Below are 120,019 nucleotides of genomic sequence, written 5' to 3' on the forward strand. Positions count from 1 at the left end.
TCTCTTTCTTTCTCTTTTTATTTCTCTCTCTCTCTCTCTCTCTCTCTCTCTCTTCTCTCAGGATGTGCTCTGCTGTTGCTGCCACTGCTGCTTTTGCTGGGTGCATCTTTGCAGTAGAACTCCTTGACGCGGCGCAGTTCCGTCATCTCTGCTGCCACTGCTGGCCAGCTTGTGAAGGCAGGCAAGCGGAAGGCCGCCTGGCAGGCAGGCAAGCATGTCGGGGCTGGTCGGCCGCAGGGAAGCAGCTAGCAGCCTACTCCCTTCCACACAGCCCTGTCATGCTTGCCTGCCTTCCACACTACTTTCCTGGCAGTCCCACATGGCCACTTGCCTTCCAAAGTTGGCGTCCATCATGGCCCGGCCAGTGGGTGGGCAGGCAGGCCCTTGGTGGAGACACAGCCGCTACTCTGGGGCTGAGAGAGGCAGCAGTGGTGGTGGTTTGGGGGAGAGCCGCCAGGCGGATGTCCTGGGGCTGCTGCACATATGCACTGCCTTCCCTCCCGGAGCACCACTGTCCCTCTCAGCCCCAGAGCAGTGACTGCATCTCCGTCAAGGGCTGCCTATCCACCCACTGGCCAGGCTGGATAGACGTCAACCTTGGAAAGCAAGCGGGCATGGGGGACCACTGGGAAGGCTGCGTGGAAGGCAGGCAAGCATGGCAGGGCTGCGGGGAAGGGAGTAGGCTGCTAGCTCCCTTCCCCATGGCCGGCCAGCCCTGACATGCTTGCCTGCCTTCACAAGCTGGCCATGGGGACACCAGGAAGGCCACATGGAAGGCAGGCAAGCATAGCAGAGCTGTGGGCCACAGAGAAGGGAGTAGGGGAGGCAGGCTGAGACAGTGGAAAGCAGAGACTGGATGGGGCAAGCGAGTGGCCACCAGGGGACCAGTTTATGGGCGTGGCCAGTCAGCAGTCCCTGCTGGTTCAGCAACCTAGGCCTAATGTCCACTAGCAGTTCTCTCGAACCAGTCTGAACTGGTAGGATTTCACCCCTGGTCTGAGCTCTGCGGGCACTTCTTTTGACCTCATGGTTTTTGCTCTGCTACTGTATGCATTGTCAGCTATGAGGCCTTCTATAGAGAGGTATGTGTCTTTCCAAATCCTGTCCAACCATTTTAATTAACCACAGATGGACTCCAATCAAGACATAGAAACATGTCAGCAACTATCAAGAGAAATGGGAGGCACCTGAGCTAAATTTCACATGTTGCAAATGGTCTAAATACATATGCTAAAGTGATATTTCAGTTTTTTCTTTTTAATAAATTTTACACATTTCTAAAAATCAGTTTTCAGTTTCTTGTTATGGGCACTGAGAGTAGATGAGAAAAGAAACTGTGGAATCAGGCTGCAACATAACAAAATGGACAAAAGTGAGCGGGATCTCTAATACTTTCTGAATGCACTGTATATGCCTATCTTGAAAAGATTTGTGAAAAATAAACTTACCGGTAATGAGATTTTTTCTTTGGATTGTAGAAAACTAATTTCAACAAACGCAACAAAGCTCAATAATTAAAGATTCAAAAGATCAGGTTTAGAGTGTTTGAAGATCCTGAACACCATTAAAGCAGAACTGACTCAATTAGATGCAAGATTGGAGGACTGAAACCTTCTCTTTAGCAGTTTTTTTTTTTGCTCTACATACTAGTTTACAACCCTTTTATCCCATATATTAGCTCCTATTGTGCCACTTTTGAACATGAGTTCAATAGTCTTCTATAAGAGCACTACATCACTCCTCTTCAAACAGTCCTGCTAACAGGTCAGTGTGTTAGAGAAGGCATTGGATAAAGTTAGAGGGAGCCCCCACCCTCCACCCACCCTGCAATGCATCAATGAGCCCACAGTTTATTTTAATATTTTATGAAGAGCAACATCTGCCAGTCTCATTACTTACTGTAGGTTTGTTGGTTTGTTTGTTTATGACTAGCCATATTATGTAGCACAACTCTAAGCAGCTCATTACAATAGTAAAAACCAAAACTAAGCAAAATCAAAACATGGCAATCAGGCCATCACATATCATGCCAACACATTGATTCTAAGAGAGAAAGAATGCAATTGTGATAATTTTGCTGCTGAATCTGGAGGTTTTAATTATTACCACAGCAATTCAATTATTATAGCTTATGTTTCTACAAGAAATAGATTAAAGATACCGATACCATTCTCAATAAAAACAAGAAAAAAATTAATAACAAGTTTCTCTTAAACAAGCAGATTAAAAAACTTACATGGAATAAGTGAATAAATTCTCATTAACAAGGAAAATATAAGTTCAAAATATCATAAGTAAAGTATTTCACTTCATTAAATCAAAGGAAGTAAAATATTTTACTTCTGATATTTGTTTATATTAAAATGTCTCCATAATAAAAAACTTAAGGAAATAATATGAACAATATAGAAATCAAATAGCAAAGAATAAACTGATGATTTACCATAGGTCCTTTAAATTATGCCCTGAGTGTTTTAGTTCTTCACAGAGTAGCTTTGTCTCATAGTCACTAATGCAGTCACCATGCAATAAAATTCTTGTAGGTTCTGGTTATATTGACAATTGTCGCAATCTGTGTCCCAAAGGAGAGAGAGTGCCCACAGAATACTTTTAAGTACTCTCCATTAATGCTACAAAGAAAGGTTAGAATTAGTACAAATAGATCTTTAAAATCAACTAGGAACAGATGTCTTGAAGAACCTGGAGGGAATTTCATTATTTGTAGTCTCCTGGATATGTTTACAAGAGATCAATTAGCAAGAGAATTGTACTCTTCTAACTGAAAATTCTGTTCACCTACATAAATCGCTCTCCATGTTTGACCCTTCACACAGTGCTTATTAACATTTTCAAATTTAATAGCTGGAAAAATAGGGGTTGTACCATGAGTCAGAACAGTTGTAGTTGATTGGTGGAAGACTGTTGGCTCCTGCATGAGGCAATCTAAATTGTAATTGGTTGCTGTGGGTATAAAGGAGGAGCTTCCCTGTTTTCCCACCTGAGAGCATGTGATTTACCTCATGGTGCTCCTATTTGCCTGACTATTTGTTTGCTGGAAAAGTAGAGGTAAATATATTTATTATATAAATAAATAAATAGATATATATTTATATAAAACCACAAGTTTGTGACAGCATCACTGACTTTATCTAGACACCTGCTGCACAATTCCCTGACAGATTATTGGCTCAGAAGTGCCCTGAAGCACCAATAGTACGTTTCTCTGAGGTAACAGTTTTTTCATGAACCTGAGGAAGGTTGAGGACAATTGGTCTATAAAGACAGCACAATGCTATCTGTTATAAATAGCTTGTCTTAATGAGACAAATTATCTCTCATGGAAATTAAATCTGGATTCCAGGGTTCCAAATCACTCCTATCAGTAATGACATTCTATTTTCTTCACTACTAGTTCGGTAGCGGGAGCGCGCGCACATGCCTTCTATGCATGCGCAGACGTGCCTTGATGATGTCCGAGTGGGTGGGCGGAGTAGACTGACTCCTATCCAGGTGCAGGCTGAATGTCCTTGACTCTCAGAGAAAAGAATGTTGTTATGGCTATATATCTTCACTTACTCCATGCAAATCCCCCCTGCCATTTCCCCAGGCACTAAATTAGGCAGCCCTGAAGTTCCATAGAAAAAGATGACTTCCACCGCTGATATTAGAGGTGTTTTTGCAGAGATAGATTTGTGGCCAAGTGGTTAGCAATCTTTTAGCAAATCTTAGTGAGGAGGGGAAAGGCAAAATGAAAAAGCACTAGCTAACATAATTTTGTGCTTGTCAGAAAGGCAGCACATATGAATGGACTATCATCTGCTAGAGAATGCTAGCTTAGCTTACACAGAATTTATATAAGAGAGACTGAAAGCAGCAAAGTAACACTCACAAGATCACTTTATAGAACAAGGCTAAAGTATGGAGAAAGTTTGTTAGATCGCCTCTAGTTTATGAGGAAACCTTCCTTGAATTAGAAGAGCGAGGAATGATGTTTTCAGAAGCACACAAAGTATATGTTGTGCTGAGTTCCCTTGATAATACTTAGGATTTAGGATATTTAGTCATGGACCCTTGGCCACGCCTCCTTCACCTCCAGCCACCCGCCTCAGACCATTTACAGTCAGCTTTCTTCCTCCATTGGCTCTCCCCACCCATGGCCTGTGGACCATTGGCCCTCAGCCCCTGGCCCTTTGTCCCTGCCCATTCGCCCAGACACCATTTGACCCGGGCCTTTGGCTGTCTGAGATAAATAGCCCCCAGACAACTGGGTGACAGGCAGAAGCAATGTTGCTGCAGGGCCAGCATGTGATTGGTGATGGGTGATCACAGAGGCTGTCTGTGGGAGGGCAGTGTACAATGCAAGATTTTTTTAAAAAGTACTGTGACTGCTATCCACGTTTTGGGGCCTTGCAGACTGGAGGGAGGGGAAGTGGTGGCAGGGGCCACTGGGGGGAGAGACGGGTGAGAGTGTGTTGGGGTGAGCATGAAGGAAAGGAGGAGTATTTCAAGGGGACTTAGCAAAGAGAGCTTGGCTCGCAAGGCCGGCATGGTTTGAGGTATTGCGGGGGTGTTTGAGAGGAAATGCAGGCAAACAGCAAGGCTGGTGTGGCTTCTGCGATTGCAGGGGGCTTGGGGAGGCACAGACATATGGAGGTGGCACGCGGCTTGGGAATCCGCACCCTTGCCACTGCAGCCTGACACCTAACAGGCAGATTGGCTGCCCGCAAGCTGTGCACCATGTCTGTTTGCCTGCTGTGCCCCCGCCCCCAGACCCCTGCAATGTCAGGAGCTACGTCGGCCTTGCTGTTTGACTGTGCCCCTCCCCATATCCCCTGCAATTGCAGAAGCGATGCCGGCCTTGCCATTTGCCTGCATCCCCCCACTGCAGTCCCCACCCTGCAATGCCATTAGTGAGGCAAGTAAGCATATTGTAAATAACCCAAACTTTTTTCCAGTGTGGGATCAGCTGTCCAGCAATATGTAAGTCTGGTAAATGGTAATCATTCTATCATACAGGGGCAAGGAACAATATATGTACCATGTACTGGTAAATTGGTTTTACAGTATGTGTACCAGGTTTTCAATTCAACTTAAACCATCAATTAAGAAAAACAAATAACGTATATCTCACATTTTCTCCACATATAAAATTCTAGATATAATTAATATAGTTACTACTTTATATATGTGTTCCCTTCTTCCTCTCTCCTATCAAATTTTCATTCTTTCCCTATCCTTTCCATTCTTTCTAGTGAGCCTTTTATCCCTATCTCCTATGCATCCTTCCTTCTAAGTCTTTTTTACCATCCTCGGCTGTGCCATTCAGTATGCCCTCCTCAGAGTTATTTTTGTCTCTTTGCCTTATTTCCCTTTTTCTTTTATTATTGTGCTGTTTCCTGTGTGTCTGTCCCTCCTTCTTCCTTCTCTATGTCTGTCTGATCATATCCTTTCCTTTCTTCTTTAATCCACGTTCCTTTCTTTGTTGGGACACACTCTCTCTTTTCGGCTTTTCCTGCACCACTCTCGAACCCAGTGAAATCATTTGTCTGTTTTTATTTTCCTTTCCTAATATTACTTTTTCTGTAATTCCACTTTCCTTTTCTTCTTCTTCCTTGTTTATTTCTTGTTACTCCTTAATATCTAACTTAACATCTCTGTTTAACTTTAGTGGCTCATGTATATCTTTTATAATCTCACATATTTCTTTGAATTCCCAACTCTCCATAGTTCCCGGTTAACAATTTGCATTTTTTTCTCTTTTAAAATGTATCTAAATTCATTATGGTTACAATTTATTCCACAATTTCTTCTTATTTTCCAATTTTAGTTCAATTCAGATATTCCAGTTCAGCACACACAAATGTTCTCCCTTTCTTCCACAACTGCAGAGCGACAAAACCAAACAGCCTGTATAAAAACAAAGCCTCCCTAAAAGTTCTCACCGTTCCATTCCATATCAAGGTCTAATGTTTAAATTTCGCTTTCTTAGTTTCCACTAAGTAGCCCTTCCTTCCTTCTGATTAAATGGCTCAGCTCCTCAGTTCTTTTAATCCAATATTTTTCAAAAGTACGGTTTTTAAGTTTTAAATCCAGAATAAAAATAATAACAGGAGAAAGAAAGCTTCTTCTTAATTCTTCCTTTTGTTGTTTTCCACCTCCAATGAATTAGACTGAACACATTAAAACAAAGCAAATCCCCTTGATCTTGGTATATTAGCCACCGTTTTTCCCATTCTTTCCGTGAAGTTTCCAACTGCCAATTAATCTCTATTAAAAATGCAATCTTTCCAGGTCCAAATTCAAAGGTTTTTTATTCCGGTGGGCTAGTCGTTTCTCATTTTTGCCTCCAAATTATTGAAGCTGACAGTACTCTTGGGCTTTGATATTTAAACTACCATTTTTTTTCTCTTCCTTTCTGTGAAGTTCCCAATTTATCTGTTAATGCTGTTTCCAAATCACAGAATTCTCTCCCAATTCCCAATTCAAAATTTTATATTAGTAGGTTATTAAATCTTCTCACCCGATCTCCATACTTTGTCCAAACACCGCTCCTTACTTAGTCCGGATGCCCTAGCTTCATAGTGGACATTTTGCAATGTCCGCCACCCCGCTGCCGGATCGTAGAGCTTGCCTCTGACCTGCAAGGAACCAGTTTCGCTCCTCTTGGTCGCTCGAGACACAGTTCCTTCTTTGTCATCCCTTCGGGATGGTAGAAGACACCCCCCCCCCAACAATGACTTGTCAGCCAGGATGTTCCCGGCGCTCATCAGACACAGTAGGTTTGAATTTAAAATATTGTGGCAACTATTTGGATTGTACTATTTGCAAAGAGGGAAATCAGAGGTACTGTATATCAGGGGTGAAATGCTACTGATTTGGGCCAGTTCGCCTGAACCAGTAGTAAAAAATGCTACCGTTCGCCTGAACAGCTAGTAAAAAATGCTTAACAAAATTTTAAAAAGTTCTGATGATCAGCTGTGCTGTGCGATGGTAGGATTTTTTTTGTTTTAGCATTTGGGTCAGTTTTTGTTCCCAGGAGGATTCCCTGAGGCCTGCTAGGCCAAAAATGGGGGGATTGGGGGGTTAAGCCTGCTAGGTCAAAAACAGAGAGAAAGGGGGGGTACTGTCAAGCCTCCAACTAAAGGGTGTTAATTGGAGGCTTGACAGTATGTGCCAATACTGAAATTTTAATGCCTGTTAGTCAGAGATCTCCAATAGATGAGAATTGACACAGGAATGTTGAACAAAAATCTGGAAGAGTCTCAGGATCTGAAGGTAGCTCAGAGCAATGCTTGGAGACTCAGATTACAGTGAAACATGGTCAATTTATTTCAAGGAAGTCTGAAAGATCAAACAAAGGTGTTTCTTCAGAAAGATTCACAATTGATTAAGTGAAGGTATGTGGCATTTTTTGTGAGCATCAAAATTATTGGGAAATGTTGAATTTGCCTATGGCAGAACAAAAGAAATGTAAAGATAAATAAAGAACTATTTAGGAGTAGAAATAAAGAAACTACAAGAAGGATGGTATGTCCTAAGTCAAAAGAAGAAAATATATAATTGTTGAAGGATTTGGATATTGAAGTGAAAAGAGCTATACCAGTGTTTGAACACAGCATGACATGTATACAGAAGACAAAAGATGAGAGTAAAAACCAGAAACAAACATGTTGACAAAATCTTGTAAAGTCAGAGATGGAGTGAAAAAAATGTAATACACCTAATTTATTGTCCACCCGAAGATAATTCGGCTGATCTCATAAAGCAATTAGGTACACAGAAACACAAGGACCTTATGAAACAACTTTGTTTAAATACTGTAAAGTTATAAATTAGAGGGGTGTTATTTAAATTTAGTAGCTGGATAAGTGGCAGTTGTATAATGAGTCAAAACACACAGTTATAGCTGATTGGTGGAAGAGAGCTGGATCCTGTGTGAAGCAATCTAAGCTGTGATTGGTTGTTATGGGTGTTAAGTTTTCCTGTTTTTTCTGACAGTGCTTCTATTTTTTCTCATCCTTAACATGGACAAACAACTCTAACTTTCTCGGTTACTGTTTTTCCCAAGTACTTCAGCAAGATCCTAATGTGGCTCTTTGACAGACACTTAACAAAGCCTGAATTAGAATAACATCTTTGAAAAGAAAGATGAATTCTAGTCTTGAAACGCCGATAGAAAATATGATTATAGTGTATTAAAATTGCTTCCCTGTGGCTATATTTCCAGAATAGAATCATTTAAGAGAAGTGACATAAATCAAATTAAAAAACACTGCTTACTCACCGTAGCACATCTAATTTACAGTCTGAATGTCGAGACCGTTACGAAGCACTTCCACTACACCATCAATATTGTTGATGGGAAACAACTCTAACGCTTTTAATGTCTGATGTTTCCGAATACATCTGAAAGATGACTGCTGAAAATTCAGTCAGAAACTTCCACCAAGTCTGCAAGGAAAAGTGCAAATACTGCAATTATTTCTTGAAAGCAAGCATGGATTGTGTTTTGTAGAAATTGAAGAGAATGTGGTTATATATGGCAATGTCTTCACACCCTGGTTATATTTCTGGAAGACAAACACAACAAGAGAAAGTAACATATATAAAACTGAAAAAGAACCACTGATCACTCCACCCTAGTTTTATTACATTACAGTCTGCATGGTTTGAGTCCCTCACATAACATTTCCACTGCTATGTTATTTGTGTTATTGGTTAATAAATCCAACTCTCTCAATCTCGTTTTTTTTCTCAGTATTTCTGCAAAAGACCTACAGAAGGATTCTGTCAGGAACTCTCCCTCAAGCCTGTAGAAAAAAGTACAAAATATTACGATTATTCCTTCAAAAACAGGCATGGACTGTATTCTTCTTTGAATTGCAGAGTATGGGCACATATGGCAATGATGCCTCTCCCTGAATATATTTCAGAGGACAAACAGTCAAGAGAAAGTACATCAAATTAACAAAAAAACAGTGATCACTCACCTTAGTTTTTTATTTGGCACGCTGAATGTTGGAGCCCCTCACACAGCATTTTCTCTACTTTTTCATCTAGACGGCAGAGAAATAACTGCAACTCTTTTAATCTCTTAAGTACTTCTAAAAAATCACTGCTGGATGTGTTGGACAGAAATCCTCCATGAATACTGCAGAAAAGAGTGCACATACAAACACACACACAGAGACACAAATAAATATTTAATTTACACAATTACAAAGTAACAGTGTTGGAAGGACACCTGGAAGTCTTCGACTCCTCTCAGCAGAAGCCTATGCCAGTGATGGCGAACCTTTTTGGCTCGCATGCCAAAAGGGGAGAGCACAGGTGGGTTGCACGCGGGCATGTCCACCCATTATGCAATGCGCAACCGCCAGCACATATGCGCACATGACCAGCCTCCCCCCCCCCATTTTTTGCACGCTTTTTTGCCTTCCCCAGGCTCCAGAGGCTTTATAAGAGCATGGGCAGGGCGAAAACAGCCCCCCCCCTCCCGAATGCCTCCAGAGGCTTCAGGAGCACAAAAAAATCAGCCCTATGGGCAAACCAGAAATTCAGGAACAGACTTACAGTTTTTAGTCCTCCGGAGCCTTCAGGGAGGCCTCCTGAAGGTCCCTGAAGGCTCTGGAGGACTAAAATGGACTACGGACAAACTGGAAGTGACTTCTGGTTTGCTCATAGGGTTGTTTTTTTGCCCTCCAGAGCCTTCAGGGAAGCCTCCGGAAAGGCCCCTGTAGGCTCTGGATGGCTAAAACCAGCCCTACGAACAAACTGGAAGTCCATTCCTGAACTTCCGGTTTGTCCATAGAGCTGGATGCTTCAGGGAAGCTTGCACTCTGGAGGCTTCAGGGAAGCTCCTGAATTCTCCGAAGGGCCTCCAAGGGCGAGGGAGGCTGTTTCCGCCCTCCCCAGGCTCCTATAAGCCTCGGAGCTGGGCCAAGCTGACAGGGCAATGCCTCATGTGCCCGTGACAAATGGCTCTGCGTGCCACTGTGGCATGCATGCCATAAGTTCGCCATCCATATGGCCATTATGTACAAATGGTTCTTTAAAAACCTCCATTGATGGAGCACCCACAATTCTTGGAGGCAAAACATTTTACTTATAATAGTTCTCACTGTCAGGAAATTTCTCTTAGTTCTAGGTTGGATTGCTCTTTAATATCCTCTACCTGTCATTTCTTGTCCTTCCTTGAAGTGTTTTGGAGAATAGGTTGATTGCCCTCTTCTCTATGACTGCCTCTCAAATATTGGAAGATTACTTTTATGCCACCCCAGTCCTCTTTATTAGACAAGTCATGGGTTTCATCTCATATTGTGGACATGTGCACATGTTCTTCCAAGGGGAGGGTATGGAATTGTTTGGTTCCAGTGAGGCTGGACTAGACTGGACTAGGTTTGATTTGTTTCCTTTGTTGAGTGTCAGTTACCATTGGTCTATCTTTAAGGTTCATTATTGTGTTAGTTAATTGTTCTTATGTGTTCAATTTGGGTTGCAATCTTTCCTTTAATTGGAATTCCTTATTTTGTTGTTTAATTTCAGTGGCTAGACTTTGTCTCTAGTCCTTTTGCTTTTTCCTCCATGGTTTGTTCCTTGCTGTGTTTAGTATTATAGGAACTGAAGAGACTATGGTTATATAGGGCAACTGAACTGCCTGTCCCTAGATATATTTTCAAAAGAGAAACAGTCAAGAGAAAGTAACACACATCAATTAAAAAGAAACAATGATCACTTACCATAGTTTTTTCTAATTTACATTTGGGTATTGAAGCCCCTTACACAGAATGTTCACCATTCTGGCATTTGAATCCTCGACCCACAACCATAATTTTTTTCAATATCGGGCTGTTCATGAGTACTCTTGCAAGATGCCAGCTGCAAGATCAGTCAACCATTTTCCAAAAAGCCTGCAGGTATGAATCCCTCCAAATTATTATTATTTCTTGGAAAATAAACATAAACCTATAGTCTTGAAGGAGCTGAAGAGAAGATGGAGAATATAGTTACGTATTTGCTGATAGCAATAGCAGTGGACTTATATACCGCTTCATAGGGCTTTCAGCCCTCTCTAAGCGGTTTACAGAGAGTCAGCATATTGCCCCCAACAATCTGGGTCCTCATTTTACCCACCTCGGAAGGATTGAAGGCTGAGTCACCCTGAGCCGGTGAGATTTGAACCGCTGAACTGCTGATCTAGCAGTAGCCTGCAGTGCTGCATTTAACCACTGCGCCACCTTGGCTCTGATAACAGAACTGCCTCTCCCATCTATAATTAATTTCATTTTTTAATTTCAGATCCATCTGGACCTTTACTCTGTATATAACTTTCCAAAGTCAACATTCTCATTACCTTTTGTGGTTATTCCAAAATAAGAAATAAGATTTTTTATTTCTTACATTTACATAAACCCTATTTTGCTTAGGATTGAAAAACAATCAGTATAAAGAAACATACTATTCTGAAGGTTTCTAATACAAGCAGATAACAAGCAATTTCCAGAAGTGATTAAGTTGTGAACCTTGTGTCCTTGGGACAAAGGTAGCAATTGCTTAGCAGCCAGATCTTGAAGCTCGCCAGAGACCTTTATCTTATGGTCTCCTCATGGGGAGACTAGAGTGCTTGGGAGCAATCTTAAGCCCTCTTCTTGTCCAGAGAGGAATGCTGATTTTGCCACTGCTTCCCTGGAAGTCTGGTAAGTCCAATTATTCAGTGCCAACAATAATCAAAGTAATATACAGTACAAAGTTCTTGAAAGTAAGATGGAAATTAAATTTTTCAATGTAGATTAGCAACTATTTCACAAGCCAATATTATATTAAAGCAGATCCCCAAATTTGTAAGTATAAGAAAGTTTTGAAGATAGTAATAGCAATAGCACTTAGACTTATATACCGCTTCACAGTGCTTTACAGCTCTCTCTAAGCAGTTTACAGAGTCAGTATATTGCCCCTCAATAATCTGTACCCTCATTTTACCAACCTTGGAAGGATGGAAGGCTGAATCAACCTTGAGATTGGTGAGATTCAAACTGCCAAATTGCAGACAACCAGCAGTCAACAGGAGTAGCCTGCACTATTGCATTCTAACCACTACACCATTATAGCTCTTCTACAGATCATTACTGTATTAAAGGAAGCTAGTAAACAAATGTTTACAGTGTAAGCAAAGCTGGAACTGACTTTTTCTGCATAAATCCTGATTTTTACTTTTCTCCCAGACCCTCCCCCTTGACTATTCATAAATCTTCCTACTATTCAAATTGTGTTTGTGTAAATCTTATGGTTTGGTGATTCTTTGGTAGACTTCTGCATTCCATATTCACATTTGGATCTTGCCCAGTCTGTTCCACCAGTTTGTTTCAGAATGGCACCTCTGGTTCCTGTCATCCTGTCAATCCCCTTCCCTGAATTCCCATTTCTCCCTCCTCTCTGCATACAGTGTAGTAGGCTGAAGTGATTATGATGGCAAAACTGGCAGAATATTATTAAATTACTGAGTTTATTCTCCAGGAATAGATCTCAGAAAAAAAAGTAATCCTTCAAAACAGATTCTCAGCACTTAACAGCTAAGAAGGTATCTTTGCAGTCAGAAGAAACACAGCTCTTAATCTCCTAGTAAATCTTGGAGGTCATCTTAATGCCTTTTTGACTATTTTTAGATAGAATTCTATCTAAAAAACACAAGTAAGTGAAGATAATGTGGTTATACATCAAACTTTAATTCCTTTTCCTTAATACTTTTCCAGAATTCAAGAGAAATGCACATCAGACTTAAAAAGAAACATGATTGCTCACCAGAGCTCTTCTACTTTACAGTGTCGATCTTGAAGCGCCTCACATATCATTTTGAATCGTTGCTCATTTGAATAACTTAGCACCAACCATACCTGTTTTATTGTCTGGCTTTTTCTAAATAGTTCTGCAACACGCCAGCTGCAGGATTCAGTCAACTCGGTACTAAGCCTATAAAAAAAAGATTCAAAACAATTAAAATTATTTCTTAAGAAAAGACAGTTAGCTTACCTGACTGGTCGTTCTATGTGCACCACCGGAGAATCTAAGCATGGGTTTTAACTTTGTCCATTTGCCTTGAGATAGAGTTTTAAAAAAGGCCTGGCCATGCCCTCTGGGCGGTCTAGTTCAGTTTTTCACAAAGGCGCAGCTGATCTGAGAGATGGAAATAAGGTTAAGTTCTGAAAAACACACTAGAAGGTAAGGCCTCCCCAGAGACCCTGGACCAAACTGCCCAAGGATGGAGTTGGATTCTCCCGCGGCGCACATAGAACAACCATTCAGGTAAGTCAATGGTCTTTCTCCTATGCACCGCTTGGTGAATCCAAGCATGGGATATGCCAAAGCATATGGATCCTAAGGGCGGGTACTGGATTGGTCCAGGGTCTCAGGAACCTCAATGACCCTCTGTAATACATGTCGCTGAACCGATGCCTTAGTGGAGGCAAACACGTCCAGTTTATAATGTTTGATGATGGAGATGACCAAGTCGCCACCCTGCATATCTCCTCCACGGAAGCTTGTGTTGCCCAGGCAGCAATGGTAGCCGCACTCTGAGTGGAGTGGGCTGTAATATGCCTGGATACCGGCCTGGCATGGATCTCATGTGCTTTAACCAATGCCCCACTATGTTAGAGGTTAGCTTCTGACTCATAGTCACTGATTGAAAGGTGATGAATAACGATTCCGTCTTCCTGAAGGCCGTGTTCTCTTGACATACCGGCATAGAGCCCTGATTACATCAATGTGGTGCCATCTTCTCTCGCACGGATGTGTCAGTCGCGGACAGAAGTTTACAACTCTGTCAGTATGAAAAATGCAGAGATCTGGGCAAACCAAGAGGGCTGCCAGTTCTGATACCCTCCTGGCCGAGGTGATGGCCATGAGGAAAACAGTCATAAACTGATGGTGCGAAGCAGCTCGAATGGCTCGGATGTGAGGGCCTGTAATATGATAGGCAACTCCCAGTTGGGAAAGCGATGAACTGCTGGAGGTCTGATGTTCACCACCCCTTTTAGGAAGGTTCACACCTGAGGATGATGAGCAAGAGTCTGGCCCTTGCCGACTTAGAGTACTGTAGATAAGTCAATTGACGATGAAGAGTGTTAGGAGTCAGAACCCTATCCAGTCCGTCTTAAAAGAAATCCAATATTTGTGGTACAGAAGCTGATCTGGAAACTATGTGACGAGATCTGCACCATCTGCAGAATGCAGCCCAGATGCCATTATAAATCCGCGTGGTGGAAGGACACCTCGCCGCCTGAATCATGTAGATGACCATCACCTTGGTGCAGGAATGGAAAGCAGGCCCATTCCTGAAAGGCCGGATGGGGAAGCAGGCCCCAATCCAACTTCTTCAGCTAATAACCCCTGCGGAATGGCCACATCAGGAGAACACTCCTGATTAGCCTGCAGATTGGGGAGATGAGCAGGCTGTGAGTGGGAGAATAGAGTGTCCAATGCCAAGGCTGGAGGGCAGTTGCTATTGTGTATCCTTCTGGAGGACTTGGAAGGCTGTTTCCCCAAGGCTTTCTGCCTTTTCCTTGCCTTCCTATCAGCTGTAGCGGAAGTGGCCCAAGCCACTGACCTGCTTCCCCGGGATCTGGAAGAAGTGCCCTTGGGGTAGGCCTGGCCTCCCTAGCACTAAAAGTCCCCGACGTGGGCTGCGATTCTGGGGAAACCTCTGCCCCAGTGCTGCTCTCTGATATAGTGGTCAGCCATCTTAGGGGTAGCCCACCACAGAATGTGGCTCTTATTGTATGAAGAGTGGAATTAGCAAAAAGGCCCTGTGGAATAGGGAGGCCAAAACTCTGCAAAACTGCACCCAATTAAATATGTTGGTGGAGCAAATAACTGCTGTCTGCCAACTCCAAACCTCTAATTAGGCTCTAGCCAGTCTGAATAGTGCGAGTGGACAGGAACAATGAGAACACTTTCCCTGAGGAAGCTCTGAGAACCGTGCTGCACCAAGCAGAGACAAACTGTGCAAAGGCATGGACCCAACATTCAACTTCCTGGTGCCAAAAGAACCAGTCGCCTCAGTAAGCAGAAGGCTTCAAAATGGCAGCCTATCAATCAAAATGGTGGCCATCACTAAAATAAAATGGCGCAAAATACAAAAAGCGGACAGAGAGCAGAGTGCGAATGGCGTACTGGCTCCCAAAATTCTGATAGGAAAACTCGCTGCAGCCCCTGCAAGCCCAGACACAATAAGGTGGCCAGGACTTGCGCAACAAAAGGAGGCTAGTCGAGTGATCGGACAACACTCCAGCTGCTAAGGAAGCTCGCCATACAGGAACCGCAATTCCATTCACACGCCAAAGAAAACAACAACAACCATTGATCACCCTACTGCCGGTTAATCATCTCAGGGTAGTGGCAGTTCTAGCCGGCGGAGTGGGGAAACCAGCACACTCACCTCCAATCAATCCACATTCAAGTAAGCCTAAAAATATTTAGCTACAGATTCTAGTAAAAAAAAACAACTAATCACTTAAATAATTTTTGCCTAGAGAAAAATTATTTGTGACTCTCTAAGGCTGGACTGAGTTAAAAAACTGAACTAGACCGGCCAGAGGGGTGTGGCCAAGCAGTGCACAGGAGAACAAGCATGGGCTACATTGTTGTAGGAACTGAAGAGAATATGGTTATGTTTAGCAACTGAACTGCCTCTCCCTGGATCACTTACCATAGTTTTTCTACTTTACAGTTTCTGTGTAGAAGCCCCCAAAACATCATATGTGCTGTTTTGTCATCTATATTGTAGAGATACAACTTTAACTCTTTTAATTTCTGGTTTCTCCAAAATATATCTGCAAGATCCATGCTGCATTTTTGGGTCATGCCCTTTACATTCAGCCTGCAGGTATAAATCCCAAAAGTTATAATTATTTATGGGAAAAGAAAGATAGATATAAACATTCAGTTCTTGGGGAAACTGAAGAGAATATGGATGTTTGTGATAATACAACTGCCTCTCCGAGAATACATTTCCAAAACATAAGCAGGTACTTTTGCTTTTGGAACAATGACAAACATTGATGAGATCAATATCAGTACTAATATTTTGAGTTTTATAATGAATTTTCTTAGAAATATAAATCTAACTGTATACATTTAATGAAGAAATGAATGGAAGAACTCTTTTTAAATATTATTATTACTGTAAATCCTTTATTTACTGATATTATATTTTTTATCCTCTGTGTATTTTCCTACCTTCTATTTATTCTGGTTTTGGCTTTGATGTTTCAAATAGAAAAATTATTGATTTTCACAGGTTTTATGCTGCCTGGCTCCTCCCCCCCCCCCAAATACATCAAGAGGTTATAGGTGTTTATTCAACACCCCCCCCCCCAAAAAAAAAAAATAGATCCTCATTTCACAGATTCAGATTTGGAGCTCAGCACAGCAAAAATCATTGGGTAACTAAGTCCAGTGGGCACACATGAAGTCCAGGAAAACAGTTCACAAGTCCAATGAGTCAGGATATATGGCACAAGCACACAAGGCACAGCACTGGGTAGGTTGCTCTAGCACTGCTCAGATCAGGATTAAAAGGCAATACTGGTACAGTCCTTCATAAGAGGTGACTTTGCCTTCTTGTGAGTAGTCTAGCTCACTGGCATTGTGCCTGTCTCCACTCTGCTCTACTTGTCCTTGGATTGGGAGGAGGTGTGGACTCCAACTCCTCTTCATTGCTAACTGGTGGTAGTTGCTCCCAGTCCTCATTTGAAGACTCGCCAGGAGACTCACCTGGCTAACTTGCTGCAGCTATGCCTTGAATCACTTGGCTTCAACCTATTGCTCGCCCAATTGAGGCTGCTCCACCAAAATAGCACTTTCTGAGCCCCAATCCCCAAACACTCAGTTCCGTGCTTTCCTCTGCCAACTCAAACTCACTCTCCTCCTCCAAACTCATGCCAGCAGGGCATTTGAAGGCAGATCCATGACAAGTTTGAAACTACTAAATAACAGCTATGCTTGGCCTCCATTAAATCCAGGGAGAAGAGTCCAGCCAGCATTCAAACGTGACATCAGTTCTAGAGCTCCTAATCATAACAAATAACTCTCTGTAAAATGGGGAACTCCGTCAATATCAAGGATAAACATAAAAGGAGAAATACATTAGAATCATTTAAACAAACACACAGCCTTTATAGAATCATAAGGCTGGAAGGGATTTTCAGGGTCTTCTAGTTCAACCCCTGCTCAAAGCAAGAGACATTATTGCATCCTGGAAATAGCTGCCCATTCTGTTCTTGAAGACCTCCAGGGATGAAGTACAACAACTCAAGGAGGCAAGCTGTTTCATTGATTAATTTTTTTTCCTGCCAGGAAATTTATCTTTAGTTCCAGATTGATCTCTCTTTAATGAGCTTCCAACCACTGCTTCCTGTCCTGCCGTCAGATGATTTGGACACACTCTTTTCTTTGATAGCCTCTCAAGAAGACAGCTATCACATCACCCCTCATTTATTTCCTCAATAGGCTACAGACACTTAGTTCTGTTAACTGTTAATTTAGGGGTAGAAGTAGGAGTAGGAACCTTCTTTAATGGCCAAGTGTAATTAGACATACAAGGAATTTGTTTCCAGTATTTAAGCTCTCCGTGTACATACCTGTAAGTTGCAGATCATAAATCATAATATACAATCTTTATATACATAAGATACAAACAAATAATAAAACATAAGATACTAGTAGGATAAGAAAGTAGGAAAGTTGAGAAAGATGAGAAGGCTGAAAAACATGAGAAGGGTGAGAAGATGAGAAGGATAATAGCAATACAGCCCTACTACAAAATATATTTAGAACTAAGAGAGTGCTGAAGGAATTAGGCATTTAGCAGAGTGATGGCATTTTAGCAAAAGCTCTCCTATTCTACCACTTCTTACAATATTAGACGACACAGTATCAACAGTAGAGACCTTCGGGTTTCAGGGTTCTTTAATCTCCCAGGACTTGAAATGGACACCTAATATCAGAACCATCATTAAAAAGACACAATAAAAATGCTCTTCCACCATCAATTCAGAAAGCTCAGATTGCCCAAGGAGCTACTGATACAGTTCTATAGAGGATTATTATCTATCATATAATCATATAAATTAGTCCATATAGGTGTGCAGGCCCAGCGTCTTATCATGTGAGCCACCATCCCACTCATAATCACTACTGTTGAGCCAAATACAGTCTATTCTATACAAGTGTGTTTGGTTTCCCTGCCTAAGTGTACGACCTAAGTTTTATCACCACTGAACTGCATCTCGTTCAATAGGGCCCAAAGCTCAACTCTTTCAAGATCTTTCTGAATCTTGAATCTGTTTTCCAATTCCCCCCAGCTTTGTGTCAAACTGAAAAAAAAATACTGATCACTCACTCCAGTGTTTCTATTTCACATGGACGTTGGAGCGCCGAACACAACAATTCCACTGCACTGTGATTTGTATCTTCAAAGATAAAATTTAATTCCTTCAACTTCTGGTTTTTCCTAAAGACTTCAACAAGTTGCAATCTGCAGGATACTGTAACATGCAAGTTTTCCAACCTGAAAGTGCAGTAAATATTCAGAAGAATTAGAATAATACTTTCTGCTTCGGTTTACATTTATTTTTATGATGTATTTATTATAATTTTCAAAGAAGAATGGAAAGAAAAAGAGTACAATTACAAAATTAGATATATGAAAATTGATGAATAGATAATAATTGCACTCAATAAAAATTATAGATATGGGAATCAACAAATCTAAAATATTTTATGTCTAGGATAATAAATAAAATATTAAATATTAAAATATTAAAATATTCCCTTTTTCTTTTTTTCTTTTCTTATAGTAAATACCCTGTATATAAGTGATTGCAAATGGAATGTGAAAAATGAATAAAATATATTTAAAAAAAAAAAACAAATCTAAAATATTTTATGTCTAGGATAATAAATAAAATATTAAAAATATCCTATAAATAGTGTGTAGATTATACATCAAAGTAAAAAATGAACTATGAAACACTAATGTTGGATTTGGCACAATTTCATGTATGTAGTTGTCATCTTATCTGTATTCCAAACAGAATAGATTTCTAAATCCAATATCCTTTTAAAATATGAAGTGAACTTAGATAATGAACTACACTCCCACAATTTAGTTAGTCATGGGTCAACAGATGGGATCACCATCTTTTTCAAAAAAGAATATATAAAATTCTTTGTCCTCGGCCTTTGGCAACCAACAAGACAGCAAGCGGGATGCCTTCCACAATCCCGTGACATGCAAGTTCAGACAGAATTTTGAAAAAATGTTTTGTCCAATATGATACAAAGGCAATAATCAAGATAGCTACAAGCTTGGCACAAGTCGAGATGGGGAATTGAATCACAAGTAAGAGATGCAAGGAGAAAAGATAAGAGACCTGGTGATGGGAAGCTTGAGTCACCTGAGGCTTAAAATATTTTTCTCAGAATTTAGTCTCAGGGAGTGAGGCCAATAAGTCAACCATACTGATATTCCACCCAATATGCAACTGTGGCAGTTTTCTTCTTAGTATTGGGTTTTCTGCAGGTTGCCTTTGTCCCTGCCAAATTTCTCAGATCTACCAGGTTCTGCTCTATTTGAGGCTGTCACTGGAGAAGTGAAGGCATCCTAGGGGCTTACTGGAACTGACTCAACCAGGGTGTACTCATTGACTCTGTGACTAAAATGATCAAGGCCAAGACTATAGTCTCTAGAGCCTTTAAATGTAATTCTTCCCCATCATCCTCATCAGATAACATGATGAGCAGATCTATAGCAACTTTGAAGTCAAGCATGGTAGCTTAAACAGTCAGATGCCATGGCCACAAGCCAGTTTAGACCATCCAGTCCATTAGTTACCCACAGAATTGTCAAAGGACCAATGGGGGAGGAGAGTTAACCAATAATGGCCAGGTAAAGTGGAAAGTGGAAGGAGGGAATGACAGCTTGATGAAGAAAGGTGGAGCTCTTGAGTGTTTGTGCCAGCACTCAAGGTCATACAGCCTGAGAAAGATTTTGGTTTAACCCAAATATTTCAGCATTCTGTGAACAGCTAGGTGAATCTTAATTGACTGGTGACAGACTGATCATGGGGGGAGGCTCGGATGAGGGCAATCTTTTTGCATGGGAACCTTAGTTCTATCCTGAACCTACTACAGCCAACATCTTTTAGTAAAAGAACCTATCACTTCACCTAAATGGAGTTGAGGATCTTTCTTTCCTAAGGAAACAAATTGGGGCACTTCTGACAATATGTCTCTGGCATGCAGCAGTGGGTTCCAGATCCCATTCCAACTGGTACGGTTGGAACGGACCCAGCATCATCCACATGGACACATGCAGTCTTACTGTCCAGTGATGACTCTATGAGCCTCCGTGACACTTCAGCTGCTCAGTGGAGCGTTGCGTAGGTGCTGCACATAGCGTGTGCGGAAGCGCCGAAGACTTTAAAGGCAGGTAAGGAGTGCAGGCGGGCAGGTGGGCCCTCCGGAGCACCATACTGGAACAGTACCCAGTGCTCCAGGGAGGCTCCAGTATGCCCGTACCAGGGCGTACCACCTGCAACCCACCATTGCTGGCATGTAACCAAATCATTCTGAACTCATAGAGTAGACACAGTGCTGAATTCAGATGCCTACAATAGTGAAAACTAATGATAGTTACTTGGAACCCTGGCAGAGGGTGGATTTGAAAACTGTTGCCTCTAATCAACACCAAAAGGCATTACCATATTTTTCGGAGTATAAGACGCACCAAGGTTTTGAAGAGGCAATTTTTTTAAAAAAGTAGGTAGGTAGATAAAGGGGGAGGAAAGAAATAGTGATAGAGAAATACAGTAGGTAGGTAGGGGGAGAGAGGGGGTAGGTAGGTAGGTAGGTAGGTAGGTAGGTAGAGGGATAGAGAGAGAAATAGAAAGGGAGAGAGAAATACAGTAGATAGATAGGGAGAGAGAGAGGTAGGTAGGTAGGCAGGTAGGTAGGTAGGTAGAGGGATAGAGAGGGGGGGAAATACAGTAGGTAGGTAGGGAGAGAGGGGGGTAGGTAGGGAGAGAGAGAGATAGGTAGGTAGGTAGGTAGGTAGAGGGATAGAGAGAGAGAGAGAGGGAGAAATACAGTCGTTAGGTAGGTAGGTAGAGGGAGAGAGAGAGAGATAGAGAAAGGGAGAAATACAGTAGGTAGGGAGAGAGAGAGTAGGTAGGTACAGTAGGTAGATAGGTAGATGTTTCCAGGTGTGCATATCCATGTGCTGGAGAAGAAAATCGCTGACAATCTACAGCACTTAACTTTGTTCCTGCTGGCACAGCATTTGATCCACGTTATTCGCATCAATCAGTTAAAAGAGCTTTCCAAAAGGAAAAAAAAGTTTTTGCACTTTGCAAACCTCCCCAAAACGGCCCATTTTTCATCAAAATGGGCCCGTTTTTTTTTCAAATAAAAGCCATGAAGAGCCTTGGGGTGGCTTGCAGAGTGCTCCTGGAGGACGGTCAAAAACGAGCAAAATAACTGGCCCGTTTTTCGCAAAAATGGGCCCATTTTTTGTAAAGAAAATTGCATGTCTAGCCTTATAGAGGCTTATAAGGAATATGCCCTCAAGTATATTTCTAGGACTTTTGGACTGGTTATCTTGGCTCCAACTGTTGCCAGTATTACCATCTTTCACGGCTTGTGGACTACCAGCATTGACAGCTTTATTACCTCCTACTGCGACCCCTGGACTACCAACGGGGAGAGTGCCTGTTTATTCCATCTAAGCCAGGTATTTGCGGTATTCCACCTTTAGTACCTATGTTAGCTGGCTCCCCCAGTTCATCTTTATGGACCTGGCCTGTTGGACTCCTAGTTTAATATTTTCGTTCCCGGACTATGACCATTATTACGACCATCACCGGTCATTACCATTAACATCTTAGGAACTTTATTTTAGCCACCTTGACTATTACCCCTCTTATATTAGATTACCAGAGAAAGAGGTTACTCTATCTCCCTTACACCTCGCCAGCTTTGACCGGCAGATTGTGCCTCGTTCCACGTACTTACGTTTCTACGTAAGGATCTACTCGCCTAGCTTTAACATCTTTTTAATATTTGCGCAATTTCTCTTGTATGTAGTGTGAATGTGTGTGATTGTGAGTGAATGATCCCACCTTTTTAACTTAATGTAATCCCTTTGTTTATATTATATTGTTGTAACTTTTTAAATTTCTTGTGGGGGTTTGAGTGAGTGAGCACTTGGGTGTGTATGTGAGGTTTGGGATTGGAACTGGGTTCCCCCACACTGAGTGCTCTGCAGAAGTGTTGGGGGGATCTGGGCCATTCCAAATCTCAGGATGATTGATTCGAAGGGCCTGCCAGGGAATGCGGGGGCTATGGGGGTGGGTGGAGGGACCACGGACACGGGAGTGGGCCGGAACATTACGGTCTTAATAGGGAGGGGCAGATATGGTGGGGACTTTAGGGCTAGCCATTACCGGGTAAGGAGGGTTCGCTACGTCACAGAGATCCCTCCTTCCGGCCCTACTAGTCCCACTCCAAGGCCAGATGGCGTGAGTAATCAGGACCCTGGTCTCAGGCTGCTGTCGCTAAATGCCAGGTCTGTAGTTCACAAGGCTCCCCTCGTCCGGGACCTAATTTTAGACGAGGGGGCAAACCTGGCATGTATTACTGAAACCTGGCTGGGCCCGGAGGGAGGAGTCCCTCTCACTGAGATGTGCCCACAGGGTTTTCAGGTGCTTCATCAACCGTGAGCCCAGAGAAGGGGTTGGGGTGTGGCTATTGTTATCCGAGAGTCTCTAGCTCCTCGTAGGATCCCTGCTCCGGAGCTTGTCGGGTGTGAGTCCTTGCTGGTGAATTTGGACCTCGAGGGTCAAGTGGGCTTGTTGTTAACGTACCTGCCTCCCAACAGCGTTGCAACATCCCTCCCCTCGCTCCTCGAGTCAGTAGCCGAGCTGGCAATTGAGTTCCCCAGGCTTATGGTCCTGGGGGACTTCAATTTGCCTTTGCTCGGTGAGCACTCTGAGGGAGCGCAGGAGTTCATGGCTTCCATGACAGCCATGGGCTTGGCCCAAGTAATCCGGGGCCCGACTCACTCGGTGGGTCACACGCTCGACCTCGTATTCCTTTCGGAGCAGTGGAGTTGTGATCTTGGTTTGAGGGGTAGGGAGACTTACCCCTGTCATGGTCGGACCACTACCTACTGAGGCTTGACTTTCGGAGGCCAAACCCCCACTGTAGGGAGGAGGAACCGATTAGGTGGTTCCACCCCAGGCACCTTATGCACCCTTTGGGCTTTCAGACGGCACTTGGTGTTGTTCCTGATACCCTCGCCCGCAGTCCGGCGGAGACCCTGGTTGCTGCTTGGAACTCAGCAGCGTCAGAGGCTCTCAACCGGATTGCGCTTTTACGGCCGATCCGAGGCAGTGGATCCAGGAGGGCTCCTTGGTTTACTGAGGAACTCCGGGAGATGAAGTGCCAAAAGAGACGCCTAGAGCACCGCTGGAGATCCAGTAAGTCCGAGTCAGTCCGGGCACTATTAAAATCCTGCATCAGAGTTTACCTTCGGGCAATTAGGACGTCAAATAGAACACATATTGCCACTCTGATAGCTTCTGCTGAGTCGCGCCCAGCCGCCTTGTTTAGGATAACCCGTTCCCTCCTGAATAGGAGGGATACGCATGATCCTTTGTGAGGTAGAGCTGAGGAATACGTCCAATTCCTCGCGGATAAAGTTGCTCGGCTTCGGGCGGACCTGGACTCCAATTGCGCAGAGCCAGCCGAGGCACCAGGGGAGAATCTGGAGCATCATCTCTGGATTGATTTTCAACTTGTTACCCCTGAGGAAGTGGACAAGGCCATGGGAGCTGTGAGTGCCTCCACATGTGTGCTGGACCCGTGCCTCTCCTGGCTGGTTGCTAACAGCAGGGAGGTGACACGGGGCTGGATCCAGGCGGTTGTTACCGCCTCCCTTCCGGAGGGGTTCTTTCCCCCCACTTTAAAGGTGGCGGTGGTGAGATCCCTCCTGAAGAAGCCATCTTTGGATCCAGCCGTTTTAAATAACTATCGTCCAGTCTCCAACCTTCCCTTCGTGGGGAAGGTTGTTGAGAAAGTGGTGGCCTCTCAGCTCCGGCGGTCCTTGGAGGAAACCGATTATCTAGATCCCTTTCAGTCAGGATTTAGGCCTGGCTACAGCACGGAAACCGCGTTGGTCGCACTGACCGATGATCTCTGGAGAGCCAGGGATGGGGGCCACGCCTCCATCCTAGTGCTCTTTGACCTCTCAGCAGCCTTTGATACCATCGACCATGGTATCCTTCTGCGACGACTGCGGGAGGTGGGGGTGGGAGGCACCATTCTACAGTGGTTCTCCTCTTACCTCTCGGACAGGTCGCAGTCGGTGTTGGTCGGAGGGCAGAGATCGACCCCTAGGCCCCTGAATTATGGGGTGCCGCAGGGTTCGGTCCTGTCCCCCCTCCTGTTTAATATCTACATGAAGCCGCTGGGTGAGATCATTCGACGGCACGGGATAAAATACCATCAGTATGCGGACGATACACAGCTGTATCTGTCCGCCCCGTGACAACTCAGTGAAGCGGTTGACGTGATGTGCCAGTGCCTCGAGGCTGTCAGGGTCTGGATGGGGGTTAACAAGCTCGCACTCAATCCGGATAAGACCGAGTGGCTGGTGTGTTTCCCTCCCACTAATTGGCCAAGTTTTCCATCTCTCAGGCTGGGGGGTCAAACAGTACGTCCCTCAGACAGGATTTGCAATTTGGGAGTCCTCCTGGACCCACAGCTGACTTTTGAACACCACTTGTCGGCTGTGACCAGGGGGACATTTGTCCAGGTTCGCCTGGTGCACCAGTTGCGTCCCTACCTGACCCGGGAGGCCCTCGCAACAGTCACTCATGCCCTTCTGACCTCAAGACTGGACTACTGCAATGTGCTCTACATGGGGCAGCCCTTGAAGAGCATTCGGAGACTTCAGCTTGTCCAGAATGCAGCCGTGCGAGCGATTGTGGGTGCACCTCGGTACACCCACGTTACACCTACCCTCCGCGAGCTGCACTGGCTGCCTATTGGTCTTCGGATACGCTTCAAGGCGCTAGTCGTCACTTATAAAGCCCTACATGGTATTGGACCTGGGTACTTGAGAGACCGCCTGCTGCCAATTACCTCCAATAGACCGATCAGATCCCACAGATTAGGCCTCCTTCGAATTCCATCCACTGGCCAATGCCGACTGGCGACCACCCGGAGGAGGGCCTTCTCTGTGGCTGCTCTGGCTCTCTGGAACGAGCTCCCCGTGGAGATTCGGACCCTTTCCACAAAGCCCTTAAAACCTGGTTGTTCCGACAGGCCTGGGGCTGATGAGTTCCTGTCCCCACTCGAATGGTATGCCTGTTGAGTTGTTTTAAATTGTGGTATTGTTTGTCCATGTCTTTTTTCCCTATTTGTATCCCCTATCCCCCCCCCCCCTGACTTGAGTTGTGAGCCGCCCTGAGTCCCTTTTTGGGAAAAGGGCAGCATAGAAATATAATAAATTCAATTCAATTCAATTCAATTATAGTGTGCTGCTGGGGGCTGGAGGGGGCAAAAAACGGCCCATTTTTTGCTCATCTCTGCCCTCCCTAGCCCCCAGGAGATCTCTGAAAGCCTCCATAAGATTATGCACCACCATTTTGGTGAAGGGGCGGGGCTTCAGGAAGGCAAAAAATGTTGCATTCGATGTATGACATACCCAGATTTTCAGCTTCTTTTTTGAGGAAAAAAGGTGCGTCTTATACTCTGAAAAATACGGTAATCCTATATTAGTCTGTCTGAAGGGATAAATGCATAAACCAAGTGCAAGCTAATATCCTGATTTCCATTCCTATTCCAGTAGCAAGGTGGGAACACTACTCTGGGGAGAAGACAAATGAAGTATGGTTGAAGTGAGGCCAGCTATAGCTCCAAATACACAATACTCTTTAGGCCATGTGTTACAATGTTTGAAAAATGAAGCTGTTCCATTTCAACAACTCCAACTCTCATGTTTCTTATAGAAGGACAATATCCTAATTCTATGGTGTGAAAAAAAAATGCCAACCTGAAAGATTCTGAAAAATATGCTAAAGAGGACAAAAGCATTCTTAAGTGAATCAGTCAAGGGGCAGTGGTGAAAACACGGGTCAATTTGAATGGGGTACAAGACAATTCTAGTCCTGATTACATCATATGGAGGCAACAATGCTGCATTCTTGGGGATCTCCATATGACCTAACCTATGTCTTGGATGGAACTGCCTTGGCTATTAATCATCTTGAATTATAAATCTGGGTGCTAAAGAATGTATTGGTTTCTTTATCAATAACATCTGTGGTGAAATACAAGCAGTTTCTTACCTCAAGACTCTTAGGTTTCTCAGCTTTGTCAGTGATTTAAAGAAATCTTCCATATATCCTTCATCCAATTTAAATGGCTTCCAGTCCCGGTGTGAATGTACTCTTGTTGCAGAATTGGAAAAATAGTAGTACAAAAAGACCATATTGTAAATGAAATGATTATGGAGCTCTATATGCAGGAATTAAGAAATTAAAACTAAGATGGCATCCAAGATACAAAAAAAATGAATAAAGTGAGAGAAATTTTAAGGAGTCCTAAGTAGCAGGATATAGATGTGAGAAGTAGTTTACACATGTTATATACCCATGCATGCAAGCATACCATGCATATTCCTCTTCATGCATATTCCACTTCATTCGCATCCCAATAATAATTACTGCCTATAATTATAAACAAGTGGGACTGTCTAGATTGCTGCCTGAGCTTCATTTAATTTTCGGAAAACATCTCTGCTGCAAATGGCTATTGGGAATTCTGACAAGAAAGCTTTTTCCCCTATGCAATAACTTTGGGCAGTGAAGTGTTATTGTACAAAATCACTGAAAGGACTTGACATTTATTTTAAAAACAGGTCATTAGTAGAACAGGTAAAGGGGGAACTGCCTTTTTTAAGGTGAAGTTGAGAAGAGTATTATCACATATCCATTTTTTCTATAGGAGGTGACAGGGAAAATAGAAAAAAAGGTATTTTCTTTTTCCTTTTATTAGTCTATCCTGTCAATTACAAAGGGTAATGAATGGATGAGGGCTAGTAGAAAAGTGTGTTGTCCATTCACGGGTAATCCATGCTTGTTTCCTTCACACTGTTATAATTTTATCAATCCTCCAAGTCCAGGTTAAAGGGATGAACAGATTATCAGCCAGAAAAGCAAGCAGGGAATCAGGCACTTGTGAGAGCTTCCAGATCAATCAGTCAGAGCAACTGAAGCCCAATACAGATAACAAGGGAACACATTTTGGTAGAGAGCATAATATGTTTTAAAGGATATATAATGATTTAGACATTCCTAATCTAACTGCTGAAAGTTATTACGCACATTCTAAAGAGGCATTTTTTAACCCATATTTATATTTTGGAGACTAGGTCTGAGAACAGCAGTGGGATTATTATAATCTGAATTAATTGCCCAAATATTATAAACTTTCAAAAATACTTACTTGTTTTTTGGAAGAAATAATCCATTATCTGCCTGATATATAGATGTAGGGCTTCGAACATAGAGATACTCCAAATTTTGACAGTGCTGTATACAATAGGTCAGGATCATCAATTCCATATATGAGTTGCACTGATAATTTATTTCAGTGATAGCACATAGCGCATCTCTTACAAAATTCTCATCTTGTGTCTCATATAAGTAACTAAGTATTTCTTTTTCCAAATACAAATGAATTTTTATATGAAAGGAATTGTATAAATACAGCATATGCTTATCTTGTGTGATCCAATTCAGGTCGATCGCGTTAATTTTGCTGTTAATGTTTTTTTTTACCCAGTTTAATAATAACTCTTTATTCTCGCAAGAAATTTCCCATCCAAATTCTTTTTTCAACTCTCTCATTCTATTTTCTTCATTTAGAAAACCAAAGAGGAAACGAAATTCTACTGCAAATTCAGACCTAAAATATTCACACTTTGTGCTGGGGTCCTCAAAAGTTTGTCTTTTTAAAAGTGCCCGCAAATTTGTATTCAGGTTTTCAGAATGGTGCTGCTCTCCTCCTTTCAGAACATAAAACAAAGAAGCAAAAAACTCCTGGAAGCTTAAGTGAATGAAACTGAAGTTTTTAATACAGTGAATATCTCGTTTGAAGTTGTTCTCATTCAGAAAGAGGGGGAAGAAGTCATCCTGAACCAAATTGTCCTTCATGACTTCTTCTTCTGTAAACAGTATTTGCTGCTTCCAGATGCCCTCTGCAGCCAAAGAGCAGACGTTTTTCAACTTTCTTTGGACATCCTGTTCGGATTCTTTGTGGTGATACTTTAACAAGCTGGAGAGATACAGCATATAGATTTCAGTGAGAGTGCATGGCATCTTCTGGAGATTTATACCTCCCTCCATCTCTTGTTTCAACACTGTGCAGATGATCCAGCTCACAAGGGGAATGACACACATGGTGAAAAGTGTATCATTTTGTTGCACAAATCTGAGAGCTTGAGTTGCTTGGTCTTTATCATCTCCAAAAAAATTCTGGAAATATTCTTCCATCTTCTCTCCAGAAAACCCCAATATCTGGAAAAAATGTGGATATTCTAAATATCGATTGAGTTTCTTCAAAGCAATAGGTCTTGTTGTGATTATAAGAAAGGATTCAGGAAGAAGCTTTTTTTGGAATAAACTTCTCAAAATAATTTTTATAGGTTCCTTCTTCCAGGGATCAGAGCAACAGGAATCTTCAGCCTCATCAAAAGAATACCTTAATTCATCAAACCCATCAATTATGAACAGAAGCTTCCTTTCATTCTTCAGTATGTTTTGAATGAAGTTTTCTACAGCATGACACCTGGGCCATTGTTTTGAAATTATCTCTGCAATGCTACTCTTTTCTGACTCTGCATGGCAATTAAACTCTCTACAAGAAATATAAAAAACACAATTAAATCGATCAGGGTAAAATTGTTGAGAAGCCCAATCCAACATGATTTTTTTGGCCATCATAGTTTTTCCAATTCCTGCAGCTCCTTGCAACACAACAGTTTTTGGATTTAGTCCATGTATAGGGTCAAATAATGTTTTAATTTTGGCTGAAGACTCAGGTCTCTTGCTGATTGCTTGAATTTCAGTATGTTTCCTTCCTATTGCTTGAATTCCATTTACCCTTTCCTGTTGAGACAGTTGACCACGTAGGATGGTTAGCGTTGAGTATCTCTTATCTAGGGACACACGTTCACCAGGATCAGAATTAGGATCTTCAATAGTTTCAAACTGTGTTTTAACATAGCTTCTGTAATCTAAAGCAAGAAAAAAAGTCAAATTAGAAGTTTTAAAAATAAGGCTTGCAAAACACACTGGTTTTTTTTGTTGCTGGATCTTCTCCTTGAAGCCACCTTCATCCTCCCCATTCTGGATTATGTTTACAGGATCAATTAATTAATCAAAAAAGGAATTGATTTCAAGAAGCAAATGTTTGTTATTAAATACATTAAATAATAATTATTTATTAAATATTAGCTTCTTTTTCCACAAAATATTTCTCAAATAATTGCACTCAACACTAACAGGTTATATAAAAATGTTTCTTTGGACTTTGATAGACAGAGGTTTTTAAACCTTATTCCCTTGGAATATGCTAAATACTCTTAGAATGAATTTAATACCAGCATAATATATATGTTCTTTCCTCACTACACATATAGCTAAACCCACCTATCCTCCATTAAACAGACGATGTGCATAGATCTGGATGCTTTATTGAAAGAACAGGATATGGTGGAACTGTGGAAAATAGGAATACATACAATGAGAACCAAATACAAGACAGGCAGTATTGATTTACTCCTGAACATAACAATTAATAAATACAAGTAATCTAAATCTCACCAGCGATGCTCTGTGTGTGGGATGCAATTTGTCCTTGGATGATGCAGATTAAGATGGATTCTTTTTTATGCTTCTGCTTCCACAAATTTACTAAAGGAAAATAGAATCTAGCTTCCTAATGTGCACTGGTGGCTCTCCAGCTTCAGCGTACCTTGGAGGAAGCTAACTATCTTGACCCCTTCCAGTCTGGCTTCAGACCCGGTTACAGCACAGAAACCGCTTTGGTCGCATTGACTGATGATCTCTGGAGAGCTAGGGATGGAGGCCATGCTTCCATCCTAGTTCTCCTGGACCTTTCAGCGGCTTTCGATACCATCGACCATGGTATCCTTCTGCGACGACTGCGGGAGATAGGGGTGGGCGGCACTGTCTTGCAGTGGTTCTCCTCCTATCTCTCGGACAGGTCGCAGTCGGTGTTGGTGGGGGGGCAGAGATCGTCCCTGAGGCCCCTAACTTATGGGGTGCCGCAGGGGTCGGTCTTATCCCCCTACTATTTAACATTTACATGAAACCGCTGGGCGAGATCATCCGAAGGCATGGGATAAAATACCACCAATATGCGGACGATACACAGTTGTATCTGTCCGCCCTGTGCCAACTCAATGAAGCGGTGGACGTGATGAACCGGGGTCTGGAAGCCGTTAAAGACTGGATGAGAGCAAACAAGCTGATACTCAACCCAGACAAGACCGAGTGGCTGTTGTGTTTCCCTCCCAAAAATTTGACCAACGTACCATCACTCAGGCTGGGGGGACAAAATTTACACCCCTCAGAAAGGGCCCGCAACTTGGGAGTCCTCCTGGATTCACAGCTAACTTTTGACCACCATCTCTCAGCTGTGACCAGGGGGGCATTTGCCCAGGTTCGCCTGGTGCGCCAGTTGCGGCCCTACCTGAATCGGGAGGCCCTCACAACAGTCACTCGAGCCCTTGTGATCTCTAGGCTGGAATACTGTAATGTGCTCTACATGGGGCTGCCCTTGAAGAGCATCCGAAGACTTCAGCTAGTCCAGAATGCGGCCGCGCGAGTGATCGTGGGCGCACCACGGTTCGCCCACATAACACCGATCCTCCGTGAGCTGCACTGGCTACCTGTTGATCTCCGGGTGCACTTCAAGGTTCTACTCACCACCTATAAAGCGCTCCATGGTAGTGGATCTGGCTATTTGAGAGACCGCCTTCTGCCAATCACCTCCCTGCGTCCCATCAGATCGCATAGAGTTGGCCTCCTCCGTATTCCATCCGCCAGTCAGTGCCGACTGGCGACTACTCGGAGGAGAGCCTTCTCTGTTGCGGCTCCGACACTATGGAACAATCTCCCCGTGGAGATTCGTACCCTCACCACCGTCCAGGCCTTCCACACAGCCCTCAAGAACTGGCTAGCCCGTCAGGTCTGGGGATAATCTTATTTTTGCCCCTCCCGAATGTTGAGTGAATGTTGAGTTTTACTGTCTAATTTACTTTGTGCACATTTCTTTTTGGTATTGTCCTACACCCCCCTTCCTTTTTTGATTGTAAGCCGCCCTGAGTCCCCTCAGGGAAAAGGGCGGCCTATAAATAAATAAATCTACAAATCTACAAATCTACACTTGTTTTGAGAGTGTGGGCTAAGGAGTAAAAAGGTTGGGTCAACTTCAAAACAATATAATTGGTATTTGTTCCTCCGGCCACTTGATGGGACTACAGAGCAGCAACAGTACATAAAGATTACATGTTGCAGCATGACCCTCCCTGCCTAGTATCAACTGATACCACTATTTGAGTTCTGAGATGGTAGCATTAAGTGAGCTGCCATTACTTTTTTGCTGATATGGCTGTCAGTAGAATGACATGACTGCAGTTTCCAATCAGGCTTCTGGGAGCTTGACAGTGATATATGTTTGGAATATAACATCCCATTGTTGGCTTCTCCCTTAAAATTGCTGAAGTGATCTGATGTATATCCAGCACCATTCTGTAGCAATGGGACCCGAGTCATGTCAGAATGTATCTGGACAATGACTTGGCTTTGAGGCTGACACATCACTGCTTCTGCTATTGTGAGGTTGCCGTCAGATTCTGTGTTGGATGAACAATCTCCATTCATTAAGGATCTGTGAGATGTTGAACATTTTTCCTTCAGAAAAAGTTCTTGCTTGCAAGCCACGTCCACTCGCAGATGCAGATTGCCCTTCTATGAAATGCTTTCTTTCTCTGCATTTGGTTTAGATGGTTGAAATTGAATCTTTGGCATATTTCGGGGGGGGGGGGCCTCTGAAATAAGGAAACCAGTTTGTTCTGAGGATGCAACAGTCTCTGATGTATTTGTCCCACACCTTGTGTCAGGATCTTCCTGTGACTGACTGAACGGAAGTTCCTTTTGAACAAATATAGAAGACACTGCAGAAGGATGATTCAGTTTCTTTTTGATCTTTGCTGATGTTTGTGGTGTGGCTGTAGGCTGCTGCATCACTAGAGCCATAGAATTCTCCACAGAGTCTGTGGTATGAATAGCACAGATAGATTCTGGAGGCTGTGGCATGGAGCATGCTATAGTTTGTTCTTTATTGTTAGCTAGGCATTGCCTCTGTGGTCTGAAGGGAAGAGGGGTGACCCAGTTGTCAGTATCTTCTTTGACTAACCCCTCCTTTATAATTTCTAAAGGGAGTTTGTCCTCAGTAGATGTTGCCACCTGGTTGTCATCTTCCATCCTTTGGAAGATTGTGCACCTTAAATGACCTTGGTCATTGTCACAGGCGAGGGTGTCACTAAAGGGGCCTATAAAGGGACATGGCAAATGGGTAATGTGTGGTGATTCTTTTAAGAGGAATTGGTTGTGGCTTGGCTGAAAAATAGAAGGATGTCCATTCTCTAATGTACTTATCAGCATGCCGCTAACAGGGGTTGGTTTGTGCATGCTTCCTAAACAGACATCACCTATAATGACCCTCCCTAGGTCTAATTTCTGAGCGTATGGAGCATTGATCTGAGCTCTTGCCTTGTGGACTGGGAAAATATCTCTCCCTAGTAGCAAAACTCCCTGAACCTGAGGATCAAGCTCTGGTATCAGATGTGCTATGTAATTCAAATGTGCGTGATGAATTGTTACATCTGGTATAGGGATTTCAGATCTATGGTAAGGGATCTGGTTGCATTTGATAAGAGTTGGTAAAGTCAGGCATGTTTTTGACTTGATAACCAGATGCTCTTCTCTCCACCGTCTCCATAATTCCTGCACAAGTTTTTAAGGAATATGAAGTACTGGGGCCTTTAATGCCAAAGATATCAAAGAAGGATTAGCTGGCTAAAGATCTATTACTTTTGGCACATATGATGGCATAAAGCTTAATGGCTTTGTCCCTTTAGCTTGCTGGGTAGACTCTGACTAGACAGATTTTGGAACAGGACTTGCCATCTGCAATCTCTTTGCAGACTTCTGTGCATTTTGCATGGATTTATGTTGTGGTTGTAGCAATGCGTTCTTCTTCCCTGCTGTCCTCACAGCCACTGTAAGTGTGTTGTAAAGTCCATGGTGCTGGCCCTTGATGTAAAGCTGTATTGTGGCCTATGGTGCCATGCATTCCATGCATTTTACGCTGACCTAACAGTCATTGGAAAAGTGGGGAACAGATGAGCAGCACTTGTAGCAAATGTTGTTTGCTTTCAGGAAAGCTTTGCAATCTTACATGGACTTACATTACCCCTGAAGGCTCTGCATTCTAGGAGAGGATGTGGCTTCTGATGTAGAGGACATTGCTTACCAGGATCTCTGATATCCGTTTCTATGTGAGGATTTGGCAGACCTGTGAAGGAATCTGGAGGAGTCACATTAGTTTTGTGGACTGCTACCGGAGAGTTGCAAGAATTGATCTGAGCAACACATGAGAATGTGAAGTCAAAGCTAGGATCATTTCCTGTTTTAGCTTGTTGGCACACAAAGTTCACAAAAACAGAGAAGGGGGAAATGGAACATTGTAGTCTCTTTTGTATTTGGAGCTATGTATGTGTGATCCACTGCTCTTGAAAGTTATAGGGTAACTTTCGTACAATGGGGTTGACATCTCTGGCTGTGTCAAGGAACGCAAGTTCCCTTCCGACTTAGCTACTTGAAGTTCCATCAGTAAGTCGATAAATTCCCTAAATTTCTGATAGGGTTAGGGTTTTCCATTTTCTACTGCTTCTGATGAGCCATAGCACTCATCAAATCGATCCCAGATCATTTTAAGGCCTGTTTCAGGGTAATTTATTTTTATTGTCCTGATTCATTTTGCATGCTTATCAGATTCAATTCTGAGGCTTTTAATTATATAATTATAATTTAATCTATTTCTTCACTATATGACAAATCTAGGCCTCTAATGGCATTTTGGAAAGAAGATTGCCAGGCTCTATAGCTTTCAGGAATATTATTAAACTTTTCAAGTCCTTGTGTGACTAGCTCAGGTCATGCAAGAAATTTGGCAAGATCTATGGTGGCTTGATTAGTCAACTGTGCATTGCTGTGGTGAAAAAGATGTTGTGTAGTCATACCTTTTAGGAGTCTCTGGTTTTAGCTGGTCCTTTCAATGCTGCTCTGGTGTGAAGGCTGATCCTGTGGGATAATTTGCAGACTCAAGTATCTTGGGTGTCTGTGTGTGTGGTGGTGGGGGGTCTGCTATCAGAAGTGCAGCTTGCTTGGAGCTTTCTTGTTTGTAGACTTGAGGCTTGTTGTTAGCCTGTAGTGGTGCCGAGTAGCATCTTTGACTTGCTTCCTGAAGGTTGCCTTTTCCATCGAGGTGAGCATTGCTGCTTGGCCTGGAGTGCTGATAGACATACTCTGAAGTGCGTAGGAGAGGATCTTGGGGCTCAACTCCTGGCCCAAGCATGTTGCTGCATTTACTGCAATCGTTGCAGGAATATACAGCTCTTTCTAGGGCTATGACTTTGGCTGTGGCAGCTGCTACTTCTTTCTCTATGGCAAGAGCCTCCAAGTCTGCTTCTAAAAGAACTTTCTGCATTTCTAATTGTGCTCTCTCCTTTTTCATTTCCATTTTTTGTTCAGCAAAGCCTGCTTGTGCTTTTGCTGCTTCAGCTTTTGCACTGGCATTAGTAACTTGCTGATGACTGTTTGTAAGAACTAGAAACTTGAGAGCTTGTCTTGTATGAAGGTACCAGGCTCTGTGATATGGTGTCTTCTGGAGCTGCTTGAGTGTCTAGAGCTGTGATGGCGAACTTATGGTACGCGTGCCACAGGTGGCACATGGAGCCCTATCTGTGAGCACGCAAGCTGTCGCCCAACCCAGCTCCACTGCACAGTATGCGCGCCTCCTGCCAGCCAGCTGATTTTTGAGTCTCTGCTGCGTATGCGGTAGACATGTGTGCATGCGGGGGGGGAGTGTGGGAGAGTGGTGCCCCCCGCACCCAATTTTTTGTTTTAGAAGGCTTCAAGGAGGCCTTCTAGGCCCAACACGGGGTGCAGGGGTGTGTGGCAACCCCCCCCCCCCCCCACGGCCTGATTTTGGCCCCAAGAAGCTTCAGGGAGGCCTGCTAGGCCCAAAACAGGGCATGGGGTGGTCCCACACATGCACAGGGGTATCGCACGCATGCACGGGAAGAGGAGAAGTGCAGGGGGAGTTCATGCGTGCATGCACAGGGGGTGGGATGCATTGTACTATGGGTGTGGGCCCACACACACACACTGTCACACACGCACACGTGATTTTGGCACATGAGGACAAAAAGGTTAGCCATCACTGGTCTAGGGACTGCTGCATGGCTGTATGCAGATAGCTGCATTGGCAGAGTAGCAGGTCTCTGTATAGTCATTATTCAGATCCCACTTGCTGGGTAACCACTGTTTCACTGTTCTGTCCTCACTACACATAGTCTGTGTGCAGCTTGACCTGCAGCTAAACCCACCTATCCTCCAATAAAACATACCATGTGCATAGATCTGGATGCTTTATTGAAAGAACAGGATATGGTGAAACTGGGGGAAATAGGAATAAATACAATGAGAACCAAATACAAGATAGGCAGTATTGAGTTCCTGCTGACCATAACAATTAATAAATACAAGTAATCTAAATCTCACCAGTGATGCTCTATGTGTGGGTTTGTCCTCAGATGACCATGTGTCATAGATTATGATGGATTCTTCTTCCTGCTTCTACTTCCTCCTCCAAATACTAAAGGAAAATGGAGTCTAGCTTCCTAGTGTGCACTTGGTTTGAGAGTGCAGGCTGATGGGTATATGGGTTGGGTCAGCTTCAAAACAATATAATGGGTGTTTGTCCCTCCGGCCACTAGATGGTGCTAGAGAGCAGCAACAGTATATAAAGATCATATGTTGGGGCATGACAATATATTTTGTGCAGACTGCTTGTTATTCATAGAGAAAAGTTTATAATACTTGATAGACATTCCAGAAAAGAAAAAGATTTTATTATAAGAAGATAAGCTGGAAGGAGCAACCTATATTTAATGAATTTGGCTGGAAGGAATAACTTAAATTTAATGAATTAATAGGAATTAGAGTGAATTTATATATTTAATTGAAAGAAAGTTTGAATGTAAACTGCATTTGAAAATGCATTTTTTGCTTTATATATAATGCTTAAGTTATTCCTAAAGTTTCTAAAATATTATTGAAAATGTATTTGAAAATATCTATGTTAAGATGAAGTTTTTTAAAAAATGTATTAGAACTTATTGAATTTACAAATATTCTTAAACAAAAATTTAGAGATTTAAAATGGATGTTAAAAGAGGTTTTTTTCCTCCTTTCAGGTTAAAGAATCTGAAAGACTATAATGAACATTGCTAATATACAGTAAATTATAACAGTCTGTAACAGGGGTCCTCAAACTTTTTAAACAGGGGGCCAATTCATGGTTCCTCAGACTATTGGGGGGGGTGGGGGGACTGGCTAAGTGGGTGTGGCTAGGTGGTCATGTGACTGGGTGAGTGGGAGTGGCCAATTTTGCAGTCCATTTTGCCTTTTTCCTTCCTAAGATGCACTTTCTTGAACTCAAGGCATCTATTTATTTAGATAAATTTATCTATTTATTTTTCCCCTCCAAGGGAAAAAAAGCACACACTTTCTTGCCACTTGCTTAATTTCAGTGCAACAGCAGCTTCAGGTTTCTTAAGCCATTAAAAAAAGAATAAAACAAACAGGACTTCCTTCAAAATAACTCCTGATTACATGTTTCAGAAGACCACACAATAAACCAGACTAAGAACTGCATCAATTAAAACTGCAACTAAAACTCCCAAGATTTGGGAAAGAGAATCACTCTAAAATCCATTAACATTGCATTTCTCTGAATGCACCATATATCTTTATCATATGTATTGTAAATTGATTTCTGATGCATTTAACTTATGGAATTATCTTTTGTTACTACTTCCAGCAATATTAATCTGTATTTCTTACTTTATGTAAAATGAACAGATTTCAAATTACCGTATTTTTGGAGTGTAAGATGCACCTTTTTCCCTCAAAAAAGAGGGTAAAAATTTGGGTTTGTCTTATACACTGAATACAGCATTTTTGGTATACCGAACCCCGCCCCCTTTGCAAAATGGGCATGCAGAGGATTTGGGAGGCTTGCAAAGTGCTCCTGAGGGCTGGGGAGGACCGTTTTTGCTCGTTTTTGCCCCCCAGCCCCAGGAGCACTCTGCAAGTCCCCCCTTTTTTGCAAAAAAATGAGGTATGCAGAGGGTTTGGGAGGCCTGCAGAATGCAAAAACTTTTTTTAATGTACCTTTTCAAAATCATGGTGCCTTATACTCCTGTGCATCATATAGTCCAAAAAATATGCTATATATACCCCATTGAGGATGTCTGTAGCCAAACACAACCCCCACAAATTTGCTCTCTCTCTCACACACACACAAACTGCTTTAAAAGGTAAATATTAAATATAAAGTAAATGTTACAGGCAATACCTTAATGCTGATTAAATCTAAAAGAGGCCAAATAAGGAGGACTGATCAGAAAGTGACTCACTGATAACTAAGGACAGATCCACCTCAAGTTTCATTTAGAATTGGAGGGGTGACAGAAAAAGAAAAGCTTTTAAATTAAACAGGCTTACTCTGGTAATTACACAGCTAATCAATTTAGGTTAAGAGCCGAGGTGGCACAGTGGTTAGAGTGCAGTACTGCAGGCCACTTGAGTTGACTGCTAACTGCAGTTCGGTGGTTCAACTCTCACCAGCTCAAAGGTTGACTCAGCCTTCCATCCTTCCGAGGTGGGTAAAATGAGGACCCAGACTGTGGAGGCAATATGCTGACTCTGTAAACCGCTTAGAGAGGGCTGAAAGCCCTATGAAGCTGTATATAAGTCGAACTGCTATTGCTATTGCTAGGTCCCGGAACGCAGGGAATGAAACAACAACAACAACAACAAAACCCTTCCCAACATTGCTGCTTCTGAACTAAAGCAATTGAGCAGGGAAGCCAGAATGTGAAAGATCCTTAGCAAAATGTTCATCTTAGCAACCATAGTAAGCACATGCAGAGGAGACAAATCCAGTCAGTGAAGGTGTAATGATGTGTGTGTTTTATGTTATATCTCAAGTTCAAGTGTTATGCCCAGTTCTTTATGCATGTTAGGAAACAGTTAACATTTCTAGTCATGTGATCTGGGGGCAGGAAGTTGTTGTAAGATGGCTGCTGCTGAGTAAAGACAAGCTTCTGGTTCAAGCTCCTTGCTGTCTGCCTTTATATTGCGTTAAATCATCACATGGTACCAGGAGTGGGGTGAGAAGAGTCATGGCAGCAAACAGCAACACAAAGAACATTCCTTCCCTGGATTTGGAGTCAGGGAGTGTTAGATCGGGTAAAGGAGGCACACTAGGCATCAAGTAACAACAGCTCTTTATTGCAAGTCAAGTAAACATCCGGAGTGAAAATGGTCTGGCAGCATCCCCTTTTAAAGGGATCTGTCAGACCTCTTGACCAATGGGATTCAACCTCTGTTCCCGCCGGAACAGAGGACCTTGGTGGAAACTTCTTTCAGTCTGTCAGCAGGGGGGAATATCTAACACCTCTTCCCTCTAGGATAGATGAACCCAGCTGGTGATGTAGTCACGAGGTGGGCTTTTGTGTAGTTCTGCCTGACCTGCGCAGTTCAGTTTCAGTGGTTTCTTCGGACAAGTCGGACGGACTTGTTTGCTCCATGGTTCTGCCTAATGGAAGCTCCTGGAACTTTCCATAGGCTGCGGCTGGATCTTCTGGAGTGGATTCACTCGGAGCTCGCTGTGGTTCTGCATCGAAGTCACATAAGTTTTCCGCTATTTCCGGGCTTGAGTTTGAAGTGACTGGGTTGTTGTTTTGATTGTTTATCACAGGAGTTACTTTTGGTTGCCTACGTTTGGAATTGAAAAGCCGGCTACGGAGTTGGTCAATGTGCCTTCTCCAATATCTACCGTCCTCGAGCTGTACGGTATATGATCGAGGACCTGTAATTCCGATCACCGTGGCAGGAATCCACAATGTCTCCCCTGTGTAGTTGTGTGCATATACCAAATCCCTTATGGAGAAGGATCGGACTTTGCTTGTGGAGTCGGGGGGTGATGTAGTAGAGTAAATTGGGTGTAGCTGGTCTAGATGAGACCTTAGGTGGCGGCCCATGAGAATCTCGGAGTGGCTTCTCCCAGTGGTAGCGCTGGGTATGATGTGTTGGCTCAATAGGTAGTGATCGATTCGTGTTTGCCAATCGCCGGGGCCCATCCTAGCGAGGGCCTCTTTTGCAGAGACCATTCTCTCTGCCTGGCCATTGGAGGCCGAATGGAATGACGCAACCAGGGCATGCCTGATCCCGAGGGATGCTAGGATGCTAGGAAAGTCTCAAATGGCATGGCTGTGAATTGTGGGCCATTGTCCGAGACCAAGATATCAGGGAACCTGTGTGTGGAGAAAAGTTTCCGTAGAACTTTAATAACTGCTTCTGCTGTAGTTGATGTCATTAGGGCTACCTCTAACCATTTTGAGTAAGCATCCAGCACTATAAGGAATGTTTGGCCATGTACTGGTCCTACAAAATCGATGTATACCCGGGACCACAATGCTTGTGGTCGCTCCTATTCTTTAGCGGGCGCTTCTGGGGGGCTGGTCTGGATTCCTGGCAGGGCGTGCATGTGGCTACCCATTCCTCAATTTCCCTGTCCATATTAGGCCACCATACGTAACTCCTTGCTAAGGATTTCATCCTGACTATTCCAGGATGCCCTACATGCAATGCTTCCAGTACTGTGATGCGCAATTTGTTGGGAATAGTTACTCAGTCCCCCCACAACAAACACCTGTTAATCACCGACAGTTCATCCCATTTGGTAAAATACATTTTGAAATCAGCCCCGACAGGTCCCTTTGGCCACCCCCTCCACACCCAGTTCAGAATTTGCTTTATTTGTGGGTCTTTTGCAGAGTAGCATGCAACATCACTAGAGGAGACGGGTCCATTTTCCAGGCAGTCAATGAGGAGGACCATTGTCTCAGGATGGGGTCTGTGAGGACTTCGGGCAGGGGGCAGTGGCTCAAGGCATCCGTGTGCCCTAAAGTGGAGCTGGGTCGGTGAATCAGGCAGTAGGAATATGCAGCCAGGAAAATAGTCCACCTGGTCATTCGGGGAGATAATGACACTGGGTGGGACGATTCCCAGCCAGTAACCCTAAGAAGGATTTATGATCTGTGATTAGTTCAAAATCTCGGCCGTAGAGGTACTTATGGAATCTTTTTACTCCAGCCACTGCAGCCAAAGCCTTGTGCTCCAACTGGCTGTAATTTCGCTCTGTGGTGGACAATGCTCTGGAATAAAATGCGATGGGGGCTTTGGTTCCGTTGGGCATGTGGTGGCTCAGGACAGCACCAACACCAAATGGAGATGTGTCGCATGTCAATACTAAAGGCAGGGTCTGGCTGTATTGTACAAGGAAGGAATCTGCTGACAGGAGCTTTACTGCGTTAAATACGGCAGTCTCGACTTTGCCCCAGGACCATTTCGTGTTCTTGGTTAGGAGGCGATGTAAAGGTTCAGCAATGGTGGCTTTCTGTTTGAGAAAGACGCTATAGAAATTAAGGAGCCCAAGGAATGCCTGCAGTTCGGTCTGATTGAGAGGTGTGGGGGCGTCGTTAATAGCTTAAATTTTTTGTGAGGTTGGGTTGATCCCAGACCCATCGATCAGGTACCCAAGGAACTCTACTTTTGGTACATTAATTTGACATTTTTCCTTTTGAGGCGGAGACCTTTGTCTCTAATTTTGGTCAAAACTGCTCGGACGCTTTTTAAAAGTTCTGCCTCATTTGCAGCCGATACCAAGATGTCGTCGAAATAGGGGACAACTCCTGGAATTCCCTGCAAAAGTCATTCCATGACACTTTGGAACAGTCCAGGGGCGATACTAACTCCAAATTGCAGGCGGTGGCATTTGAATGCACCCCTGTGCGTCACATGGGCCTCCACGGTAGCACCATCTGCTGGCAATTGTTGGTATGCCTGTGCCATGTCTAATTTTGCAAAGATTTTTCCTGGGCCGAACAAATGTAGGAGGTGCTGTACAATGGGTACAGAGTATGAGCTTTGTTGTAATGCTTTATTAATTGTACATTTATAGTCCGCGCAGATGCGGACAGACCCGTCAGGCTTGACAGGTGTCACAATTGGTGTTTCTCAGCGTGTGTGATCGACTTCTAAGATGCCCTGGTTCACAAGCTTGTCTATTTCTTTGTCTATTTTAGGGCAGAGAGCGAAAGGTACTCTCCTGGGTTTTAGCCTAATTGGGGCTATTGTGGGGTCTAAGTTAAAGGAAATAGGGGTTCCTTTGTACTTACCCAGACCAGTGCCAAAAACATCCTCGAACTCCTTAAATATGGGTTCAGCGCCGGTGCTGAAAATGTCCTCGAACTCTTTAAAGATGGCTTAAGTGCCTTCGTCCTTCACGGAGTTGATGCCGGTCACTTCCATTCCTAAAGCTTAGAACCAGTCCAGCCCCAGGAGGCTTTGGAGGTTTCCGCTGACCATTGTCACAGGAAGATTTCCACTGAATTGCTTGTAGTCCACCCGGAAGGTGCCCTGGCCGACAATGGGGACTTCGTTCCCCTGGTAGTCGTGCAGGCGGATGTTGGGGTGTCGGAGGTGATGCTTCTGTAGCTTTGGGATCGCTTGCTTGAGAACTGACCATGAGATTATGGTCAGTGATGACCCGGTGTCAATCTCCATTTTGCATGGAGAGCCCTCGATGACGACAGTGACTGTCAGCTTTTTGGAGCGCCTGGTATGGATTTGTCTAACTAGTTCAGTGACATTCAGCTTCCTTAGGCACCCTGAGTGGATTTGTGTGATAGACATTTGGTTGGCGACCCTGTCATCGCTTTCTGACTGCCGTGGGTACTTCTGCCAAGCCCCTGGTTTTGACAGCTGTTGGCGGCTTTTTGACCCTCTGGGCTGTCTGGTGGCAGTGGGGAATTCGCTGTGGCACATCTTGCCAATGTGCCCCTTCCGCTTGCATTGCTGGCAAGTTGCATCACGAAAACAGAAGGATGCTCGGGCATGGTCTCCTCTGCAGCTGGTGCAGGCCAGAGTTTGCAAATTGAATTTTTGCGCCTTCTTGGCATGGCTACTGCGCATGCGGCAGCTGTCGTCTTCCCCACTTTCGGAACTCTCGGGCTCGGTGGTCTCGGGATGTTCCTGGGTACCCTTCTGCATGTCTTGAGGTGTGCTCTGGCTCCGTAGGGTTTCCGTCGACTTGGCAGCTGATTCGGATGCCCTAGCCTTGTCAAGTGCGATCTGCAGAGAGAATTTAGACTTAGCAAGTAACCTCCTCTGCAGAGTGATGTCTTGCACACCGCAAATTATATGGTCCAAAATCAGCTCGTCCAGGTCTTGGAATTCACAGTAGGTTGCAGCTTTTTGGAGCGCTGGTACATACTTGTTGATGAATTCGCCCTCCTTTTGGTTCCTGATGTTGAATTCAGGCCGGCGAACATATTTAGATTTATTAGATTTTATTAGATTTTATTAAGAATTTATATGCCGCCCTTTTCCCTGGAGGGACTCAGGGCGGCTTACAATAATGAGGGGAAGGGGGTGCAAGACAAGACTTAAAGGAAAAAAAAAATCGTGAATAAAAGAAAATTATCCATAAAAACACAACATTCATTCAACATTCGGGCGGGGTGAGAGTAATCCTATCCCCAGGCCTGACGGGATAGCCAGGTCTTCAGGGCTGTGCGGAAGGCCTGGACTGTGGTGAGGGTACGGATCTCCACGGGGAGGGTGTTCCATAATGTCGGAGCTGCAACTGAGAAGGCTCTCCTCCGCGTAGTCGCCAGTCGGCACTGACTGGCGGATGGAATTCGGAGGAGGCCTACTCTGTGCGATCTGATGGGACGCAGGGAGCTAATTGGCAGGAGGCGGTCTCTCAAATAGTCAGATCCACTACCATGGAGCGCTTTATAGGTGGTAAGTAGGACCTTGAAGTGCACCCGACGATCAACAGGTAGCCAGCGCAGCTCACGGAGGATTGGTGTTATATGGGCGAACCGTGGTGCGCCCATAATCACTCGCGCGGCCGCGTTCTGAACTAGCTGAAGTCGTCGGATGCTCTTCAAGGGCAGCCCCATGTAGAGCACATTGCAGTATTCCAGCCTAGAGATCACAAGGGCTCGAGTGACTGTTGTGAGAGCCTCCCGGTTCAGGTAGGGCCGCAACTGGCGTACCAGGCGAACCTGGGCAAATGCCCCCCTGGTCACAGCCGACAAGTGATGCTCAAAACTCAGCTGTGAATCCAGGAGGACTCCCAAGTTGCGGACCCTGTCTGAGGGGTGTAAATTTTGCCCCCCCAGCCTGATTGTTGGAACATTAGCCAAATTTTTGGGAGGAAAACACAACAGCCACTCGGTCTTTTCCGGGTTGAGTACCAGTTTGTTAGCTCTCATCCAGTCTTTAACAGCCTCAAGGCCCCGGTTCATCACGTCCACCGCTTCATTGAGTTGGCACGGGGCGGACAGATACAACTGCGTATCGTCCGCATATTGATGGTACTTAATCCCGTGCCTCCGAATAATCTCGCCCAGCGGTTTCATGTATATGTTAAATAGTAGGGGGGACAGAACCGAGCCCTGCGGCACCCCATAGGTTAGGGGCCTCGGGGACGATCTCTCCCTCCCCACCAACACCGACTGCGACCTGTCCGAGAGGTAGGAGGAGAACCACTGTAGAACAGTGCCGCCCACCCCCACCTCCCGCAGTCGTCGCAGAAGGATACCATGGTCGATGGTATCGAAAGCCGCTGAGAGGTCGAGGAGAACCAGGATGGACGCGTGGCCTCCATCTCTGGCTCTCCAGAGATCATCGGTCAATGCGACCAAAGCGGTTTCAGTGCTGTAACCGGGCCTGAAGCCAGACTGGAAGGGGTCAAGATAGTTAGCTTCCTCCAAGGTACGCTGAAGCTGTAAGGCCACCACCTTCTCAACAACCTTCCCCAGAAAGGGGAGGTTGGAGACTGGACGATAGTTGTTAAGAACTGCTGGATCCAAAGACGGTTTCTTCAGGAGGGGCCTCACCACCGCCGCCTTAAGCGCGGTGGGGAGGTGTCCCTCCCGAAGAGAGGTGGTAACAACCGCCTGGATCCAGCCTCGTGTCACCTCTCTGCTGTTGGTAGTCAGCCAAGAGGGACACGGGTCCAGTATGCAGGTGGAGGAACTCACAGCTCGCATAGCCTTGTCCACATCCCCAGAGGCAACATCCTGAAACTCAACCCAGAGATGGTCTACCAAGTTATTCCCCTGTGTCCCGGCTGGATCTGCGGGGGTGGAGTCCAGTTCCGATCGAAACCGAGCAACTTTGTCCGCCAAGAACTGACTATATTCCTCAGCCTTACCCTGCAGGGGGTTCCCCGTCTCCCTCCTATTTAGGAGGGAGCGGGTTATCCTAAACAGGGCGGCTGGGCGAGACTCGGCGGACGCTACCAAGGAGGCAATGTGTGATCTTTTGGCGGTTCTCAATGCCCAAATATACTCCTTGGTGCAAGCTGTCAACAGTGCTCGGTTCGATACGGACCTGTCGGACCTCCACTGGTGCTCTAGGCGTCTCCTCCGGCGCTTTATCTCGCGGAGCTCCTCGGTGAACCAAGGGGGTCTCCGCGAGCCGCTGACCCGGAGGGGCCGTAGTGGCGCAATTCGGTCCAGAGACTCCGATGCCGCCGAGTGCCAGGCCGCAGCAATAGTCTCCGCCGAACTGTGGGCGAGAGCGTCTGGAATGACCCCAAGCTCCGTCTGGAACCTAACAGGGTCCATCAGTCGCCTGGGGCGGAACCACCTTATTTAGATGGCTTAGATGGCATATTTAGATGGCATATTTAGATGGCTTAGGTGTGTAGTGAGTCTTCAGTGTTTGTTGCAGTGCAGACCAGGACACTGCTTGGAATGGAGTTGGTTCTGAGAGTTTTTCCGCCGTTTCGAACACTTCCTGGCCGCAGTAACCCAGGAACATGTTCTTTTTATGGGCTTCTGGAACGCCCATGAGATCGTTTGCTTCCAGGAAACACTCAAATCGTAGCATGTATGATTCCCATTGTTCGGTGGCTGGATCATATGGAGTTGGTGGGCATGCATAGCAATTCTGATTCTATCTGGTTGTTCCGCGATGGCTTGCTCGATGCCGCACAGGATGCTCCAGCTGGATGTACTTGCAAGGCTTCGTTTGCTCTTTGCTCTCTTTGTTTGTCTAGTTGCCTTCCAATCCCACCTTTGTCACCAGTGTTAGATTGGGTAAAGGAGGCATACGAGGCATCAAGTAACAACAGCTCTTTATTGCAAGTAAACATCCGGAGTGAGAATGGTCTGGCAGCATCCCCTTTTAAAGGGATCTGTCAGACCTCTTGACCAATGGGATTCAACCTCTGTTCCTGCCGGAACAGAGGATGTTAGTGGAAACCTCTTTCAGTCTGTCAGGGGGGGGGGGGATATCTAAGAGGGAACATATCTGAAAACTGGTCAAAGTGGAGGGAGCTGATAGAGCTTGTGTTTGCAGGATCTGATGCAGACAAATGGACTGATCAGCAGAAAGCAGCACATTTTCTGATATGTGTCGGACAGAAAGGATGTGATGTGTGCAGAGCCTGGCAAGCAAGTGGGGAGATCACTGCAGAGGACAAAAAGAAAACAGAGGTACTGTTTGCAAAGTTTGAAGCATACTGCACCCAAGGAAAAATTCCACAGTGCAGAGAAAACTGTTTTATGAGAGAAACCAGTGTGGAGGTGAATCTGTGGATGAATGGGTAACACAGCTGAGCTTGCTTGCCAAAGCTTGCGAGGAGGCAGACATGCAATAAATGCAAGAAAAGAGGACACTTTGCCAGAGTGTGTAAACTATCTTCACAAACTGGAAGGTCACAAACACGGACTGTATACACTATAGAGGACAATGATGACAATGCAGGATCAGACTCTGACTGCTCTCTGATATATCTTGCAGCGGTACAGAAAGCACATCAGTCTGCAGATGAAGCAAATGTAACATTACAGATAGGGGCTAACAAAACTCCAGTCACATTCAAAATAGGTACTGGAGCACAAGTAAATTGTGAGGCCCAGCCACGTATACTTGGAACACCTCAGGAATAAATCCCCTTTAGAGACTCTGGGCCTACCGAAACTAATGGGATATGGTGGAGAAAGCTGAAAGTAATGGGTCACTGTTATGCAAAATGCTCTTACAAGGGATCTGAACAAGTTTTACAATTGTTTGTGGTATAAACGCAAGCCCCAGCTGTAGTAGGTCTCAAAACAAGTAAAGAGATTGGACTTGTGAAAATAATAATGACTGTGGATGGTGGGCATAGAGGTCTGATGGAGGCTGACATTAAACGTGAGTACTGTGGTCTATTCAAGGGCCTGAGGTGCCTTCCAGTTATAAGCCACATACGTATAAAAGAGGGTTCACAGCCTGTCATCCATGCCCCAAGGAAAATACCTCTAACTCTTGTGGATAAAGTTAGACAGGAACTCACTAGGATGGAGAAGTTGGGAGTAGTAAAGAAGGTCACTGAACTATCGGAATGGGTCAGTTCTATGGTTGTGGAGAAGAACACAGGTGCAATTCGCATATGCATTGACCCACGGGATTTGAATGAAGTAATCATGAGAGAACACTACAAACTCCCCACCATAGAGAACATAGCACACAAGCTAGTAGGAGCGACAGTGTTCAGTGTATTAGATACCCAGTCTGGTTACTGACAATTGCGTCTTGATGAAGCCAGCAGTTACCTCACTACTTTAACTCCCCTGCGGGTCGATGGCACTTCACAAGGGTACCTTTCAGCATAGAGTCTGCACAGGAAATATTTCAAAAGAAATCACACGAACTGATTGCTGGTCTACATGGTGTTGAAGTAATAGTTTATGATTTGTTGGTCTATGGAAAGGATCGAATAGAGCATGACAGAAATCTTACTGCTTTGCTCAATCGATGTCATGAGAAAAATCTTAAACTCAATCCAAACAAAATGCAAATTGGGGTAGAAGAAGTGACATATTTTGGACACCAACTAACCAAGAGGGCTTGAAGCCTGATCCAAAGAAGATTACAGCACTTCTCGACATGAAGGCCCCAACCTCCAGAAAGGAGCTGGAGACATCACTGGGCATTTTCAACTATCTATCGAAATTCTCTCAGGGCTTCGCTCAACAGACAGCACCGCTACGTGCATTGCTTCAGAAGGATGCTATTTGGTGTTGGGATGCAAACATGGAAAAGACTTTTGACAAAGTGAAGAAGCTGGTTACTAAACATCCAGGGCCAATACTGAAATATTTTGATGTAAATGCTGACACTGTGCTTCAAGTGGATGCATCCCAGTTTGGGTTAGTGCTGTGCTGACTCAACAAGGACATCCTGTGGCATATGTTTCATGTGCACTGACCATGACACAAACCAATTATGCTCAAATTGAGAAAGAGGTGCTGGCCATTGTGAATGGATGTGAGAAATTTCACCAGTACATATATGCTCACCCAGTAGTTGTGGAAACCAACCACAAACCGTTGGAGTACATACTACGAAAACCACTAGCTTCTCATGTTTGCAGCGAATGATTATGAAATTACAGCAGTATGATCTCACAGTGAAGTATAAGCCTGGAAAGGAAATCCCAATGGCTGATAGCCTGTCAAGGGTGTTTCCAGAAGGACATGAAGCCAGGGATGAACCTGAGTTGGAAGAGCAGGTACATACAGTACTAGTGAACATGCCAATATCAGATGTACAGCTGGAGAAGATAAGACAAGACACCAAATAGGATAAAGTACTAGTGAAACTAACTCATGTCATGTGCAATGGCTGGCCAGAAAAACGCAAAAAGCTGTGTCCTGAGCTGCAGGAATTCTGGCCTGTGAAAGATGAACTATCCATTCATTAGGATATCATATTAATGGGTGACAGTATCCTTATTCCTAAGTCACAGCAGGCAGAAGTAATGGAACAAATTCACCAAGGACATTTGGGCATTACTCTGTGTAAGCGCAGAGCACGGGAGTTGGTTTATTGGCCTAATTTGGACTCTGATATTGAGACACTTGTGAAGAAGTGTGATACCTGCCAGACATTTCAAAAAAACAATATGAAAGAACACCTTACGCTGTAGAATGTTCCTTCACGGGCGTGGCAGAGACTGGCTACAGATATTTTTCATTTTGAAGACATCTACTACCTGATGGTAGTAGACTACTACAGCAAATATTTTGAACTAGTGCAGCTGGGAAGTCTAAAAGCATCAACAGTAATATGGACTTTTAAGACAATACTTTCAAGACATGGAGTGTGTGAAGAACTTGTGTCTGACAATAGGCCACAATTCTTAATATATATATTTTATTATGTTTTCATTCTATACAATCACATATTCACTGTGCTTAATCAGGGCATATAACATTGAGTAATAAACACGGCCCTCACTTATATAGAAAATGCCCTCTACAATACAAACCCAATATACCACCTTGGCCCACCATACACCCTCTTTCAACCCCCTCCAACTTTCATTCTTCCTTCTCACACACCCCTCTACGCCTACTTCCCCTCCCCCTCTATCTAACCCTAACCCTATCACTCCCTCTAATCCATTCCCTCCCTCCCTTCTCCTCCTCCTCTCTCTCACCCTCTCCACCCTCCTTCTTCTTTCACTCGACTCTTTCCTTCAGTATATTTCTATTACCTTCCAGTATATTCGGTTTGTTCTATTTTCGCACTAACATTGAAAAGCCACAGTATACAAATACAATCATGGAATTTAACACATATTGTATTTCCCCCCTCCCCCCTCCCCCTAAATCCCCACCTCCCTTCCCTCCCCCCGACTTCCCAAAGACCATACGTGGTATAACTTTTGGACAATCACAGTCTAAAATATCTCTACATTGAACTCAGCTTCTTACTGTTACCCAAATTTTAAACAATTTAAATTGTTACTGATACTAAGCATAAGCTATCTGGAGTTTCTTAGTCCCATATTTACTTTTTATGTAATCAATCCATTTTTTCCAGTCTCGTTTATATCTCTCGTTTGAATGTTCTTTGAGATATGCTGAAATTTTGGCCATTTCGGCTAAGTTCATAACTTTCAAAGTCCATTCTTGAATTGTAGGTAAATCTTTCTTCTTCCAATACTGCGCCACCAAGAGTCTTGCTGCCGTTATTAAATACAGAACCAAATTAGTCTCTGCTGCTGTAAAGTCAATACATATACCCAGTAAAAACAACTGGGGGGTGAATTTTATCCTTCTTTTGAAGATGTTTTGCAGGATCCACCATATTTTTATCCAAAATGCCTTGACATTATGACATGTCCACCATATATGAAAATATGTAGCATCACAAGAACCACATCTCCAACATTTAGGTTGAACATTTGGATACATAGAGGCAAGCTTTTTAGGATCTAGGTGCCATCTATAAAACATCTTATAAAAATTTTCTCTCAAGTTTTGTGCTTGTGTAAATTTCACATTTCTTACCCAGATTCTTTCCCATGTTTCAAGCATTATTGGTCCCTCGATATTCTGAGCCCATTTTATCATACAATCCTTAATCAGTTCCGTTTCAGAATCCATCTGTATTAATACATTATATATCCTCTTTATATGCATTGAGCTTTGATCTCTTATTTGTTTAAACAAATTATCCTCAACTTTTACAAAGCCAATTTTTTGATCTGTTTTCCACCTAGCCTGTAGTTGACCATACTGAAACCACGTTTGAACTACCTTCTCTTCTTTAAGTACCTCTAAAGATTTTAGTTGCATCACCCCTCTTTCTGAGATAAGAAGTTGTCTATAGGTGGTTCTATCGTGTTTTTGTTCTACATTCATATTTTCAATTGCATGTCTAGGAATTGCCCACATGGGCACTTTATCATTTAATTTATGTTGATATTTTTTCCAAACCCGCAATAAAGCATTTCTTAAGATATGATTTTTAAATTTCTTATCCATTTTTTTGTTAAATAACAGGTAAGCATGCCAACCATATAACAAGTCATATCCCTCGATATTCAAAATTCTGTCATTAGTTAGATGAATCCAGTCACTAATTGCAGATAATGCCACTGCGTCGTAGTATAATTTTAAGTTAGGTAATTTCAATCCTCCTCTTTCACGTGCATCTTGCATTATTTTCATCTTTACCCTCGGCTTCTTTCCTGCCCACACAAATTTGTTGATACCCTTCTGCCATTCTAAAAGATTCGCATCTCTTTTAAGTATTGGTAACATTTGAAAAAGAAATAAAAATTTTGGTAAAATGTTCATTTTTACTGCCGCTATTCTACCCAGCAAGGACAAATGCAGTTTTTCCCACCTTTTCAACTCCAACTGTATACTGTGCCAAAGTGGTTCATAATTATGCTTATATAATTTCCCATTTGAGATTAAAATATTAACTCCAAGATATTTAACTTTTTTAACTACCTCACATCTTAGCATCGCCCCCAGTTCTTCCTTCTGTTTGATAGTCATATTTATAGCTAATATTTTGGTTTTTCCTAGATTTATTTTAAATCCCGAGACTTGACCATATTGATTGATCGTGTTCAATAATACCCTACTAGATTCCTGCGGTTGTTCCAATATTATAACCAGATCATCCGCAAATGCACGGACTCTATATTCTTGCTGTCTAATTTTAATCCCTTTTAGACCGCCCAAGCCCCTTATCTTATTCAACAGTATTTCCAAAGTTATAATAAACAATAATGGGGACAGAGGACAGCCCTGTCTTGTACCTTTTTCAATTTGAAAGGAGTCTGTCAGACTTCCATTGACAATGATCTGGGCTGTTTGCTGCTGATATATTGCACCAATTGACCGTAAAAAGCCATCTCCTATCTGCATTTTTTGCAATGTCTTCAGCAGGAATTGCCAATTAACTCGATCAAAGGCTTTCTCCGCATCCAAAAATATGAATGCGGCCGGGATTTGATTGTTCTTTCCCAGGTATTCTAAAGCGTTAATAATTAATCTAACGTTGTTCTTCATCTGTCTGCCCTGTATAAAACCAGTTTGATCAGTATGTATCAATTGTTGAATTACCACCATTAGCCTATTTGCTAATATTTTAGTAAAAATTTTATAATCTACATTGAGTAATGAAATAGGTCTATAATTTTTTGGTTGGGTAAGGTCTTGGTCTTCTTTGGGTATCAACGATATGAACGCAGTCTTCCACGAAGGGGGCACTTTCCCTCCCGATTGAATTTTATTGAATAGTTCTCTGAGGGGTTCTACCATTTCTAACTGTAAATTTTTATAATAAACAGCTGTTAAACCATCTGTGCCTGGTGCTTTCCCTAACTTTAATTGTTTAATTGCCTGCAAAATTTCCCCAGAGGTTATAGGTTGATTCAGCTTATGCCTATGTTCTTCTCTAACTAGGGGGATTTTCTCTTTATCTAGGTATTTGTCTATATCTACGTCCTTAATTTTATCCCCTTTATACAACTCTGTAAAAAATTCCCGAAATACCTTTTGAATCTCTTCCTGTTGAAACACTTCCTTCCCTCTGTAACACAATTTGGATACATTTTGAGTTTTCCTTTTTTTTCTAATCTGATAAGCCAACCACCTACCGGGTTTATTTGCATTGCAGAAAGTATTATGTTTAGCATATAATAAACTGGTGGCTACCTGGTCAGAGATCAGCATATCAAACTGAGATTTTAATATAGCAATTGTTTCCCTAATCTTTGTATCTCCTGGATTCAATGTTAATTCTGACTCTTTCCCTTTAATTTCCTCTTCCAATTCTTTTCGTTTTTGCCCTTGTTTGTGTCTATGTATTTTGTTTATATTCATTAATACTCCTCTCATATACGCTTTGCTTGCATCCCATACATATTCCATAGATGTACCCTTATTCATATTGAGAACAAAATATTCCGATAGCAATTTTTTACAATCATTAACATACTTTTCATATCTAAATAAGTTTTCATTCAACCTCCAGGACCTTCTTGCCTGGGCTACCCTTCCCAATTCCATCCAGACTGGATTATGATCTGAAAGAACTCTCGCCATAATCTTTGTCTTCTTCACCCTGCAGAGTAAATCATTTGTAATTAGTATAAAATCAATCCTTGAAAGAGATTGATGTCTGTTGGAAAAAAAGGTAAAGTCATATTCTTCTGCATGCCTCTCGCGCCAAGCGTCTCGCAATTCAAAGTCGTCCAGCATGTCAAAAAAGGATTTGGGTAACTTAGCTCGGAATTTGGTGTTCGGGTGAGATGTCTTCTTATCTCTTTTGGTGTCGATCACGCCATTCCAGTCACCCAATAATATACAAGACTCAAAGTCCCACTGTACTAATTTAGCATGGAGATTTCTATAAAATCCATCTTGTTGTTGATTAGGAGCATAAATTCCCAAAAGTAACGTCTTTTTCCCTTCTAAGATTAAATCTAATGCAATATATCTTCCAAAGGGATCTGCTTCAATTAGCTCAGCTTTAATGTCTTTTCTTAAGTATACTACTATGCCGTTTTTCTTTTCCATGGCTGAGGTCGCAAAATGTTGGCCCAGTTTGGGGTTAAACAAATATTTTTGATCGGTTGATTTGATATGAGTTTCTTGCAAACAAATTATGTCATTCTTAAACTGTTTGAGATAATGAAATATTTTCTTTCTTTTCTGTGGAGAGTTCAGTCCGTTAACATTCCATGTCAAAATCTTAGTTGTCATTTTTGGTTGCCTGAAGCTTTTTTAGAGCCTCCCGCAAGGCCTGTCTCACCTTTGGTTTGGCTCCTCCCACAGCTTCTGAGCTTGTTGCAGTAGCTCCTTGATCAGTGGCCAACGATTGTTGAGATTGTTGCATAGTAGCTTGTTTATCCGTTTGTCTGGTGGTCATACGGTTGGATCTTTTTTCCTTGACTCCTTGCCCTTCCGGGAGAGGGAGATGATACATTTTATCTGATGGTTGTGTGGTTTGCTGTTTATCTTGTTCATCTCGTGGTTTTTCACCATATCCCGAAGATTCAGGGTATCCCATCTTCAGAATCTTATGATAGAAATCACGAGCTTTCCATACAGAACTGAGACGATATCTTTGTTTGTCCATTGTAACTATAATACCGAATGGGGCATCCCATCTGTACTGTATCTGACGCTTTCTGAGCTCTTCCACCAGAAAAACATAATCTCTTCTGGCTCTTAGCATCTGAGGTGGTATTTCTTTCAAAACAATCAGGTCCTGTCCACCAATTTGAAGCTTAGTATTATAAGACTCTTGTAATATCATATTTCTAGATTCTCTTGTAACAAAGTATATTACCACATCTCGGGGAAGTTGCCTTTGTTTTGCCGCCCACGAGTTAACACGAAAAGTCTTGTCAATCTGCCAATCAAAATTGGATCCCGGTTTTCCCACCAGACGGTCAAAAGCTTCAGAAAACATTTGCTTTAAGTTCTCCTGCTTTTCTTCACGCAGCCCCCTCACTCTTAATGCAAGCTCCATCTGCTTATACTGTATCATAATAATTTGTTTTTCAGCATTATCAATTTTTTGTTCCACCACTTCAGTTTTGGATATCAGGTTAGTTTTAGCTTCATTGAGAATTTCTAAATTATCTTCCATTCCAGAAATATATTCTGTTATCACATTTACAATTCCCATCATATTATCATTCATTTTAGTGACCCTAGTATCGAATTTGTCATATAGAACTTCCATCTCATTCCTTATTTCATCTTTGAACTCTCTAAGCATTTCTAGATTCTGTTCTCTGGATTCTCTAAACATTTCTAAGTTCTGTTCTCTGGATTCTTTGAACATTTCCAGGAAAAATTCTTTTGTTAGTACGTCTCCACTAGGGGGCATAGATGGTGAGGGCTGCAACTTTGTGCCAGGTATGGGAGACGTTTTCGGAGGTAATTTCACAGAGGTTGATTTGGATGCCATTATATTTTGGTTTTAATTATTTATTCTAAATTGCTAATCCACTGTGCTATTTGGAGAAAAAGAAATTCCTCCCCCCCCCTTTTTTTTTTTACAAAGGGTTTTACGGAGGGTTTCAAAAGAGAAAGTCCATTTGGAATGTTTGGAATGTCTCTGTATCAACAACAAAGAGTCTTTGAAGGCTTTAAGGGAGTAGGTCTAATTAGATTATAAGAGGTTATTCCTTTGATTCTGTACCAGGAAGCCGGAGATAACAAATGCAGAAGCTGTAAACGCCATTTTGAAGACAATTAAACAAAAGAGATTTTTATAACATTGAAGCTGGTATTTCAGATAGAGAAAAGTTTTAAAGTCCACAAGTTTGGTCTTTGCTCGTATTGATTTTTAATAGTCTGTTTTCTAAAGATTGTCCTAAGGGGGAGGGGTTCCTGTCTTGTGCTGTAAATAACAGCTGCGAAGTTCAGGTCGGAGTTGAATGACTCAGCTTTGGGTTGATCCTCCCCCTCCGTCCACAGCCCGAAAAGAAACAAACTGTGAACTTCAAAGAAGATTCTTACCAGCTGAGATTCCTCACTGCTTTTTTCTTGTCTGAAAAAAGAGTTATCTTCTTGATATTGAGTAGATAACGAACCAGAACTCTGGGGGCAGCTCTGTTAAGCTGCCGACGGCGACAGGCCCCTCCCCGGAAGTCAATAGGCCACAATTCTCATGTGCTGAATTCCAATGCTTCTTGCGTGAATGGGGAATCAGGCACAAACCCACAAGCCCTTATCACCCACAGGCCAATGGCCTAGCAGAGAAGTATGTTGGCATAGTCAGATCCATTATACAGAAAGCACATCATCAGGGCAGGATGTGTACTTAGGCCTATTAAACTATCATGCAACACCCATTGAGGGTTTATGCTCACCTGCACAGCTGCTAAGGGGGAGAACATTGAGGACCACTGAGGAAGATGTAATGATGTCTATGCTTTATTTTTTATCTCAAGTTCAATTGCTATGCCCAGTTCTTTATACATGTTAGGAAACAGTTAACATTTCTAGTCATGTGATCTGGGGGCAGGAAGTTGTTGTAAGATGGTTACTGCTGAGTAAAGACAAGCTTATGGTTCAAGCTCCTTGCTGTCTGCCTTTATATTGTGTTAAATCATCACAGAAGTGACCCTTGCAAGCCCCAGTCACTGTGTCCTTCACTCCCACCCTCTTTTCTCCCAAATCCACAGGAAAAAGCTCCTAGACCAGAAACAAGGTTCCCAGAGCTGGAGAACTGCATTTACTGTAGAATAAGAAGAAAAACCTCACAACTTTAAAAACTCAGGAAGAAACCCTCTCCTCCTCTTCCACGTGGCTGCTTCAGAACTAAAGAAGCCTAGTAATTGAGCAGGGAAGCTACTATGGGAGAGATCAAATGCCAACCAGTCCTGAAGATTTAAGCTGTGGGCTCCCCCTTTTCTTCCTTCCTTTCCAGTGAGCGGCAGTTTGCAGGGTCTGAAATTTACTTTCCTTTTCTGCCTTTGCCTGCTTCCCAGCCAAGGAATGCTGCTTCTTTTGCTGCCTCCCTACAAAAAGAACCTCTCTTTCTTTTTCTTTCTTTCCTTCTCATCTTCCTTCCTAACTTCCCTGCCTGCCTCCTTTTTTTTGGCAAAAGTTTTTTATTTTTTTAACATACATATAATATAATCCAAAGTATACCACTACATCTTAACAAACATTTTTTGAATATTCAATAATATATCAATTCCTCTTGCCATCAAGCCTCTTCAATTTTTATTTGCTCTTTTGCTTTCCATACATCATATTATAGTCTATTTCATCTTCAACTCCTCTCCTCTCCCTGTCTCCTCCCTACTTTCTTTCTTCCCTCTGCCATCTCTCTCTTCTCTACTTCCCCTTGCTCTCTCCCTCTCCTCTCCCCTCTTTCCACACCTTCCCTCACTCTCTCTTTCCCTCTTTTTATCTCCCTTCCATTCTCTATTTTACTTGGTATATTTCCACCTTTTGGCAAACCCCATTTAATATCAGTGGGGTTAATAATTATATTCCAAAAGAAAAAGGAAGAAAAAGAACTATTTTCCATATTACTAGTTTTTCTTTTAAAGGTATACCTTTATACAAATTCCATTTGGTCCCCCAACCCCCACCCCCTAAAAACCTCTTTTTGGGGTGAAGTGCAAGATGGATTCAAGTTTCCAGCTATCCTCATAATACTGTTATATATTTATACATCATTAAGCGTCCATATTTTAGTCTCATATTGTAACTTTAAATATATATTGTTAGGCATATTTCCAAGTTCTTCCTCCATTTTTTTTCTCTCCTCTGGTAACTTTCCCAACTAATATTTTTCTTATTTGTAACCCAGCATAATCATTTCACATTCCATTATTAATACATATCAACTGGCCTACTATCTTTATTCACTTTAATGAATCTATCTTTAATTCCTCTTTACTTGCAATCTTTCTATACTATACACACACATTACATTTCAGTGTTAGTTAATTAATGTTCAAATAGCATATGCTTTACACACGTTCACCTTTCCCCACTAATTATTATTATCTATGTGCGTATTTCCCTTCTTCCTTCCAAAAACTGGTAGATGATACCAATTTTTATTTTCCCTTCCATTTATTTTTAAAGAATCTTAAATCCCAATCTCTGAACTTCTCCTTACTCCCAATCTTTTTTGTGAGTTTTTGCTGTACCATTCGTCGTACCCTCTTCAGGATTTCCTTTGGTCTCCTCGGCCTATTTTCCCTTTTTCTTTTCTTATTATATTTTTCCCCTGTAATGAACTTTCTTTCATCTGCTCAATTCTTTCCTTTTCCTTTCTTTTTTTTTTTGGGGGGGGGGGAGGCGACACCCTTTTCTCTTTTCGTTATGCCACTATTAAATCCAATGAGATCCTTTATCTGCTTATTATTTCCTTCACTTTCTCTTGCTTTTTCTATATTTTGGCTTTCATTTCCACTTCTTTCCATAATATTCAGCCTATCGTCCTTTCTCAACCCAAATGATTCACACATATTTTTCAACATTTCACATATTTCTTTAAGATACCACCCCTCCATATTGCCCAATTTTTAATTTGCTATTTTCCTTCTTCAAATCGTATCCCAATTCTTTACACTTCAAAACTCCCACTTTTTTCTTATCCACCAACTCCAGTCCAGTTCAAATTTTCCCCTTCAAACAAAAAAGGGAAAAGATTTCATTGTAAAAGAATGTCGTCAAACAGCCTGTGCCTGATTCAAAGTTCCAAAGTCCTCACCATCAAAATCAGCTCTTTCATTTTTGTTGTTTCTGCCAGATAAGCGTTCTTTCTGGTAGAAATGTAAATGTAACCTTTAACTCCACAGAGACACAAAATGCAAATTGTAGCAAGGGAGCAGGGGAGGGTTTTTTTAAAATCGTATTGAAATCGTGTTGAAAGCAAGCTTCCTGGTCTTTGTTGTTATACTCTGGCTATAAGCTTTTTCAGCTCTTGATTTCGTTTCCTTTGTTTCTGCCTGATGAGGGTTCTTCTTCTGATAGGTGCCTCCACTTCTTAGTATTTTTCCCAGTCAGATATCTTAAATCTTAAATGCAGTCTTTAATCTTTAACTCCACAGGAGCAAAGAATACAAATTGTAGTAGAGAAGCGGGGGTGGATGGTGGGGTGGGTCAGTATTCTTCTTCAATTTTAAGTCATGGTCCGTCCCCCTTCAGCTCCTTCACAAGGTTTCCATGGAGTTTGGAGTTTATCAATTAACCACTATTAAAGCAAAGTCTTCCCATGTTTCAAATTCAACTAGAGAAAAGATCCCCCCCCCCCCTATATTACAGAAATATCCAGTCCTTTTTAAAATTCCACCTCCTAAGCTAGATAAACAGTCTGTTCTCTTTGGGCTTTAATGTTTTTAAACCACCATCTTTTTTCCTTTTCTCTTTATTTTACCATGCTGTTCCCAATTTCTCCATTTATGCTATTTTACGTTTGACTTCTCTACCAATAACAACTCCACTCTTATTCTATCAGTAGGTTTTAAATCTTCTCACCCAGTCTTGTCACTTTGTCCAGCCATCGCTCCTGCACTCATGCTTAGCCCAGTTGCCTCCAACTTTGTCGCAGACACTTTACAATGCCTGCCCCCCCCCCCCCCCCCCGGTCAGAAAGCTAGTCTCTGGCTTTTGAGGAACCAGTTTCTTCCCTCTTGGCTCTTCGAGACGCAGCTCTTTTTTCAACTTTTGTTCAAGAAGGCTCTGGTCTAAAAGAACGCCCCCCCCCCCCGGCAATGGTTTGTCAGCCCTGGATTTCACAGGAGCCCTTGGGAGCCCCTCTTCCAGTCTGTCTCATTGCGGCGCTAAGTGGAAATCCCCTGCCTGCCTCCTTCTCATTCCCATCTCATTCCAGAGTTTGGCAATGCTGCCAGCTATGGCTTTCCCATGTGGGGCGGGGTAGGGGCAGTCCCAGTGAAAGGGATGCCACACAGGCTGCAATGCTGGGACTTTTTGGCCTTCCTGGCCTCCAGAAGCCTTCTGCCAGCACAAAATAGTCTTGTTTTTGGCCTTCCCCTCCCCCAACCTCCAGTAGCTCTTCACCTTACCTTCTAATTCCTGCTCACAAAGGTCAGTCCTGAACATGGCCGAATGGTGGGGGCCAGTGGGTGGGTTGAGTGATGTGGACGGGGCAGCCTCGTGGTCCTGCATGGGCTGGATTAATGGCTTCAGTGGGTCATAGCTGGCCCGTGGACTGTAATTTGAGGACCCATGGTCTATAAAGATGAATGTGCAAATAGAAATATGTATTATTATTCACAGCAAAAAAGGTAAAGATGATTAAATTAATTGCTTTATTCAAAGAAATTAATATATCTAATTTTGTTTTTATTTGGAAACTGCTTCTGGATTTTGTGCTTATGATAAAAAAAGGAAACTGATTTTGGTTTTGCCGAATAGATAGGTTTGTTCTTATAGAAATAGCTAGTCTATGTTTTATTCAGAGGTGGTATTCAGCAGTTTCTGACCAGTTCTGGAGAACCAGTAGCAGAAATTTTGAGTAGTTTGGAGAACCGGTAAACACCACCTATGACTGGCCCCACCCCCATCTTCTCTGTCTCCCGAGTCCCAGCTGATCGGGAGGAAATGGGGATTTTGCAGTAACCTTTTCCTGGAGTGGGGTGGGAATGGAGATTTTACAGTATCCTTCCCCTGCCATGCTCATTAAGCCACGCCCACCAAGACACAAACACAGAACCGGTAGTACACATTTTGAATCCCACACTGATTTTATTGTATAAAACTATAAAGTTGAGGATGTAATATTATTATCTTCTATACTGCTCAAGAGAATTGGAAGTCAATGCCTTTTTTCTTTTTCCCTTTCTACTGCACACGCCTGCTGCCAATTACCTCCCAAAGACCCGTCAGATCACACAGGGTCGGCCTCCTCCGGGTTCCGTCCACCAGCCAATGCCATCTGGCTACTACCCGGGGGAGGGCCTTCTCTGTAGCAGCTCCGGCCCTTTGGAATGAACTCCCCGCGGAGATCCGGACCCTCACCTCTCTCCAGGCCTTCCGGAAAGCCGTCAAAACCTGGCTGTGCTGGTAGGCATGGGGTTGATGAGTTCCCCTCCCCTCTCGACTGGTATGGCTGTGTGATTTTTGTGTATTTTAATTATGTGTATTGTTGTTTATGTTCCCTTTCCCCTTTGAGTTGTTCGCCGCCCTGAGTCCCTCCTGGAGAAGGGCGGCATACAAATAAACCAAAACTGAAACTGAAACTGAAACTTTTCTCTCCCTTTTCCATTCCTCCAGTTACCGTTATTTTCTTTTTCTCTTGTATGTTATATTCTGACAAGCTAATACAAATTGAATATGGGAGGCGGAGCTGATGTTACAACAATACGACGTGCGATCTTGGAGCTCCAGGATGGCCGTCGATATATCTGCTGCTGGACAGTCCTTTTGGACCTAAACCATCCCGTAGAGACGGTGATAGAGAAGGGCACATCCTGCTAATCCTGGGGACATTGCAAAGTCCTTGGTAGATCCAGGAGAAGCCCTTTCTTCTGGCGACAAAAAAGGAGCCATTGAAGCTGCTAAAAGTTGGGACAGCTCCAGAAACAGAAGACTAGCAGGAGAGATAGTGTGCTGAATTGGTGAGCTATTTTTTTTTACTCTTAGATGAGAGAACACCCCAAAAATTTAAAGTAAAGTTAAAATTGTAGATAGAAGAGATCAAGTGGCGAGATTAAGCCTGAATCAAACTTAGTGTGTTATTTTTCTTTAATTCTTTTACTGCTGGAATTTCTACAAACATTTATTTTTTAAACTGGAGTGATTTTATTTTTCTCTTTTTTTAAGATTTTCATTCATTTTCTCTTTTCAACGCCCTATAATATTTTCTTGTTTAATTTTTTCTTTCTTTCCTGGAATATAAAATATATAAAAAGGGAAGTGAAATAGATGAAAAGAAATAACACTGCCGCTTAGAGACTTGGAAATATTGTTTTTCTTCTCTACATTTGAGCATTTGATAATCTTGTGCAAAGTAAGAGATGGTGTTACACTTCAAGGACTCTGATTTTGTTTATTGAAAATGATAGCAGGAAGAGCAGATGTTTATACAGGTGTTTCTCTGGGTACTATCAGAGTGAAAAGCTTGGAGTGGGGAAAAAAGATTGCACTGAACTGTGAAAGAGAACAGTTAACTTTGTTTGGAAAAGAGCCTTGGATTTTACAGTGGCAGTGTGCACTATTGGAAGGAAAAGATCAATACAGACAATGTTGCAACAGAGAAAAGAAAAGGAAGTGACATTGCAGATGATAATACAAGAAATTTAAAAAATACAAGTAACAACAGAGAGCATTGAAAAAAGATTGGAGATTATTGGACAAAGAACAGAAAAAATAGATGAAAAAAATTAGAATACTCACCAAACAATGATAAGGACAGATCTCAAAAAACTGAAGAAAGGGATGAACAAAGAGATAAGAAAATTGGAGATATTGACAGCAGAATGAGTGCTGTTGAAAAAGATAAGAATATTGGAATGGGTGATCGATAGACTAGAATTTTACCTCAGATTCCAGAAGATAGAAGAAGAAAAGGGAGAAAATTTGGCAGAAGTAATGATAGAAATTATTGCAGAAGCATTGGTGATAACTAAAGGGAAGATGATGGAAGGAACAGATGAGGAGTTTCGAGCCTTCGCAAGGTATGCAGTGAAATATAAGTTGCCAAGAGATGTCCATACAAGATTTACTAAAAAAGCAATTAGAATACAAATACCACAAATGGCAAGAAATAAAAGATTGCACTACTATTGGATGGATACAGGATGATGTAATTAAATGTTATAACAAAAATTAATTTGAATTTATTTAAAGTTAGAATATTTTGTATAAAAGGAAGTAATAATAGTTATAGTAAAACAAATGATTATTTATTTATTTATTTATTTATTTATTTATTTATTTATTTATTAGACACATTTATATGCTGCCCAAGCCTGAAGGACTCCGGGCGTCTTACAAAAATAAAGAGAAAAAACACATAACGAAACACATAACAAAAGAAACAGTTTAAAAACAACAACACCTCATACATTCATTCTAATTGGGGCTGGACCTCAACAGTGAGGTCAACAGCCAGGCCTGCCGGAACAGCCAAGTTTTTACAGCTTTCCTGGAGGCCATGAGAGTGGGTATGGTCTGGATCTCCGGGGTAGCTGATTCCAGAGAGTCGGAGCAGCCACAGAGAAGGCTCTCCTCCGAGGGCCCGCCAGCCGACACTGTCTGGCTGACAGCATCTGAAGGAGGCCCAATCTGTGGGATCTGGCCGCTGGGAGGTATGTGGCAGCAGGCGGTCTCAAAGGTATTCTGGCCCTAAATCATGTAGGGCTTTAAAGGTGATAACCAACACCTTGAATTGTGTCTGGAGACCAATTGGTAGCCAGTGCAGCTCGCGGAGGACAGGTTAATAATGATAATACTGTATACATATATATTAGATTGATAATATGAGATTTTATATAATTTGTAAGTGAGGACTATGGAGAAGATGCATAAAAGTTTGCTAACCAAAGATAATTTTTTTTATAAAACATGGGACTTATCTTATTAATGGTTAGACAAAGAATTTTATAAAGATGTATTAATACTGGATGGATTTAGGATGATGTAATGAAATGTTATAATATAAATTTACCTAAAAGTAGAATATCTCACATAAAATGAAATAATGACAATTATAGTCAAATAAATGTATAATAATTGTATACATATATATATCAGATTGATAATACAAGATTCTATATAAAGTGTAAGTGAAGACTATGGTGAGAATGTACAAAAAAGTTTTATAACCAATCTACACACTGTATGGAATTGGAAGATGTTTTTATGTTTTATGTTTGTCTGTACTTGTTTGTTTAAAAATAAAATTGCTTTTTTAAAAAAAACAAATTGAATATAAGAAAAAAAAAAGCACGTATGGGGACCTCCCTCCCTTCTTTTTTTATGACCAACACTGCAAGAACTACTCTGCAGCTTTCCCCATAAGGATTTTGGGTGGGATTAATATTCACAACAGCTTCTTACATAATGGGGAGGGAGAGGGAAGGATCTGATCATGCTGAATTAGCTTTAAACATGAACAGAATCACTTACCTGATGAATCTGGCAATTGGTGAGCATCAACATCTACAAATGAAGATGGACTGAATTAATGAAATACAAATTATAAAAATAGGTAAATTCAGAGCATTTTTTAAAAAAACAGGTAAATACATGGGTTATAGAGTTAAACAGCAACTGTGTCTATATTTACAATGTATATTAGATTTCTTATCTTACAGTTCCTATGCATTTCTATACATTTCTTTTTGGAAGAGCGAGAACTACTATTAAACCACTACTTCCACTAAAACATTCCAAAAGGATATCAAAATCACTGATATAAAAGGCCATCCAGAGGTCAAGGAGGGTTAGGACAGAAGTCAATTTCTCACTCCCATTAGAAGACATCTATTAGTCCTCTAGACTAGTGGTGGGATTCAAAATGTTTCACTACCAGTACTGTGGGCATGACTTGATGGGTGTGACATGGCTTGGTGAATGTGGCTTAGTGGGCATGGCAGGGGAAGGATACTGCAAAATACCCATTCCCACTCCACTCCAGGGGAAGGATACTGCAAAATCTCCATATCCACCCCATGCTAGGGGAAGGATACTGCAAAATTCCCCTTCCCTCTCCACCCCATTAACCTGCTTTCCGGCTCAGTTCTCCTGTGCAAGGCAACAAAAAAAGACCCAGCCAAGCAGCTGGGACTCAGGAGGCAGTGAATAGACTGGGGGCGGGGACAGCCAGAGGTGGTATTTTCTGGTTCTCCAAACTACTCAAAACTTCCGCTACCTGTTCACCAGAACTGGTCAGAACCGGCTAAATGCCACCTCTGCTCTAGGCCATCTCAGTGCTAGATCCCAACCTAAAACATGATGGGAAAGGATCTAGGTAATCATTTCCTCCAGGGTTCTTCAAAGTTCCACCACTGGTTTGGCAGCATTTTTCATCCTGTTGATCTCTGCAGAAAGTCCCCACCTTTCATCATCTTCATATCTGCTTTTCAATCCTGGTTTGTTTTTAATATGTGAAAGTTGAAGGTAGAACACCTTGCATGCCCAAAGGTGGGCACTTTGAGGTGTTGGGTGGTGTATCATAACATTACACAATTTATTTTCCAAGTATCTTAAATGTGAGCAGTTTTGCATATCATTTTTATCAAAGCAAAACCCCTAACTAGGATACCAGTTGTTTTGTGTCTTTCCAATTGTCTGTAAGTTTCTTCTTTTTAGAAGCCAAGTGAACTCTTCACTGTATTTCAGCTGAATGTAAATTGGGTTTCAATGATGCCATGTCAGCCATTCAATCTTGGTAGTCTTTTCTTCTCTAGCCTAAGTAATTTAATGGAATTATAGACCCCCTAGATCTTTGGGCAACTCTTTGAGGATGGGTGGGTTGTTTAAGAATGCTGATGTTTCTATGTTAAGCTGCTTCCATCAGTAAGCCTCGCCCAGGAAGCCATCCGAGAAAAAGTCAGGCAAACTAAAGCAGATCTTCAGGATGCATCAAGTCATAAATGGGATTTCTCCTTGTGATTAAGAATGGTTCTGGGATACTTCTTAGCTCCCAGTTTTTGGATCTTCAGTATAGAAATGTATTCAGGGGTTTCTAGATATTTGGCGACTATCCTTTCCCAAGTCATCTTTCATTTCATTTCAACCTGGAGCTCCTGTCACAGAATGCTGTCTTTGGATTCAATCTGGGTCAGTCACCAGAACCAGAAGTTTTGTTTTACAAGCTGCAGCCCATCTTCAGGGAACTTTACTCCAGCAGACTGCATGTTCTGGCCATTCTGTGTTATTTATATGGTGTCTATTGTATGTAGCTATTTAGATATTGATTGGGGTGCTGATGGCTGGCTATTAAGTGGTTGGCTGTTTGCTTGTGCTGCCAAGGTCTCGCCTCCTAAGTATTTGATAAGCTGGTGCTAAATCTGCATTCATATTGACTGATGAGGGGCTCTTTTACCAATCAATCACCTCCCTGGCTGTTTTTGTCCCTGCTCATGCAACAATCTTAGTAGCTACAAATGCTATCATTCTTTTCTGGCTCCACCAAGCATTACATACCCTGCTCTCTTCCTTAACAGCAACAAAGCATCACCACCTGTAATATATTATAATACTGTATCAGATCAGGAAACATGAATGGTCTAAATCATGGTCGTCTCATGACCTGGTAACTTTCAGGTTCAACTATCGCCTCTACACAGAGGCTTCACCCATTTGACTAATCTGCCTCCAGCAAATTAATGGGTGCAAGTGATGGTGAATTCATCCCTGATGCACAGAATGTTCTTGGCATCTTTTAAAGATTTTCTGATGCATCACCTCCTCATGAAGCCATTCATAGATCCCATTGATCTGGACACTGACTAGTACTGATTATGTTACCTAGTTTGGGTAATAAAATATTTGCAAGTTTAGGATAGGATAGGATATTACAGAATAGAATGAGTTGGAAGAGACCTTGGAGGTCTTCTAGTCCAGCCCCCTGCTTAGGCAGGAAACCCTATACCACTTCAGGCAAATGGTTATCCAATCTCGTCTTAAAAACTTCCAGTGCTGGAACATCTAAAACTTCTGGAGGCAAGTTGTTCCACTGCTTGATTGTTCTAACTGTCAGGAAATTTCTCCCTAGTTCTAAGTTGCTTCTCTCCTTAATTAGTTTCCACCCATTGCTTCTTGTTTTACTCTCAGGAGCTTTGGAGAATAGTTTCACTCCATATTCTTTGTGGCAACCCTTGAGATATTGGAACACTGCTATTGTGTCTCTCTTAGTCCTTCTTTTCATTAAACTAGACATACCCAGTTCCTGCAACTGTTCCTCATATGTTTTAGCCTCCAGTCCCCTAATCATCTTTGTTACTCTTCTCTGCATTTTTCTAGAGTCTCAATATATTTTTTACATCGTGGTGACCAAAACTGAACGCAGTATTCCAAGTGTGGCCTTATCAAGGCATTATATTGTGGTATTAACACTTCATGGGATCTTGATTCTATCCCTCTGTTTATGCAGCCTAGAACTGTGTTGGCACGCTGCTGGCTCATATTTAAATGGTTGTCCACTAGGACTCCAAGATCCATCTCACAGTTACTACTATTGAGCAAGGTATCCCATATACTGTACCTGTGCATTTTGTTTTTCTTGCCTAAATGTGAAACCTTACTTTTTTCACTAATTTCATTCTATTAGATAGTGCCCAATGTTTAGGTTTGTCAAGTTTCTTCTGTATCTTTAGCCTATCTTCTGGAGTGTTAGCTACTCCTGCCAGCTTGATGTCATCTGCAAATTTGATGAGTTCCCCATCTATCCCCTTGTTCAAGTCATTGATGTTGAAGAATACTGAGTCTAAAACAGAGCCTTGGGGTACTCCACTGCATACCTCCCTCCATGTAGATGCAACTCCATTGAGGACTACACGTTGTGTGTGTTTGGTCAGCCAGGTATGATCCTTCTGGTGGTGATGCTGTCTAACCCACATTTTTCTACTTTATCTAGTAGTAGGCTATGGTCTACTTTATCAAATGCCTTACTAAGTCCAAGTAAATTATATCAACCATATTCCTCTGGTCCACTAATTTTATCACTTTATCAAAGAATGCAATAAGATTAGTTTGGCATGATCTGTTTTTGACAAACTCATGTTGGCTTTTGGTTATTACTTTGTTTGCTTCTAGGTGTTCACTGATTCATTGCTTGATTATCTTTTCCAGAAACTTCCCTGGTATTGAGGTCAGGCTGATAGGTCTGTAGTTTCCTGGATCTATTTTTTTCCGTTTTTTGAAGATGGGAACTACATCAGCTCTTTTCCAGTCGTCTGGCAGTTCCCCGGTGCTCTAGGATCTTTGAAAGATATAGTTCAGTAGTTCTGAGATCTCGTCTGCCAATTCCTTCAGAACCCTGGGGTGTAATCCATCTGGTCCTGGTTATTTGAACTCATCAAGGGTAGACATGTACTCACTTACCATTTTATTCTCTATTTTAACGTGTTTCTAATCTGTTTTTAATGGTGCTGTTTTTGATAGGTTGGACTGTTTTTTTCCCCTTTGTGTAAAGACAGATGCAAAAAATGAGTTAAGTAGTTCTGCTTTCTCCCTGATGCTTGTCACCTTCTTGTCACTTTCTCCCAGCAATGAATCAATTCTTTTCTTGACTTTTTTGTTTTGTAAGAAAACAATCTGGGAGAACACCAAGGATCCCACATGTCAGAGTTTAACTACAAACATTCTATTCTTTATTGGATGCTTTCCATCCAGTCTTGCAACTTTCCTTCTTAGGGAGGATGGTTGAGAAGGTGGTGGCATTGCAACCTCAGACTATCCTGGAGCAAATGGATTATTCTACCCTTTTCACTTTGAAGCCCACATACATAAACAGCATTGGTCATAGTCATGAATGACATCTGGTAGAATAGGAATGGACATAATGCATCCATCCTTGCTTTTCCTGACCTCTTAGTTGTTTTTGTTACCATGGTATCACTTTGGGCTAATTTAGGGAGTTGGAGGTGAGTGTTCTGTGCTGGTTTGCCTCCTTCCTCTAAGGCTGGTCCCAATTAGTGTTGATGGGGAGTGAGAATTCTAGCTCACAGCCCTCTTTTGAGGGTTGTTGCAGGACTCAGTGCTTTCTCCCATACTTTTTAACATCTACATGATCTATATTGATGTACATGAAACCGCCATCATCTATTGCTTGAGATGAGATATCATTAGTATGTGCGTGATACCTCAGTTATATATCTCCCTCCCAGGGGAAGTGACAGATGCTATGAATATTCTCTCACAGTACCTGGAGACTGTGGAGGCCTGAATGGGGAACAACTTAAAATGAACCTTGATAAGACAAAGTGGCTGTGGTTGAGCCCCTCTGCATTCAGGAGTTTAGCATCTTTGGTCTTCAATAGGGCTGTACTTCCCCAGACAAAAATCATGCATAATCTGGGGGTCCTCCTATATTCACAGCTCCTGCTCAAAGAATAGCAGCTTCAACTAGGTGAACCTTTGCTGAACTGCATACTGTGCACCAGTTATGCCCTTTCTTGGATAGGGAGGATCGCCATTTGGTCACTCATGCCCTGGTCATCTGCCATTTGAACAATGTGGCTCTACACGGGGTGACTCTTGAATGGGTAGCTGCTTCACTGGTACAAAGTATGGCCTCACAGGCAATCTTGACTGCTCAAAGAATAGCACGTGCAACACCTTTGCTGCATGAGTTTCATAGGATGCCAGTCTACTTCTGGGTCCAATTCAAAGTATTGGTTATACCTTTAAAGCCCTACATGGCATGGGGCCAAGCTACTTTCAGAACCATCTTAATCCCATTAATTCAGGACATCCCATCCTCTCAGGCAGGTAAGGTATGCTGTGGACCCCATCAGTTCTCTGCCATTGTTCCTTCCATGAGGAACATTCTTTTCCCAATGTGAGGCAGGCTCCCCTCCCCTGGTCCATCGGAAAAGTATAAAAACACGACTCTGAGGCCTTCCTTGGGGCACACAGAAGAGCATGCCACTATAGAGAGAGTTAGCACCCTGAAAGTCTTTTAATTGATTTTTAATAATTCTTGCCTTTTTAAATTGTAAATGTTATCTATCAGATTTTTATGTTTTTATATTTTTTTACTTGTATATTATATCAAGTCTATTTTTTAGGGAGAGGCACAGTTTTAATAATTTGATAAATAAATAAAACCTTTAAGAATCTCCTTTAAATTTAGATCAATGAACTGTTTTGTTGAAGTTGGTTTTTCTTTTCTTTTTCAGTGATAGGAAAGTGTCAAATTGAGTGACAGAGCAGATGCTTCCCTTAGGTTTGATTTCAGGTCCAAGATTAGAAGGAAAAGCTAGAAGTTCTTCTCTAAAATTCCAGGGAGCCACTGTCAAGCCTAGTCAATATCAATGAATATTGACACAATTCGGTGGAGACAGTTTCCCAGATCACAATTGGTGTTTATTTCTAGTTGATCTTACATGGGAGAACTTTTCTGTAATATGTTCAAGTTTCTTACCTTTCTGTAAAGTTTCCTCAAGTTTTCTAGCAACATCATTTATGTTGCTTTTTTGAAGGACACGAATGCACACCTTTGGAGCGTCTTCTCCATAATAGTGAATCAGGAGATCTACAACTTCTTGCTGATTAGCTTTCTCCAAAGAAGCTGTAACAATGTTTGGCTTTTCATTGTAGTCAATACCCTTTAGCCACCATTTAAAATCCTTAAATTGCTTCTCAAGGAGGTCACACAATGTTTTGTAAAGCTCTTCTCTCACAGTGTTGTTCATGTCAGTTATAATAGATTATATCTGACCTAAAATTAAAATTAGAGAAATTAATATTTTATAGAAAATGTCAAGTGTGAGTACAGCAAAGTTTTGGGGAAGTTTGTCTCAAAACTGCTGCCTATGCATTCAGGGGAATGGCTTCCCCAAAGCCTAGAGAGAATGCCAGCTGATTAAGAGAGAGGCCCAGCCCACAAGAGCTTCCTTCTTTTGCAGAACACCATCACGGGATGGACCACTGAGCTTCCTTCCTAGTCGACTCTACTTTCTCTTCCTCTTCTGGAGTAAATAGTAGGTCTTTTCCCACAGATTTAGTAAGCCCGGGTCTATTTTTTATTTCAAGATTAATTTTTTATCCCAGTTTCTCATTGAAATTAGTCATTTTCTTCTCTTAAAAGACCAAAGAGGAAATACACTCTTAATTATAAATCAGGCCTTCAACTCAGAAAGCTATTCAACAATGTTGTCCTCTTATTGTGAGTCTCTTTTCCAGAAGGCACCTCTCCTTGGTCTGCTAGAACATATAATTAAGCGACAAAAAAATTCTGGAAGCTAAAACAAATTAATCTATAAAACCAAATGCACACAATGACTTTTTTTGAACAGGTTCTCATTCAGAAAGAGAGAGATTGCAGCCATACATTTTAAATAAAGAAATTGTTGACTCTATATTTCCAAAAAGTAGTATTCTTGATTAGTTCTGGCAAAATGTAACATAGATGTTTAATTGAGAACTGAAATAGACTCTTGAGATTTGTTGCCTACCCAATTCAAGAGCACAGAAAGTGGCTAAGAAGGCTCCCACCCATTCATGAATTGCAATGGGAGGGGGAGCCTTGAAAACAGATATTCTCTATGAGAAGATCCCACTGCAGAACAAGAGGCATCCACTCTCATAGCCTCTGGTCTATGACTGTTCCAGAAGGCCTTTGAGACTGCACTGTTGTGGGATTTCTGGTGGCATGAATGGAATTATTGCTATTCTACTATATGATTAACTTCACTTTTAGAATATATACTAAATTTTATTATATTGTGTTCTTTTATTGCTGAACAGGATTTTGTGGTATCTCCTATATACTGTACCATTTAACAATTTCAGTGGAGGGTGCCACTGCCACACATTCCTAAATATATGAACAAATATAGAGACAAAAAAATGCTGTTCTGGAGAACCCCTTTAGAAATATTTTGGGGTTCGGATTTTTTTAAAGTCTTGTTTTTAGTCAATGAGAAACCAGTTTACTATCCTCACTGCAACCCCCCCCCCTTTAGATGCTTCCGAGGAGGTCAGGATAGGCAAACAATAGTCTCCCGACGATAGCAGATCCAAACTTCCAGCATTCTTATTCCAACCCTTCTTGCAGAGACTCTAATGAGAGCCCGTGATGGACCACAACAAACTCCAGTCCACATCAGTTTCTCCCTTGGTAGCTCTACAACAATCAGGAGCAGTGCACAAGACAAACCTCTCTCCTTCCCTACAACTTTCTCTTGAGGCTAAATGGTGTGGGGAGTGTCTTCAACTCCACCCCCCACCCCCAGCCACTTTCCCAACTTGGCAGCTCCAACATGCTGTACTTTGTTAAGCAGACTCAGATTCAACAGACAAGATCTGACATATCACATTTGGCCTGATCTATGTTACCCTTTCCATTCAGTTCACCCATTAGCCTTGGCCATAACCTAGCCACCGCCCTTCCTGATCTCTATTTGTCTGCTAAGGTTAGGAACAGAAGTACTTCAAAGGCTGTTCAAAAACAAACAGAAGCCCCACAGATCAAACCAGGCTGGGGTTCCCACCCTCTGCATCTGGCTCATAGTGCTGTGCACGCCTGACAGGCAAGACCTTTTTCTTTCTTCCCCAGAGGGCACATTTCCTGCTATACTAATGCCCCAGCCTTCTTCATCTCTCCTCCTGAAGCATGTGATTAAACATTAAAAGCACAGGCAGGTTGAGCTCTACACAGCATTTCAGCTCACTTAAAGTTTGTAAATATGAAATCATAGGAATTTCATCCCAGTATCAGGTATACACACCTTGTATGAGGAGCCAGATCTTGATGACCTCCAAGCAAAACGTAGGGGGAAAAAAATCTCTTATGCTTATAGGCTGATGGTGGAAATAAGGATCCCTCTATTGCCAAACCCTTTCCAAGCTCAGACGCAGGGCCCCCTTCTTTCCCGGAGACGTTTCCTCCCTATACAAATTATGCTGAAAAGTCTTCCTGAAAGGCCTTATATTTTTGCAAAGCATTGACTGCCCAGTCTCCCCCCTCCCTCAAACACACACACGTGTTACACGAAATTCAACCTTCCTATATTTAAGCACTTAGGATGGCAACCTTACCTTTTTGTGGCAAAAAATGGGAGTCTGAAAGTAAATTTGTCCTGAATTTGTAAACAGATGGGTAAAGCGTTGCCCTTCGCAAGCCCCCAATAAAAGCGCTTTCGTTTTCAAGTGTTCCTCCCTTCTTCCCTTGTACTTTATTTTGTGAGTCATGAAGTATCTGCTCCAAAAGAGGAAACAGTTCACAGCAGTTCTGCTTAACCAATATCAAACAAGAGGGCTGTAAAAGCCTTGAAAAAAATGCCTTTAAAGGTTGAAATGAAGATCAGCGCTGCTTCGCTTAATGTCTTCCACACTTTTCCTGATTTTTTTTTCTCAACCTCCTACAGAGTTGCAATAACAGAAAATGGTTTCTGAGCACGTGCAGATTCTTTTTCTCCTCTTTACAAGAGAGGGAGGAGGCCAAGGGCTTGGAGGAGTGTAAAAGGCAGATAAAGCTCTTTTCCTGAGGGCATCCTTGCTGCTCTAAAAAAAGGTTCCCCTCCTTACTCCTCCCCTCACTTCTGTGGTAGAAATATTTGCCTAACTTCCATGCTTCTGTCAATTCCTTTCTTCTTCTTTTTTTAATAATTTTTTTAAATTTTTTTGTTACATAAACAACACATACCCACTACAGTAGGGGGAAAAAAGTCAAAACAAAAAAGAACAAAAAACAAAACAGAGAAAAAACCCCAAAAAAACACAACAAGTATATGTTATAATAAAAGTATATCAGCTGTTTACAAGTTTTTGTGCATCTCTTCCCTTAATTCATATTAATTCAAATATCTTAACTCAAATGTTTACCCAGGGACGTGCAGTCACTAGAGGCAAGGGAGGTGGAGCCTCCCCAGTCTCCTGAGAGAAAGGAAAGAGTTTTAAATTTTTTTTTTTAATGAATTAAAGCCAGGATAGTTGCTACCAGATTTCAAGTCACAGTGGCTTGGTGTCTGCTCTCAGTGTTAATTAGGAGGAAGCCAGAGAACTCGGGGCCTCTTTTGCTTAAGGAATTTTTTGCCTTTTAAAAGTTAAGGCGGAGTTAAAAAGCAACAGATTTAATATGCAAAAGAGGCACTGATTCTCCCGCCTCCTGATCTGGGAGCAGCGAATCATGTCTTGCACTTGAGCGACTGCGCAAGTGCAAGGGTGATTCTGGAGAGGTTTTTCTTTCACCAGCTGCCATTTCTTCTGCAGCCAGCCCAGCACCGAGCGGGGAGGACGAGGAGGAGGAGGAGGAGAAGAGCGGTGAGCCCTTGTGGCTGGCTGGGGAGGGACTCACCGCTCTTCTCCCAGCCAGCCAGCCACTCACCCCCACCCAACCTGCTCCCTGCTTGGCCGGCCGGCACAAATACTCACCGCTCTTCTCCTCCCAGCCAGCCAGCCACCCACCCCCACCCGACCTGCTCCCAGCCAGCACAAAGACTCACCGCTCTTCTCCTCCCAGCCAGCCAGCCACCCGACCTGCTCCCAAGAATGTCAGCGGGGACGGAGGAGGCAGGGGGCGAGGCGGTAGAGTGCGGCAGTGGCAAGAAGCAACACCCCCGCTGCTGTGTCCAACAAGGATCTCTCGTTTATGTCCATCATAAACGAGAGACGCCTGTCGGACACAGCGGCGGGGACATTGCTTCTCGCCGCTGCCGCGCTCTTGCCTCACCAACGGTATCCCTCACCGCACGTCACTGTGTTTACAATATTAACATCATCATACCTCCACTTTTAGTTGACTACAGTTGTTTAAACATCCTTCATCCTTAACTATACCAAAAATTTAATCCATAACCACATGCTGGCATTTCATTTACTTGTTTATAAAATCCTCCATTAACATCAAATCCTCATATCCTGTTTTAGCTAAACATCCATAATATTTAATACCAAAAATTTCATCCTCCATGTATATAATTTATTATCATTCTCCTTTCTTTATTTAATTATATCCTATATCATAGCATTTTCCCCATATTAGTTAAAATTTAACTGTATATAATTTTATTTTATTTTTTATAATAATTATTATTGTTATTAATGATCTTTATATATAGTCCAAATACATTTCTAACCTTTCCTTCTCATATCCAATTATTACTTATCATATCAACTCATCATCATATACATTACTATCATTATCAATTTTTATTCATCTATACCTATTGCAAATGAATTCAACTAAGTTTAGCTAATTTTAAGTTATACTCTTCCACCTATCAACCTGTGTCTCTCCAATAACAGAACAATCTTGTATTTGCTGCCATTAACTATACCAAAAATTCAATCCCTAACCACATGCTGGCATTTCATTTACTTATTTATAAAATCCTCCATTAACATTAAGTCCTCATATCCTGTTTTAGCTAAACATCCATAATATTTAATACCAAAGATTTCTAATTTCTAATCCTCCATGTATACATTTTTTATACATTTTTTTAATACATTTTATTGAGATTTATAGGCTGCCCTTTTCCCTGAGGGGACTCAGGGCGGCTTACAATCGTAGGGAAGGGGGTGCAATACAAAAACAGACAATATGTGAACACAATAAAATGGTAAGACACAACTTGCATTCAACAGTCAACCGTCAACACTCGGGCGGGTAAATTGGGAACCTATTCCCAGGCCTGATGGGATAGCCAGGTCTTAAGGGCTATGCGGAAGGTCTGGACGGTGGTGAGGGTGCGGATCTCGACGGGGAGGTCGTTCCACAGGGTCGGAGCTGCAACAGAAAAGGCTCTCCTCCGTGTAGTCGCCAGTCGGCATTGACTGGCAGATGGGATTCGGAGGAGGCCCAGTCTGTGCGATCTAATCGGTCGGAGGGAGGTAATCGGCAGGAGGCGGTCTCTCAAGTACCCAGATCCACTACCATGGAGTGCTTTGAAGGTGGTCATCAATACCCTGAAGCGCACCCGGAGATCAACAGGTAGCCAGTGCAGCTCGCGGAGGATGGGTGTTATGTGGGCGAACCGCAGTACGCCCGCTATCACTCGCGCGGCTGCGTTCTGAACTAACTGCAGTCGCCGGATGCACTTCAAGGGCAACCCCATGTAGAGCACATTGCAGTATTCCAGCCTAGAGATCACAAGGGCTCGAGTGACTGTTGCGAGAGCCTCCCGGTTCAGGTAGGGCCGTAACTGACGGACCAGGCGAACCTGGGCAAATGCCCCCCTGGTCACAGCCGACAAATGGTGGTCAAAAGTCAGCTGTGGGTCCAGGAGGACTCCTAAGTTATGGACCCTATCTGAGGGGTATAAAATTTGACCCCCCAGCCTGAGTGATGGAACATTGGCCAAATTTTTGGGAGGGAAACACAACAGCCACTCGGTCTTGTGCGGGTTGAGTACCAGTTTGTTAGCGCTCATCCAGTTCTTAACGGCCTCAAGACCCTGGCTCATCACGTCCACCGCTTCATTGAGTTGGCACGGGGCGGACAGATACAGTTGCGTATCGTCCGCATATTGGTGGTATTTTATCCCGTGCCTCCGAATGATCTCGCCCAGCGGTTTCATGTATATGTTAAATAGTAGGGGAGATAAGACAGAACCCTGCGGCACCCCATATGTTAGGCGCCTCAGGGACGATCTCTGCCCCCCGACCAACACCGACTGTGACCTGTCCGAGAGGTAGGAGGAGAACCACTGCAAAACAGTGCCAACCCACCCCCACCTCCCACAGTCGTCGCAGAAGGATACCATGGTCGAAAGCCGCTGAGAGGTCAAGGAGGACCAGGATGGACGCAAGGCCTCCATCTCTGGCCCTCCAGAGATCATTGGTCAATGCGACCAAAGCGGTTTCTGTGCTGTAACCAGGTCTGAAGCCGGACTGGAAGGGGTCAAGATAACTAGCTTCCTCCAAGGCCCGTTGAAGCTGGAAGGCCACCACCTTCTCAACAACCTTCCCAACAAAGGGGAGGTTGGAGACAGGACGATAATTGTTTAAAATGGCTGGATCCAAGGATGGTTTCTTCAGGAGGGGTCTCACCACCGCCGTTTTAAGTGCGGCGGGGAAGTGCCCCTCCCGGAGGGAGGCAGTCATGACCGCCTGGATCCAGCCATGTGTCACCTCGCTGCTGTTGGCAACTAGCCAGGAGGGACATGGGTCCAGAATACAGGTGGAGGCGCTCACAGCTCGAATGGCCTTGTCCACATCCCCAGAGGCAACATCCTGAAACTCAACCCAGAGATGGTTTGCCAAGTAATCCTCCTGTGTCCCGGCTGGATCTACAGCGGTGGAGTCCAAGTCCGACCGAAACCGAGCGACTTTGTCCGCCAAGAACTGGGCATAGTCCTCAGCCCTACCCTGTAAGGGGTCTCCTACGTCCCTCCTATTAAGGAGGGAGCGGGTAATCCTAAACAGGGTGGCTGGGCGTGACTCGGTGGACGCTACCAAGGCGGAGATATGCGTTCTTTTGGCAGCTCTCAGTGCCCGGATGTAATCCTTGGTGCAGGTAGTCAGAAGTGCTCGGTTCGCCTCGGACTTATCGGACCTCCACAAGTGCTCTAGGCGTCTCCTCTGGCGTTTCTTCTCCCGGAGCTCCTCGGTGAACCAGGGAGGTCTCCGGGATCCGCCGGCCTGGAGGGGCCATAGTGGCGCAATCCGGTCAAGAGACTCCGATGCCGCCAAATACCAGGCGGCAACCAGAGTCTCCGCCGAACTGTGGGCGAGGCTATCAGGAATAACCCCAAGCTCCGTCTGGAACCTCAAGGGGTCCATAAGTCGCCTGGGGCGGAACCACCTGGTCGGTTCCTCCTCCCTACGGTGGGGGTTTGGCCTCCGGAAGTCAAGCCTCAGTAGGCAGTGGTCTGACCACGACAGGGGTATGGTCTCATTACCCCTCAGACCAAGATCACACATCCACTGCTCCGAGAGGAATACGAGGTCGAGCATGTGACCCGCTGTGTGGGTTGGGCCCCGAATTACCTGGGTCAAGCCCATGGCTGTCATGGAAGCCATGAACTCCTGCGCTCTGTCAGAGTGTTCGCCGAGCGATGGCAAATTAAAGTCCCCCAGGACCATAAGCCTGGGGAACTCAACTGCCAGCTCGGCTACTGACTCAAGTAGCGAGGGGAGGGATGCTGCAACGCAGTTGGGAGGCAGGTACGTTAGCAGCAGACCCACTTGTCCCTTGAGGTCCAACTTTACCAGCAGGGACTCACACCCAACAAGCTCCGGAGCAGGGACCCTACGAGGTAACAGAGACTCCCGGATAACAATAGCCACACCGCCACCCCTTCCCTGGGCTCTCAGCTGATGAAGCACCTGAAATCCCTCCGGGCACATCTCTACGAGGGGGACTCCTCCTTCTGTGCCCAGCCAGGTTTCAGTAATACATGCCAGGTCTGCCCTCTCGTCAATAATTAAGTCCCGGACGAGGGGAGCCTTGTAAACAACAGACCTGGCATTTAGCAACAACAGCCTGAGACCAGGGTCCTGACTACTCATGCCATCTGGCCTTGGAGTGGGGCTCATAGGGCCGGAAGGAGGGATCTCTGTAATGTAGCGAACCCTCCTTCCCCGGTAATGGCCAGCCCTAAAGTCCCTGCCATATCTGCCCCTCCCTGTAATGACCGCAATGCTCCGACCCACTCCCGTAGCAGTAGTCTCCCCAACCCCCCCGCTGACCCCCGCATTCCCCAGCAGGCCCTCTGAGTCAAACATACTCATTTATCCACCCTAGCAGTTCCCACGTAATATTTAAAAACATATAAAAATACAATAGTAATAGAATAATAAAAGTGGGCCATTCATTCAATTCCAGGCAACTCCCATACACTCACCATACTATTTTAAAATTGCGCAATTATAATGTGTAGTAATGTGGAAAGGGTGGAGAGAGCGGTGATTCGCTCCTCTCCCTTCTTATGTCCTGGGGAGGCGTCCTTGGCCACCAAGTCAAAAGTGCGTGATATATAAGGTGACCGTATACAAGCAGGATTGGGTATAAAAATCCAAAATTCATGGGTGGCAACCATGCAGTCTTACCCTTCCAATGAAGGTTAGCGGCCTGTATATTTAAAAGTCTCCTTCCTGAGGGTGGATAAGGGCCCCAATCTAGGGGGCCAAAGTTCGAGGCTGACTTGTGCCACTCTAGCAGATGGGGGGGGAAGTACTGGTGTTTTCGGAGCTCAGTCCTCGCCACTGCAGCCGCCATCCTCTATTGCTCCCATGCCAGCTCAGCCACAGTCCTACTCCTCCTAATGGTTAAGCAAAGCCCAGGAGCAAAGTCCGGAGGAGGCTACAATGACGCAGGGCTCAGTTCAAGGATCATCCTCTTCCCTGCCCGAGTAAGCATACCAGTCAGCCTAGGACGGCCAGATCTTTCCTAGGGGCCGCAGGAGCAGGCAGCAGATAGTAGATAGTGGGATAGGTAACAGATAGCGAGGTGAGCAGAGATAGATCCGAGGGGGGGGCATCTGGGGCGGCAGCAAACACAATCATTCAGTCCGTCGCTCCGTGGTCTCAATGCAGCCTCCGACAACCCCCTTTCTTTAAGATGAAAAGTTAGGTTGAAATTAACCCCTCTAAGCTCACTAGTCACCAGGGCTCACAGTCACAGTCACTCGGCTCCAGCAAGTTCGAGCAGGCTGGCCAGGGAGGCAGCGTCCGAGGTGTAAATGCTGTGAATCAGCTGTTTGGCGCCACCATCTTTCCTCCACGCTTTCCTTCTAGTTTCAGCAGCTGCCGTTCCGCTATTCAGGGGGTGACTGACAGGACCAGGGGTCAGCAGATAAATGGTTAGGGGGCTCACCAGGCAGCACCAGGGGCTCTCAGGGATCCAAAGGTGGTAAAAGAAGACGCCGAACGTCCGTGCGCCGCCGTTGCCGTCGTCCTCATGCGGCTGGGTGATTCGGGCTGCTGTTGTGAGGATAACGCTAAGCCTCCGGGGGTGATATGCCCCAACTATCCGGGTTTCTTCAGGTCCTTTGGGTTCCACAGATCTTAGGCTCTCCCAGGGACTCTTTCCAAAAATTTTGCGGTCCGTTTGGAAGGCTTCCCGGTGCTTTTTCGCCAAGTTTGCACGGAGCGAAAAAGCCCGGTCACCATTCCAAACCCGCACATGCGCACAAGTGTATAGTTTATTATCATTCTCCTTTCTTTATTTAGTTATATCCTATATCATAGCATTTCCCCCCTATTAGTTAAAGTTTAACTGTATATAGTTTTATTTTATTTTTTTATAATAATTATCATTGTGATTAATAACCTTTATATATAGTCCAAAGATATTTCTAACCTTCCCTTCTCATATCCAATTATTATTTATCATAGCAACTCAACATTATATACATTACTATCATTATTAATTATTATTCAACTATATCTATTACAAATGAATTTAACTAGGTTTAGCTAGTTTTAAATTATACTCTTCCATCTATCAGCCTGTGTCTCTCCAGTAACAGAACCGCCTTAAATCTGTTGCCATTTGTGGGTCCAGTTCTCCAAACATCTTTATGAGCAAGTCCATACGAAGAAATCTTTGCACCTTTTTGCTTATGGTGCCTCTCATATAACGCTGCCGCCCTCCTTTTATTTCCTTTATCAGCTTGTCTTTAATTCTCAGTGGTGGTATCAAACGTTTTTCAAATGGTATTTCATAAAGTATAAATTCTTTAATGCTTCTCACTCCTCTTGCGCCCTGTCTTTTGAAGTAAATCTTCTGTGTGGCTGCTCCCCCTTCAGACATTCCATCTTTTTCTCCCTCAGAGGTAAACCAGTTGCCCTGAATATCAGCAAATTGAGAATCTTTATCTCTGACATCCTTAGTTTGTATTTGAGGAACATTCTCAATTTTTCCCTCGTATTTTGTTGCTAAAAACACCAAATAATCCAGTTTTCTCTCAATTCTAGCCTGTGTGACAGATAATTCCTGTAGCGCTGAAAAAATCATTTGAATAGAGGCTTGAATAGACGCCATGTTTATACGCAGTTAGTATTTTTTCTTGAGAGCTCTGAGGTATTTGCAAATAAAAGGAGGCTGAAAGCTGTGCAATCTTATCAGATCTTAGACCAATACAGCCAAGCAATAAAAGTGTCAAGTTGTAAACAACCAAATTATAGTGAATTGGTTTACAGCCCACTTGCAGAGGATCAGAGGAGATGTTGGAGTAATCTATCCTTTGTCCGTGTGAATAACATTTAAAACATTTAAAAAGTAGAATAACCTTTTCTTGAAGTTGTGAAGCTCCGTAAAACTTTATGAGGAGACTCAGAAAGTAAACATTATTACGGAGCAATTCAGCAAGCTTATCGCCATTTTAAGTGCCTCTTTAAGTAGCTAGGTTAACAGAAGAAGGTCTTGTAAAAATGAAGCTAAGATTTGGATAAACAATTAGCAATTAAAGTCCTCGCATACGAGTCCTGCTCGTGTTGAAATCAAATAAATCAAACCTTGTTCTGAGTAAAAGATAGCTTACTTCGTGCTGCAAAGCAGCTGAAGATCCCCGGCATGGAGCAGTTCTGCCCTTGGCTGGCCCCCCTCTCTTCGCAGTCACACAAGCTGCAAAAATCAGAAGGCACTTGCTCAGCAGGACCCCTCTCCTTCCCTTCTTTGCCCGAAGGGTAAGGTAACCTGTTAGACATCTGATCGATGATCATCATCTGATGATCTTCCATCAGTAAGCCCCTCCCAGGAAGTCATTACTTTATTACTTTGCTTCACAGCCTGCCAGCAGAGTTTTATAATTAGCTTCATTTCTACAAGACTTTCCTCTGTTAATCTAGCTAATAAATAGACACTTAAAATGGCGACGAGCACGTTGAACTGTTCGTAACAATGTTTATCTTTTGAAAATTTTTGCAAAGCCCTATGGAGCCCTAAAAAAAATTAAAAAGAAAGGGGTGATTTATTACCTCCTTCCACAGCTGTATAGCGGGCCAGTAGAGTTTTACTAATTGCTTGAAGATAAAACTCGGAATGGCCTCAAAACCAAATCCTAATTTGAAGATACCCCCCTCAGCCCCCAGAAGCAAATCGCCCATACCTGGGACAAAGCTGCAGCCTCCGCCCTCTACGCCCCCTACTGGCGATCTACTAACGAAAGAATTTTTTCTGAAGGAACTGAATGAGGCTTTTAACACTCAGACAATTAAGGTGGAAGACAAACTTAAACATTTTAAAGAGGCGATAAAAGAGGAGATAAAAGAACTTAAAGAGGAGTTGTATGATAAAATTGATGCCAGGGTTGCTAAAATCAGAAATGATATGCTAGGGCTTGTACTGACAGAACATGTTTCCAGAATTGAAGATAGCCTAGAGGATCTTGGTGAAGCCAATATTAATTTGACATCAAAAACAGAGATGGTTCAACAAAAAGTTGAAAATGCTGAAAAAGAAATTATTATGATACAGTACAGACATATGGAGCTGGCATTAAGAGTAAGGGGTTGCATGAAGAAAAGCAGGAAAACCTGAAAGAGATCTTTTCAGAAGCCTTTGACAATCTGGTGGGAAGACCGGGGGCTAAATTTGACTGGCAAATTGATAAAGTTTATCGAGCTAACTCTTGGCTGGCAAAGCAGAAGCAGCTCCCTCGAGACATTGTTATATATTTCACCACAAGAGAGCTCAGAAATACGATATTACAAGAGTCTTATAAAACTAAGCTCCAAATTGGGGGCCAAGACCTGATTGTTTTGAAAGAGATACCACCTCAAATGTTAAGATCCAGGAGAGATTATGCTTTCTTAGTTGAAGAGCATAGAAATTGGCAGATACAATACAGATGGGACGCACCATTCGGCATTATACTCACATTTGATAGGCAAAGATACCGTCTCAACTCAGTATGGAAAGCTCAAGATTTTTACCACAATATTTTGAAGGCTGGACATCCTGCACTATCTGGACCCAGAGAAAGATCACAAGAAGGACAAGATAGACAGCAAACCACACAACTACCAGATAAGATGGATCATCTCTCTCCCCTAGAAACGCAAGGTGTTATGGAACAAAGACCAAGCCGTATGATTACCAGACGAATGGAGCACCAAGCCAAAATGCAACAAGCCCAACAATTACCTGCCATCGGTCAAGAAGCTACAGCAACCAGTCCAGAAGCAGTGGGAGGAGCCAGGCCAAAGGTCAAACAGGCTATGCAGCATGCTCTAAAAAAGCTTCAGGAAACCAAAGATGACAATTAAGATTCTAACATGGAATGTCAATGGATTGAATTCTCCACAGAAGAGAAAGAAAATATTTCACTATCTTAAACAGTTCAAGAATGACATAATTTGTTTGCAAGAAACTCATATTAAATCAACCGATCAAAAATATTTGACTAACCCAAGACTTAGTCAACACTTTGTAGCTTCTGCTATGGAAAAGAAAAACAGTATAGTTATATATTTAAGCAAAGATATGAAAGCTGAATTAATTGAAGCAGATCCCTAGGGAAGATACATCGCATTAGATTTGATCCTAGAAGGGAAAAAGACATTGATTTTGGAAATTTATGCTCCTAATCAACAACAAGATGGATTCTATAGAAATCTTCATGCTAAATTAGTACAGTGGGATTATAGGTCCTGCATACTATAGGGTGACTGGAATGGTGTTATAGACACTAAGAGAGATAAGAAAGTTTCTCGTCCAAATACTTAGAGGCGAGCAAAGTTACCTAAATCCTTTTTTGATATGATGGATGACTTTGAACTAAGAGATATCTGGCGAGAAAGAAATGCAGAGGAATACGACTTTACCTTCTTTTCTGACAGGCATCAATCCTTCTCTAGGATTGATTTTATATTAATCACTAATGATTTGCTTTCCAGGGTGAAGAAGACAAAGATGGCGGCTAGAGTTCTTTCGGATCATAACCCAGTCTGGATGGAGTTGGGAGGGGTGGTGCAGGCAAGAAGGTCTTGGAGACTGAATGAAAATCTATTTAGATATGAAAAGTATATCAATGATTGTAAAAAATTGCTAACAGAATACTTTGTTTTCAATATGAACAAGGGCACACCTATGGAATTCGTATGGGATGCAAGCAAAGCATATATGAGAGGAGTGTTGATAAATATAAATAAATCATATAGACATAAACAAGGGGTAAAACGAACAGAATTGGAAGATGAAATTAGGAGGAAAGAGCTGGAGTTAACATTGAATCCAGGCAATACAAAGGTTAAGGAAGCATTACTATATTAAAGGCTCAATTTGATATGTTGATTTCTGATCAGGTAGCTACTTGTTTGTTATACACAAAACACAACACTTTCTGCAATGCAAATAAACCTGGTAGATGGTTAGATTAGATCAGATTAGGAAAAAAAGGAACTCTCGAAACATATCTAAATTGATCTACAGAGGGAAGGAGGTGTTCCAACAGGATGAGATTCAAAAGGCATTCCGGGAATTTTTTACAGAGTTGTATAAGGGGGATAAGATTAATAGTTTAAATATAGAGAAATATTTAGATAAAGAGAAAATATCCTTAGTTAAAGAAGAGCACAGTCAAAAATTGAATCAACCAATAACCTCGAGGAAAATTTTACAGGTAATTAAGCAGTTAAAGTCAGGGAAGGCACCAGGCACAGATGGCTTGACAGCGGCTTACTATAAAAATCTACAGTTAGAAATGGTAGAACCTCTCAGAGAATTATTTAATAAGATTCAAATGGGAGGTAAAGTATCTCCATCTTGGAAGACAGCCTTTATATCTCTGATACCCAAAGAAAATCAAGATGCTACTCAACCAAAAAACTATAGACCTATCTCTTTACTTAACGTAGACTATAAAAATTTTACTAAAATACTAGCATACTACTATACTATACTATACTATACTATACTATACTATACTATACTATACTATACTATACTATACTATACATACTAATATTGGTTATTCAACAATTGATACACACTGACCAAACAGGTTTTATTCAAGGGAGACAAATGAAAAGTAATGTTAGATTAATTATTAATGCATACTTGGGAAAGAACAATCAAATTCCTGCTGCGTTCATATTTTTGGATGCTGAGAAAGCCTTTGATCGAGTTAATTGGCAATTTCTATTGAAGATATTGCAAAAAATGCAAGTAGGAGATAGTTTTTTACAATCAATCAAAGCAATATATCAACAGCAAACGGCTCAAATAATAGTTAATGGAAGTTTAACAGACTCTTTTCAAATTGGAAAAGGTACAGGACAGGGCTGTCCCTTGTCCCCACTTTTGTTTATTATAACTTTGGAAGTACTGTTGAATAAAATACGGGACTTGGATGGTCTAAAAGGAATTAAGATTAGGCAGCAAGAATACAGGGTGCGTGCTTTTGCGGATGATTTGGTTATAATATTGGAACAACCGCAGGAATCCAGTATGATCCTAATGAATACGATTAATCAATATGGTCAAGTGTCTGGTTTTAAAATAAATTTAGGGAAAACAAAAATATTAGCTATAAATATGAACACTAAACAAAAGGTAGAATTAGGAGGAATGTTCGGATGTGAGATAGTCAAAAAGATTAAATATCTTGGAGTTGATATCTCAACCTCAAATGGGAAATCATATAAGTATAATTATGAATCATTCTGGCATAGTATACAGATAGAGATGAAAAAATGGGATAAGCTGCACCTATCTTTGTTGGGAAGAATAGCGGCAGTGAAAATGAATATTTTGCCAAAATTCCTATTTCTTTTCCAAATGTTACCTATACTCAAAAAAGATGCAAATCTTTTAGAATGGCAGAAGGGTATCAATAAATTTGTATGGGCAGGAAAGAAGCCGAGAGTAAAACTGAAAATAATGCAAGATGTACGTGAGAGGGGAGGTTTGAAACTAGCCAATCTAAAACTATATTATGATGCAGTGGTATTATCTGTAATCAGTGATTGGATTAATTTAACCAATGATAGGATACTGAATATTGAGGGATATGATTTGGTATATGGTTGGCATGCTTACTTGTTATTTAACAAAAAACTGGACAAAAATTTTAAAAGTCATATTTTAAGAAATACTTTATTGCGGGTCTGGAAAAAATATCAACATAAACTAAATGACAAGATACCCATGTGGGCAATTCCTAGACACGCAATTGAAAATATGCACATAGCACAAAAACAGGATAGAATTACTTACAGGCAGCTTCTCATTTTGGAAAGGGGGATACTACAACTAAAATCCTTAAAGGTATTAAAAGAGGAGAAGGCAGTTCAAACATGGTTCCAGTACGGGCAATTACAGGCTAGGTGGAAAATAGATCAAAAAATTGGTTTTATCCAATTTGAGGATAATTTATTTAAACAAATAAGGGATCAAAGCTTAATGCATATAAAGAGGATATATAATGTATTAATACAGATGGATTCGGAAACAGAATTAGTTAGAGATTGCATGATAAAGTGGGCTCAAAATATTGAAGAACCAATAATGTTGGATACGTGGGAAAGTATCTGGGTAAGGAATGTGAAATTCACACAAGCCCAAAACCTGAGAGAAAATTTCTGTAAGATGTTCTATAGATGGCGTTTAGATCCTAAAAAATTGGCCTTGATGTACTCAAATTTACAACCCAAATGTTGGAGATGTGGTTCTCTTGATGCTACATATTTTCATATATGGTGGACTTGCCAAAAGGTCAAGGCATTTTGGATAAAAATATGGTGGATTATACAAAATATTCTTTAAAAAAGGATAAAATTTACTCCTCAGTTCTTTTTGTTAGGTATAATCACTAATGGTACTGTGGTAGAGGTTAATCTGACCTTGCATTTAATAACGGCAGCAAGACTGTTGGTTGCGCAATACTGGAAGAAGGAGGATCTGCCTACAATCCAAGAATGGACACTCAAAGTCACAAACTCAGCCGAGATGGCTAAAATATCAGCATATCTTAAAGATCATTCAAATGAGAGATACAAACGAGACTGGAAAAAATGGATCGATTATATACAAAATAAATATGGAACTAAGAACTTTAAGCCTATGCTTAAAATTAGGATTGATTTGAACTGTTTAAAGTTAATTTAGCAAGGAGAAGCTAAGTTCAATGTAAAGAGGTTATTAATTTCTTACTTTTATTTTTTATCAATATATTTTAGACTGTGGTTGTTAAATATCCATACCGTGTACGGGTTCTGGGAAGTTGGGGGGGTAGGTTTTGGGGGTTCGGGGGGGAGGGTGGGGGAGGGAATTATTCCAGGTTTGATTTTAAAGTAATATGATTGCACATGTATACTGTTCTCTTTTACAACATGATATTGTCAATGTAATAATATACATATGTCAAGGAAACGAAAATAAAAAAAAGTAGAATAACCACCGTCCAAAAACCAATAAAAAGATCAAGATCACCGCTAGATTCTTCTGTTCTTTAATTTAAATTAGCTTGAATTTTTAGGCGGACGTTTATCTCTGAGTAATAAAATAATCTTACCAGTTGAAAACACTTTCGTCATTCTTTGGGGCTGCCTGCAGTTTCAGTTAGCCTTATGGCTAATCCGGAAGTCACTGGCAAAGGAGGTTATTTCCCAGTTCCCCAGAGACTTTGCGAACGTCTCTGGGACCACTGGATCTCCTCCTACCTTTCACTGTCTCTCCGGGACAGTTTGGGTCCAAAAAGGGACCGTCCAAATGCTTCGGAATAGAGGAATTTCAGGAGTAGCCTGAAAGTCCGTCTTCTCACTGCTAAGCCCCGCCTTCTCCTCCCCTGTCAATTCCTTTCTGAAGCTCCTCCTGTTTCTGTGTATGTGGCGCCATTTGGAAACTAGCTTCACCATAGCTTGCATTAGAATTTGGTGAATATTAATTTGTGAACTTGTTGAGATTTCCTTCCGTGGGTTTGGTTTGGTACTTTTGTCCATTCTGCTAATGATAAGGTGACTAGATTTTCAGATTGGTAAAAAGGGACACCTTTGACCGGGGGGGGGGGGGGGGGGGGCTTGATTAAAAATTTTATACGGAGCAACAAAAATTTTCATACAACACAAAAATAATATTGTAATATTTTTTTTATTTCAACATAACTACAATTTACAAATATAAATTATAACTGTTGCCAAACATCAAAATTTTGATCATGTAACCATGAGGATGCTGCAACGGTCGCCAAGTGTGAAAATGGTCACTAAGTGTGAAAAATGGTCATCAGTCACTTTTTTCAATGCGATTGTAACTTTGGTCACTATACCACCTTTCTTGCCACAGTTCTTATGTGAATAACTGCAGCTGATAAGTTAGTAACATAAGTGAATCTGGTTTCCCCATTTGATTTTGTCAAAAGGTCACAAAAGGCAATTGGAATTGGAATTTATTCAATTTGTAGGGACTCAGGGCGGCTGAACAAAAGCCAAGGGAAGGGGAACAATTACAAAAAAGTAAGACAAAACAATCAGACGATACAGACAATTTATAAACACAGCAGACACAGCAAATTTGAGTAGGGGGGGAACTCAACCCCAGGCTTGCTGGGACAGCCAGGTCTTCACAGCCGTCCAGAAGGCCTGAAGGGTGGCGAGGGTCCGAATCTCTATGGGGAGCTCGTTCCAAAGGGCCGGAGCAGCCACTGAGAAGGCCCTCCTCTGAGTAGTCGCCAGCCGACATTGGCCGGCAGATGGAATACAGAGGAGGCCTAATCTGTGGGATCTAATGGGTCTGTGGGAGGTAATTGGCAGAAGGCGGTCTCTCAAGTACCCAGGTCCAATACCATGTAGGGCTTTATAAGTAATGACTAGCACCTTGAAGCGTATCCGGAGACCAATAGGTAGCAAGTGCAGCTCGCAGAGGATAGGTGTAACATGGGTTTACCGAGATGCACCCACGATCGCTCGCGCGGCTGCATTCAGGACCAGCTGAAGTCTCTGAACACTCTTCAAGGGCTGCCCCATGTAGAGCGCATTGCAGTAGTCCAGTCTTGAGGTCACAAAGGCATGAGTGACTGTTGTAAGAGCCTCCCGGTTCAGGTAGGGACGCAATTGGTGCACCAGGCAAACCTGGGCAAATGCCCCCCTGGTCACAGCCGACAAATGGTGATCTAAAGTCAGCTGTGGGTCCAGGAGGACTCCCAAATTGCAAACCTGTCTGAGGGGCGTATAATTTCACCCCCCAGCCTGAGAGTGGGGGGAAAAGGACCCTTCCCAGAGAGACGCGGTCACTATCGCCTGGATCCAGCCCCGTGTCACCTTCCTGCTGTTCGCGACCAGCCAGGAGGGACACGGGTCCAGTACACAAGTGGAGGCACTCACTGCTCCGATGGCCTTGTTCACTTCCTCAGGGGTAACAGACTGAAAATCAATCCAACGATGTCGCTCAAGACCCTCCCCCGGTACCTCGGCTGGCTCTGCACAATTGGAGTCCAGGTTTGCCCAAAGCCGAGCCACTTTATCCGCGAGAAATTGACCAAACTCCTCAGCCTTACCTTGTAAGGGAGTGCCCGTATCCCTCCCTTTAAGGAGGGAACGGGCTATCCTAAACAAGGCAGCTGGGCCTGACTCAGCGGAAGCTATCAGAGTGGCAATATGAGTTCTTTTTGACGTCCGTATTGCCCGGAGGTAGGCTCTGATGCAGGATTTTAATAAGGCTCGGTCTGACACGGACTTACTGGATCTCCAGCGGTGCTCTAGGCATCTCTTTTGGCGCTTCATCTCCCAGAGTTCCTCAGTAAACCAAGGAGCCCTCCTGTATCCACTGCCGTGGATCGGCCGTAAAGGCGCAATCTGGTTAAGGGCTCCTGCCGCCGCCGAGTTCCAAGCAGCGACCAGAGTCCCGACCGAATCGCGGGCGAGAGTATCAGGTAAAACTCCAAGCGCTGTCTGAAAACCCATAGGGTCCATAAGACGCCTGGGGTGGAACCACCTAATCGGTTCCTCCTCCCTACAGTGGGGAATTGGCCTCCAAAAGTCAAGCCTCAGTAAGCAGTGGTCCGACCATGACAGGGGCAATATTTCAATGCCCCTCAGACCAAGATCACAACTCCACTGCTCCGAGAGAAATACGAGGTCAAGTGTGTGACCCACCGGTGAGTCGGATCCCGAATTACTTGGGTCAAGCCCATGGCTGTCATGGAAGCCATGAACTCCTGCACCTCATCAGAGTGCTCACCGAGCGAAGGCAAGTTGAAATCCCCCAGCACCATAAGCCTGAGGAACTCAACTGCCAGCTCGGCTACTGACTCGAGGAGCGAGGGGAGGGCTGCTGCAACACTGTTGGGAGGCAGGTACATTAGCAGCATGCCCACTTGACCCCCAGGGCCAACCTCACCAGCAAGGACTCACACCCGACAAGCTCTGGAGCAGGGGTCCTACGAGGAACTAAAGACTCTCGGATAACAACGGCCACTCCCCCACCCCTTCCTTGAGGTCGCGGCTGGCGAAGCATCTGAAAACCCTCTGGGCACATCTCGGTGAGGGGAACTCCTCCCTCCGGGCCCAGCCAGGTTTCAGTAATACATGCCAGGTCTGCCCCCTCGTCTAAAATTAAGTCCCGGACAAGGGGAGCCTTGTGAACCACAGACCTGGCATTTAGCAACAGCAGCCTGAGACCAGGACCCTGACTACTCGCGCCATCTGGCCTTGGAGTGGGACTAGTAGGGCCAGAAGGAAGGATCTCTGTAACATAGCGAACAGTCATACCCCAAGTATTCACTATACGTTAAAATGTACGGAGCACTGTGATAGTGCGTTAGCAAACAATGATATAAAAATGGAGAGAGAACTGCTCCGTTCCTCTCTCTCTTCTATGTCCCGGAGAGGCGTCCTCAGCCACTAGATCAAAAGTCAGTAGTGTACAAGGCAGCCGTACGTAGGCAAGGGTAAGATGTAAGAGTCTAGTGTTCATAAGTAGCAACCGTTCAGTCTCACCCTTCCAAAGAAGATCAGTGGGCCGTGTGCATAAAAGTCTCCTTCCTGAGGCTGAATAAGGGCCCCAATCTGGGGGGGGGGGCAAAGTCTGAGACTGGCCTGAGCCACTCTAGTAGAGGAGAAGGAGAGCGCTGATGTTTTCGAAATCCAGTCCTCGCCGCTGCGGCCGCCATCCTCTATCGCTCCTAATCGCAGCCCAACCCCAACCCTACTCCTAAACCTAATCACTAATCTAATCTAATCTAATGCTAACATACACCCTAATCCAACATAACCCAGCACCAACCTAATCTAATCCTACATTAGCCCAGCCCTAGCCCAGCCCTAACTCCACCTCAGGCCCCGACCCTAGCCCTACTTCCTGCCACTATCAATCCCTTCCGCACCCCCTGGGTGCAACCAACCGCTGCTCTCAAAACTATTTCTAAATATCTAACTATAACTAATTATACCTATAACTAACTATATCTAACTATATCTATCTTACCTAAATCTATAACTAACCAGAGCAACGGCAGGCGGCAGGCGGGAAGGGGAGAGCAGATGTTACAGGTAGGACATCAGGCCCAGGCCAAGGCAGAGGAGAGTCAAAGTGGCTAGGGAGATGGCAAAAGGCTTCCTAATGGCTAGGGCGGGAGGCAAAGGAGCAATGTCCAGAGGAGGCTACGATGACACGGGCCTCGGAATCTGGGATGCAGAATTATGCTGCTCAGGGCGCCATCCTCTTCTCCGCCCGAGCAACCACACCAGTCAGAAAAAACGGCCAGGTCTTTTCCCAGGGGACCGTAGGAGCAAGGCAGCAGGCAGCAAAGCGAGCAGAAATAAAACTGGGGGGGGGGGGGCGTCTGGGGCAGCTACGGCAGCGGCAAATACAGCCAGCCATCCGATCCGCCGCTCCGCGATCTCAGCACAGTTTCCAACGACCCCCCTTCTTCAAAGTTGAAATTGAATCCCTCAGGGCTCACCACGCCATTCAGCTCAATCAGGCTGGCCAGGGGGAAGGACGCGCCGAAGATGTAAAATTGCTGCGATTCAGCAGCGCGGCGCCGCCATCTTCCCTTCACACCGCAGTCGCTGATTTCAGGCCGCCGCCATTCCGCTGCTTGGGAGACAGCCGCCAGGAGCTACCAAATGAAAGCCAGGTCTTGCCTGATTCCTGGGATCAAGCTCCACCGGGGAAGTTTGCGATAGATGTGAAAGGACTCCGGAGGCTCTCAGGATCTTCTATCTTTGGCACTGGCTTCTATGGAGCGAGAAGCCAGGCAGCCATCTGAGTCCAGCACATTAAAATGACCCCAGGACACTGAAACCATCATAAATACGAATCTGTTGCCAAACATCAAAAGTTTGATCGCGTGAGCATGAAGATGCTGCAACGGTCACTAAGTGTGAAAATGGTCGCTAAGTGTGAAAAATGGTCATCAGTCACTTTTTTCAATGCCATTGTAACTTTGGTCACTATACCACCTTTCTTGCCACAGTTCTTAAGTGAATAACTGCAGCTGGTATTTTGTATTTTGGATACAATCTTTTTTTAAATAGTCTAAGACAATTTAAAAAAAGAATCCACACAGAATAAATTGAAGTAAAACATTTCAAACTATTCCACACAGAATAAATTGAAGTAAAACTATTTTTAAAAATTCTATGCACAATATATTTCAAAGTATTGTGCATAGAATTTTTAAAAATGGTTTCACTTAAATTTATTTTGGATAGAATCTTTTTTTAAATAGTCTAAGACAATTTAAAAAAAGAATCCACACAGAATAAAACTATTTTAAAAAATCCTATGCACAATAAATAAAATATTATTTTAAAATACATTAAAAAAAATAAAATAAAAAAACCCAGCTCACTTACCAACAGGCACAAGTGAGCACTCCAAGTCAATCCAGAATGATGTAGATGTTAATACAAAGAACTGAGCAAATTAAAATGGTGCAATTAGTCAGGGAAATATTTTTCAAAAAAACTTTGCCACCATTTTGTCCAACCTCCGTGCCCCTCCCCTCCGGAAAATCCAGGAAGGAACACTCGCGACTTCTCTAGCCAAGTATTTCCTAGAGCTCTATGGTACTGGGTCATCTTTTCTTATAAAAGTAAGTAAAATGGGTGGGGGAGGTTCCGATTCTTGCTTTAATGTTTTATCTTCAATGAAAGTACTGAGACAGAGAGAGGGTTTAGACAGAGTGTCTTTTGTCTTGCCCCGGTTAGGATTTCTTAAGCAAATCTACTGGGCTTTCAACATGAAGCCAGAAAATCGGGACTTTTTAAAAACGCCCCGGGACACGGGACAAATTGTTATAAATTGTGACTGTCACGCCAAAATTGGGACGTCTGGTCAACTTAGCTAATGAACATTAATAGCAATAGCAATAGCAATAGCAGTAGACTTATATACCGCTTCATAGGCCTTTCAGGCCTCTCTAAGCGGTTTACAGAGAGTCAGCATATTGCCCCCAACAATCTGGGTCCTCATTTTACCCACCTCGGAAGGATGGAAGGCTGAGTCAACCCTGAGCCGGTGAGATTTGAACCGCTGACCTGCTGATCTAGCAGTAGCCTGCAGTGCTGCATTTAACCACTGTGCCACCTTGGCTCTTAATTAATTATCCCATTGGAGTCTGTTTGATATAAGAAACTATTGGTTTTCCAATAAGCAGGTTTTCTGGCCAAAAGTTTTTTGCAGCTCTTATTTTGGGGGTGGCATTTTTCAACTACTGGCTCATTTGTCTACTTCTGGATGTTGTTGTTGTTGTTGTTGTTGTTGTTGCAGAAAATGACAGGCTTTAGACTTCTCAGGATACAGGAAAAGTTTATTTGGCAGCCAGGTTCAGAAAGTTAGCAAAATGGCTAACATTGCAAATTCTGAACAATCTTCATTACCAAAGCACACATTCTTATACATTATCAAAGGCAGCGTAACACGGAAACACTTAATTCATTTCTTATTGGTTACCTTGAGGAAAAAGCCTTATAAGGAGATGGGGTCTTACTTCTCCTTTTGTCTTGAGACATAGGTACTGACTACGTGCCTTTATGCGAACTTTAATTGAACCTTGTGGTTTGGACTTTTGACATAGGGACGTTGGCTGGAACATCTTGTGGTTAGAGGCTGATGACATTTCCCTGTCCCTTTAATCAAGCTTCTAACGGTCCCTTTTATGCCATGTCTTCATTCTTATATTTTTAATCCATATTTTATTCTACTTTATCTCCCCTTCTAGACTCTATTAATACCCACAATTGAGTCTAGCCTGTTAGATTAATAATATAAGCATGCAGGATACATAATAGCAAAAAAGCAAGGAAACAAGCAATACACACCTTAGGGTTTATCTTCTGGAATCACTTTCTCTACTTCTAAGAATGCAATTTGAATATAGGAGCTAGTATCTGAAACTTCATCTTCCTTGAGGGTATGTGGGATTAGGCTTTCCATTAACATTAACTCCTTTTCAGCCCATATTTCTTTTACAGACCTCATAACGAGTTGTTTAAGCATGGGTATTATGCAAGGGAGGAAGGCTAAACTTGCAATTCCACATAACAAAAGAAACAGCATTTGTTTAATCCAACCTGTTCCCTGTAGCCAAGAGAACCATTCATCTGTCCCTTGCATTCTTTAACCACTTGAGGAAGCTCAGTCTCGTAGTTCTTGGACCACCACCCCCGACTGCTCCTGATCTATTCATATAAAACAACAATCTTCTCCCAGGAATACACATAGCCCACCTTTTTCAGCAGTTAAAAGATCTATGGCACGCCGGTTCAGCAATTTGGTTTAGGCTTTCTTGGAATTCTTCCAACAGCTGCCTGAACTGTGTAATGGAAGGGGTCATTCCACCTACACCCGTTTCAACTGCTGTCCCTGTTCCCAAGATTGCTAATAATGGAATTAGGAGTGGCACTCTTTTCTGGACATGTCCCATGAGGAGTACAGGGAGGGCCTGTTCCCCACTTACTACCCTCATTTTGGGGAGGAGGTGTACTAGGGTGCATGTGCCAGTCCAATTCGTGGGTAAACATAGATATGCATTTCTCCCACACAGAAAGAAAACTCCATTTTCTCCTACACATATGCCGATGTTCATGGAGAAGGCATGGGCTCGGAGGTTCCTTTCATTAGTCCAGACTTGTAAGGTTCCTGCTAGGAACATACAAGTCAGGGGCTGTAATGGAACTTCTTGATTAGGGTCCATTAGCTTATTCCTGAGGATTGGCCCTTCAAAGAGATATTGGGATTTTGTGTTTCCAGGGAGGAAGTAAACACAGACTCCTGTAGTGGACTGTATTGAGAGCCAAAGTGGCAGCCAGGGTGGTTGGAATGGCCTTCAGCAGCTTCCGGTGGTAAGATTCCCCTCTCATCAGTTAAAAACAAGTGTAGGTGGGAGCGAGAAAGTGACTTTCTGTTGGAAGAGCTTGTGAGCAGAGGGAGACATGCTGCGAGTCAATTTTACGTCTACAAGGGTTTCAGATGGGCATTGTTCCTCTGATAGTGACCCCACAGGAATGCCAGGCTCCTGATATCGTTTGATGCACAAGGAGGGTGGCCCTATAATTTCTACACCAACTGCTATGGGGCCAACAATGGGGAGATGGTTCATCCCCAGTCTTTTAAGTGTGTCTTACAGATTGCCATGTAGCTGGGCTTCTGTCATTTTAGTTCCCCATCTACCTCCCTTGTCAAAGACTATCGTAGCTCTGGTCTTTTCCCAAAAATCTGACTCAACTGGAACAGCATGTTAAGGTGAAGGTTCAGCAGACAAACACAACCAGCATTTTTGACCCAGGCAGGATCAGACTGATTGATTAAGCTTTGACCTAACTCCAGCACTCTTAACATATAGTTCTCTTTTCTCAATTGTTGCAGAGCCCCTCTTTCCCTATGCTTTGCCCTTTTTCTTACAGGGTTTGTCAGATGGTTGACTTTAGCTGTTGGGATTGGCTTACGGTTCCGTCCCCAGGCATAAATAATGCGCCGTTGATGGGAGCGGACATGTTCCACATCCTGTAATTTGATTCCATCCTGTTCTCAGGGATTTTTGACATCCTCGGATCTTTCTTCAAGAGCAAGGGGGGTTGCTTGGGTATTTTCGCAACATTGGGAACTACTATTCAGGACGTTATCACTTAGCAAGCCCGTTGCCAATAACATCCAGAGCTACAAAAGGCTCATAATTGTCCCTCACACAAAACTTCTCCTAACACAATTCTTTTAGCCTACTGAATCACCACGTCAGGGAGAAGGCAGGGGTTATATATAGTTTGAGGAAGGGCAATATCAGCTTTGGACAATCCACAAAACCAAATCTTATTTGCTGAACATATCACCCACAATTCAAAAACTCCTATTATACTGCAAAGAATCCATTCCCACAGTTCCTCAAACATAAGTATCATCAGAAGATTCGCACTCCTCTTTGTCACAGTCAATGATTTTAGCCTCAGTACCTGTCTTCCTCTGGAGGGGGCAATTACTGAGGATGAATATGCAATACAACAAATAAATACATTCACTAAAGCGAGAGATAGTGCAGTTATGGCTATGAATACTTGGCTTGCCATTTCCTCACAGATGCTCAAACTTTCTAATACATCTAATATCTAATAAATGGAACGTTATCTTCTTCCTCCAAATCTTCAGCCGTACGTCGAGAAGTCAGCTTCTAGGGATGACTTCAGTAGGGCCTCTTCTGCCCGTAAGAGCTACCCGTTGCCGGTAGGGAAGCTTATAGGAGGCGTTTCTTTGAGCGTACTGCTAAGGAACGGGATTCGTCCAAGTCAGCCTCCCAGTATTCTTCAGCGGCTGGTTTAATGAGGGTCCAATGAATCCAAGCCTTGGATTCTAAAACTTTTACTGCAAGTGGAGAACACATAACTACAGTATACGGGCCCTTCCATCTAGATTTCAAGTTCTCCCCTTTCCAATGTTTTACCCACACTCTGTCCCCCACCTGAACATTATGACTAAAATTTGTTAAAAATGGTGGGCTGAGGGAAACACAATATTGAATTTTTTGTACTTGCTTATTTAACTCTCCCATCATTTGATTCACCCATGAGGCCCCCAGCTGTCCCAGATCCCCTACGTGATTTTTCAAATTAGAACTTATTACCAGTGGCCATCCAAACATCATTTCAAAAGGGGACAGTTTGAGTCCTTTACGTGGAGTACATCTTACAGACTAGAGAGCTAAGGGTAAGGCATCTACCCATTTAAGGTGGATTTCAAAACCCACCTTATCTTTTCCTTAACAGTGTGATTCACACATTTGCTTAATTTCTTTCCTGAGGCCATTAAAAAGACCTCTTTCCCTATAATCGGCAGTATTGATATGCAAAGTAAGGAAGGCATACAGAGTCAGTTCAGATGTTCACCCTTTCATTCTTTGTCCACTCTAATGCAGGGATTAAAGCCCATAATTCTGCTACTTGGGCACTAGTGCCTTTTGAGTCAGGAGTGCCTGATATTTGTAAATTCTAGGGTGTGTTAACTATAAATGTCCCTTCATTTCTAAAATTCCTTGAATTGCGTGGCTGGTGTAGATAGTGGTAGGCTGTCCGAAAGTTAATTTGTTAGCTTTCTCCATTAAGAGAGGAGTAGCAGCCAGCCTTTTGCATCAACTGTTTGTATAGATAAGCCACAAGTTGTTGCCAACTTCCCTTTTCTTATCAGAGCCTGAGATAATTCTGACTTTAGGGCTTTGTACACTCATTTCTGCTTTAAACTCCAAACAAAGGGTTCTTTTTCACCCCGCTTCGTGGAGATATTCAAAGGTTTGACCAACAGAGCAAAATTTGGAATCCAGATTCTGCAATATCCTGCTGCACCTAAGAATCCTCGCAACATTTTCCTGGTTGTTGGTTCCAGAATTTGGCACACAGCCTCCTTTCGCTCATGGCCTATTGCTCTTTGTCCCTGACTTATGGAATACCATAAGTATTTAACTTGGGGCTTTTCCAGCTGAGCTTTTTGCCTTGGGGCATGATGTCCCTTGTCCATTAACAGATGAAGCAATTGATTGGTATTTTTTTTCAACAAATCTCCTTTGTCTGTCCAGTTACTGAGATATTATCTACATATTGGAGTAGCAGATCAACATCTTTGCAATGCTGGAAATATTCTAGGTCTGAGGCCAAGGCTTCACCAAAAAGGTAGGTGAATCATGCCCCAAGGCAAAAAGCTCAGCTGGAAAAGCCCCAAGTTAAATACTTATGGTATTCCATAAGTCAGGGACAAAGAGCAATAGGCCACAAGCAAAAGGAGGCTGTGTGCCAAATTCTGGAACCAACAACCAGGAAATCCTTGGAGAAATCTAATCCAAGCGTACTGCCTCTTATGACCTGTTATGGGATCCTCCCATTCAAATGCAAACAGTTTCTGGCTGTCCCTGGGTATTGAAATGGTGAAGAAGGCGTAGGCAGACAGGCATGGCTAGAGGCTTTACTTGTATAATTATAGGTGCATGATGAGATGCATGGCCTGATGGATTAAATTCTTGAACCACCATTACTTACCATATCTCATGCCTCATCATTAGGGCCATTTTATCTTCCTCAAAGATAAAAGGACAGTATAGCTCCCATTTTGCATAGGATATCATGACCCAAAAGAGGAACTGGGCATTCAGGCATGTCTTGGGACATTCTTGTAGCCAGTGGCCTTTTTCCTTACACCAATTACATCGACCTCTGCTTTGGGCTTTGGAATTATTTGACAATGCAACTGTCAGCAAATCAGCTTTACATTGCATTCTGTCATCTTTCTTCTACTTTTCACAAAGACCTTTCATGCAATTTCCATTAATTGTCTGGGGCACTCTGAGATATGAAAGCCATGGCTAGCATGCGAGCATTTTCAGGATCCAGGGGATTGATTGGGGTGTAGGTTTTATATGCTTCAACCAGTCTTTGGAAGAAGGCTTCAGGACTTTTGTCTGGTTTTTGGTTTACAAGAGAAGGCTTGGACTTTGTCACTGGAGGTTTTGCAGCCTGCTCTAAGCCCTTAAGAATTAGTGCCTGACAGTCCCGGGCGGGGGGGGGGGGGTCTGCAAAAAGGACTTTACACTTTTTGCTATTCCCTCTGGTCACTTTGTCTTACTGCTAGTATTCTATAGCTTCCTTGTATGATAAGGAGGAGCATATGGAGGGGGATCTTCCTCTTCATAGGGTGTGATCTTTAGGAGAGGCTTTTTTTTCAGGATGACTCTTTTTGACCTCACATTTGCCATTTCCTTTTATTCAAGCCACACAGACCTCCATGGCTTCCTTTTTGCTAACTGGAGGGCTCTTTCTCTGACTGGGCATGGGATTCTAATTGTTGGTCCCTCTTCAACAATTCTTACGGCAAGTCTCCTAGCCTCTCACTCTTTCTATACTTCTTCTCTGAAATTTGAGCCCAATTAACATATGTTTTGTATGCTCATTCCACAAGTTCAGAGATGCCTTTCCTGCCCCTCCTTTTTTTGTCTTCTGTAAACATTTTTTACCCTAATGTCATCTGCAGAGTGACTGATGAAGATCATGTTGACCATTCTCTTATTTTCTTCAACCTCAGAATCTAATGTGGTATATTGCCTAAAGGTTTCATAATGCATTCTAGGAATTCCCCTGGATTTTCATCCTGTTTCTGTTGAATTTGATAGACCTTCCCTAAGTTCTTAACTGTTTGTTTGAATCCTAGCAAAACTAAGGTCCAATAGTTTTGCAGCTGAATGGACTAAGTTTCCCAATCTGGTTCCTTCAGAAATCATATCCAGTCTGGATCTTTTGCATGATCCTTCTGCAAAGGCTTATTCATGGTTCGCTTCACCAGCCTTCTTTTCTCTGGGGTTAATAAAATTCAACCCAAACAGACTATTGAGTTCAGAAAAATGAATGCAAAAAGAACATTAATCTCATCTGGATTTTCTCTATAAGCAGGAATTTGATTTTTCCAATTATATAAATCAGCCATTGAGAATGGAGCATATATCCACACCTTATGTAGCTCCCCCTCTGCTTCTGGCAATAAAATTCCCTTAGGGCAATTTGAGTTTTTGATTTTTTTTTGAAACCCACCACTGACCACAATCTACATCTTTGTAAACTAGAAAAATATGGGATAGACAGCATCACCACCAGAAGGATTTGTAACCAGCTGACAAACCATACTCAATGAGTAGACCTTAATAATACTACATCTACATGCAAGGAAGGAAGCAGTGGGATACCACAAGTTTCTGTCTTAGGTCCAGTACTCTAAAATATCTTCATAAATGACTTAGATCAGGGGTCTCCAACCTTTCTGGGTGAGTGACCTGGATCAGGGGGAGGGGTAAAAGAGGGGATGATTTTAAGGGAGGGGCAAGCACATGTGCATGTGCACATACATGCACGTAAGTCCATAGCATCGTTCACGCAAGTGGGGCCATGAGCGCCCAGGATGAAGCATGCACAAATCAGGCTGCAAGTGCTCAGGATGAAGTTCCTGTGAGTGGGGAAGTGCGCACACATGGAGGCACACGCACCTGCCAGCCATTCCCACGGCCTGGTGGTGATTACTCCATGACCTGGTAGTGGGCCTTGGCCCACAGATTGGGGACCCCTGACTTAGATGACAGAATAGAAGGGGAACTCATCAAATTTGCAGATGACACTAAACTGGCAGGAATAGCCAACACCCCAGAAGACAAGCTCAGGATCTCAAAAATATCTTGACAGAATTGAACAATTGGTCCTATCCAACAACATGAAATTTAATGTGGGAAAAAGCAAGGCTTTACACTTAGGCAAGAAAAGCCAAAGTACAGATTAGGTGAAACCTGGCTCAAAAGAAGGAACTGTGAAAGGGTCTTTGGCATCCTAGTGGATGATCACTTAAATATGAGCCCGCAGTGTGCGGTGGCAGCCAAAAATACAATCCATGAAGTATTAGGCTTTATAAAGCCTTAGGTAAGACCACTCCTAGAATACTGCATCCAATTTTTGTGACTACATTACAAAAAAGATGTTGAAACTTTGGGGGAAAAGTGCAAAGAAGAGCAACTAAGATGATTAAAGGCGTGGAGACAAAAACATATGAAAAACAGTTGCAGGAATTGGGTATGGCCAGTCTAGAGAAAAAAAGGACTAGGGGTGACATGATAGCATATTCCAGTATTTGAGAGGCTGCCATAAAGAACAGAGGTCAAACCTTTTTCCAAAGCACCAGAGGGCAAGACCAAAAAAAACAAAACAACAGGTGGAAACTAATCAAATGAGAAGATACTTTCTGACAGTGAGAACAATTAGCCAGTGGAAAAGCTTGCCTTCAGAAGTTGTAGGTGCTTCATCACTTGACATTTTAAAGAAAAGACTAGAAAGCCAGTTGTCTGAAATGGTATAGGGTCTCCAAGGTCCCTTCCAGCTCTATTCTGATTGATTGATTGATTGACTTACCACTTTGCAGTGAAAACGCACAAACAGAATCTGATGCAGTATCACAAAACAGGTGAAATGGACTTTATCCATTCACTTTTATACCTACTGTAAAGAGCACTTTCACTTTTACAAATATAGGTATTACTCCAACTCACTTTCTGCTTTATTTCTTTACTGCTTGTGTCAAACCTGTGGGATTGTTTGTATTCTTGGGCATTCTGACATGAATTCAGTTTGACACAGGTTGGGCTGAAAGGGGATGGAGCCTTCAGCCAAAACGCCATCCCTAACTGATGAATCAGCCACATTCCAATGTATGGCTGATCAGAGGAGGATAGATGTCGGTGAGCAACCAGCTCCCATCTTGGTTGGACAATGTGACAGTTGTTCTGGAAACTTGAAAAAATATAATACAATACAATAGCAGAGTTGGAAGAGACCTTGGAGATCTTCTAGTCCAACCCCCTGCCTAGGCAGGAAACCCTATACCGTTTCAGGCAAATGGCTATCCAATATCTTCTTAAAGACTTCCAGTGTTGGGGCATTCACAACTTCTGGAGGCAACTTCTGTTCCACTGATTAATTGTTCTAACTGTCAGGAAATTTCTCCTCAGTTCTAAGTTGCTTCTCTCCTTGATTAGTTTCCACCCGTTGCTTCTTGTTCTACCCTCAGGTGCCTTGGAAAATAGTTTGACTCCCTCTTCTTTGTGGCAACCCCTGAGATATTGGAACACTGCTATCATGTCTCCCTTAGTCCTTCTTTCTATTAAACTAGACATACCCAGTTCCTGCAACCGTACTTCATATGTTTTAGTCTCCAGTCCCCTAATCATCTTTGTTGCTCTTCTCTGCACTCTTTCTAGAGTCTCCACATCTTTTCTACATCGTGGTGACCAAAACTGAATGCAGTATTCCAAGTGTAGTCTTACCAAAGTATTATAAAGTGGTATTAACACTTCATGTGATCTTGATTCTATTCCTCTGTTTATGCAGCCTAGAACTGTGTTGGCTTTTTTGGCAGCTGCTGCACATTGCTGGCTCATATTTAAATGTTTGTCCACTAGGACTCCAAGATCCCTTTCACAGTTACTACTGTTGAGCAAGGTACCACCTATACTGCACCTGTGTGTTTTGTTTTTGTTGCCTAAATGTAGAACCTTACTCTTCTCACCATTGAATTTCATTTTATTAGATAGTGCCCAATGTTCAAGTTTGTCAAGATCCTTCTGTATCTTTAGCTTGTCTTCTGGAGTGTTGGCTATTCCTACCAGCTTGGTGTCATATACAAATTTGATGAGTTCCCCATTTATTCCCTCATCCAAATCATTGATGAAGATATTGAAGAGTACTGGGCCCAAAACAGAGCCTTGGGGTACTCCACTGCATACTTCCCTCCATGAAGATGTAGTTCCATTGAGGATTACACATTGAGTGTGGTTGGTCTGGCAGTTACAAATCCATCTGGTGGTGATGCTGTCTAACCCACAGTCTTCTACTTTATCTAGTAGTAGGTTATGGTCTACCTTATCAAATGCCTTACTGAAGTCCAAGTAAACTGTATCGATGGCATTCCTTTGGTCCACTAATTTTGTCACATTATCAAAGAATGCAATAAGACTAGTCTGGCATGATCTGTTTTTGACAAACCCATGTTGGCTTTTGGCTGTTACTTTGTTTGCTTCTAGGTGTTCACTAATTCGTTGCTTGATTGTCTTTTTTAGAATCTTTCCTGTTATTGAGGTCAGGCTGATAGGTAGTTTCCTGGATCTATTTTTCCCCCCTTTTTTGAACATGGGAACCACATCAGCTCTTTTCCAGTCCTCTGCTAGTTCCCTGGTGGTCCAGGATCTCTGAAAGATATAGTTCAGTGGTTCTGAGATGTCGTCTGCCAGTTCCTTCAGAACCCTGGGGTGTAATCCATCCAGTCCTGGTGATTTTAACTCGTCTAGGGTAGACAGGTGCTCACTTACTATTTTCTTCCCTATTTCAACTTGTGTTCCTAATCTGATTTTTGTGGTGCTGTTTTTGATAGGTTGGACTGTTTTATCCCTTTGTGTAAAGACAGATGCAAAACATGAGTTAAATAGTTCTGCTTTCTCCCTGTTGCTTGTCACCTTCTTGCCACTTTCTCCCAGCAATGGACCAATTGTTTCCTTAACCCTTTTCTTGTTTTTAACATGTTGGAAGAAGCTTTTTTATTATTTTTTACTTTTGTGGCAAGCCTTTCTTCATTGTGAGCCTTAGCTTTCCTCACTTCATCTTTACATGCTTGGGCTATTTGCTGATATTCTGCCTTAGTTATGTCCCTCCCTTTCCACTTTTTATACTTATCTTTTTTGTCTTTCAATTTGTCAGAGAGTTCTTTATGCAGCCAAAATGGTTTCTTATGGGAGCTGTTACTTTTCTTCTTCATTGGTATTGTGCTAGACTGGGCTTTTGTAATCTTATTTTGCAAAATTTCCCAAGCTTCTTGAGTTGTTTTCCCCTTGATGATTCTCATCCATGGAATTTTTCCCAAGCTCTCTCTAAGTTTATTGAAATTAGCTCTCTTAAAATCCAAGACTCTAGTTTCACTTTGTTCTACTACTTGTGTTTGCATAATGTTAAATTCCAATATTGCATGGTCACTTGCCCCCAGTGTTCCTGTGGCTTCAACACCTTCTATCATTTCTTTTTTGTTAGTGAGGGTTAAGTCCAGTGAGTGAGGGAACAAGATCCTCTTGTTCCCTTCTCTACTTTTTGGGAAACAAAGTTGTCTGCTAGGTTTGTTAAGAACCTGTTGGATCTTCCACTTGGTGCAGAGTTTGTTTCCCAGTTGATGTCAGGGTAAAATCCCCCACTACTATTGTGGTGTGCTTCCTACATACCTTAGTTAGCTGACTAGTAAAAAGTTCATCTACTTCCTCTGCTTGGTTGGGTGGCCTGTAGTATAGACCTATGGCAATGTCATTTCCCCCCTCCAACTTTAATATTGACCCAAAGGCATTCAAGATAGTTCTCATCATTATTGTGCTCTATTTCTGTAGATAGGTAATTATTTCTTATATATAGTGCAACTCCACCTCCTCTTTTATTTGATCTATTTCTTTTAAATAATTTAAATCCTTCTAGCTGTATGTTCCATTTGTCGGTTTCATCCCACCAAATTTCTGTAATGGCAACAATATCGTATCTGCCCTCTTTTACTTGAATTTTTAATTCGGCCTGTTTATTCCTCATACTCTGTGCATTGGTGTATAGACATTTGAGTCCATTTTGATTGACCCTGTGTTTACTGTCTACATAACCTGTGTTATGCCTGATTGCCCCTATTTTCTTGCCACTTGTATGATTCATACACATGGTATGGCAGTCACTATTAAATGCTTGGTTTTGCTTGACAACGGGAGTGATAATCTTACCCGCATAAACATTTGTGTTACACGCACTGATAACCCTATGAATTTTAGATTGCTGGGGACAGAAATGTTCTGTATCAATTAATTCTCTGTCCCCGCTGTACAGTTTAAATGTTTATCCAGAAAATCTGTGAATTTAATGCCAAGTAACTCAGTCCCTTTCTTGGATGAGTGCAAACCATCTCTTTTGTACAGTTTTTCATTGGACCAGCTGCAGACATCATGACTAATAAAACCAAAGCCTTCCCTTTTATACCACTCCTTTAGCCACACATTAAACTCTGCTACACACTGGCCCTTCCCTTTTTGTTTCTTATATACTGGAAACCTCTGAAAAGATAAGCCTACAACCTATATTACTAAGTTCGTACCCCAAGCTCTGGAAATCATTCTTCACAGAAAGTACATCTTTTTGGGACAGATCATTTGTGCCAAGATGTATAATAGCATCAACATCACAGTCCTTACTTGCATTCTTGACTATCTTAAGAATGTGCCTCTTGTCTCTGCTGGCAGTAGCACCTGGCAGACACCTGACCTCTTTTAAAACCTCCATATCCTTTCCTAAATTTACATCCCTTATGATTGAATCACCAACCAGAAGGTGACTTCTCTTTTTGCATACCTTGCTCTTCTTGTGCGACTGATGTGTGATACCTGGTGCGACTGATGTGTGATACCTGGTTCCCCATTTCGCCTTTCCAAAGTAAGTACTTCATTTTGGACCATGATCCCCTGCTTATTTAAGTCATCATTATCACAACTACCTTGACCTGTCTCTTTAGTGTCCCCATTAGGGTTAGCAAGGGCACTATATCTGTTATGCTGGGTCACAGCAAAAGCTTTGTGTTTATGGTTCACAGCTCTCACCCTGCCAGATCCCACGGTTGTCCAGACTGCTCTTCTCCTGCGGGATCTTTGCGGTGGGGGGGGGGGCTGATAGCGTGACATCTCCGTAGAGTGGAATGGCCGAATTGGACACCTAATTTCTGCTTGGAGAGCACAGATTAGAGATTCTAGATAGGTAATCTGTCTATGCAGACTAGTAATTTGTTTACAAAGGGGACAGTATCCAAATTTGAAAAGAGTACTGCGAAAGACAGGTGCAAGACAGCTATTACATTGAACTAAACCGGTCATTTTGAAATAAATAAAATCACAATTTCAAGTGCACTAATCCAGAATGTATTATTACTATTTTGGTTTATGAACATATGATTCCTGCACCATTAGGCGCGCAGGCCACTACCTGCTCCTCTTTTTCTCTCTGCTCCCCATTTCCAGCCAGCAGCTCCAATCACCAGCCACAGGAAAGTTCAAATGAAACTTATATTGGGGTGAAAAGCCCAGGAACTTTAGTACTGGCTTTTCACCAGTTAGCGCCAACATGGCCTATCTAAATAAATTTGTACTTTGAGCAAAGGAATGCCTCAGAGTTCAATTTGTGATGGATGCATTACTTGGAACCTGACAGCTTGTTTCTTTACTGTTGATGGTTGATCGTAAAAGGCAGAAAATATTCATCACTTCAGTACAATAAGTCCTTCACTTACAACTGAATAGAGCCTGCCCATTACTGTCATTCTTGTCATAGTTGTAAAGCAAGTCATCATGTGACCAGACTCCATTTCACAACCATTTTTGCAGCAACTGATAAATAAATGCTTCCCAATGGGGCATTTTTGCCAAAATTGGAAACAAACAAACAAGGTTAGCATGCAACACTGCTTTTAGTAAAAAAAAAAAAAAAAGTACATTGTGGACCATGTGACATTGCAAACACCCCTAAATGTGGACCAGTTGACAAGTGCCTGAAATTGGGTTATGTGACCATGGAGGAGAGGCATTTGTTATGAGTACCTTTTGGGGGAGGCATCCATCATAACTTTGAATGCTTGCCAAGCCAAGTTGTAAATTGGTTGTAAGACAAATACTACCTGCATCTTCATTAGTAGAGCATTGTTTGCTTTTCTTTATATTTAATCTTAGTCCATTTTTTCACCATGCTTTCTAAATTTCATTAGTAGAGTTTGCAAATTTTTTGCATTTTCTGCAATCATCTGTCCAGACAATATTTCTGTCAAATGTCCTATTGGCATCTACAGCAAAATACACTCCTGGAACATTGTTTTTTTCTAAGAGTATAACTTTACTGATAGATCCATATAGGCACAGAAGAAGCAAAGCCTGTTCTAAGGTTTTGATACAAAATGCAGCATAGTAAAAAAACTTTTCTTTCCTGGATCACCCATTGACCACTGTCCACCAATCCAGGTTACACATTTTGTTTTGGGAATCAGTCTGCACCACTTGAAGCCCCTTGCATGCAACCTTGATATTTCAGGATTTTCTCAGGCTGCAAATAGCTCATGTGAATTCCTTTTCTCCCTCCTGCATTCCAGTTATGCCCTTTCCCCACTCCCTTACTTCTACTGTGAAGCTGCAAGCAGAAAGAGATGCATCTTACACATTGTACAACCCCCCCCCCCATTAAATAATCCATGAGTGTTGGCTATCCAAGATCTCAGGTCCTATGTTCATTTAAAGACACTCTAAAGAAAAAGACACAAAAATACACATATGATAAACTTAAAAATGTTGCTGCTGATTTTCATTAGAAGCCATCTCTTTGAAATTTATGAAAAAGTAACAGCATTGTTCAGAAATCAATATTCTGTTCCCAAGTAACACTAGTAAAAAGCAGAAAGGTGAAATACAATTTTTTTTTTGTATAAAATATTTTATTCAATTTTCACATTCCATTTGCAATCATTTATATACAGGGTATTTACTATAAGAAAAGAAAAAAAAAGAAAAAGGGAATAAAACGAACAAATAAAAAGGAAACACAACTCATCATTCACAACCCCACCTAACCCTTGCATCCTCCATACACCCCATCTACCCCCTCCAACTTTCCTTTCTCCCTCTAACACTCCCCTCCTACTTCCCTTTCCCCTCAAACCTTCCTTCTCCCCTTACTCCCCAGACACCCTCCTTACATACTCCTTACATTCCCCTTACTCCTTCCTTACTCCTCCCTCTTCCTTCCCTCTACCTCCCTCCTTGGTGTATGCCTTTATTCGAGTATTGTTTGATCTGATAAAAGTAAAGTGAACCAAGGAAAATAATAATAATAATAATAAAAAAAAAGAACCACCGTATATAAATACATTCTTGTTCTTATTAAAACTATATTAACACCCCCCACCCCACCCCCCACAATCCCCATCCCTAATCCTCCCGACTTCCCAGGGCCCACACCTGGCACTACCTTCTATCTAAAATATCTTGTATACATATGGATTAAAAAATAAAAGTAATATATCAAAAAAAAAAAAAAAAAAGGGAAAAGCAGAGAAAGAGAAAAAAAAAAATGAAAAAAAGAAAAGAGAAAAGAGAAAAAATAAAAAAAGATACCAAACTTTGTGTTGATCTCAGCCCCCCATCTTTATCTATGCTTAAATAGTATAAATCATTCTATCTATATTTTATTCTCATCTCTTACTTCTTTGCTATTTACCCCGACCTTCTGTAGGCTCTCCCGTTCCCTTCCTAAACCTTATGATCCCTTCCAATAAGATTTAAGCAACGTGGTTCATGCCATATATTCAAATATAACTTTACAGACAAGTAATCAAACTTTCCCTTCTAGTAAAATTTAAACAACGTAAGTGATCTTTCTTTACCCCTTTTTCAAACAGTAATTCAAAATAATCTAACCAGATTTCCCCTTCTTAGTAAAGTTAAGCAGCGTAGATCAGATATTACTTTACACAGGAATCAATTTCTATCTTAAGATAATTCCAACCGACTTCCCCTTCTAATAGAATTTAAATAACTTAGTTCATTCCACATGTATTTTACCCTCATCCCCCACTTGTCTGATATTTACCACTATCAAATTTATACTACCATTTGTTTAAAATATAACTCAGAGCGATTTGTAGCATAAATCATTCCACATATTCCAATAATACTTTCAGCAAGAATCAGTTAACCTTCTATTTTAAGGTAGTCGCTTCTAACAAAGTTTAAACAACATAAATCATTCCGCATTCTTTTTACAGTTATCTTAAAATAATCCCAAGCGGCTTCTTATTCTAATAAGCTTTAAACAACATAAATTTTGCCCTCTTCCCTTGCTTGTCTGGTATTTACCTCAAATAACGTAGTTCATTCCACATGCATTTTACCCTCATCTCTTGCTTGTCTAATATTTACCACTATCAAATTTATACTAGCGTTTATTTGAAATGTAACTCAAAACTATTACAACCAACTTTCCCTTCAAATAAAAGTTAAATAGCATGGATCATATTCAAATAATACTTTCAGCAGGAGTCAGTTAACCTTCTATTTTAAAATAGTCCCATCTAACAAAGTTTAAACAACATAAATCATTCCGCATTCTTTTAACCACTATCAAATTTATGCTAACGTTACTTTAGAATCTAGCTCAAAGTAGTTTCACCCAGCTTTCCCTTCTGATAAAAATTAGTCCACTTTTTCTACCGGAGAGAGGTCTCAAACCCCCATTCAGTCCTCAACTTTAGGAAGTCTTTTGAAGTATCTAAATTCTCGATCTGCGTTCTTCTGCTTCTCCGAGGGAGGAGGGGCTACCCCCTCCATCTTGCAGCCGCATGGCCAGCCGTTTGCTTTCTCCTTCCGCTTGTCTCTCCTCTCTTCCAAGCGCATCAGGAAGTCCCGCCTTCAGAATCCTACAATAGAAATCTTGAGCCTCTGAAACAGAATTAAGACGAAATCTTTGATTCTCAAATGTAACCGTGATGCCGGCAGGGGCCTCCCATCTGTATCGAATCTGTTGACTCCTAAGCTCTTTAGTTAAAAAGGTGTAGTCCCTTCTTGCTTTCAACATCTGGGAAGGTATATTTTTGAAGACAATCACGTCCTGGTCATCAACTCGGAGACTGTTATTATGAAACTTTTGCACAATCGCGTTTCTAGATTCTTTGGTAGAGAAATGTATAATTATATCCCTCGGGAGCTGTCGCTGTTCCGCTGTCAATGAGTTCTGGCGATAGATTTTCCGAATCTGCCAATCAAAGTTAAGTCCCGGGCTTCCCAGCGCATGGCTGAAGGCTTCAGCAAAGGTCTGTTTCAAATTCTCTTGCTCCTTTTCACGGAATCCTCTGACTCTTATTGAAAATGCCTTCCTATCAAAATTTAGCATCATAAGCTGTTCTTCGTTATTTCTAATTTTTTCTTGTAAAATTTGAATATTGGTAGTCAAATCAAAATTAGCCTTCTCCAGACTTTCCAATTTGTTCTCTATTTCAGCAGAGTAATCCGACAGGGCAGACACGGCTGCAAACGTATTCGCCTTCATTTGATTAACTTTAGATTTTAGATCATCATAAAGTTGCAATACAAATTCCTTAAGTTCTTGCTTAAAGGCATCAAAAATTTTAAAGAGATATTCCTGTGTTAAAACTTCTCCAGTAGAGGGCGTAGGAGACAAAGGCTGTATTTCCAAAAAAGATTCTTTAAATTCTTTAGACACATTTGTAGCAAGACGCTTCTTTGATCTGGGTGCCATAATAAATAAACAAGTAAGCAGCGCTTCGCTCCCCTCTATTTCCAAAGAAAAAGAGTTTATTTTGTTAAGGAGCGGTCTGCAGGAAGATAAGCCCGGCTAAGTACATCCAGTAATCATCCACGGAGAGAAATCGCCATTTTGTAGTCTATTTAAACAAAGAAGTCTTTAAGACGAATGGTGCTGGTATTTAAGATAGTAATAAAAGCATAAATCTCACAGGGGTGGTACCCTCCCGTATCAAATCTAGCTTGAAAAAAAACTTTGTTTTGTCCTGGGGGGGGCTAGCCTGTCTGGGGCTGCCAAAAAAAAAAAAAGGCAGCTGAGAAGAACTGGCCGGAGATAAAAGCTCCGCTTCGGCTGGATCTAATCTCTTCCACAGCCAAAAAAAGAAAAAGGCTGTGGCTTACGAATAGACCCTAGTCTACGGAGCTACCCTCCCTGCCCCTTTCTTAGCCAAAAAGGGGTGCTATCTATGATGTTATTTAGATATACAGACCAGATCTCTGAGGAGCTCGGTGGAGCCCTCCTCGGCAACAGGCCACGCCCCCAGGAAGTCTCAAAGGTGAAATACAATTGCAGACCTTGTGTAGATACTTTTGGAGACAGTTGATGTATTTTTAATCTGCCTGTATTTACCCCAGTACTAGAGGAACTCCACAAAACTTCTTTAAGTAGCATATCACTGATTTTTGTCCTGCAACAAAAAATGTATACCACTGTACCTTCAGAATGGCATTTAATTTCAAAGGAGTAAACATTATGCATGACATCACAATGATTAAAACATGTGTTGGGAGGAATAGTTTCAATAGTTGCAATTGACTTGGGCTCCCAGTTGCATTTTGTTGTGCCCGAAGAGTGGAAGGAGATTATGAAGAAACTTAAAGTGCCTTTGGATAAGAGCAGACATTACCATCCAGAATATGAAACCGAGGTGTTCATCTTATCTTTAAAACCTGCAGATCAAATTGTTCACTTAATTGTGAGAATGAAAACCATCACTCAACCTACATGCTAATGTGGAGAGCATCAAGTTAACATTTTGCCCAACACTCAGTAGTCAATATTTTTGCATTCTTGCTCAGGGATGTGCTTTCTCTGATATAGGAATGGAGATGAGGAGAAGAATAATGCAAAGCCAAGAGATTTTCCTTTTCCTCTCATCAACAACAAAGGCAAAATTGTTGTATTCTCACTTTCATTGATATTTTGTCATTTCTTTGCCAGAAGGAAATGGGAAGATTTGTTTTCCCATTCCTTCCAATTATCTCCTGATTGCCTAAAACTGCTTGAAACTATAAGGATGGCATTGGTTGTGTCAAAATAGCAGAGGATTTGGACACTTACATGTAGCTTTTGATTATGAGTTCTCTATCCCTTCAAGAGGAAATGTGTTGGAAAGAGATAACTCTCTCACATATTGGCTAAGTCATTATTTAAACTGGCAAGCCAGATATTAGAATATCTGAAGGTTGCTTCTTCAAATGAACATTTTAACAGGCTCTTGGGACTTTATTGCTTTATGGTTAATAAAAAAAACAGGTGACCTTTTCTCAGCATGTTAATGTATGGTGACAGCTGCTGCACCTTTGCTTCCCATCCATCAAGATTCTTTGAGGTAAGTAGAGGCTTTCTTTCTGTATCCCCTTCGCCATCAAAGGGAAGGTGGTATGAAAATGGGAGGTTCCATTTCACTAGCGATCACCATCCCACATCTTAGTCACCTCAGAGCTTTGCTTCATACCTCTTCCCACAGGTGAGCCAGTGAAACCAGCGGATGTTGTCTTGCTTGGGTTTCCTCTCATGTACCCCATGGACCCAGAAGTCAAAAGGAAGGATCTAGAGATCTATGAGCCTGTGACTGATCCCCAGGGGCCTGCCATGACTTGGATAAAAAGCTGACCTTGAGGGAGGGAGCAAGTGGTTTCCATGCCCATCTGCAGTGCATCTGTTTGTGGATGGTAGAGTGCACCCTCAGTGATACCAGTGTCTTTCTTCCTTCAGAGCATGTTTGCAATTGGCTGGTTGGAGCTGAAGGAAATCAAAAGAGCACAACAACAGATGAGCAAATGTTTCAGAAACATCACCGAGCCATTCAAGGTCAACCAATTGGGCACATTTTATTCCTGTCTTTAAGTTCTTCTACTCTTGACAACAATCATCTATAGTATGTATGAATATATATTCTTCTTTTTCTTAGATCTGGGTGGAAACCTCTGATGGATCAGGAGCTGTAAATTTCTTGACCGGCATGGGTGGATTTCTGCAAGCCATCTTTTTTGGATATGCTGGGTTCAGGTATAAATTAGGAATGGTGAAAAAAATTGTCACAGTTTTCTTCCTAGTCGAAATCATGTGATGTATCAGAACATGTTGTGTTGCAGAATGAATGGGGACGTAGCTTCGTGTGTTCAGAAAAGTTGCATATAGGGTATGTGTAACTGGAAATAATTTCTTATAAAAACATAATGATATAGGTTAGAAAAGTCACATCTAAAAATAAATATAGTGTGAGTTTTGTAACTAAAAGTATTTTGTAAAGCAATACAAAAAATTGATAGAATGATTTCATTTAGCACTTGTTGTGAGTGATTACTATCTATTCAAAAGTCCCATGTATGTATGTATGTATGCATATTAAAATTACAGTGATAACTATTTTTAGAAGTCAAGGTAGGCGGGTGGGTGGGGGGAATAAGCTTTCCCCACTGCAGGAGTTGTGCATGGGCAGATGCTTCTGACTGAAGTCATCAAACTCCTTTTGTTTCTTCTAACCAGAAATACCATTAACTGAGCAGCCAGAACCCCTCAAGCAGGGATACTGAGATTAAGGCCATCTTGTCTTTTCCCACCAAATGCTCTGATGATGTTACCTAATTTGGTAATTAAACATACGCAAGAAAACAACCAAGCTCAGAGAGCACCAAGGATTCAACCCTGAACTACAAATATCCTCCTCCATCAGTGCTTTGTTGTTGTTGTTTTTTTGCTGATGTTGCTTCACAGAATAGTATGTGCATAGATGATGCAAAAATCAAGTTGCATCGGCCACTCTAGCCAGCAGGATCAACTTTGGCCTGGTAACTCTCCAGAGTTTCTGGAAATGTATTCTACTCTAAGCTCTGGCTTTTTGGCTTTAACATCCCTTTTAAAAACTACCAGTAGTTAATTTAACTTGGACCTTAATAGTTTTTTTTTTGCCATCTCACCACTCCCATCAAGCTTTGGAAGAACTTATTCTTGGACTCTGCTTTAAAATCACTTGTTCGGGAAAATAATGGTAATCTTGAATGAAACCCTGAGTGATGTATGTATCTGTATCCTGTTTCAAGGCTGGTGGTAATGTAAGGGATTCCCTATTCCAGCCACTGAGTTCTTTCTGCTCTTCCTAGGATCTCCAGAAGCTGCCTGAAATTTGACCCTGTTTATCCTGATGACATAAAGCAGCTGAACATTACTGGAATTTGCTACTTAGGAAGCAAGCTGAATCTCATCTTCACCAAAGAGAAAACCACCATCCAAATGACTAAGTCTTCTCCAATTTACACTTATCTGTTCTGGAGGTGGTACTGGCTGGAACAGGAGAGCATCTGTCCTTAAAAGAAGGTGTTACATTGTTTGCTATAATACAAATACCCCACATTGTCCCTTAAGAACATTTAAGAACTTTATATCACTAGCACTACTAGACTAGCCTTCAGGATGGCCTTTGGAGATTCATATTTGTTAAAGCTGGAACTGAGCCAATGTAGATCCACAAGCAGCCAAAAACAGAGCTCAGTCCCTATAGATGAAAAACAAAATCTATATAAGAGCATGTGACTTTCCCAGGACAGCTGAGGAATCTGATAAGTGAATGCCAAACATATCTATGACACAATTTCTCTGATGATTTCCTCTCTTTTCATAAGGCATAGCTCTATCTTCTCTGGATTTTCCATGTGGGAATCCAGTCAAAGCAAACCTAGATAAACAATTATTGCCTGCAGCCCTTGAGAAATTTAGGTGTTGATGTAATTCCTTTAGTTCCAACTCTTGTTCCAGAACTCCTAGAAGAAGATGCATAGCAAGAAGGCTGCTTAGCTAAGGTCTACTAGATACTGACACCTAGAAATAATGTTAAGCAGTACCCATTGCTTTGTGTGGGGAAAGGTAGAGACGCTCTTCAGGATGAAATCTGGCTGACCTATCAGATCATGTCGGATGCCCCAATTGCTAACTGGAAATTTTGAAATTCGCATTTCTAGAAGAGAAAGCAGTTTGGAGGACCTGGACTAAAACAAGCTTTATTCCTGACTTTGTCCTGATTCCTGACAATGTGGCTGACAGAAGTAGGAATTAATAACAGCTGGAAATGTATAGATCAGGGGTAGCTGAGGTGGCGCAGTGGTTAGGGTGCAGTACTGCAGGTCACTTCAGCTGACTGTTATCTGCAGTTCAGCGGTTCTAATCTCACCGGCTCAAGGTTGACTCAGCCTTCCATCCTTCCGAGGTGGGTGAAATGAGGACCCAGACTGTGGGGGGGATATGCTGACTCTGTAAACCTCTTAGAGAGGGCTGAAAGCCCTATGAAGCGGTATATAAGTCTAACTGCTATTGCTATTGCTATTTATACCTACCGCCCACTTTTGTATCTCTGTTAGTAGTAAAATTTTCAAACCGCCCACCAATTCCACAGTAATAGTGATTTATAAAGTAGGGAAGTAACTTTACTTTATAAAATTTATAAAGCAGAGTTACAGCAAACCCCTACCGCCCACCATGAAAGCTGGAATGCCCACAGTGGGTGGTAGGGACCAGGTTGACTACCACTGGTATAGATTCTCTTAATTCTGTCTCACAGGAGTACATGGAGAAGTAGCATAGATGAAGGATGGAAACTGGAATAGATTTCAATCACTATTTAATACATTCTGCCTTTTCTTTTCTTTTCATTTCAGGGAAAAGTGTTTCCTTCTTTACAACTGCTGGCTGGATTCAGAAAGAATCTGTTCTGCCATGAAAGCCGGCTGGGTGACTTTGGGCCAGTTCCTCTCTCTCAGCTCAACCTACCTCACAGGGTTGTTGTTGTTGTTGTTGTTGTTGTTGTTGTTGGGAATAAAGGAAAAGGAAGGTGTATTATACCCAACACACTCTGAATTATTTCTAAAAATAATAAGTACAGTTTAAGTAAAGAAGCAATGACACATATAAAAACAATTAAAAAGATGACAATTTTTTATTCTATGTTATTACAGGCATATTACAGAGATTTTTACTAATTTCTCAGCAATATTATTGGAGAAATGTTTCTTTAATCAGTACCTAATGTTATACAGCCTGGGATAATACAAATTCTATGGATACTTAATTGAAAAAAGTGCCTTTGTCTTCCTGCTTTAATATTGTTGAGTTGTAGGAATCCAACTGGGTGTTGAACATTTATATCATTTGCACAATGTAATTCTTGCATTAGAGGTAATCATCGACTTACAACAGTTCATTTAGTGACTACTCAAAGTTACAAAGGCACTGAAAAAAAACTGGCATGACCATTCTTCACACTAAGAACCATTGCAGCATCCTCATGGTCACATGATCAAAATTCAGATGCTTGGCAACTGACTCATATTTATGATGGTTGCAGTGCCTTGGGGTCATGTTATCAACCTCTGCAACCTTCTGACAAGCAAAGTCAATGGGAAAACCAGGTTCATTTAACAACCGTGTTACTAATTTAACAACTGCAGTGATTCGCTTAACAATTGTGGCAAGAAAGGTCTAAAAGTGGGAAAATTCACTTAACAAATTTTACCTTAGCAACAGAAATTTTGGGCTCAATTGTGGTCTTAAGTTGAGGATTAGCTGTATTTATTCACTTTTTGCAACTCATCAGAATTATAAAGTACAATATCATTTTGCTAGCCAAATTACCATAGTAGATGACTTTGCAAAAAACTGCAGATTGGCCAGGCTATTTCCATTTCTGGTTTGCCCATTGGGCCATTTTTCATCCTCCCCAGGCTTCTGGAAAGCTTCTGGAGCCTAGAGAGGGTGGAAAACAGGCCTCAATAAAATGGTGAGCTACCCAGAACTATTAGATAACAAAGGAGAATTAAAATTGGCCCAGGCTTTGAAAAAGCAAGGAACTGCGATGGAATGGTGGCCTTATTTACAGATTAAAACAAGATTGAAAAAGGACCGTGAACAATATGGCATACCGTATATACTCGAGTATAGGCCGACCCGAATATAAGCCGAGGCACCTAATTTTACCACAAAAAAACTGGAAAAGTTATTGACTCGAGTATAAGCCTAGGGTGGGAAACGCAGCAGCTACCGGTAAATTTCAAAAATAAAAATAGATACCAATAATGTTTTTGAATATTTATTTCAAAGAAAAACAGTAAACTAGCGGTGTATTCAATGAAATACTTCACTCACCTCATGATGCTGATGTCCCGCTGTGATGATGATGTCCCGTGCAGCCGCGGGAGCGATGTCCCGCCTCCTATGACACACGGCACAGTGATTCCTATCATTGGATCACTGTACCAGAGGAGGTGGGACATCGCTATGTGGCTGCTTGCCATAACAAGGAGGAGGTGGGACATCGTTGCAGAGCGGCAGGAGGGGGAGGAAGGGGAATCGTAAGACAGCCCTGCATTACATTAGAACGTGAGGAGGGGGGATGGTGCGGTGCGCGCTGCGCGGCAAACTGACACAGAGGGAGGGGAAACTCACAGGGGCACTGGGCCATCCACGAGTGTCACCCAGCGGCATGGCCCCGCCCCTTTTTCTCCTCCATTTCGGGCAAATTTTTCACTGACTCGAGTATAAGCCGAGGCGGCTTTTTTCAGCCCAAAAAGTGGGCTGAAAAACTAGGCTTATACTCGAGTATATACAGTATATGAGAAACAATTTGAATTAGACAAACTATTGCAAGAAACAGGATGAAAAATGATTACCAAAACATACAATGTTCTTTTAAGATATAAAATGGAGGAAGAGACAATGATAACCTGGGCCAGAAACTTTGGTCATAGCATTGAGTTACAACATTGGGACAAATTGTGGGAAAGAAGCTAAGCTTAAAGATGGCAGTAGCTTATAAGGAGAATTTATATTAAATGTTGTACTGATGGCACTTACCACCAGAGAGATTGGCCAAGATGTTCCCAAACCTATCATATGAATGTTAGAGATGTAGACATAAATCTGGAACGTTCTATCATATGTGGTGGACATGTCCCCACAAAAGGAAATATTGTCTTAAAATTAAGGATTGGCTGGAAGGAATCCTGGAAAGATAGAATTGAAACCAGAATTATGTTTATTAGGTAAACGAGACCCAAAGGTGGAAAGAAATATCAATATATAATATTGCACATACTAAACGCTGCTAAGATCGCCTTTGCACAAAATTAGAAACAAAAACCTACCCCTCCCCAATGAAATGGTAATTAGGAAGATACTCGAACGTGCTGAAATGGACAGGATGACTATGGAGTTAAAGGAAAGAGAACAGGCAGACTATTATAAAATTTGGAGTAGATTGTACATGTGGCTAGAGAATAAAAGCCAAAACAAGAAATAAAAGTTTTTAAAACTATTGATTATAATATGAAGAAAAATGTATGCATGTAAAATCTGATTATATGTATTATAATATTCTATTACAATATAATAATTGCATTAGTATTAGAATTGTTAAAATCTATGACAAGGCAATAATTGAATAGTAAACTACAAAAGCAGAATATACATGCTGATCCAGGAAGCTGTAAAATTATATTATATTTTTATGTTGTTTGTGTTTTTATCTACTTGCATTTATTTTTGTATTTTTTTTTCCTTTTTCTAGGTGGAGATTCCACCATAACTGCTTCATTCCATTTTCCATTCTGTATAATGTATTCTCCATTCAACCTATAATTAAAATATATATATATATTAACTTTCCAGCAAAAATCCCTAACAATTATACAATCTGATTATAATCTAATTTATCCTACATAATTTCAAGGGTAATCTGTTTTGACTCATTCCAGGTTGTTTTGTCTGATCAAAAAGTTTGATTTCCAGTCTCTTTGTGAAGATTTGCTATCACTACAATTTAATTGGTGTGTGTATGTGTGTGTGTGTGTGTGTATTTTATCCTTGTTGTCCCAGTGTTTCTCATATTCATCTTCATCTCCCCCCGCCTCAAATAACTAGGCAAACAGCTTTTTCATATTGTCATTTCATCTTAGAATCTAAGCAATGCCCTTCTCCCTTTTTTAATTTATATAGCCGAATTCTCCCTGGCCAATCGGTAGCCAAGAAGCTCACTTTCATGACTTCGTCACCTGTCTAAGATGTGACCGGGGGGTCAATAATGGACGAACTGTAAGTGCTGCAGTGAGTAGGGGAGTCTTTGGTGGATTGATCTAAAGGCCAATTTTGAGTTAAGACAAGTTTTATCTGGAAGACTTCCAGAAATAGTTGATATAGGAGATTCTTTTAAAAGGAAATTAAGAAATTAAGAAATAATATGAAAGAAAATAGTAGCATGAGAGTGATCTCTATGTCAATTATCATATTTGAAATAAACAGAATAGTGACATTAAAAATGGACACTATTGTAATCAACATATACTTTATAGTGCTGTAAGTTGTTTAATTTCAAATGTGCTCTGAACTGATTTTACATTCTGGACTTATTGATTGATTACTATTTCTCTGAAATATTCTGGAACTACATATTACATATATTGTCAGTAAGAATTTGACAAAATGAAACTAATTCTATAGTGTCACCTGTTGACCCTATAGGACAAGACAAGTAATTAGAGTAAGAATCCCCCCAATACCATAATGGATCAATCACATTAGGTATAAACTAATTAATTTTATTGTTTTAGAAAAAGAATGAGAATATATAATAATTGTCTTTTTTAAAATATTAATCACATGCAAAGCAATCGGGGGACAGAGAACTATCAAAATCACATTGTCTCAAATGAATATCCAATGGGAAAAATCAAGACTTAACACATGTTTAAAGATCCCAATGGGTAGATCCCAAAGGATAAACCAAGAACACGCAGGGGGTTGCCATGAGGTAGGCAGAGTTTATCTGGGAGGCTGGAAATTACATTTAGTTTGAATAGATACTTCGTGTTAAACGTTAATAAGGCCAGCAAACTCAGGAGGAAACACGTGGCCAACGAATGCCACCAACCCCGCTCCCCCCCAAGAGAAGTTGAGATATCCTGTTTTCCAGAGTGGATCTGAATTGGGATCTCTTACTGCAGCTCGGAAAATGCTTCCATTAAATACTTTTAAGGGGAAAACACCAGTGCTAACTTGGTCATAGATGAAAGAGCAAGTCGATTTTAAACTAATCATACTATAATAGAAGACAACGTGGTCATTGAAGGGAGAGAGATGGTAGTGAAGGAAGAAAATGTCAAAATATGCATTATATTGTCACCTGCAAGTACCAATACTTAAGAGACATGAGACCCATTTCAATATGTTGATAAAATCTCAGCTTCTATCGATGCCCAAAAAGATGCTTTGAATTCCACTTCACATCCCCTCAAAATGACTCAACCATTTCTAAAGGCCATATTTTCATGGCATGTTTCATCCCCAGCCCACTGCCCTTACAAGCCTACATTCATCTTTTGTAGCTTCATAGTAATATTTTTCTTCTGCTCCTGAAACAAACCTTGTCATAGGGAAGATCTGCTGTATATCATTGGTGATGCTGCTGCCCAGGTTTTGACCGGCCTCTGGAGATTGCCTGGGTACCATCCGTCCCTTAGTGGCCTTTGGACTGCAGGACAGGGAAGACCTCTAGTTTCTGCAGAGGCCTTTCCCTGAGCATTGCCTGACTGGTGCTCTGCAAAGCAGTGACGTGCAGTCAGGTGAGGCAAGTGAGGCACAGCCTGACTGCTCTCATCATGAAAAGAAAAAAAAATGTGAAAAGAAAAAGCTGAGCTAGTTGCTGCCTCACTGTGGATGACTCTGCTTAACTGTTAAAAAAACCCTCTAAAAAAAACCCCCTCTACTATGAGGCAGGAGAACTGCATGCCTCATCTAGTCTGAATTTAGGCATTTTATGATCACTCGAGCAGAGTTAAGCAAGGGCTAAAAGCCTAAAAATTACTGACGTAGGTGAGGCATGCAGTTCTCCTGCCTCATAGTAGAGGGCGCTTTTTTAGAGGCTTTTTTTTAACAGTTAAGCAGAGTCATCCATGGAAGCCAGGCAAAGAGCCATGCTGTAGAACACACACTTTCCCCCAGCCTCTTTCTTTTGGAAGGCTCAGATCGGCTCCCCTCCTGCTTCTCTGCCTCTCCTCTCACCACAGCCTGCCAGCAGGAGGTGAGTGGGTGGGCTTTATTGCGTTCCAGGCATTTCCCACCCAGACAGCAGGCTGCATTTGCAATGGTGGAGATGATGGAAGGTGGAATGGTGGAAGGCAGCAATGTGTTCACTATGACATCCCTCTCTTTTTCCATGTGGCATGATTGTGCTGATGATATTTAAATTAAATTCAATTTAACTTTAGCACAATGTTTTACATTGTTGTTCTCAACTGAAAAAGTTTAAAATCCCTGTTGGCTTCTTTATTGAAGTATAGGAAGCTGTAGGAGATACTGTAGAGAGATCCCATCACATCTGGAGGGTTAGGGAAAGACTGGTTCACCTAATCTCTTGTGGCTGAAGATGTCCTGGCTTATACTTAGCTTTAGAGTAGGAAGCAGTTGAAAAAGGAGACAGAATGGGCAAAGAATAAGGTACGGTGACTAATGTATTTGACTGATACCAGAGAGATCCAATTCCTAAAATCACAGCACCTCACTTGGTGACTTTCATCTCAACCTATCTCACATGTGGATGTGAAGAAAGACAGAAAGATGTAGTACTCTTTTTCCCTGACTTTCTGAACAAAAACCAGATGTAGGTGCATGTTTTTTTGCCAGAGAAAGGGAACACAAAACATAAAAAATATATGTTGTTTTTTAAAGGTCCACACAATGTGTTCACACAATGAGTGAATTCTTTGTTGTGTGGGAACAGGAGGGAGGAAGGGATTACAAGATTGGCTGGAAAACTATCAGGGAATATTCAAAATGAGGATCATGTGACTGCAGCAGCAACAGAGCAGATGTCAATAGCACTGAAACGAGCAACTTCAACAAATTTTACTTCATCAGGAAAAAGGGATCCTAGATTTTGGAAAAATTTGTAAGTTATCAATGGGAGGTTAGTTACTAAAAAAACAAACCTATAGGACATTT

At 42.2% G+C, this 120,019-nt stretch overlaps 3 protein-coding genes and 1 long non-coding RNA gene across 4 annotated transcripts in view; 2 read left to right on the forward strand and 2 right to left on the reverse strand.

Moving 5' to 3' along the window:
* Positions 1-351, reverse strand: part of LOC116523614 (NACHT, LRR and PYD domains-containing protein 3-like) — a gene marked incomplete at its 3' end in the record, with an annotated part of 8,224 nt that extends 7,873 nt beyond the window's left edge. Inside the window, 1 exon segment of the mRNA XM_032238730.1 lies at positions 303-351. Coding sequence (XP_032094621.1) covers positions 303-351 — 49 coding nt within the window.
* Positions 352-10,852: 10,501 nt separating this feature from the next.
* LOC116523607 (NACHT, LRR and PYD domains-containing protein 12-like) lies at positions 10,853-71,956 on the reverse strand. Its single transcript, XM_032238723.1, has 10 exons — positions 71,600-71,956; positions 68,982-69,278; positions 63,017-63,049; positions 58,951-59,118; positions 27,568-29,359; positions 26,409-26,510; positions 18,398-18,565; positions 15,704-15,874; positions 12,799-12,966; positions 10,853-10,910 (listed from the first exon to the last, which is right to left on the reverse strand). Exons 2-10 carry the CDS (start codon positions 69,250-69,252, stop codon positions 10,853-10,855), a joined length of 2,931 nt encoding a protein of 976 aa, XP_032094614.1. The 5' UTR covers positions 69,253-69,278; positions 71,600-71,956.
* LOC116523618 lies at positions 38,654-45,930 on the forward strand. Its single transcript, XR_004257092.1, has 3 exons — positions 38,654-38,733; positions 42,786-42,788; positions 45,889-45,930. It is a non-coding gene; the product is annotated as an uncharacterized LOC116523618 (long non-coding RNA).
* Positions 71,957-110,545: 38,589 nt separating the features above from the next.
* Positions 110,546-114,282, forward strand: LOC116523617 (protein-glucosylgalactosylhydroxylysine glucosidase-like). Its single transcript, XM_032238732.1, has 5 exons — positions 110,546-110,638; positions 110,753-110,848; positions 110,949-111,046; positions 112,141-112,354; positions 113,689-114,282. Exons 1-4 carry the CDS (start codon positions 110,552-110,554, stop codon positions 112,346-112,348), a joined length of 489 nt encoding a protein of 162 aa, XP_032094623.1. The 5' UTR covers positions 110,546-110,551; the 3' UTR covers positions 112,349-112,354; positions 113,689-114,282.
* Positions 114,283-120,019: the final 5,737 nt, after the last annotated feature.

This window comes from Thamnophis elegans, unplaced genomic scaffold, assembly GCF_009769535.1.
Source record: "Thamnophis elegans isolate rThaEle1 unplaced genomic scaffold, rThaEle1.pri scaffold_62_arrow_ctg1, whole genome shotgun sequence".
Taxonomy (NCBI): domain Eukaryota; kingdom Metazoa; phylum Chordata; class Lepidosauria; order Squamata; family Colubridae; genus Thamnophis; species Thamnophis elegans.

Coding starts and splice junctions, on each gene's coding strand:
- LOC116523607 (XM_032238723.1), bottom strand. CDS start 69,252: ATGAACAACACTGTGAGAGAAGAGCTTTACAAAACATTGTGTGACCTC. Junction 26,511..27,567: donor TTATTTCTTCCAAAAAACAA/GTAAGTATTTTT, acceptor TTCTGCAACAAG/AGTACATTCACACCGGGACT. Junction 18,566..26,408: donor AGAAACCTAAGAGTCTTGAG/GTAAGAAACTGC, acceptor CTGCACTTTCAG/GTTGGAAAACTTGCATGTTA.
- LOC116523617 (XM_032238732.1), top strand. CDS start 110,552: ATGTACCCCATGGACCCAGAAGTCAAAAGGAAGGATCTAGAGATCTAT. Junction 110,849..110,948: donor ACATCACCGAGCCATTCAAG/GTCAACCAATTG, acceptor TCTTTTTCTTAG/ATCTGGGTGGAAACCTCTGA. Junction 111,047..112,140: donor TTTGGATATGCTGGGTTCAG/GTATAAATTAGG, acceptor TGCTCTTCCTAG/GATCTCCAGAAGCTGCCTGA.